Below are 144,179 nucleotides of genomic sequence, written 5' to 3' on the forward strand. Positions count from 1 at the left end.
TGCAATAGAGGTTAATCATAAGTGGGAGTCTTGTTCAAGTAAGAACAACACCCAAGCACCGGTCCACCCACATATCAAATTATCAAAGTACCGAACGCGAATCATATGAACGTGATGAAAACTAGCTTGACGATATTCCCATGTGTCCTCGGGAGCGTTTTCCTTATATAAGAGTTTGTCCAGGCTTGTCCTTTGCTACAAAAGGATTGGGCCACCTTCCTGTACTTTATTTACTTTCATTACTTGTTGCTCGTTACAGATTATCTTATCACAAAAACTATCTGTTACCACTTATTTCAGTACTTGCAGAGAATACCTTGCTGAAAACCGCTTATCATTTCCTTCTGCTCCTTGTTGGGTTCGACACTCTTACTTATCGAAAGGACTACGATAGATCCCCTATACTTGTGGGTCATCAATGCCCAATATGTAAGCAGCTTCACCGAGGTCTTTCTTTGAAAAACTCCTTTTGAACACTCCTTTATGCTTTCCAGAAAATTCTACATCATTTCCGATCAACAATATGTCATTCACATACACTTATCAGAAAAGTTGTAGTGCTCCCACTCACTTTCTTGTAAATACAGGCTTCACTACATGTGTGTATAAAATTATATGCTTTTATGAACTTATCAAAGCGTATATTCCAACTCCGAGATGCTTGCACCAGTCCATAGATGGATCGCTGGAGCTTGCACATTTTGTTAGCACCTATAGGATTGACAAAACCTTTTGGTTGTATCATATACAACTCTTCTTTAATAAATCTATTAAGGAATGCAGTTTTGACATCCATTTGTCAGATTTCATAAAATGTGGCAATTGCTAACATGATTCGGACAGACTTTAAGCATCGATATGAGTGAGAAAATCTCATCGTAGTCAACACCTTGAACTTGTCAAAAAACCTTTTGACAAGTCGAGATTTGTAGATAGTAACACTACTATCAGCGTCCGTCTTCCTGTTGAAGATCCATTAATTCTCAATGGCTTGCCGATCATGAGGCAAGTCCACCAAAGTCCACACTTTGTTCTCGTACATGGATTCTATCTCAGATTGCATGGCCTCGATCAAGCGATCTGTCGGAATCTGGGCTCATCATCGCTTCCTCATAGTTCGTAGGTTCATCATGGTCAAGTAACATGACTTCCAGAACATGATTACCATACCACTCTGGTGCGGATCGTACTCTACTTGACCTACGAGGTCGGTAGTAACTTGATCTGAAGTTTGATGATCATCATCATTAACTTCCTCACCAATTGTTGTAGGCATCACTTGAACTGATTTCTGTGATGAGCCATTTTCCAATTCGAGAGAAGGTACAACTACCTCATCAAGTTCTACTTTGCTCCCACTCACTTCTTTCGAGAGAAACTCCTTCTCTAGAAAGGATCCATTCTTAGCAACGAATATCTTGCCTTTGAATCTGTGATAGAAGGTGTACCCAACAATCTCCTTTGGGTTTCCTATGAAGACACATTTCTCCGATTTGGGTTCGAGCTTATCAGGTTGAAGCTTTTTCACATAAGCATTACAGCCCCAAACTTTAAGAAACGACAGCTTAGGTTTCTTGCTAAACCATAGTTCATATAGTGTCGTCTCAATGGATTTAGATGGTGCCCTATTTAACGTGAATGTAGTTGTCTCTAATGCATAACCCCAATAGGATAGTGGTAAATCGGTAAGAGACATCATAGATCGCACCATATCCAATAAAGTACGGTTACGACGTTCGGACACACCATTACACTGTGGTGTTCAAGGTGGCGTGAGTAGTGAAACTATTCCACATTGTTTCAGATGAAGACCAAACTCATAACTCAAATATTCACATGCACGATCAGATCGTAGAAACTTTATTTTCTTGTTACGATGATTTTCCACTTCACTCTGAAATACTTTGAACATTTCAAATGTTTCAGACTTATGTTTCATTAATTAGATATACCCATATCTGCTCAAATAATCCGTGAAGGTCAAAAAATAACGATACCCGCCACGAGCCTCAATACTCATCGGACCGCGTACATCAGTATGTATTATTTCCAATAAGTTAGTTGCTCGCTCCATTGTTCCGGAGAACGGAGTCTGTCATATTGCCCATGAGGCATGGTTCACAAGCATCAAGTGATTCATAACCAAGTGACTCCAAAAGTCCATGCGCATGGAGTTTCTTCATGCGCTTTACACCAATATGACCTAAACGGCAGTGCCACAAATAAGTTGCAGTATCATTATTAACTCTGCATCTTTTGGCTTCAATATTATGAATACTAGTCAACAACTCGTGCATCTGGACGGGCTAGCTTATAATGCATGGTTACTTAGCAATGGTCTCTTGAAAGTCTATGGATTTTGCAAATAGCGGTTAGTCTTATACTTGTAAGAATTTTTTATGTGTATATTTCCTTCTAATTAAAACAAGTGTGAACCGAAGTGCTAATTTTTGTGTGCGTACTAAAATGGAACTCAAATGCCTTATAAATATTTATAACTTTGAAATAAACTATAATAAATCATAGAATAGTTCCATTTAGTTAATATTTCTTCCACCTCTCCTTGATTTGCATTCAGATTAAGCATATTTTTTTCTTATGCTTAAGACATATTATATAAAGTTAGTAATTCAAAAGTTAACAGCCTCTGTCTGCAAACCCGAAAAAATCAAAGGCTTTTAATTGGTGATAAAACAAAATTGCACTTTGAGGACTATGAGCACTTACGGTGGGGGTTGTTTATCTAGCATTATTAGAGTCCAGCCATCGCTACTGGATGGTCCATGATTACCACCTAAGTAGGGAGGTGCTTAGTAGAAACACACATCTTATCTCATCTATGGGGTACAACATGGTTGTAGTCTACTGGATAGAAACCCCTGGCATATGAGATTTGTTTTTTACTCTATTATTTCCTTTTCCTGTTTAAGGAATTCGGGGAAGATCAGCGGCTCGAATAGAAGATGACGGGAGGCGGAGGATGAGGAACTGCAGGCGCAGGGAACGTTGGATGATACTCGATTGGATCGGGAGAGTGTCCACAAAACTTACGTGGGCTTTGTCGCTAGTGGCATGACAAAAACTGCAGCTTCTCCAGTTTGAGGTTGGATGTGACGCTCCCGGCGAAGCAAGCCATGAAAGTTCGGGGGCGGCAGGCCTCGAGGGTACGTCGGTGGAACAGGCCTTGAAGATCAAGGGATGAGAGGAACTCAAGTGAACGTCTAGATTGACACCTGACCTAACTGGAGAGAGGCAACGTAGAATAGGAAGATGCGTTTGGTAGGACTCTTGGAGGGCTTGCACACGGAGATGAGATGGAAACATGGGAGAACTGTGTACGTGGCTTATTAGGCGGGTATAGTTTTTTTTTTGAGAATTATGTACGTTATTTCTAGGACGGATGTTTTTTTGGCTAGTCATTACATACGTGTAGGTTGTGTCAGGTTGTCTTTTTTCCGGCATAAGTCATGTAACATAGATTGTAAGGTCAAGATAAATCAATTACATAGATCAAATGGTTAAAAAATTCATAACGATGTGTATTAACATGGGAGTTCTTATGGTGCCTTCAGTTAGTAAATAGAAGATGTGTATCACTACGATCAAGATTCAATAAACCATTCACCTTGGTTGTATGACCACAGAAGGTTTTATTCATGTAAAAAGAATAACAATTATTCTTTGACTTAAATGAATAACCGTATCGCAATAAACATGATCCAATCATATTATGCTCAACACAAACACCAAATAACATTTATCTTAGGTTCAACACTAATCCCGAAGGTAAAGGGACTGTGCGATGGTGATCTTATCGACCTTGGAATCACTTCCAACACACATCGTCACCTTGCCCTCAAGTAGTCTCTGTTCATTTTTTAACTCCTGTTTCAAGTTACTAATCATAGCAACTGAACCAAAATCCAATACCCAGGGGCTACTATGGACACTAGTAAAGTACACATCAATAACATGTATATCATATATACTTTTTGTTCACTTTGCCATCCTTCTTATCCACCAAGTATTTGGGCTAGTTCCGCTTCCAGTGACCATTTCCTTTGCAGTAGAAGCACTCAGTTTCAGGTTTGGGTCTAGCTTTGGGCTTCTTCATGGGAGTGGCAACTTGTTTTCCGTTCTTCTTGAAGTTCCCTTTCTTTCCCTTGCCCTTTTAGTTGAAACTAGTGGTTTTGTCAACCATCAACATTTGATGCTTTTCTTGATTTCAACCTTCACCGATTTCAACATCATGAAGAGCTCGAGAATCATTTTCGTCATCCCTTGCATATTATAGTTCATCACGAAGTTCTAGTAACTTGGTGACAGTGACTACAGAACTCCGTCAATCACTATCTTATCTGGAAGATTAACTCCCACTTGATTCAAGTGATTGTAATACTTAGACATTCTGAGCACATGCTCACTGGTTGAGCTATTCTCCTCCATCTTGTAGGCAGAATACTTGTCAGAGGTCTCATACCTCTCGATTCGGGCATGAGTCGTAAATACCAATTTCAACTCTTGGTACATCTCATATGCTCCATGGCGTTTCAAAACATTTTTGAAGTCCTGGTTCTAAGTCGTAAAGCATGATGCACTAAACTATCAAGTAGTCATCATACCGAGCTTGTCAAACGTTCATAACGTCTGCATTTGCTCCTGCAGTAGTTCTATCACCTAGTGGTGCATCAAGGACATAATCCTTTTGTGCAGCAATGAGGATAATCCTCAGATCACGGACCTAGTCCGCATCATTGCTACTATCAACTTTCAACTTAGTTTTCTCTAGGAACATATCATAAATAAAACGGGGAAGCTATACACGAGCAATTGGTCTACAACATAGATATGCAAATACTATCAGGACTACGTTCATTATGAATTTAAGTTCAATTAATCATATTACTTAAGAACTCCCACTTAGATAGACATCCCTCTAGTCATCTAAATGATCACGTGATCCATATCAACTAAACCATGTCCGATCATCACGTGAGATGGAGTAGTTTTCAATGGTGAACATCACTATGTTGATCATATATACTATATGATTCACGCTCGACTTTTTAGCCTCCAGTGTTCCGATGCCATATCTGCATATGCTAGGCTCGTCAAGTTTAACCCGAGTATTCTGCATGTGCAAAACTGGCTTGCACCCGTTGTATGTGAACATAGAGCTTATCACACCCGATCATCACATGGTGTCTTGGCACGATGAACTGTCGCAACGATGCATACTCAGGGAGAACACTTGTACCTTGAAATTTAGTGAGAGGTCATCTTATAATGCTACCGCCGTACTAAGCAAAATAAGATGCATAAAAAGATAAACATCACATGCAATCAAATAGGTGATATGATATGGCCACCATCATCGTGTACCTTTGATCTCCATCTCCAAAGCACCGTCATGATCAACATCGTCACCGGCTTGACACCTCGATCTCCATCGAAGCATCATTGTCGTCTCGCCAACTATTGCTTCTACGACTATCGCTATCGCTTAGTGATAAAGCAAAGCAATTACATTGTCACGACCGGTTTCCCAATAAAAATATTTATTGAGAAACCGATATTTTAATATCCAGTGTGAGGAAAATCCTCCTCACTGGTAGACAAAACTTTGATACAATAAGCCAGTAGCATTAATATATTACAGGGTCGAGCTGAAGTTGCTCAACAAGTTATTACAGGCACGCCAATAACTATACATAATGGCGGATATGACACAATGGTGTGGGGTGGCAATACTACTGACTCGAGATAAAAGTGATTGGTGGAATAACACAGTGGAGTGGATAGTAAGACTACTACACTGGCGGCTCATCGAGCGTCGAGGTGAGGCTCGATGAATTTATTTGGGTAGCGGAAGCGGATATATCACAGTGACCGAATCCAGGGTCGCACGAGACTGACTGGGAGTCCTCTAGGCATCGGACTCGCTATCGAACTCTTCATCCATGAGATCGCCTTCGTCAGCATCTGGCCAAATCAACAAGCCAGGTGAGTACTTTGAAAGTACTCACAAGACAGTTCGGACAATAGATATAACAAATGCATGCATGAATGCGTCATGAGTAATTCTAACAATGCACATTTAATTCATAAGAACAAGGTAAGTAAAAGGGAGTCGGCGGTAGTCCGCTCGAAAACCCAACAAAAGAACTGTAAACCAATCGGGTGTCTGAAGCGACACCTCGAAAGGAAAGTAAGTAAATAAATCATGCCGCAGTCGGGCGTCTAAGCGACACCACATAAAGGGCTTGTACTGAAAGTAAATGACATGAGTGACACAGTCGGACGTCGGGGCGACATCGCAGAAAGGGCTCACATCGAAAGTAAATAACAAATAATGCCACAGTCGGAAGTCGGGGCGACATCGCAGAAAGGGCTTATATTGTAAAAATGCCACAGTCGGACGTCTGAGCAATGTTGCAGAAAGGTCTTATAACAAAAGTAAATAATAACCATGCCACAGTCGGACGTCGGAGCGACATCACAGCAAGGGCTTATATTAAAAGTAAATGGTAACAATGCCACAGTCTGACGTCTGAGCGACGTCAGAGAAAGGGCTTATAATAAAGGTAAATAATAACAATGCCGCAGTCGGATATCTGAGCGACGTCACAGAAAGGGTTTATAGATCATTGTTCATAACGTGCAAGGGTTAATGCTTACAGGAAAAATATTCAACACCAGATAGTAACGGGTTAGTCCATCACAAGAATAAACATTAACCGGACTTAACACTCATTTGGCTTACCGGGGTTTCTGTCATCAAGACTAACAATTGACAAGATAATGAGGACGCGGAACTGGGACATAGATAAGATGTTGCAATGGAATGTTGACTCTGCAGAGTTTGTACTAAAATACCCACAGCCAACGGATTTCCGTAGTCACGAGGGACTAGTTCCGTTTACGGTATTTCGGAAGAAACACAACTAACCAGTACACACCCATCCCACCTCACGTTGCCAGGGATCACCCTAGACAGCGTTCAAGAAAAACTTTGAGACGGGGAGATCACAATCTCGAATAGCATGGGATCAAATTTATATACACGCGCTCTAAGGGGTGCCCCCCTCTCGGTCACAACCGGAAACACCCATGCCCCCTGACCGGATGATAGGCTTTAATCCAGGGCCATGGAACCTTCATCCCGGCCTCTCGATTTGGTGTGTACCAGGGAAGTGGTTTACAACTTACTAAGCCATATCCCTTGCGGGAAACATGTGGCAGTACGGAAAAGGGAAATGAACGAGAGTTGATACCGGAGTCAAAATATTCTGGCATAAGACTGGCATGCTACAACACTACCATCTTACCCATTTTCATGCCATCACGTGGCCATGCAAACTCATTTCCATTAACTCATGGATTTCCGAAACTCACTTATCTCAACTTTTCACGTGACAAAGTTTTTATCGAGATGCTCATGAACATGCCATGTAAATTACTAAATGCAAACATGCCAAGACACTCATCATATCAAGATTTCAAACATGCTTGCCTGGTTCAGAGTAGTCGGGGTCTAGCTCGGTGAAGTTCGCGGTTCCGTCACCACCTTCGGTATCTACGGTACACAAAACATACGCGCTAACGTAAATACCGTGGAGTACATAAAAGTAGTCCAAATATTTTTCCAATAAATATGATAACAAACTAGACAAAATTTTGAAGAGGGCAGAAAAAGAATCACTCAAAAATACCTTTCTGTTTAAAAGTTATAAGGTTTTTGGTCCAAGGACCTTTCTGTAATGAAACAGAAAACCCTCAGGGGCCTAAACAGAAAAGCACAGAAAAACGGTTCAGCATAGAAAGCGTATTTGCCAAAGTACGCTTTCAGAAAATGATTCAAGAAAAAAACAACAGAGAGGCTGACGGGCGGGTCCCACCCGTCAGGTTTGAAATTTCAAACGAGGCGACGGGGCTCGTCGGCGCCCGAGAGCCGCGGTGGTCGCCGGCGGCGATCCACGGCGAGGCAGGAAGATCGGAGGGTACCTCCGTGCTCAGGGCGTCATTCCGCGTCGGTTGGTGGTGGTGGTGGTCGCCGGTGAGCACCACGTCGACGGTGGCTCCTACTCTGGCGGACGGCGGTTCGGGTGGTCGTGGGCCTCGTCGGAGAGTGCTGCGGAGGTGAAATTGAGGAGGGGGTTAGACTTGTGGTAGCATGAGAGGGTAGCTGACGGGATTTGGGCGCCGGGGACGGCCTCACCGGAGTGAATCGAGGTGGAGGCCAAGGCGGAATGGGGCGGCCGGAGCTGGGGGAGAAGACCTCCTCGATGTCCCCCTGGTGGCCTGGCGGGGTGTTGGTGAGGTGTAGAGGGAGTGTGTGCTCGAGGGCGAGCTCGGGAGCCCTTTATATAGGTGGTCCGAGGCGGTGGACGAGAACGGGGTTCTCCGGCGAAGTTTACGGCGGCGCAGGGCATTGGTCGGGATGGTTTAGGGGTTGAGCGTCATCTTGGAGATCCTCGGGTCCCATTTAGGAGCTAAACTCGCTCGGGTTAGTCGTTTTCGGGTGAGTTCGACGGAACAGGACGGCGCGGGCCCGTCAGCGGCAGAGAGCACGCCCTGTGCTTGTCGGGCCACGGCGACGGTGCCGTGGGCATGCGCTGGCATGCACGAGCCACGCGTAGTGCTAGGAAGAGCTGGGCGGCGCAGAACGGCGCTGTGCCATGGTGGTGCCTTCTGTCGGCCGCCACGGGAGGTCCCGACGCCGCAGAAGACGCCGGCGAGGTTGGGCCAGGGTGCCAATGACGCCAGGAATCGGCCAAGCGTGCGTGCGGGGTACTGGCCAGGGGAGAGAGGCCGTGAGCATCGTGCCAGGGCGCACTGTGGCCGCGTGACCGAAATCTGACGAAGAGAAACGACACTGAACTCTGAACTTTCTGAATTTTCTGAAAGTGTATAGAAACTGTGCAGGCCAGGTGTTCGACAGAATGATTTTGGTATGTGGGAGGCTCTGCTTCAGCTGATTTTTGGTGGAGTGGCTTCTCGTTGCATCAGGGGGTTGCCCAAATTTTGTGGAATTTTTGGTGAAGAGGAGATATGAATTTCACCAAATTTGACAAATCTGGTCCAAACTTGCAGAGACTGTAATTTGAAATATTTGAAAAGAAGAGGAGTGGATCTTGATTGTTCTAGGTTGTGGGTACCAAGGACTATCCAGGGGAGTTGGTTTGAGGTCAAACCTCAAATGCATCTTGGTACTTGCTTTGTAAATCACCTAGGCTCAAAATAAAGGATAGAAAAGATTTTGGGCAGGAAATAAGTGAAATAAAATTTAGAAATGGGTTGAACTTGATGAGACAGAATGTTTGGATTGCCCTAAAGTGGAAGGAGAGATTTTGGGAAGATTTTACCATGTGGTGCATGGCAAAATTCAAGAGTGGCTTCAATAAAGGAGAAGACACAAACTGCTAGGGTTTTCTTTAAAAGAAAAATAAAACCCTAACATTTTGAATTTGGGAAGAGGGCAAACAGAGGAAAAGTTTTTAATAACCCAACACCTGAGTTGAAGAAAAAGCCAAAATGAAAACCTTGCCAAAGGGAAAAAGGTTTTCAAAGAGGGGGATTTTTGGAAGGGTTTAAATGACCTTCAAATCCAACAAAGTTTGAAGAAAACCAAAAGAAAATTTTTGGAGTTTCACATACATGGCGATTGCATTTCATACAACAAGGCGACAACCATATGGCTCCTACCAGTTGCCGATAACTATTACAAAACATGATCATCTCATACAACAAATTATATATCATCACGTCTTGACCATATCACATCACAACAAGCCCTGCAAAAACAAGTTAGACGTCCTCTACTTTGTTGTTGCAAGTTTTACGTGGCTGCTACGGGCGTAGCAAGAACCTTTCTTACCTACGCATCAAAACCACAACGATTTTTCGTCAAGTGTGTTGTTTTAACCTTCAACAAGCATCGGGCATAGTCACACTTGATTCAACTAAAGTTGGAGAAACAGACACCCGCTAGCCACCTGTGTGCGAAGCACGTCGGTAGAACCAGTCTCATGAATGCGGTCATGTAATGTGGGTCCAGGCCGCTTCATCCAATTCGCCTAGTCCAATGCGGTCATGAATCCTACTTGGGCCCCTAGTCCAATTTTCCCCCGCAACCATATTTGGACAAGGGGGAAAGGAAGGAAGGGGGAGGGGAAGGAAGTAGTAGTCTGCTACCTCTTAAGCATGCGTTGTTTTTCCCTTGGAGAGGAAAGGGTGATGCAACAAAGTAGCGCAAGTATTTTCCTCAGTTTTTGAGAACCTAGGTATCAATCCAGTAGGAGGCCACACGCAAGTCCCTCGTACCTACACAAACAAATAAGAACCTTGGAACCAACGCGATAAAGGGGTTGTCAATCCCTTCACGGCCGCTTGCAAAAGTGAGATCTTATAGAGATGATAAGATATATTTTTATTATTTCTATGATAAAGAATAAAAGTAAAGATTGCAAAATAAACGGTGAAAGAAATAGCTAATTCATGGGAGATTAATATGATGGAAAATAGACCTGTGGGCCATAGGTTTCACTAGCGGCTTCTCTCAAGATAGCATAAGTATGGTGGGTGAACAAATTACTGTCGAGCAATTGATAGAATTGAGCATAGTTATGAGAATATCTAGGCATGATCATGTATATAGGCATCATGTCTGTGACAAGTAGACCGACTCCTGCCTGCATCTACTACTATTACTCCACACATCGACCGCTATCCAGCATGCATCTAGAGTATTAAGTTCATAAGAACAGAGTAATGCATTAAGCAAGATGACAGGATGTAGAGGGATAAACTCAAGAAATATGATATAAACCCAATCTTTTTATCCCCGATTGCAACAATACAATACGCGTCGTTTCCCCTTCTGTCACTAGGATTGGGCAACGCAAGATTGAACCCAAAGCTAAGCACTTCTCCTATTGCAAGAAAGATCAATCTAGTAGGACAACAAACTGATAATTCAAAGAGACTTGCAAAGATAACCAATCATACATAAAAGAATTCATAGGAGATTAAAATATTGTTCATAGATAATCTTGATCATAAACCCACAATTCATCGGATATTGACAAACACACCGCAAAAGGAGTTACATCGAATAGATCTCCAAGAACATAGAGGAGAACTTTGTATTTAGATCCAAAGAGAGAGAAGAAGCCATCTAGCTAATAACTATGGACCCAAAGGTCTGAGGTAAACTACTCACACATCAACGGAGAGGCTATGGTGTTGATGTAGAAGCCCTCCGAGCGCCGGAAAAGGCCCAAGATGGGATCTCACGGGTGCAGAAGGTTGCGGCGGTGGAAATAGGTTTTCATGGTGCTTCTGGTTGGTTTCAGGGTATATGAGTATATATAGGTGAAGGAAGTCGGTCAGGAGAGCCATGAGGGGCCCACGAGGGTGGGGGCCCGCCCGGGGGGCAGGCGCGCCTCTCTGCCTCGTGACCTCCTCGGTTGTTTCTTGACGTCCACTCCAAGTCCTCTGGATCACGTTTGTTCCAAAAATCTCTTTCCCGAAGGTTTCATTCCGTTTGGATTCTGTTTGATGTTCCTTTTCTGCTAAACACTGAAATAGGCAAAAAACAGCAATTTGCACTGGGCCTTGGGTTAATAGGTTAGTTCCAAAAATAACATAAAAGTGTATAATAAATCCCATTAAACATCCAAAACAGAATATATAATAGCATGGAACAATCAAAAATTATAGATATGTTGGAGACGTATCAAGCACCCCCAAGCTTAATTCCTGCTTGTCCTCGAGTAGGTAAATGATAAAAACAGAATTTTTGATGTGGAATGCTTCCTAGCATATTCTTCAATGTAATTCCCTTTATTGTCGCATGAATGTTCAGACCCGAAAGATTCAAGATAAAAGTTTATATTGACATAAAAATAATAATACTTCAAGCATACTAACTAAGCAATTATGTCTTCTCAAAATAACATGGCCAAAGAAAGTTCATCCCTACAAAATCATATAGTTTGGTCATGCTCCGTTTTCATCACGCAAGAATGCTCTCATCATGCACAACCCTGATGACAACCCAAGCAATTGTTTCCTACTTTAGTAATCTCAAAAAAAATTCAACTTTCACGCAATACATGAGCATGAGGCATGGATATAGCACTATGGTGGAATAGAGTATGATGTGAGGGTTATGTGGAGAAGAGAAAAAAAGAAAGTCTCACATTGACGCGGCTAATCAACGGGCTAGGGAGATGCTATCAATTGATGTCAATGCAAGGAGTAGGGATTGCCATGCAACGGATGCACTAGAGCTATAAATGTATGAAAGCTCAACAAAAGAAACTAAGTGGGTGTGCATCCAACTTGCTTGCTCATAAAGACCTAGAGCATTTGGGGAAGCCCATTGTTGGAATATACAAGCCAAGTTTTATAATAAAAAATTCCCATTAGTATATTAAAGTGACAAAACAAGAGACTCTCTATCATGAAGATCATGGTGCTACTTTGAAGCACAAGTGTGGAAAAGGAGGATAGTAGCATTGTCCCTTTTTCTTTTTTTTTTCTTTTTTTTGGGCCTTTTTGGCCTTTCCTCTTTTTTTATTTGGGACAATGCTCTATTAATGATGATCATCACACTTCTATTTATTTACATCTCAATGATTACAACTCGATACTAGAACAAAGTACGACTCTATATGAATGCCTCCGGTGGTGTACCGGGATGGGCAATGAATCAAGAGTGACATGTATGAAATAATATGCATGGTGGCTTTGCCACAAATACGATGCCAACTTCATGATCATGCCAGGCAATATGACAATGATGAAGCATGTCATAATAAACGGAACAGCGGAAAGTTGCATGGCAATATATCTCAGAATGGCTATGGAAATGCCATAATAGGTAGGTATGGTGGCTGTTTTGAGGAAGATATAAGAAGGTTTATGTGTGATAGAGCGTATCGTATCACGGGGTTTGGATGCACCAGCGAAGTTTGCACCAACTATCAAGGTGATAAAGGGCAATGCACGGTACCGAAGAGGCTAGCAATGATGGAAGGGTGAGAGTGCGTATAATCCATGGACTCAACATTAGTCATAAAGAACTCACATACTTATTGCAAAAATCTAAAAGTCATCAAAAACCAAGCACTACCCGCATGCTCCTAGGGGGATAGATTGGTAGGAAAAGACCATCGCTCATCCGTGACCGCCACTCATAAGGAAGACAATCAAAGAACACCTCATGTTTCAAATTTTTTACACAACATTTACCATACGTGCATGCTACGGGACTTGCAAACTTCAACACAAGTATTTCTCAAATTCACAACTACTCAACTAGCACAACTTTAATATCACTACCTCCATATCTCAAAACAATCATCAAGTATCAAACTTCTCTTAGTATTCAATGCACTTTATGTGAAAGCTTTTATTATACTAATCTTGGATGCCTATCATATTAGGACTAATTTTATAACCAAAGAAAATTACCATGCTGTTCTAAGGAACTCTCAAAATAATATAAGTGAAGCATGAGAGATGAATAATTTCTATAAAATAAAAGCACCACTGTTCTCTAAAAGATATAAGCGAAGCACTAGAGCAAAACTATCTAACTCAAAAGATATAAGTGAAGCACATAGAGTATTCTAATAAATTCCGAATCATTTGTGTCTCTCTCAAAATGTGTGTACAGCAAGGATGATTGTGGTAAAATAAAAAACAAAGACTCAAATCATACATGACGCTCCAAGCAAAACACATGTCATGTGGTGAATAAAAATATAGCTCCAAGTAAAGTTACCGATGGACGAAGAAGAAAGAGGGGATGCCTTCCGGGGCATCCCCAAGCTTAGGCTTTTGGTTGTACTTGGATTTTACCTTGGGGTGCCTTGGGCATCCCCAAGATTAGGCTGTTGCCACTCCTTCTTCCATAATCCATCAAATCTTTACCCAAAACTTGAAAACTTCACAACACAAAACTCAACAGAAAATCTAATGAGCTCCGTTAGCGAAAGAAAACAAAACACCACTTCAAGGTACTGTAATGAACTCTTTCTTTATTTATATTTGTGTTAAACCTACTGTATTCCAACTTCTCTATGGTTCATAAACTCCATTACTAGCCATAGATTCATCAAAATAAGCAAACAACACATGAAAAATAGGATCTGTCAAAAAACAGAACAGTCTGTAGTAATCTGTAACAAACGCATACTTATGGAGCTCCAAAAATTCTACAAAAATAATAAATCCTGGATAATTTGATTATTGATCTACTGCAATTGGAATAAGTATTTTATCACGTACCAGTGATTTTTAACAGTTGTTTTCGTGAACAGAAAGTTTACTTGGCACAAACACTTATTAAAACATAAAAAATCTAACCAGAGGCTAGATCAAATATTTATTACTAAAAAGGAACAAAAATCAAGAAACAAAAATAAAATTGGGTTGCCTCCCAACAAGCGCTATCGTTTAACGCCCCTGGCTAGGCAAAAAGGCAAGGATAGATCTCGGTATTGCCGCCTTTGGCTTGCAATCCATAAGTGGCTCTCATAATAGATTCATAAGGTAATTTTATCTTCTTTATAGGAAAGTGTTCCATTCCCTTCCTTAACGGAAATTGGAATCTAATATTCCCTTCTTTCATATTAATAATTGCACCAATCGTTCTAAGAAATGGTCTACCAAGAATAATAGGACATGAAGGATTGCAATCTATATCAAGAACAATGAAATATATGGACACATAGTTCCTATTTGCAAAAAATAGAACATCATTGATTCTTCCCATAGGTTTCTCAATGGTGGAATCCGCAAGGTGCAAGTTTAAAGAACAATCATCAAATTCACGAAAACCTAACATATCACACAAAGTTTTGGGAATCGTGGAAGCACTAGCATCCACATCACACAAAGCATAGCATTCATGATATTTAATTTTAATTTTTATAGTAGGTTCCCACTCATCATAAAGTTTTCTAGGAATAGAAACTTCTAATTCAAGCTTTTCTTCATAATATTGCATTAAAGCATCAACGATATGTTTAGTAAAAGCATGCGGAGAATTTAGCATGGATTGCAACAAGGAAATACAATCTATTAAAGAACAATTATCATAATTAAACTCCTTGAGATCCAAAATAGTGGGTTCATTACTATCTAAAGTTTTGACCTCTTCAACCCCACTTTTACAAATTTTTGCATCAAGATCTAAAAACTCCGAATCATTGGAACGCCTTTTAACTAAAGTTGACTCATATCCAGTCCCATCATTATCAAGATTCATGTTGCAAAACAAAGATTTAATAGGAGACACATCAATCACCTTTATATCTTCATGATTATTACCATGGAAACTAGAAGAACACGCTTTTACAAAGCAATCTTTTTTAGCACGCATCCTAGCGGTTCTTTCTTTGCACTCATCAATGGAAATTCTCATGGCCTTGAGAGACTCATTGATATCATGCTTAGGTGGAATAGTTCTATGTTTCAAAGAATCAACATCAAGAGAAATTATATCCATGTTCCTAGCCAACTAATCAACCTTAAGCAATTTTTCTTCAAGCAAAGCATTGAAATTCTTTTGTGAATTCATAAACTCTTTATCACTAGTCTTAAAATCAAAGGGCATCTTATTAAAATTTCCATAAGAATTGTTGTAGGAATTACCATAATTATTAGAGGAATTACTAGGGAACGGTCTAGGATTAAAGTTTCCTCTATACGTGTTGTTATCAAAATTATTCCTACCAACAAAATTCACATCCATAGATTCATTATTATTCTCAATCAAAGTAGACAAAGGCATATCATTAGGATCAGAAGAAACACTCTTATTAGCAAACAATTTCATAAGTTCATCCATCTTTCCACTCAAGACATTAATTTCTTCTATCGCATGCACCTTTTTACTAGTAGATCTTTCGGTGTGCCATTTAGAATAATTAACCATAATATTATCTAGGAGTTTAGTAGCTTCTCGTAGAGTGATTTCCATAAAAGTGCCTCCCGCGGCTGAATCAAAAAGATTTCTAGAAGCAAACTTCAATCCGGCATAATTTTTTTGTATAATCATCCATAAATTCAAACCATATGTAGGGCAATTACGTATCATTAATTTCATTCTCTCCCAAGCTTGTGCCACATGTTCATGACCAAGTTGCTTAAAATTCATAATATCGTTCCTAAGAGAGATGATCTTTGCGAGAGGAAAATACTTAGAGATAAAAGCATCTTTGCACTTATTCCAAGAATCAATACTATTTTTAGGCAAAGACGAAAACTAGGTATTAGCGTGATCTCTAAGCAAAAAAGGAAATAGCTTCAACTTAACGATATCATTATCCATATCTTCCTTCTTTTGCATATCACGCAAATCAACAAAGTTGTTTAGATGTGTAGTGGCATCTTCACTGGGAAGGCCAGAGAATAGATCTTTCATGAAAAGATTCAATAAAGCAGCATTAATTTCACAAGATTCAACATCGGTAATAGGAGCAATCTGAGTGCTAAGAAAATCATTATTGTTGGTATTGGAAAAATCACACAATTTAGTATTATCTTGAGCCATCGTGACAAGCAAGTGATCCAACACACAAACACACAAGAAGCAAGCGAAAAAGTGGTTAACGGAAAGAGAGGGCGAATAAAATGGCAATGGTGAAGTGGGGGAGAGGAAAACGAGAGGCAAATGGCAAATAATGTAATGCGAGGGATAAGATTTTGTTCACTCGGTCCATGGAAAACGGAGGGAGACCAGTCGACTGCCCCGGCGTCGACTCGTCTTGGCAGTAGAACCAAGTCAACTGCCATCCTCTGACCGACTCAGGAAGGGTCATTGCCGGAAAAGTACTCTTGCTCCTCATCTGAATCCCAAGACCCCCACACATCTGAATAACCTTAGTCCTATCGTCATCCGGACTCGCCTTTTTCACTGTCTGTGAGCGACAAGTGAATATGTGCTTAAAGAGACCCCAGTGTGGTCGACAACCCAGGAAGTTCTCGCACATGGACACGAAGGCAGCAAGGTAGGCAATGGAATTTGGATTGAAATGGTGGAGTTGCGCTCCAAAGAAATTCAAGAACCCACGGAAGAAAACACTCAGAGGCAGGGAGAACCCACGGTCTATGTGAGTAGCTAGAAGAACGCACTCACCCTCCTGCGGCTGCGGTTGCCACTCGTTCCCCGGGAGCCTCGCTGCCCCATGAGGGATCAAGCCCTTGTTGGCCAGGTCATTGAGATCCGTCTCGGTGATGGTCGAGCGGATCCAATCCCCTTGGACCCAACCTTGCAGCAGGCGGGACCTTGACGAGGATCCGCCCCGACTGGACGCTCTCCCTTTCGCCTTCCCCATCGCCGTCGCCTTCTTCACGCGCTCCAAAGCTGCCGTCTTCTCCTTCACCATTGTCGCCGGTGTAGCACACGAGGAGTGGATGGGCGGGGGCGAGAGCAGGCACGGCGGGCGGAGATGGAGAGGGCAGAAGGGGAAATGGGGGGGGGGGGTACTATTCAAAAAACCCTCGCCCGGCGCCTTTTATACGGACGCTTCCGAGTGGCTGACGAGTGGGCCCGGGCGATCCTATCACATCCCAAAACAGTCGCGCACACGTGATACGTGGCAAAAAAGGCGGCGTGGAAATCGAGGCGTCTATGCCTTATCCCACCCGAGCGCCGCGGTCCGCCCCGCTTCGCGCACTTCCCAAAATTCGGATCCCACGAAATCCGCTAACAGCAAATCAATCTGTCAGACGGTAGATTTCCTGCGATCCGTCGCTCGGAAGTTTACTAAGTTCAAAAGTTCACTCGACGGGTGAAAAGAATGGATCAAGGCGACTGAAAGAAAAGTTGCTGCCATCAACATAAACATTATTGGTCCAAGATGAGACGTGTTCAGAACACAAAAGCAGGTCGGAAATATTATCAACTCCTTCCTCACTCAAACCTCAATCCATTCGGGGGCTAATGATGAAGTCATGTACCTAGGGTAGGGTCACAGACCTGTCTTAAGTACCCTTCCCAAGGACACCCTCAGAAGAAGCGGCCTTCCAGCCGACCAAAGAGAGACTTCACTCGACGGACGCGAAGGACTCGACCATGAAGACTCACTCGACCATCAAGAGATCAAGAGCCACTCTGCATCCAACGGTCTGTAATTAAGTAGTCTTTATGGCCATGATCACACTTTATGTAAGGCGTTACCAGAAACGCCAGGCCTTAATGTACTTTAAACCCTGCATAACTGAGGGCCGGAGGGGTCTGGCAGACACTATATAAGCCACCCCCTCCTCAGTATGAAGGGTTCGCACCCCTGTAATCTATACACACATAATCCAGTGGACCGCCTCTAGGCTCCGAGACGTAGGGCTGTTACTTCCTCCGAGAAGGGCCTGAACTCGTACATCCCTTGTCCGTACAACTGCTCCATAGCTAGGATCTTGCCTCTCCATACCTACCCCCCATTCTACTGTCAGACTTAGAACCACGACATGTCTTGCCGTGCGTATCTGTGGTGACAATGGGATATCACGTGACTCACTTGATGTATGTTTTGGTGATCAACTTGCGGGTTCTGCCCATGAACCTATGCATAGGGGTTGGCACACGTTTTCGTCATGATTCTCCGGTAGAAACTTTGGGGCACTCTTTGAGGTACTTTGTGTTGGTTGAATAGATGAATCTGAGATTGTGTGATGCATATCGTATAATCATACCTACGGATACTTGAGGTGACATTGGAGTATCTAGGTGACATTAGGGTTTTGGTTGATTTGTGTCTTAAGGTGTTATTCTAGTACGAACTCTAGGGTTGTTTGTGACACTTATAGGAATAGCCCAACGGATTGATTGCAAAGAATAGCTTTGAGGTGGTTTCGTACCCTACCATAATCCCTTCGTTTGTTCTCCGCTATTAGTGACTTTGGAGTGACTCTTTGTTGCATGTTGAGGGATAGTTATATGATCCAATTATGTTATTATTGTTGAGAGAACTTGCGCTAGTGAAAGTATGAACCCTAGGCCTTGTTTCCTATCATTGCAATACCGTTTACGCTCACTTTTATCGCTTGTTACCTTGCTGTTTTTATATTTTCGGATTAAAAAAACCTATATCTAGCATCCATATTGCACTTGTATCACCATCTCTTCGCCAAACTAGTGCACCTATACAATTTACCATTGTATTGGGTGTGTTGGGGACACAAGAGACTCTTTGTTATTTGGTTGCAGGGTTGTTTGAGAGAGACCATCTTCATCCTACGCCTCCCACGGATTGATAAACCTTAGGTCATCCACTTGAGGGAAATTTGCTACTGTCCTACAAACCTCTGCACTTGGAGGCCCAACAGCGTCTACAAGAAGAAGGTTGCGTAGTAGACATCAGAGGGGGGCGCCGCACACGGCCCACCCTACGTATATAAAGGAGGGAGAGGGAGGGAGGCAGCCTAGGGCACGCCCAAGTAGGAGGAATCCTACTTGGGCCCCTAGTCCAATTTGCCCCCTACCATATTTGGACAAGGGGGAAAGGAAGGAGGGGGGAGGGGAAGGAAGTAGGAGTCCTACATCATACATTCCTTTCCTCCTCTCCTTTCCATTTCTCCCACGTGGCTGGCCCTATAGGGGCGCACCAGCCCCTTGTGGGCTGGTGTGTTCCCTTACTTGGCCCATTAAGCCCATATATTTGTCGGGGGTTGCCCGAAACCCCTTCCAGTGACCCGGTATCACCCGGAACACTTTCGGTGTCCAAATACCATCATCTTATATATGAATCCTTACCTCTCGACCATTTCGAGACTCCTTTTAATGTCTGTGATCTCATCCGGGACTCCGAAGAAACTTCGGTCATCAAATCAACTCATAATACAAAATATCATTGAACGTTAAGCATGCGGACCCTACGTGTTCGAGAACTATGTAGACATGACCGAGACACATCTCCGGTTAATAACCAATAGCGGAACCTGGATGCTCATATTGGTTCCTTCATATTCTATGAAGGTCTTTATCGGTCAAACCGCATAACAACATACGTCATTCCCTTTGTCATTGGTATGTTACTTGCCCGAGATTCGATCGTCGGTATCATCGTACCTAGTTCAATCTCGTTACCGGCAAGTCTCTTTACTCTTTCGGTAATGCATCATCCCATAACTAACTAATCGGTCACATTGCTTGCAAGGCTTATAGTGATGATCATTACCGAGAGGGCCCAGAGATACCTCTCCAAAACACGGAGTGACAAATCCTAATCTCGATCTATGTCAACTCAAAAAACACCATCGGAGATACCTATAGAGCATCTTTATAATCATGTAGTGACATCGTGATGTTTGATAGCACACAAGGTGTTCCTCCGGTATTCGGGAGTTGCATAATCTCATAGTCAGAGGAACATGTATAAGTCATGATGAAAGCAATAGCAATAAAACTAATCGATCATAACGCTAAGCTAGTTGATGGGTCTTGTCCATCATATCATTCTCTAATGATGTGATCCCTTTCATCAAATGACAACACTTGTCTATGGTTAGGAAACATAACCATTTTTGATTAACGAGCTAGTCAAGTAGAGGCATACTAGGGACACTCTGTTTTGTCTATGCATTCACACATGTACTAAGTTTTCGGTTAATACAATTCTAGCATGAATAATAAACATTTATCATGATATAAGGAAATATAAATAACAACTTTATTATTGCCTCTAGGGCATATTTCCTTCAGTCTCCCACTTGCACTAGAGTCAATAATCTAGTTCACATCGCCATGTGATTTAACACCAATAGTTCACATCACCATGTGATTAGTTCACATCGCCATGTGACTAATACCCAAAGGGTTTTACTTGAGTCATTAATCTAGTTCACATCGCTATGTGATTAACACCCAAAGAGTACTAAGGTGTGATCATGTTTTGCTTGTGAGACAAGCTTAGTCAATAGGGCTGTCACATTCAGAGTCGTATGTATTTTGCAAATTTTCTATGTCTACAATGCTCTGCATGGAGCTACTCTAGCTAATTGCTCCCACTTTCAATATGTATACAGATTGAGACTCAGAGTCATCCAGATCGGTGTAAAAGCTTGCATCGGCGTAACTCTTTACGACAAACTCTTTATCACCTCCATAACCGAGAAATATCTCCTTAGTCTTGTAAGGATAATTTTGACTGCTGTCAGGTGATCCACTCCTTGATCAATATCGTACCCCCTTGCCAAACTCATGGCAAGGTACACAATAGGTTTGGTACACATCATAGCATACTTTATAGAACCTATGGCTGAGGCATAGGGAATGACTTTCATTATCTTTCTATTTTCTGCCGTGGTCATGTTTTGAGTATTACTCAACTTTACACCTTGCAATACAGGCAAGAACTCCTTCTTTGACTGTTCCATTTTGAACTACTTCAAAATCTTGTCAAGGTATGTACTCACTGAAAAATCTTATCAAGCATTTTGATCTATCTCTATAGATCTGGATGCCTGATACCTCCATTTTGCATCATGCTTTTATATCGATATTTATTGCATTATGGGCTGTTATTACATGCTATGTCACAATACTTATGGCTATTCTCTCTTATTTTACAAGGTTTACATGAAGAAGGAGAATGCCAACAGCTGGGATTCTAGGCTGGAAAAGGAGAAAATATTAGAGACCTATTCTGCACAATTCCAAAAGTCCTAAAACTCCACGAAAGTTATTTTGGAAAATAATAAAAAATATCCAGCGGAAGAGGTTCACCAGAGGGGCCCCCACCTGTCCACAAGGGTGGGGGCGCCCTACACCCCTGGGCGCGCCCCCTACCTCGTGGGCCCCCTGGTGGCCCTCCGATGCCTTTCTTCTGCTATATGAGGTCTTTCGATGAGGAAAAAATCATAAGCAACTTTTCGGGACGAAACTCCGCCGCCACGAGGCGGAACCTTGGCACAACCAATCTAGGGCTCCGGCAGAGCTGTTCTGCCGAGGAAACTTCCCTCCGGGAGTGGGAAATCATCACCATCGTCATCACCAACGCTCCTCTCGTCGGGAGAGGGCAATGTCTATTAACATCTTCACCAGCACCATCTCCTCTCAAAACCCTAGTTCATCTCTTGTATCCAATTCTTGTCTCCAAGTCCGGGATTGGTACTAGTAGGTTGCTAGTAGTGTTGATTACTCCTTGTAGTTGATGCTAGTTGGTTTATTTGGTGGAAGATGATATGCTCAGATCCTTTATGCATATTAATACCCCTCTGATTATGAACATGAATATGCTTTGTGAGTAGTTATGTTTGTTCCTAAGGACATGGGAGAAGTCTTGCTATTAGTAGTCATGTGAATTTGGTACTCGTTCGATATTTTGATGAGATGTATGTTGTCTAGCCTCTTGTGGTGTTATGTGAATGTCGACTACATAACACTTCACCATTATTTGGGCCTAGAGGAAGGCATTGGGAAGTAATAAGTAGATGATGGGTTGCTAGAGTGGCAGAAGCTTAAACCCTAGTTTATGCGTTGCTTTGTAAGGGGCTGATTTGGATCCATATGTTTCATGCTATGGTTAGGTTTACCTTAATACTTTTGTTTTAGTTGCGGATGCTTGAAATAGAGGTTAATCATAAGTGGGATTCTTGTTCAAGTAAGAACAACACCCAAGCACCGGTCCACCCACATATCAAATTATCAAAGTACCGAACGCGAATCATATGAACGTGATGAAAACTAGCTTGACGATATTCCCATGTGTCCTCGGGAGCGTTTTCCTTATATAAGAGTTTGTCCAGGCTTGTCCTTTGCTACAAAAGGATTGGGCCACCTTCCTGTACTTTATTTACTTTCATTACTTGTTGCTCGTTACAGATTATCTTATCACAAAAACTATCTGTTACCACTTATTTCAGTACTTGCAGAGAATACCTTACTGAAAACCGCTTATCATTTCCTTCTGCTCCTTGTTGGGTTCGACACTCTTACTTATCGAAAGGACTACGATAGATCCCCTATACTTGTGGGTCATCAATGCCCAATATGTAAGCAGCTTCACCGAGGTCTTTCTTTGAAAAACTCCTTTTGAACACTCCTTTATGCTTTCCAGAAAATTCTACATCATTTCCGATCAACAATATGTCATTCACATACACTTATCAGAAAAGCTGTAGTGCTCCCACTCACTTTCTTGTAAATATAGGCTTCACTACATGTGTGTATAAAATTATATGCTTTGATCAACTTATCAAAGCGTATATTCCAACTCCGAGATGCTTGCACCAGTCCATAGATGGATCGCTGGAGCTTGCACATTTTGTTAGCACCTATAGGATTGACAAAACCTTTTGGTTGTATCATATACAACTCTTCTTTAATAAATCTATTAAGGAATGCAGTTTTGACATCCATTTGTCAGATTTCATAAAATGTGGCAATTGCTAACATGATTCGGACAGACTTTAAGCATCGATATGAGTGAGAAAATCTCATCGTAGTCAACACCTTGAACTTGTCAAAAAACCTTTTGACAAGTCGAGACTTGTAGATAGTAACACTACTATCAGCGTCCGTCTTCCTGTTGAAGATCCATTAATTCTCAATGGCTTGCCGATCATCAGGCAAGTCCACCAAAGTCCACACTTTGTTCTCATACATGGATTCTATCTCAGATTGCATGGCCTCAATCATGTGATCTGTCGGAATCTGGGCTCATCATCGCTTCCTCATAGTTCGTAGGTTCATCATGGTCTAGTAACATGACTTCCAGAACATGATTACCATACCACTCTAGTGCGGATCGTACTCTAGTTGACCTACGAGGTCGGTAGTAACTTGATCTGAAGTTTGATGATCGTCATCATTAACTTCCTCACCAATTGGTGTAGGCATCACTTGAACTGATTTCTGTGATGAGCCATTTTCCAATTCGAGAGAAGGTACAACTACCTCATCAAGTTCTTCTTTGCTCCCACTCACTTCTTTCGAGAGAAACTCCTTCTCTAGAAAGGATCCATTCTTAGCAATGAATATCTTGCCTTTGAATCTGTGATAGAAGGTGTACCCAACAATCTCCTTTGGGTTTCCTATGAAGACACATTTCTCCGATTTGGGTTCGAGCTTATCAGGTTGAAGCTTTTTCACATAAGCATCACAGCCCCAAACTTTAAGAAACGACAGCTTAGGTTTCTTTCTAAACCATAGTTCATATATTGTCGTATCAATGGATTTAGATGGTGCCCTATTTAACGTGAATGTAGCTGTCTCTAATGCATAAACCCAATAGGATAGTGGTAAATCGGTAAGAGACATCATAGATCGCACCATATCCAATAAAGTACGGTTACGACGTTCGGACACACCATTACACTGTGGTGTTCAAGGTGGCGTGAGTAGTGAAACTATTCCACATTGTTTCAGATGAAGACCAAACTCATAACTCAAATATTCACCTGCGCTATCAGATCGTAGAAACTTTATTTTCTTGTTACGATGATTTTCCACTTCACTCTGAAATACTTTGAACATTTCAAATGTTTCAGACTTATGTTTCATCAATTAGGTATACCCATATCTGCTCAAATCATCCGTGAAGGTCAAAAAGTAACGATACCCGCCACGAGCCTCAACACTCATCGGACCGCGTACACCAGTTAGTTGCTCGCTCCATTGTTCCGGAGAACAGAGTCTGTCATCTTGCCCATGAGGCATGGTTCACAAGCATCAAGTGATTCATAACCAAGTGACTCCAAAAGTCCATGCGCATGGAGTTTCTTCATGCGCTTTACACCAATATGACCTAAATGGCAGTGCCACAAATAAGTTGCAGTATCATTATTAACTCTGCATCTTTTGGCTTCAATATTATGAATACTAGTCAACAACTCGTGCATCTGGACGGGCTAGCTTATAATGCATGGTTACTTAGCAATGGTCTCTTGAAAGTCTATGGATTTTGCAAATAGTGGTTAGTCTTATACTTGTAAGAATTTTTTATGTGTATATTTCCTTCTAATTAAAACAAGTGTGAACCAAAGTGCTAATTTTTGTGTGCGTACTAAAATGGAACTCAAATGCCTTATAAATATTTATAACTTTGAAATAAACTATAATAAATCATAGAATAGTTCCATTTAGTTAATATTTCTTCCACCTCTCCTTGATTTGCATTCAGATTAAGCATATTTTTTTCTTATGCTTAAGACATATTATATAAAGTTAGTAATTCAAAAGTTAACAGCCTTTGTCTGCAAACCCGAAAAAATCAAAGGCTTTTATTTGGTGATGAAACAAAATTGCACTTTGAACACTATGAGCACTTACGGTGGGGGCTGTTTATCTAGCATTATTAGAGTCCAGCCATCGCTACTGGATGGTCCATCATTACCACCTAAGTAGGAAGGTGCTTAGTAGAAACACACATCTTATCTCATCTATGGGGTACAACATGGTTGTAGTCTACTGGATAGAAACTCCTGGCATATGAGATTTGTTTTTTACTCTATTATTTCCTTTTCCTGTTTAAGGGATTCGGGGAAGATCAGCGGCTCGAATAGAAGATGACGGGAGGCGGAGGATGAGGAACTGCAGGCGCAGGGAACGTTGGATGATACTCGATTGGATCGGGAGAGTGTCCACAAGAACTTACGTGGGCTTTGTCGCTAGTGGCATGACAAAAACTGCAGCTTCTCCAGTTTGAGGTTGGATGTGACGCTCCCGGCGGAGCAGGCCATGAAAGTTCGGGGGCGGGAGGCCTCAAGGGTACGTCGGTGGAACAGGCTTTGAAGATCATGGGATGAGAGGAACTCAAGTGAACGTCTAGATTGACACCTGACCTAACTGGAGAGAGGCAACGTAGAATAGGAAGATGCGTTTGGTAGGACTCTTGGAGGGCTTGCACATGGAGATGAGTTGGAAACATGGGAGAACTATGTACGTGGCTTATTAGGAGGGTATAGTTTTTTTTGAAAATTATGTACGTTATTTCTAGGACGGATGTTTTTTTGGCTAGTCATTACATACGTGTAGGTTGTGTCAGGTTGTCTTTTTTCCGGCATAAGTCATGTAACATAGATTGTAAGGTCAAGATAAATCATTTACATAGATCAAATGGTTAAAAAATTCATAACGATGTGTATTAACATGGGAGTTCTTATGGTGCCTTCAGTTAGTAAATAGAAGATGTGTATCACTACGATCAAGATTCAATAAACCATTCACCTTGGTTGTATGACCACAGAAGGTTTTATTCATGTAAACAGAATAACAATTATTCTTTGACTTAAATGAATAACCGTATCGCAATAAACATGATCCAATCATATTATGCTCAACGCAAACACCAAATAACATTTATCTTAGGTTCAACACTAATCCCGAAGGTAAAGGGAGTGTGCGATGGTGATCTTATCAACCTTGGAATCACTTCCAACACAAATCGTCACCTCGCCCTCAACTAGTCTCTGTTCATTTTGTAACTCCTGTTTCAAGTTACTAATCATAGCAACTGAACCAAAATCAAATACCCAGGGGCTACTATGAACACTAGTAAAGTACACATCAATTACATGTATATCATATATACTTTTTGTTCACTTTGCCATCCTTCTTATCCACCAAGTATTTGGGCTAGTTCCGCTTCCAGTGACCATTTCCTTTGCAGTAGAAGCACTCAGTTTCAGGCTTGGGTCTAGCTTTGGGCTTCTTCATGGGAGTGGCAACTTGTTTTCCGTTCTTCTTGAAGTTCCCTTTCTTTCCCTTGCCCTTTTAGTTGAAACTAGTGGTTTTGTCAACCATCAACATTTGATGCTTTTCTTGATTTCAACCTTCACCGATTTCAACATCATGAAGAGCTCGATAATCGTTTTCGTCATCCCTTGCATATTATAGTTCATCACAAAGTTCTAGTAACTTGGTGACAGTGACTACAGAACTCCGTCAATCGCTATCTTATTTGGAAGATTAACTCCCACTTGATTCAAGTGATTGTAATACTTAGACATTCTGAGCACATGCTCACTGGTTGAGCTATTCTCCTCCATCTTGTAGGCAAAATACTTGTCAGAGGTCTCATACCTCTCGATTCGGGCATGAGTCGGAAATACCAATTTCAACTCTTGGTACATCTCATATGCTCCATGGCGTTTCAAAACATTTTTGAAGTCCTGGTTCTAAGTCGTAAAGCATGATGCACTAAACTATCAAGTAGTCATCATACCGAGCTTGTCAAACGTTCATAACGTCTGCATTTGCTCCTGCAGTAGTTCTGTCACCTAGTGGTGCATCAAGGACATAATCCTTTTGTGCAGCAATGAGGATAATCCTCAGATCACGGACCTAGTCCGCATCATTGATACTATCAACTTTCAACTTAGTTTTCTCTAGGAACATATCATAAATAAAACGGGGAAGCTATACGCGAGCAATTGGTCTACAACATAGATATGCAAATACTATTAGGACTACGTTCATTATGAATTTAAGTTCAATTAATCATATTACTTAAGAACTCCCACTTAGATAGACATCCCTCTAGTCATCTAAACGATCACGTGATCCATATCAACTAAACCATGTCCGATCATCACGTGAGATGGAGTAGTTTTCAATGGTGAACATCACTATGTTGATCATATATACTATATGATGCACGCTTGACTTTTCGGCCTCCAGTGTTTCGATGCCATATCTGCATATGCTAGGCTCGTCAAGTTTAACCCGAGTATTCTGCATGTGCAAAACTGGCTTGCACCCGTTGTATGTGAACATAGAGCTTATCACACCCGATCATCACATGGTGTCTCGGCACGATGAACTGTCGCAACGATGCATACTCAGGGAGAACACTTGTACCTTGAAATTTAGTGAGAGGTCATCTTATAATGCTACCGCCGTACTAAGCAAAATAAGATGCATAAAAAGATAAACATCACATGCAATCAAATAGGTGATATGATATGGCCATCATCATCGTGTACCTTTGATCTCCATCTCCAAAGCACCGTCATGATCAACATCGTCACCGGCTTGACACCACGATCTCCATCGAAGCATCATTGTCGTCTCGCCAACTATTGCTTCTACGACTATCGCTATCGCTTAGTGATAAAGCAAAGCAATTACATTGTCACGACCGGTTTCCCAATAAAAATATTTATTGAGAAACCGATCTTTTAATATCCAGTGTGAGGAAAATCCTCCTCACGGGTAGACAAAACTTTGATACAATAAGCCAGTAGCATTAATATATTACAGGGTCGAGCTGAAGTTGCTCAACAAATTATTACAGGCACGCCAATAATTATACATAATGGCGGATATGACACAATGGTGTGGGGTGGCAATACTACTGACTCGAGATAAAAGTGATTGGTGGAATAACACAGTGGAGTGGATAGTAAGACTACTACACTGGCGGCTCATCGAGCGTCGAGGTGAGGCTCGATGAATTTATTTGGGTAGCGGAAGCGGATATATCACAGTGACCGAATCCAGGGTCGCACGAGACTGACTGGGAGTCCTCTAGGCATCGGACTCGCTATCGAACTCTTCATCCATGAGATCACCTTCGTCAGCATCTGGACAAATCAACAAGCCAGGTGAGTACTTTGAAAGTACTCACAAGATAGTTCAGACAATAGATATAACAAATGCATGCATGAATGCGTCAAACAATGCACATTTAATTCATAAGAACAAGGTAAGTAAAAGGGAGTCGGCGGTAGTCCGCTCGAATACCCAACAAAAGAACTGTAAACCAATCGGGTGTCTGAAGCGACACCTCGAAAGGAAAGTAAATAAATAAATCATGCCGCAGTCGGGCGTCTAAGCGACACCACATAAAGGGCTTGTACTGAAAGTAAATAACATGAGTGACACAGTCGGACGTCGGGGCGACATCGCAGAAAGGGCTCACAACGAAAGTAAATAACAAATAATGCCACAGTCGGACGTCGGGGCGACATCGCAGAAAGGGCTTATATTGTAACAATGCCACAGTCGGACGTCTGAGCGATGTCGCAGAAAGGGCTTATAACAAAAGTAAATAATAACCATGCCACAGTCGGACGTCGGAGCGACATCACAGCAAGGGCTTATGTTAAAAGTAAATGGTAACAATGCCACAGTCGGACGTCTGAGCGACGTCAGAGAAAGGGCTTATAATAAAGGTAAATAATAACAATGCCGCAGTCGGACGTCTGAGCGACGTCACAGAAAGTGCTTATAGATCATTGTTCATAACGTGCAAGGGTTAATGCTTACAGGAAAAATATTCAACACCAGATAGTAACGGGTTAGTCCATCACAAGAATAAACATTAACCGGACTTAACACTCATTTGGCTTACCGGGGTTTCTGTCATCAAGACTGACAATTGACAAGATAATGAGGACGCGGAACTGGGACATAGATAAGATGTTGCAATGGAATGTTGACTCTGCAGAGTTTGTACTAAAATACCCACAGCCAATGGATTTCCATAGTCACGAGGGACTAGTTCCGTTTATGGTATTTCGAAAGAAACACAACTAACCAGTACACACCCATCCCACCTCACGTTGCCAGGGATCACCCTAGACAGCGTTCAAGAAAAACTTTGAGACGGGGAGATCACAATCTCGAATAGCATGGGATCAAATTTATATACGCGCTCTCTAAGGGGTGCCCCCCTCTCGGTCCCAACCGGAAACACCCATGCCCCCTGACCGGATGATAGGCTTTAATCCAGGGCCATGGAACCTTCATCCCGGCCTCTCGATTTGGTGTGTACCAGGGAAGTGGTTTACAACTTACTAAGCCATATCCCTTGCGGGAAACATGTGGCAGTACGGAAAAGGGAAATGAACGGGAGTTGATACCGGAGTCAAAATATTCTGGCATAAGACTGGCATGCTACAACACTACCATCTTACCCATTTTCATGCCATCACGTGGCCATGCAAACTCATTTCCATTAACTCATGGATTTCCGAAACTCACTTATCTCAACTTTTCACGTGACAAAGTTTTTATCGAGATGCTCATGAACATGCCATGTAAATTACTAAATAAAAACATGCCAAGACAATCATCATATCAAGAGTTCAAACATGCTTGCCTGGTTCGGAGTAGTCGGGGTCTAGCTCGGTGAAGTTCGCGGTTCCGTCACCACCTTCGGTATCTACGGTACACAAAACACACGCGCTAACGTAAATACCGTGGAGTACATAAAAGTAGTCCAAATATTTTCCGAATAAATCTGATAAAAAACTAGACAAAATTTTGAAGAGGGCAGAAAAAGAATCACTCAAAAATACCTTTCTGTTTAGAAGTTATAAGGTTTTTGGTCCAAGGACCTTTCTGTAATGAAACAGAAAACCCTCAAGGGCCTAAACAGAAAAGCACAGAAAAACGATTCAGCGTAGAAAGCGTATTTGCCAAAGTACGCTTTCAGAAAATGATTCAAGAAAAAACAACAGAGAGGCTGACGGGCGGGTCCCACCCGTCAGGTTTGAAATTTCAAACGAGGCGGCGGGGCTTGTCGGCGCCCGAGAGCCGCGGTGGTCGCCGGCGGCGATCCACGGCGAGGCAGGAAGATCGGAGGGTACCTCCATGCTCAGGGCGTCATTCCGCGTCGGTTGGTGGTGGTGGTGGTCGCCGGTGAGCACCACGTCGACGGCGGCTCCTACTCTGGCGGACGGCGGTTCGGGTGGTCGTGGGCCTCGTCAGAGAGTGCTGCGGAGGTGAAATTGAGGAGGGGGTTAGACTTGTGGTAGCATGAGAGGGTAGCTGATGGGATTTGGGCACCGGGGACGGCCTCACCGGAGTGAATCGAGGTGGAGGCCGAGGCGGAATGGGGCGTCCGGAGCTGGGGGAGAAGACCTACTCGAGGTCCCCCTGGTCGCCTGGCGGGGTGCTGGTGAGGTGTAGAGGGAGTGTGTGCTCGAGGGCGAGCTCGGGAGCCCTTTATATAGGCGGTCCGAGGCGGTGGCCGAGAACGGGATTCTCCGGCGAAGTTTACGGCGGCGCAGGGCATTGGTCGGGGTGGTTTAGGGGTTGAGCGTCATCGTGGAGATCCTCGGGTCCCATTTAGGAGCTAAACTCGCTCGGGTTAGTCGTTTTGGGGTGAGTTCCACGGAACAGGACGGCGCGGGCCCGTCGGCGGCAAAGAGCACGCCCTGTGCTTGTCGGGCCACGGCGACGGTGCCGCGGGCGTGCACTGGCATGCACGAGCCACGCGTAGTGCTAGGAAGAGCTGGGCGGCTCAGAACAGCGCTGTGCCGTGGTGGTGCCTTCTGTCGGCCACCACGGGAGGTCCCGACGCCGTAGAAGACACCTGCGAGGTTGGGCTAGGGTGCCAATGACGCCAGGAATCGGCCAAGCGTGCGTGCAGGGTACTGGCCAGGGGAGAGAGGCCGTGAGCATCGTGCCAGGGCGCATTGTGGCCGCGTGACCGAAATCTGACGAAGAGAAACGACACTGAACTCTAAACTTTCTGAATTTTCTGAAAGTGTATAGAAACTGTGCAGGCCAGGTGTTCGACAGAATGATTTTGGTATGTGGGAGGCTCTGCTTGAGCTGATTTTTGGTGGAGTGGCTTCTCATTGATCCAGGGGGTTGCCCAAATTTTTGTGGAATTTTTGGTGAAGAGGAGATATGAATTTCACCAAATTTGACAAATCTGGTCCAAACTTGCAGAGACTGTAATTTGAAATATTTGAAAAGAAGAGGAGTGGATCTTGATTGTTCTAGGTTGTGGGTACCAAGTACTATCCAGGGGAGTTGGTTTGAGGTCAAAACTCAAATGCATCTTGGTACTTGCTTTGTAAATCACCTAGGCTCAAAATAAAGGATAGAAAAGATTTTGGGCAGGAAATAAGTGAAATAAAATTTAGAAATGGGTTGAACTTGATGAGGCAGAATGTTTGGATTGCCCTAAAGTGGAAGGAGAGATTTTGGGAAGATTTTACCATGTGGTGCATGACAAAAATCAAGAGTGGCTTCAATAAAGGAGAAGACACAAACTGCTAGGGTTTTCTTTAAAAGAAAAATAAAACCCTAACATTTTGAATTTGGGAAGAGGGCAAACGGAGGAAATGTTTTTAATAACCCAACACCTGAGTTGAAGAAAAAGCCAAAATGAAAACGTTGCCAAAGGGAAAAAGGTTTTCAAAGAGGGGGATTTTTGGAAGGGTTTAAATGACCTTCTTCAAATCCAACAAAGTTTGAAGAAAACCGAAAGAAATTTTTTGGAGTGTCACATACATGGCGATAGCATTTCATACAATAAAGCGACAACCATATGGCTCCTACCAGTTGCCGATAACTGTTACAAAACATGATCATCTCATACAAAAAATTATATATCATCACGTCTTGACCATATCACATCACAACAAGCCCTGCAAAAACAAGTTAGACGTCCTCTACTTTGTTGTTGCAAGTTTTACGTGGCTGCTACGGGCGTAGCAAGAACCTTTCTTACCTACGCATCAAAACCACAACGATTTTTCGTCAAGTGTGTTGTTTTAACCTTCAACAAGGATCGGGCGTAGTCACACTTGATTCAACTAAAGTTGGAGAAACAGACACCCGCTAGCCACCTGTGTGCGAAGCACGTCGGTAGAACCAATCTCATGAATGCGATCATGTAATGTCGGTCCAGGCCGCTTCATCCAATTCGCCTAGTCCAATGCGGTCATGAATCCTACTTGGGCCCCTAGTCCAATTTTCCCCCGCAACCATATTTGGACAAGGGGGAAAGGAAGGAAGGGCGAGGGGAAGGAAGTAGTAGTCTGCTACCTCTTAAGCATGCGTTGTTTTTCCCTTGAAGAGGAAAGGGTGATGCAACAAAGTAGCGCAAGTATTTTCCTCAGTTTTTGAGAACCTAGGTATCAATCTAGTAGGAGGCCACACGCAAGTCCCTCGTACCTACACAAACAAATATGAACCTTGTAACCAACGCGATAAAGGGGTTGTCAATCCCTTCACGGCCGCTTGCAAAAGTGAGATCTTATAGAGATGATAAGATAATATTTTTATTATTTTTATGATAAAGAATAAAAGTAAAGATTGCAAAATAAACGGTGAAAGAAATAGCTAATTCAGGGGAGATTAATATGATGGAAAATAGACCTGGGGGCCATAGGTTTCACTAGCGGCTTCTCTCAAGATAGCATAAGTATGGTGGGTGAACAAATTACTGTCGAGCAATTGATAGAATTGAGCATAGTTATGAGAATATTTAGGCATGATCATGTATATAGGCATCACGTCTGTGACAAGTAGACCGACTCCTGCCTGCATCTACTACTATTACTCCACACATCGACCGCTATCCAGCATGCATCTAGAGTATTAAGTTCATAAGAACAGAGTAATGCATTAAGCAAGATCACATGATGTAGAGGGATAAACTCAAGAAATATGATATAAACCCAATCTTTTTATGCCCGATTGCAACAATACAATACGCGTCGTTTCCCCTTCTGTCACTAGGATTGGGCAACGCAAGATTGAACCCAAAGCTAAGCACTTCTCCTATTGCAAGAAAGATCAATCTAGTAGGCCAACAAACTGATAATTCAAAGAGACTTGCAAAGATAACCAATCATACATAAAAGAATTCATAGGAGATTAAAATATTGTTCATAGATAATCTTGATCATAAACCCACAATTCATCGGATCTTGACAAACACACCGCAAAAGGAGTTACATCGAATAGATCTCCAAGAACATAGAGGAGAACTTTGTATTTAGATCCAAAGAGAGAGAAGAAGCCATCTAGCTAATAACTATGGACCCAAAGGTCTGAGGTAAACTACTCACACATCAACGGAGAGGCTATGGTGTTGATGTAGAAGCCCTCCGAGCGCCGGAAAAGGCCCAAGATGGGATCTCACGGGTGCAGAAGGTTGCGGCGGTGGAAATAGGTTTTCGTGGTGCTTCTGGTTGGTTTCAGGGTATATGAGTATATATAGGTGAAGGAAGTCGGTCAGGAGAGCCATGAGGGGCCCACGAGGGTGGGGGCCCGCCCGGGGGGCAGGCGCGCCTCTCTACCTCGTGACGTCCTCGGTTGTTTCTTGACGTGCACGCCAAGTCCTCTGGATCACTTTTTTCCAAAAATCACTTTCCCGAAGGTTTCATTCCGTTTGGATTCTGTTTGATGTTCCTTTTCTACGAAACACTGAAATAGGCAAAAAAACAGCAATTTGCACTGGGCCTTGGGTTAATAGGTTAGTGCCAAAAATAACATAAAAGTGTATAATAAATCCCATTAAACATCCAAAACAGAATATATAATAGCATGGAACAATCAAAAAATATAGATATGTTGGAGACGTATCAAGCACCCCCAAGCTTAATTCCTGCTTGTCCTCGAGTAGGTAAATGATAAAAACAGAATTTTTGATGTGGAATGCTTCCTAGCATATTCTTCAATGTAATTCTCTTTATTGTGGCATGAATGTTCAGACCCGAAAGATTCAAGATAAAAGTTTATATTGACATAAAAATAATAATACTTCAAGCATACTAACTAAGCAATTATGTCTTCTCAAAATAACATGGCCAAAGAAAGTTTGGTCATGCTCCATTTTCATCACACAAGAATGCTCTCATCATGCACAACCCTGATGACAACCCAAGCAATTGTTTCATACTTTAGTAATCTCAAAAAAAAATCAACTTTCACGCAATACATGAGCATGTGGCATGGATATAGCACTATGGTGGAATAGAGTATGATGATGAGGGTTATGTGGAGAAGATAAAAATAGAAAGTCTCACATTGACGCGGCTAATCAACGGGCTAGGGAGATCCTATCAATTGATGTCAATGCAAGGAGTAGGGATTGCCATGCAACGGATGCACTAGAGCTATAAATGTATGAAAGCTCAACAAAAGAAACTAAGTGGGTGTGCATCCAACTTGCTTGCTCATAAAGACCTAGAGCATTTGGTGAAGCCCATTGTTAGAATATACAAGCCAAGTTCTATAATAAAAAATTCCCATTAGTATATTAAAGTGACAAAACAAGAGACTCTCTATCATGAAGATCATGGTGCTACTTTGAAGCACAAGTGTGGAAAAAGAGGATAGTAGCATTGTCCCTTTTTCTTTTCTTTTTCTTATTTTTTGGGCCTTTTTGGCCTTTCCTCTTTTTTTATTTGGGACAATGCTCTATTAATGATGATCATCACACTTCTATTTATTTATAACTCAATGATTACAACTCGATACTATAACAAAGTACGACTCTATATGAATGCCTCCGGTGGTGTACCGGGATGGGCAATGAATCAAGAGTGACATGTATGAAATAATATGCATGGTGGCTTTGCCACAAATACGATGCCAACTTCATGATCATGCCAGGAAATATGACAATGATGAAGCATGTCATAATAAACGGAACAACGGAAAGTTGCATGGCAATATATCTCAGAATGGCTATGGAAATGCCATAATAGGTAGGTATGGTGGCTGTTTTGAGGAAGATATAAGAAGGTTTATGTGTGATAGAGCGTATCGTATCACGGGGTTTGGATGCACCAGCGAAGTTTGCACCAACTATCAAGGTGATAAAGGGCAATGCACGGTACCGAAGAGGCTAGCAATGATGGAAGGGTGAGAGTGCGTATAATCCATGGACTCAACATTAGTCATAAAGAACTCACATACTTATTGCAAAAATCTAAAAGTCATCAAAAACCAAGCACTACGCGCATGCTCCTAGGGGGATAGATTGGTAGGAAAAGACCATCGCTCGTCCCTGACCGCCACTCATAAGGAAGACAATCCAAGAACTCCTCATGTTTCAAATTTTTTACACAACGTTTACCATACGTGCATGCTACGGGACTTGCAAACTTCAACACAAGTATTTCTCAAATTCACAACTACTCAACTAGCACAACTTTAATATCACTACCTCCATATCTCAAAACAATCATCAAGTATCAAACTTCTCTTAGTATTCAATGCACTTTATGTGAAAGCTTTTATTATACTAATCTTGGATGCCTATCATATTAGGACTAATTTTATAACCAAAGAAAATTACCATGCTGTTCTAAGGAACTCTCAAAATAATATAAGTGAAGCATGAGAGATGAATAATTTCTATAAAATAAAAGCACCACCGTTCTCTGAAAGATATAAGCGAAGCACTAGAGCAAAACTATCTAACTCAAAAGATATAAGTGAAGCACATAGAGTATTCTAAGAAATTCCAAATCATTTGTGTCTCTCTCAAAATGTGTACACAGCAAGGATGATTGTGGTAAAATAAAAAACAAAGACTCAAATCATACATGACGCTCCAAGCAAAACAAATATCATGTGGTGAATAAAAATATAGCTCCAAGTAAAGTTACCGATGGACGAAGAAGAAAGAGGGGATGCCTTCCGGGGCATCCCCAAGCTTAGGCTTTTGGTTGTACTTGGATTTTACCTTGGGGTGCCTTGGGAATCCCAAGATTAGGCTGTTTCCACTCCTTCTTCCATAATCCATCAAATCTTTACCCAAAACTTGAAAACTTCACAACACAAAACTCAACAGAAAATCTCATGAGCTCCGTTAGCGAAAGAAAACAAAACACCACTTCAAGGTACTGTAATTAACTCTTTATTTATTTATATTGGTGTTAAACCTACTGTATTCCAACTTCTCTATGGTTCATAAACTCCATTACTAGCCATAGATTCATCAAAATAAGCAAACAACACACGAAAAATAGGATCTGTCAAAAAACAGAACAGTCTGTAGTAATCTGTAACAAACGCATACTTATGGAGCTCCAAAAATTATACAAAAATAATAAATCCTGGATAATTTGATTGTTGATCTACTGCAATTGGAATAAGTATTTTATCACGTTCCAGTGATTTTTAACAGTTGTTTTCGTGAACAGAAAGTTTCTGTTTTTTTCAGCAAGATCAAATAATTACTATCCAAGAAGATCCTATAGGGTTTACTTGGCACAAACACTTATTAAAACATAAAAAATCTAACCAGAGGCTAGATCAAATAATTATTACTAAAAAGGAACAAAAATCAAGAAACAAAAATAAAATTGGGTTGCCTCCCAACAAGCGCTATCGTTTAACGCCCCTGGCTAGGCAAAAAGGCAAGGATAGATCTCGGTATTGCCGCCTTTGGCTTGCAATCCATAAGTGGCTCTCATAATAGATTCATAAGGTAATTTTATCTTCTTTATAGGAAAGTGTTCCATTCCCTTCCTTAACGGAAATTGGAATCTAATATTCCCTTCTTTCATATCAATAATTGCACCAATCGTTCTAAGAAATGGTCTACCAAGAATAATAGGACATGAAGGATTGCAATCTATATCAAGAACAATGAAATATATGGACACATAGTTCCTATTTGCAACAAATAGAACATCATTGATTCTTCCCATAGGTTTCTTAATGGTGGAATCCGCAAGGTGCAAGTTTAAAGAACAATCATCAAATTCACGAAAACCTAACATATCACACAAAGTTTTGGGAATCGTGGAAGCACTAGCACCCATATCACACAAAGCATAGCATTCATGATATTTAATTTTAATTTTTATAGTAGGTTCCCACTCATCATAAAGTTTTCTAGGAATAGAAACTTCTAATTCAAGCTTTTCTTCATAATATTGCATTAAAGCATCAACGATATGTTTAGTAAAAGCTTGCGGAGAATTTAGCATGGATTGCAACAAGGAAATACAATCTATTAAAGAACAATTATCATAATTAAAATCCTTGAGATCCAAAATAGTGGGTTCATTACTATCTAAAGTTTTGACCTCTTCAACCCCACTTTTACAAATTTTTGCATCAAGATCTAAAAACTCCGAATCATTGGAACGCCTTTTAACTAAAGTTGACTCATCTCCAGTCCCATCATTATCAAGATTCATGTTGCAAAACAAAGATTTAATAGGAGACACATCAATCACCTTTATATCTTCATCATTATTACCATGGAAACTAGAAGAACACGCTTTTACAAAGGAATCTTTTTTAGCACGCATCCTAGCGGTTCTTTCTTTGCACTCATCAATGGAAATTCTCATGGCCTTGAGAGACTCATTGATATCATGCTTAGGTGGAATAGTTCTATGTTTCAAAGAATCAACATCAAGAGAAATTATATCCATGTTCCTAGCCAACTAATCAACCTTAAGCAATTTTTCTTCAAGCAAAGCATTGAAATTCTTTTGTGAATTCATAAACTCTTTATCACTAGTCTTAAAATCAAAGGGCATCTTATTAAAATTTCCATAAGAATTGTTGTAGGAATTACCATAATTATTAGAGGAATTACTAGGGAACGGACTAGGATTAAAGTTTCCTCTATACGCGTTGTTATCAAAATTATTCCTACCAACAAAATTCACATCCATAGATTCATTATTATTCTCAATCAAAGTAGACAAAGGCATATCATTAGGATCAGAAGAAACACTCTTATTAGCAAACAATTTCATAAGTTCATCCATCTTTCCACTCAAGACATTAATTTCTTCTATCGCATGCACCTTTTTACTAGTAGATCTTTCGGTGTGCCATTTAGAATAATTAACCATAATATTATCTAGGAGTTTAGTAGCTTCTCGTAGAGTGATTTCCATAAAAGTGCCTCCCGCGGCCGAATCAAAAAGATTTCTAGAAGCAAACTTCAATCCGGCATAATTTTTTTGTATAATCATCCATAAATTCAAACCATATGTAGGGCAATTACGTTTCATTAATTTCATTCTCTCCCAAGCTTGTGCCACATGTTCATGATCAAGTTGCTTAAAATTCATAATATCGTTCCTAAGAGAGATGATCTTTGCGAGAGGAAAATACTTAGAGATAAAAGCATCTTTGCACTTATTCCAAGAATCAATACTATTTTTAGGCAAAGAGGAAAACTAGGTATTAGCGTGATCTCTAAGCAAAAAAGGAAATAGCTTCAACTTAACGATATCATTATCCATATCTTCCTTCTTTTGCATATCACGCAAATCAACAAAGTTGTTTAGATGTGTAGCGGCATCTTCACTGGGAAGGCCAGAGAATAGATCTTTCATGAAAAGATTCAATAAAGCAGCATTAATTTCACAAGATTCAGCATCGGTAATAGGAGCAATCAGAGTGCTAAGAAAATCATTATTGTTGGTATTGGAAAAATCACACAATTTAGTATTATCTTGAGCCATCGTGACAAGCAAGTGATCCAACACACAAACACACAAGAAGCAAGCGAAAAAGTGGTGAACAGAAAGAGAGGGCGAATAAAACGGCAATGGTGAAGTGGGGAAGAGGAAAACGAGAGGCAAATGGCAAATAATGTAATGCGAGGGATAAGAGTTTGTGATGGGTACTTGGTATGTCTTGACTTGTGCGTAAACTCCCCGGCAACGGCGCTAGAAATCCTTCTTGCTACCTCTTGATCATGCGTTGGTTTTCCCTTGAAGAAGAAAGGGTGATGCAGCAAAGTAGTGTAAGTATTTCCCTCAGTTTCTGAGAACCAAGGTATCAATCCAGTAGGAGGCCACACGCAAGTCCCTCGTACCTACACAAACAAATAAGAACCTTGCAACCAACGCGATAAAGCGGTTGTCAATCCCTTCACGGTCACTTGCAAAAGTGAGATCTGATAGAGATGATAAGATAATATTTTTGGTATTTTTATGATAAAGAATAAAAGTAAAGATTGCAAAATAAAAGGCGAAAGAAATAGCTAATTGATGGGAGATTAATATGATGGAAAATAGACCCGGGGGCCATAGGTTTCACTAATGGCTTCTCTCAAGATAGCATAAGTATTACGGTGGGTGAACAAATTACTATCGAGCAATTGATAGAATTGAGCATAGTTATGAGAATATCTAGGCATGATCATGTATATAGGCATCACGTCCATGACAAGTAGACCGACTCCTGCTTGCATCTACTACTATTACTCCACACATCGACCGCTATCCAGCATGCATCTAGAGTATTAAGTTCATAAGAACAGATTAATGCATTAAGCAAGATGACATGATGTAGAGGGATAAACTCAAGCAATATGATATAAACCCCATCTTTTTATCCTCGATGGCAACAATACAATACGTGTTGTTTCCCCTTCTGTCACTAGGATCGAGCAACGCAAGATTGAACCCAAAGCTAAGCACTTTTCCTATTGTAAGAAAGATCAATCTAGTAGGCCAAACCAAATTAATAATTCGAAGAGACTTGCAAAGATAACCAATCATACATAAATGAATTCAGAGGAAATTCAAATATTGTTCATAGATAATCTTGATCGTAAACCCACAATTCATCTGATCTCAACAAACACACCGCAAAAAGAGTTACATCGAATAGAACTCCAAGAAGATCGAGGATAACCTTGTATTGAGATCCAAAGAGAGAGAAGAAGCCATCTAGCTAATAACTATGGACCCGAAGGTCGGAGGTAACCTACTCACACATCATCAGAGAGGCTATGGTGTTGATGTAGAAGCCCTCAGTGATCGATCCCCCATCCGGCGGAGCGCCGAAAAAGGCCCCAAGATGGGATCTCACGGGTATAGAAGGTTGCGGTGGTGGAAATAGGGTTTCGTGGTGCGCCTGGTTGGTTTCAGGGTATACGAGTATATATAGGTGAAGGAAGTCGGCCAGGAGAGCCACGAGGGGCCCACGAGGGTGGGGGCGTGCGTAGGGGGGCAGGCGCGCCTCCCTGCCTCGTGGCCTCCTCGGTTGTTTCTTGACGTCCACTCCAAGTCCTCTGGATCACTTTTGTTCCAAAAATCACGTTCTTGAAGGTTTCATTCCGTTTGATATTCCTTTTCTGCGAAACGCTGAAATAGGCAAAAAACAGCAATTTGCACTGGGCCTTGGGTTAATAGGTTAGTCCCAAAAATAATATAGAAGTGTATAATAAAGCCCATTAAACATCCAAAACATGATATATAATAGCATGGAACAATAAAAAAATTATAGATACATTGGAGACGTATGAGAGTCCTACATCATACATTCCTTTCCTCCTCCGCTTTCCCTTTCTCCCCACGTGGCTGGCCCTATAGGGGGTGCACCAGCCACTTGTGGGCTGGTGTGTTCCCTTACTTGGCCCATTAAGCCCATATCTTTGTCGGGGGTTGCCCAGAACCCCTTCTGGTGACCCGGTATCACCCGGAACACTTCCGTTGTCCAAATACCATTGTCCTATATATGAATCTTTACCTCTCGACCATTTTGAGACTCCTCGTCATGTCTGTGATCTCATCCGGGACTCTGAACAAACTTAGGTCATCAAATCACATAACTCATAATACAAATCGTCATCGAACGTTAAGCGTGCGGACCCTACGGGTTCGAGAAATATGTAGACATGACCGAGACACATCTCCGGTAAATAACCAATAGCTGAACCTGGATGCTCATATTGTTTCCTACATATTCCACGAAGATCTTTATCGGTCAAACCGCATAACAACATACGTCATTCCCTTTGTCATCGGTATGTTACTTTCCCGAGATTCGGTCGTCGGCATCATCATACCTAGTTCAATATCATTTTCGTCAAGTCTCTTTACTCTTTCCATAATGCATCATCCCGTAACTAACTCATTAGTCACATGGCTTGCAAGGCTTATAGTGGTGATCATACTGAGAGGGCCCAAAGATACCTCTCTGAAACACGGAGTGACAAATCCTAATCTCGATCTATGCCAACTCAACAAACACCATCGTTGACACCTGTAGCACATCTTTATAATCATCCAGTTACGTTGTGATGTTTGATAGCACACAAGGTGTTCCCCCGGTATTGGGGAGTTGCATAATCTCATAGTCAGCGGAACATGTATAAGTCATGATGAAAGCAATAGCAGTAAAACTAATCGATCATAATGCTAAGATAACGGATGGGTCTTGTCCATCACATCATTCTCTAATGATGTGATCCCGTTCATAAAATGACAACACATGTCTATGGTCAGTAAACATAACCATCTTTGATTAACGAGCTAGTCAAGTAGAGGCATACTAGGGACACTCTGTTTTGTCTATGTATTCACACATGTACTAAGTTTCCGGTTAATACAATTCTAGCATGAATAATAAACATTTAACAAGACATAAGGAAATACAAATAACAACTTTATTATTGCCTCTAGGGCATATTTCCTTCAGTCTCAAACCGCCAAGAGGTATTGGCAAAGGTCGCAGATCAATACATCCGCATGATGGCAAAGTATCCCAATATGACTCCATGCACCTTTCGGTCACTCCAAGGGCGTTGGGATGTGATCAAGCCTATTTGCAGCCGTTGGGCAGCTTGCTTGGAACAAGTAGGCAATGCACCTCCAAGTGGAACCGTCGAATCCGACAATGTGAGTTCCTTTTCATGTCCCAAGTTGTGCACATCATATTGCATCATATTATATCATTTGACTTTATTCAAATTGCGTAGGACAAAATTGTCCAACAAAGATACAAAGACATGGAAGCTTCGGAAGGCCAATTCTTCAAACTAGAGCATTGTTGGGACTTGCTCAAAGAGTGCGAGAAGTGGAAGTTGATCGACAAAGAATCCCCACCGAAGAGAGGTTCACTTGCAAACATGGATGAAGATGAGGATGATGGTGGCCCAAGAAACTTGAACAAGCCTAATGGTGACAAGAAGACTAAGGAGAAGATGAAGAGAGAGCATGAAGCATCGAGCTTGCAGGACAAGATTGATGCCATGGTGCAATCAAATGATTTGATGTTAGCGAAGACGTTGGAGATAAAAAAGGAGTTGGCCGAGAATAAGGCACGGGAGAAGCAAGAAAAATGGCAATTGCTCAAGGACGAGGGGCTACGCAAAGCGGCCATTGAGGAGAGAGGAGCACGTGCCGCTGAAAACAAAGCCATGTCCAAGTTGCTTGCTGAAGAGAACAAGATAATGACATTAAACCGCAATGACATGGACGACCTCACTAGAGAATGGCATGATATGGCAAGAATAGATATCTTGAAGAGGAGAATGCTTGCTGAGGGAGTCCTGGATTAAGGGGTTCTCGGGCGTCCGTCCAGTTATCCGTGGGCCGGACTGATGGGCTGTGAAGACACGAAGACCGAAGACTGCACCTGTGTCCGGATAGGACTCTCCTTGGCGTGGAGGGCAAGCTTGGCGATCAACTATGAAGATTCCTTTCTATGTAACTGACTCCATGTAACCCTAGATCCCTCAGGTGTCTATATAAACCGGAGGGCTTAGTCCAGAAAAGACATACTCATTACCTTAGTCATACAGGCTAGACTTCTAGGGTTTAGCCATTACGATATCGTGGTAGATCAACTCTTGTAACACTCATATTCATCAAGATCAATCAAGCAGGAAGTAAGGTATTACCTCCATAGAGAGGGCCCAAAGCTGGGTAAACATTGTGTCCCCTGTCTCCTGTTACCATTGACCTTAGACGCACAGTTCGGGACCCCCTACCCGAGATCCGCCGGTTTGGACACCGACATTGGTGCTTTCATTGAGAGTTCCACTGTGCCGTCCTCAAAAGTTCGATGGCCCCTTGAATGGTCGATAGTGACGCTTTCCAAGGAGAGACCTTTCTCCCCGGGCAGATCTTCGTGTTCGGCGGCTTCATACTGCGGGCCAACTCGTTTAGCCATCGAGAGCAGATCGACAGCTACGCCCCTGGTCGTCAGGTCAGATTCGGAAGCTTGAACTACATTGCGGACATCCGTGGAGACTTGATCGTCGATGGCTTCGAGACCGCAGCCATCGCTCCCTCTCGCTCCGATGAACATGACTTAAATCTATCATCGGACCTCATCCAGGAGATGGTTCCTGCTGCTACTTCGGCCTTAGATCCGGAGCGGATCGTGCCGCCCGAGGTCACAGGGTCCGCGGCAATGGACCTGTACACGGACTCAACCTCAGGCAACACCCGCTGAGGGAGTCCTGGACTAGGGGGTGTCCGGATAGCCAGACTATCATCATCACCCGGACTCCAAGACTATGAAGATACAAGACTGAAGACTCCGTCCCGTGTCCGGATGGGACTTTCCTTGGCGTGAAAGGCAAGCTTGGCGATACGGATATGTAGATCTCCTACCATTGTAACCGACTCTGTGTAACCCTAGCCCTCTCCGGTGTCTATATAAACCGGAGGGTTTTAGTCCGTAGGACGAACAACCATTACAACAATCATACCATAGGCTAGCTTCTAGGGTTTAGCCTCCTTGATCTCGTGGTAGATCCACTCTTGTACTACCCATATCATCAATATCAATCAAGCAGGAGTAGGGTTTTACCTCCATCGAGAGGGCCCGAACCTGGGTAAAAACACCATGTCCCGTATCTCCTGTTACCATCCGCCTAGACGCACAGTTCGGGACCCCCTACCCGAGATCCGCCGGTTTTGACACCGACATTGGTGCTTTCATTGAGAGTTCCTCTGTGCCGTCACCGCTAGGAAGGATGCCTCTTCCCGTCTTTAAAGACGGTATCTTCGCCAAAGGAGCCTTGGCCGCCGGCCAAACTATCCGGCTGGGTGGTTTTCTCATGACCGCCTGTTCGGCCACCGCTTCGACGATGACCTCTCGGGTCATCAAAAGAAATCTTCACATCAACTCGGAATTCACCGAGCAGCTGGATACAATAGAGCTCTCGTCCGTAAATGAGCTCTTGGATCGCATCGCCGCCCTGGGAGTCGCTACAGACTACAATCAGATTGGGCTTAAAACCGATCTGAGAGAGATTAACTCTCCCCAGGTTACCCACCATGTCGTGATAGTACAGGAACAACGCGGCGACTCTTCTTCTGTATTGAAAACTAGTCATGTCCGGACTCCCGAACCCTCATGCCGGATTCCCGCGGACGGACGGACTCCGATCGAGCACTGAACCTAAAGTCAGGCATCGGACTGGACTCGTTGGACAACGTCCAGCAATCCAAGCTACCAAATTCGGAAACTTTTCGGCCCTTGAGCCTCGAGATGGGTAGTGAGGGAGTCCTGGACTAGGGGGTGTCCGGATAGCCGGACTATCATCATCGGCCGGACTCCAAGACTATGAAGATACAAGATTGAAGACTCCGTCCCGTGTCCGGATGGGACTTTCCTTGGCGTGGAAGGCAAGCTTGGCGATACAGATATGTAGATCTCCTACCATTGTAACCGACTCTGTGTAACCCTAGCCCTCTCCGGTGTCTATATAAACCGGAGGGTTTTAGTCCGTAGGACGAACAACCATTACAACAATCATACCATAGGCTAGCTTCTAGGGTTTAGCCTCCTTGATCTCGTGGTAGATCCACTCTTGTACTACCCATATCATCAATATCAATCAAGCAGGAGTAGGGTTTTACCTCCATCGAGAGGGCCCGAACCTGGGTAAAAACACCGTGTCCCTTATCTCCTGTTACCATCCGCCTAGATGCACAGTTCGGGACCCCCTACCCGAGATCCACCGGTTTTGACACCGACATTGGTGCTTTCATTGAGAGTTCCTCTGTGCCGTCACTGATAGGAAGGATGCCTCTTCCCGTCTTTAAAGACGGTATCTTCGCCAAAGGAGCCTTGGCCGCCGGCCAAACTATCCGGCTGGGTGGTTTTCTCATGACCGCCTGTTCGGCCACCGCTTCGACGATGACCTCTCGGGTCATCAAAAGAAATCTTCACATCAACTCGGAATTCGCCGAGCAGCTGGATACAATAGAGCTCTCGTCCGTAAATGAGCTCTTGGATCGCATCGCCGCCCTGGGAGTCGCTACAGACTACAATTAGATTGGGCTTAAAACCGATCTGAGAGAGATTAACTCTCCCCAGGTTACCCACCATGTCGTGATAGTACAGGAACAACGCGGCGACTCTTCTCCTGTATTGAAAACTAGTCATGTCCGGACTCCCGAACCCTCATGCCGGATTCCCGCGGACGGACGGACTCCGATCGAGCACTGAACCTAAAGTCAGGCATCGGACTGGACTCGTTGGACAACGTCCAGCAATCCAAGCTACCAAATTCGGAAACTTTTCGGCCCTTGAGCCTCGAGATGGGTAGTGAGGGAGTCCTGGACTAGGGGGTGTCCGGATAGCCGGACTATCATCATCGGCCGGACTCCAAGACTATGAAGATACAAGATTGAAGACTTCGTCCCGTGTCCGGATGGGACTTTCCTTGGCGTGGAAGGCAAGCTTGGCGATACGGATATGTAGATCTCCTACCATTGTAACCGACTCTGTGTAACCCTAGCCCTCTCCGGTGTCTATATAAACCGGAGGGTTTTAGTCCGTAGGACGAACAACCATTACAACAATCATACCATAGGCTAGCTTCTAGGGTTTAGCCTCCTTGATCTCGTGGTAGATCCACTCTTGTACTACCCATATCATCAATATCAATCAAGCAGGAGTAGGGTTTTACCTCCATCGAGAGGGCCCGAACCTGGGTAAAAACACCGTGTCCCTTATCTCCTGTTACCATCCGCCTAGATGCACAGTTCGGGACCCCCTACCCGAGATCCACCGGTTTTGACACCGACATTGGTGCTTTCATTGAGAGTTCCTCTGTGCCGTCACCGATAGGAAGGATGCCTCTTCCCGTCTTTAAAGACGGTATCTTCGCCAAAGGAGCCTTGGCCGCCGGCCAAACTATCCGGCTGGGTGGTTTTCTTATGACCGCCTGTTCGGCCACCGCTGCGACGATGACCTCTCGGGTCATCTAAAGCAATATTCAGATCAACTCGGAATTCGCCGAGCAGCTGGATCCAATAGAGCTCTCGTCCGTAAACAAGCTCTTGGATCGCATCGCCGCCCTGGGAGTCGCTACAGACTACAATCAGATTGGGCTTAAAACCGATCTGAGAGAGATTAACTCTCCCCAGGTTACCCACCATGTTGCAGTAGTAGAGGAACAATGCGGCGACTCTTCTCCTGTATTGAAAACTAGTCATGTCCGGACTCCCGAACCCTCCATGCCGGATTCCCGCGGAGGGACGGACTCCGACACTGAACCTAAAGCCAGGCATCGGACCGGACTCGTTGGACAACGTCCAGCAATCCAAGCTTCCAAATTTGGAAACTTTTCGGCCCTTGGGCCTCGAGATGGGTAGGGTTCCAGACTTAATTCCACCCACCCACCCAGACATATGCAATCTATCTCAAATCCGGCAAGAGCCCGCTGAAACAGTACATCATCACTGAGCCAAATTCCTCCTGGTTATGGACAGGATAAAGGACTGCCGAGAGGAAAGCGCAATTTCAATTTTCTGCAATAATTGCACGGACGAGGGAATCTTGAATGCCGTCAGTCGTCGTGAAATTACACGCTTCACCGATCTGGCGTCCATAGTACGAAAGTACTGTGCTATGGAGAGTTTCCGGAAAACCGAAACTAAGTTTTGGGACAATCCGGCCCCGAATACAACCCTAATCTGTAACAAAAGGGTGCATCACACCTAGGCACCAGGTACAAAAACCAAGAAGCAAAAACCCCATAAAGGGCACGGAACCGTACTGGAGGTATGGCTCAGCGGACCCTGTAAAATTCATAGTACAGAAGGCGCCACTCCAACACATAGCCTTTGAGCATGTTGGATACTGCGGCAGGTGGCCAAAAGTGGCGAAGGGCTTCTAGCCCCGGAGAGCCACTCCAGCAGTACCAGTACGGTGTCAACAGTCTTTGAGACTTTCGCATCAAATAATATGTGGAAACGAACAATCCGTAGCCTCGCCGAAGTCTACCAAGTAGCAACAACAAATCCATGGAGTGACACGGCCATCACCTTCAACGCCAGCGACGAAACCAAATTCCGAACAGCCCGAGCACCAGCCGCATTGGTCCTCAGTCCAATAGTGGACGGCTTTCGCCTTACCAAGGTACTCATGGATGGCGGCAGCAGGTTAAACCTCATCTATGAGGAAACTCTTCAAAAAATGGAAATAGACTGGAGCCGCATTGAGCGAAGCAGCACAACCTTTAGAGGAATAATCCCAAGCCGGGAAGCGCACTGCACAGGAAAAATCACACTTGATGTGGTGTTCGGCTCGCCGGTCTATTACAGGTCCGAAGAGGTCACGTTCCAAGTGGCCCCGTCAGTACTAGGGAAAAGGCTAGTAGCAGCGCGGGTTTTTAGGCTAGCAGCAGCGCGGGTGGCCGCACTACTAATAAGGCGCTACAGCTAACTCATAGTAGTAGCGCGGCCCCAACCCGCGCTACTACTGTTGACGATATCAGCAGCGCTTTTTGCGAACGCGCTACTATTAACTAGCTGTAGCGATTTCGTCATCCCTCGCTACTGCTATATCTTTCATCATTTTCCCACTGCCCCATTCCCTTTCAGTTCTCCTTTCACTTTCAGTTCTCCTTTCAGATACTAGATACTAGGTACTGCTAGTAGATATCAAATTCATAAACCATTACTAGGTACGGTAGTACTCCCTTCGTTCCAAATTACTCGTCGTGGTTTTAGTTCAAACCACGATGAGTAATTTGGAACGAAGGGAGTACTAAGATAACAATTTCATGCATAGCCAACATGCATCCTCAAGCAGTACATGGTCATATCAACGGCCATCATCATATGTAGTTCTAGATGACATCGACGACGATCATCATATGTAGTTCTAGATGATATAGCCACACACACATATGTAGTTCTAGATGATATAGCCACACACACATATGTAGTTCTAGATGATATAATCACACACACATATGTAGTTCTAGATGATACCGAAGACAATCATCATCCTCAAGCCTGGGCGGTTGGTGTTCCTGACAGTAATTAGGATGGCCCGTCCAACACGAAGATTCTTGCCATCGAGGAATTTCTTCCACCCAACCGAGCTTAAGTGTGTGCGACCGTCCATGTCCACGCGGTAAGTATAGGTTGTGATGGAGCCCCTTGCAGTAAGGCGTAGTCCAGCTGAGCCTTCTTCATCAGGCTCGATACCATAACTCACAGATATGCTCTTTGCCAATTTCTGAATAAGAAAAACATATCAATTAATAAGCATGTTATCGAACTCTACACTAAAACATATATATCATCGACTAGATTCCACACAACATACCATATCATTGGACTGTACACTAAGTAATTCACACTATTAATTTGCATTTGTAAGTATAACATACCATATCATGTCGATCAACCATGGTATTTGTCAAGCGGGTCACGAATGGCACCCCGACAAAGTCAGCACGTGGCGGAATTATGTCCCACAGGTTGGACACCTCCTCCTCACTCAGCCTTGTTCTTTGAGCTACGATGGCTTCAGGAAGTGGGTCCTCATCATCTTCATCGAGTGGGTCCTCATTATCTTCATCATCTTCATCATCTTCGTCATCTTCATCATCTTCCACCAGGTTGAGATAAATGACAGCTAGCTTGGGTCTTTCTGCTCGGAAGTTGAAGCTGATCAACTCACCACCAGTAAGATGCATGCGAGCGACGAAACGGGCCCATCCATCTCCTCCAATATGCGACATATTGCGTCCTTTCTCGACCTCCATAGTGTACGGCCCCCCAGGAGCCTCAAATGTCATAGTGTCTCCTGTCAGCTTGTTGAATTTCAACCTCACATTGCATGGGACGATCTGTGTAAAATAAGAAAAATGACACAATGTAGTAATGCCAACACTAAAAATAAAATATTATTACATTTCATCTAATTTCTTACCGCCGCATGACGAAAACTCGGCTGGAAGTAGATGCAGAACAGCTTGCCAGTTGCAAGGCTGCTGGCGCATCTTGACTTGCACAGTTGACATAGTGGTGGTGGTGGTGGCGCCATTCTTCCTAAAGCAATATGAGAAAAGGATTACTAAATCAACTAAATCAAAATGTTCCTAAGTCAACTAAATCAACTAGCCTACTAAATCAACTAAATCAAAATGTTCTAAGTCAACTAACCTGCTAAGTCAACTAAATCAAAATGTTCTAAGTCAACTAAATCAACTAGCCTACTAAATCAACTAAATCAAAATGTTCTAAGTCAACTAAATTAACTAAATGAATTAGCCTACTAAATCAACTAAATCAAAATGTTCTAAGTCAACTAAATCAACTAGCCTACTAAATCAACTAAATCAAAATGTTCTAAGTCAACTAAATCAACTAGCCTACTAAGTCAACTAAATTATATCAACTAAATCAAAATATTGCATATGAGCAGGAGGGAGAAGGAGGGCGACTCGAGGAGGGAGAAGAGAGTAGGATGGAGGAGGAAGGCGGAGCGAGGAGGGGCCGGCCGGCGCGGCCAGTTGAGGGAGGATGGAGGAGGAAGGCGGAGCGAGGAGGGGCCGGCCGGCGCGGCCAGTTGAGGGAGGACGGAGGAGGAAGGCGGAGCGAGGAGGGGCCGGCCAGCAGTGAGTGGAGAGGGAGGACGGAGGAGGAGGCCGGTACCGAGTCCAGCAAGGAGGAGGAGGTGATGGCGCGCGGCGCACACGGAGGAGGGGCGACGGGGGCGCGCGGCGCAGACGGAGGAGAGGGGCGACGGGGGCGCGCGGCGCAGATTTTGAGTGGCTGTGTGTGAGTGGATCCGAAGGGAGGAGATGAGGGAGATGGATGGCTTAGCAGTAGCGCTCTTCAGGAAAACACGCTACTGCTAAGGTATCTAGCAGCAACGCTTTTCACAGTAAAGTGCTACTGCTATGTGTCAGCATGCGAAAATACACATTGATCATCAACGATCTTTTTGTGTACAATCTGATTTGACAATATGAGTCCTCACCGGTTTAGGAACAGGTGAAGACTCATATTGCAGCCACAAATTCTACACATAGAGTTCAATGAAGATCAAGTGCTTGTCAAAGTGTGAGAAGTAACATATTTAAGGTGGTAGAAACTCTCTTCACGGAGCGAGGTGGGACTAAATTTTGTAGGAAACTTAGCAGTAGCACTTATCTGAGAAATGCGCTGCTACTATGCTACGTAGCAGTAGCGCGCGTCATTTTAACGCGTTGCTGCTATAACTAGCCTCGCGGCGGCCTCGTAGGTATTATAGCAGCAGCGCATCTTTGGGTGGACGCGCTACTGCTATATTTGTCTCAGCAGCGAGTTTCAATTGTCCGCGCTACTGCTAGTTAGCAGCAGCGAGTTATTTTGAAGCGCGCTGCTGATAAGATTCTGTGCATAGGCTTTTCCCTAGTAGTGCGTTCAGCAGTGGATATCACGCTATATTAGGACGGGAGGCATTCACAATTTTTTAAGCCATACCCCATTACGGGTACATGAACCTTAAGATGCCCGGGCCCGGCGGAATAATCACTCTCGTTAGTGATCCGGACACAGCACTCCGCGCCAAAAACAAGACAGCCGCATTAGCCCTGGAGGCACTATCCGAAGCCCTAGCTGCAGAGGAACTCACTGCGTTGCGCTCTACAGTGAATAGGGACGATGTGATACTCGATAAGAGATCCAAGTCCACCTCCTTTAAACCAGCTGACGAAATAGTCAAATTCCAGGTCCATCCAACGGACCCGACAAAGACGGCCTCCATCGGGGCACAGTTGAACCCTGATGTAGACGCCGCACTACGAGAATTCCTTCGGGAAAATTGGGACATCTTTGCCTGGCACCCTTCAGATATGCCAGGAATCCCACGCAGATTGGCAGAACATAGCCTAAACATCCTAAAAGGATTCAAGCCAGTCAAATAGGCTCTTCGGCGATTTTCCGAACCCAAAAGAAAGGCAATGGGAGAAGAGCTAGCCAAACTACTGGAAGCCGGATTCATCAGAGACATCAAACATCCGGACTGGCTAGCAAACCTGGTAATGGTACCAAAGAAGGATAAATCCTGGCGCCTATGTGTCGATTTTAAAGACCTCAACAAGGCCTGCCCAAAGGATCCCTTCCCCCTTCCCCGCATCGACCAAATAATCGATGCTACTGTAGGGCACGATTCATTGTGCTTCCTTGACGCATACTCCGGCTACCATCAAATTAAGATGGCGGAGGCGGACCAAGCCGCAACGGCATTCATTACTCTATATGGACCATTCTGCTTCAACACGATGCCCTTCGGACTCAAAAACGCCGGCGCAACATATCAGCGCATGATTCAGACATGTCTGGCTAACCAGATCGGCAAAACAGTAGAGGCATACGTAGACGACGTAGTCGTCAAAACCAAACACGTCGAAACTCTAGTAGACGATTTGAGTCTCACATTCGACAACCTCCGAACATATGACATCGAGCTGAATCCAGAAAATGCGTTTTTGGCATACCAGCTGGAAAGCTCCTGGGCTTCATTATATCCAGTAGAGGAATTGAAGCAAACCCAGCCAAGATCCGAGCTCTGTCACAGCTGGATATTCCAAAAGACCTCAAACAAATACAAAAATTGACCGGATGCGTGGCGGCTCTAACCCGCTTCATCTCCCGTTTGGGAGAAAAGGCATTGCCCCTCTATCGCTTCCTCAGGCGCACCGAACACTTCGAGTGGACGGATGCTGCCACTGCCGGACTAGAGGAAATAAAAGCCATATTGGCAACAAATCCGGTCCTGGCTGCGCCTAACCTGGGCGAACCAATGTTGTTATATATCGCGGCAACACATCAAGTTGTAAGCGCGGTGCTCGTCGTCGAACAAGAAACAGAAGGGCATAAATTCCCTCTTCAAAAACCAGTGTACTACGTATCCACTGTCTTAACTCCCTGCAAGTCCCGTTACCCGCACTATCAAAAGATACCATACGCGGTGTTCATGGCATCCCGGAAGCTCCGACACTACTTTCAAGAGTGTTCAATAACAGTGGCCTCCAAAGTGCCCCTCAACGACATTATAAACAACCGCGACGCGACGAGCAGGATTGCAAAATGGGCCATCGAGCTCTTACCATTCGATATAACTTACAAACCTTGGCGAGCAATAAAGTCGCAGGTCTTGGCTGACTTCGTCGCTGAATGGACTGAAGCCGAACTCCCTAAAGAGTACGGCGCATACTCCAATTGGATTATGCATTTCGACGGCTCCAAAATGTTGGCCGGCTTGGGGGCTGGCGTCGTATTGACATCCCCAACCAGGGACACAGTCCAATACGTACTTCAGATAATGTACACAGACTCCAACAATGCAACCGAATACGAGGCCCTCCTACATGGCCTCCAGATGACAATCTCCATGGGCATTCAGCGCCTAGAGGTGCGCGGGGATTCAAACCTTGCAATATCCCAAGTAAATGGAGACTTTGACGCCAAGGATCCGAAAATGGCAGCCTATCGTAATGTTGTCTTAAAAATGTCAGCTCGGTTCGAAGGACTCGAATTCCACCACGTAGCACGGGATAATAACCAAGCAGCCGACGTATTGGCACGCATCGGCGCGAAACGCGACGCTGTCCCTCCAAACATCTTCCTGGAACGGCTTTTTAAGCCATCCGTACTATGGGAAGAGGAGTCCGGGAATAACAACCCGGAAGCAGCCGCACCACCCAACACAGAACAATCTGACATAATCGGCGGCTCAGCCAACGAAATAACACCTTCAGCCCACGAAATAATGGCAGTAATCGTCCCGTGGACAGAGCCATTCCTAGCCTACTTAATTAGGCAGGAACTTCCCGAAGACCAAAATGAGGCCCGCTGCATAGTTCGGCGATCTAAAGCCTACAAGGTCCACGAGGAGAACTTTATAAGAAAAGCACAACCGGAGTCCTTCAAAGGTGCATCTCCGAAGAGGAAGGGCGAAACCTTCTGGCTGATATTCATGCGGGACTAGGCGGACACCACGCCACAGCCCGGGCCCTTGTAGGCAAGGCATTCCGTACAGGATTTTATTGGCCAACGGCCCGGGCAGATGCTCAGGACTTAGTCCAAAGATGCGTTGGTTGTCAGCTCTTTGCTAATCAGAGCCATATGCCACCCACCGCCCTCAAAACTATACCCATTACCTGGCCGTTCGCGGTCTGGGGGTTGACATGGTTGGACCCCTTAAAGGGGGAACCCACAAGAAAAAATACCTACTAGTCATGGTGGATAAATTCACCAAGTGGATAGAGGCTAAGCCAGTTAAAACGGCAGAGTCCGGACCAGTGATAGACTTCATATCTGGGGTAGTACACCGTTACGGCGTCCCCCACAGCATCATTACCGATAACGGCACGAACTTCACGGCCGATGAGGTCAAACTCTGGTGCAAAAATATGGGCATTAAGCTTGACTACGCTTCAGTTTACCACCCTCAAACCAACTGTCAGGTGGAACGAGCAAATGGTCTAATAATGAGCGGCATCAAACCCAGGCTAGTGCGGTCCCTTACGGAATCCAATTCGCACTGGGTAGAGGAGCTCGACTCCGTACTCTGGGGGCTGCGGACCACGCCAAACCGTACTACCGGATTCACACCATTCTTTATGGTATACAGCGCAGAGGCAGTTTTGCCCTGCGACATAATTCATGACTCACCTCGAGTGCGCATGTACGAAGAAAGAGAAGCCGAGCTGGATCGGCAAGACAGCTTGGACGCATTGGAGGAGGAACGCGACGTGGCAAAGGCCCGTTCCACATTCTATTAGCAGTAGGCTCGAAGATATCAAAGCAGAGAAGTACGGGCTAAAACTTACAATGTTGGCGAACTAGTTCTACGCCTGCCGGACAAGAAAAAGGACAAACTCAAGCCCAAATGGGAAGGTCCCTTCATCATCGACCAAGTCCTGACCGGCGGAGCATACCGTCTGCGGAATGCATCGGATAACCGACTAGAGCCGAACCCATGGAACGCAGCCCACCTCCGAAGATTCTACGCCTAGCGCCGGACTAAGAGTTCGTCTCCTTCCTCCACATTTTCACAATTCAGCTGTCTTTTGTTTCTCTCCCTTCTCCTACCTTTTTTCATAAAAGCCCTTGAGGGCCTATTTGTGCATAGTTCGCACATACCTGACATGCTACCCGCACTCATTATACCTGGGGGCTTCTCTAACAGAAGCTTACTTATAAGGGCTTCATGCCCAGCACATGTGTCAAACTTCCACATGTACCTTTTATTCACCATTATATGCATCGATTTTACTTAAGTTTTGGCCAAGCTGGGTTGCCTGGCTCCTGTGCTTACCCCTACGTTCCCGATTGTTCGGCTAGGAGGTAAAGGGAGCACCTCTGCGATTGTTACTGCCGGGTCAGCCGGATGTGTACCTCAGACTGGGTGAAGCCGAAAGCTAGCGTTCTTAAGAGAATATTCGGTCGGTGACTTGAAAGACGATTTTTTAAACATTTATCTATCTGCCCCCAGATGTTTTCCTGCTTTTTTCGCAGTCCGGACACGCACTTTAGGGCATGCCTCCCAGGGAAAGGAACCCTTAACGGAACTATTCTCCCTGGAAGATGTTTCTTACTAACCATGTAATATAACATAACTAGTTGGGCACTTGTCTGATAAAGCACTAATGACCCCTACGCCTGGTCTCCATGCATGCCCCGGTTTTGTCATAACCGAGAAGGTATTCGGACACACTCCGGACTCTAGGGTCCCGAGGTCGAAGCGGAAAGGTCAGCAAAGACAAACGATCTACAATCCGGCTAGAAGGCATTTTACATGTCATTTTAAATACATCGTCAAATTGACTGACTGTACTCTTCCTCAATCCCGTCTAACAGGCTGTCTAATTTACAGTCCCGTTGGGAATACTTAGCAGCCAACTCTACTTGGCTGTACACTAAGCTCACAGGGATCTCCTTCCCATCGGGCCCCACAGGTCCGACCTCGGCCATGTGGTTTGGATCCGCCTTCTTGTACCGCGTCTTCACCATGGCCCAGGCCTCCCTGGCACCTTGACGGCAGGCCGATATCTTCCATAAGCGGAAGCGCTGCCGTGCTCCCTGAAGCTTGTCCGCAAGCTCTCCAAGGCCCTCGGGTAGGGATACGGATGGCCATAGGGCCTGGATGACGCCACTCATCGCCTGCCGAACATGTTCGAGCAGTTGCACCAGGTCGGGAAGTTGTTCACCCGTCGAAACGGGCATTTCCTCCGCAGGGCGACCTGTGAGCGCACCTACAAGACATGTTTCTGTCAATAGGCTTCCTCGCCGAACTCTTCTTTTCAAAAGAATTCGCTCAAGCACTTACCATAGATGCCGCAACGAAGCCGCTGATTCTCCTTCACGGAGCCAGACAGCTTGGCCCGAACACCTTTCAGCTCTTCCCCAAGCTGGGTGTGGGCATCCTGGAGTTTGTTCCTCTCCTGCTATACCTTCATAAGCACCCTATCGTCGGCCTTCAGCTGGTGCAGTAGGTGTTGCTTGTCCGGATCCAGTCCGACAACATCTGCAATATCATTGTCAGACTTACACGCACGCCGCACGCCGCTTATCTTTTTGAAATAATGTGTTACCAGGAGGGGTCTCTCTGTCTCCTCCTGCGGCAGCGAGTGCGGCCTCAAGTTGGGCCTTGCACTCTTGTAGCTCCTAGGACAATTGGGTATTCTTCTCTGTAAGATCCTGCACATTAAAAGATCCATAAATCAGTTATTTTAACTACTTTAAGTCTCGGGGGCTACTGGCATATACCGCTATTATAATCCCTCACCCGTATGTCTTTTACATACTGCTCCGTGGCTCTAGCCAAACCATCTTGAGCAGCACGGAGGTGCGCGTCTCCCGCGTTAAAGGCATTCAACGCCTCAGGGGAGAGACACGCGTCACGAAAAACTGTCCGGCGGCGCCTATGGTTCATGGCGCTCTCCACGTCAGACCTGGTGGCGGACAGCCTGTTGGCATCCTCCGTTGGAGGAGTATCCGGCTCGCGCCTTGCGCTGGCCTCCCCCTCCGGACCAGGTGGTGGAGCCTGGCTGGCGGAGGCTTGGGCGGCAACCTTGCCGGGCACAGTCCAGCGAGCGCTCTTTCTCCTGAAAAAGTCATGAGCATTAATACACCCCCCAGGAATCTTTTCCTAAATAACGGTCGTGAGCTATACCGTTGCGGTGACGTTTCGATTCGCACCGCACTCCTCTTCCGCCTGCGGGGTCGGACTGACCCTTGTTGGTCAGCCGTCGTGGGTTCGGCTTCTCGCCTTGAAGGCACCTCCTGCAAGACACCGTTGTATACAGTGGTCAGGAATGCGCAAGGATGAAATAATGGTGTCAGGACTTCGGTCATAAGTACCTGGCAAGCCGGTAACAAGCCGGGGAAGTCGGCCATAATGGCGACTAGAGCATTGTCCATGCTGAGTTGGTGGAACACCCCGTCGATTAGCTCCACCTTTATGTCCAGATCCTCTTCGGAGGTCGGATCAAGGGATCTGCCTGGATCCTCGGGTTGTGGAGCCGGACTATGTATGCCCTCCACATCCCGACGCAGCTCCTGCGTCAAAATCGTAAAGTAAGGTAATTAAACTTTGAAGGCATGGGTCGTATAAATAAAATGTCCGCTTACCCAGCGCCGAGGGTTATTCATGGAGAACCCATTCAATGGGCTCGTCTGGAGGAAGTCCTCCTTCTCCCCCTTGTACAGGTCGGACAGAATCTTCACCAGATCTTCGGCCGATTCTGGCCCTTTGCGGTCGTGACGGGTGGCATCATTTTCCCCGTTGAAATCCCACATGGGGTGGCCCCTGTATTGCAGTGGCTGCACCCCTCGCATTATGCACGTGGCCATGACTCCAATCATGGTCAATCCGGAATGGGCCAGCAACCTTATCCGGCCCATCAAATAATGGACGCCCTTGTCTTCCTCCAGTTGAGGGCTCCGCAGGCGCCAACTTAGGCGTTTTCTCAGAGGAGCCCTACTGAACTCTGGGAGGCCGATCCGAACTGAGTCCGGCAGTGGAGCGTCTTCTACATAGAACCATTCCGAAGGCCAGTCTTCGGACGCCTTCTTTGAGGTTCCGGATGGATATCCGGTCCCGGCGATGCGCCATATTTCGGCACCGCCCACTTGATATATTGACCCCTCGTGAGAACGGGGTACGAGGCAGAGTAGCCTCTTCCACAGCGCAAAATGGGGCTCGATGCCCAGGAATAGCTCGCAAAGAGCTACGAAACCCGCGATGTGCAGAATAGAGGCGGGCGTGAGGTGATGGAGCTGGAGTCCATAGAACTCCAGAAGCCCGCGGAGGAACGGATGTGCGGGAAATCCAAGCCCTCTTATTAGATAGGGGATGAAACACACCCGCTCTCCTTTAGAGGGGCTAGGGGTGGCCTCAGCTTGCTTCCCACCTTTGTAGGTGGCCAGCCCGTCTCGAACCGGGACTATAAAGGCCAGAGGAAGATATCCCTCCGCTTGAAGCTTCACCAGCTCGTTATGCGGAACTGAACATCTCCTCCAATCTCCTGGCGGAGGGCTGGGAGCGCGAGAGGAGGAGCCGCATAGACGGTCCATGATGGAATGGGTTTTAGGCAGAAGCGCTCCGATGAGTACTCGCGGAAGGAGGATGGTGTGATTTGGATCTGGATTCTTATCTCTCTTATAGGCAGATTATTTGCACGGCTAGGGGGTAAAACATAAAAGATACCCTGGCTTTTCGCATTCGTGCGATGCGTGGAAGAGGGCCATTATTGGGCGTGGAAGCCAAGGAGCACAACATTTGTAAGGGAGCCGGACACTATTCGGCAAGCACATGGAATTTGGAGGAGAACCCGCCTTGCAACGCCGAAGACTATATGCGCTGGACTTGTCGTCATTGAAGCCTGGTTTCGGGGGCTACTGAGGGAGTCCTGGACTAGGGGGTGTCCGGATAGCCAGACTATCATCATTAGCCGGACTCCAAGACTATGAAGATACAAGATTGAAGACTCCGTCCCGTGTCCGGATGGGACTTTCCTTGGCGTGGAAGGCAAGCTTGGCGATACGGATATGTAGATCTCCTACCATTGTAACCGACTCTGTGTAACCCTAGCCCTCTCCGATGTCTATATAAACCGGAGGGTTTTAGTCCGTAGGACGAACAACCATTACAACAATCATACCATAGGCTAGCTTCTAGGGTTGAGCCTCCTTGATCTCGTGGTAGATCCACTCTTGTACTACCCATATCATCAATATCAATCAAGCAGGAGTAGGGTTTTACCTCCATCGAGAGGGCCCGAACCTGGGTAAAAACACCGTGTCCCTTATCTCCTGTTACCATCCGCCTAGATGCACAGTTCGGGACCCCCTACCCGAGATCTGCCGGTTTTGACACCGACACCCGTGTTACCGGAACTCCGGACTCGTCTTCGGCTATAAATTCCGAACTACGTACACCCGCGGACGCCAAACTTGATCGTTTGTCGATCTTTGAATTCAGCGCCACAGACATCTTTCAGCACTCACCTTTGGGCGATGTGTTAAAATCATTAAAAAACCTTTCCTTGGCGGGGGACTCACAGCCGAACTACGTTCGGTTCGAACTAGGAGCTGATAATGGATAATTTTTCTTCCCACCCACCACCCACTTCATAGCCACTGTCGATGACTTAACCGACGTACTTGACTATGGCTCCGAAGACATCGATGAAATGGATGACGATGCTGACAAGGAGCAAGTCCAAGACCTGCCATTCACTGACCGTTGGACGACCACCTCTTCGTATGATGTATACATGGTTGATACACCTAAAAATGCTAGCGACGATGACAAAGAAGATCCAATTGAGAATAAACCTCCTGAGACACAGTCTAATCGCCCCAAACACCGCTCTAAGTCATGACACTCAAAAGACGGCAACACTAGGACCGGGGAAAATAGTACCCTGGAAGATGCCGAAAACAATGAAGACCCCTGTTGGAACAACATCCGAGCCAGCCCTGATGAACAGGCCATGGCTAATGACTCGAAGGACGAAAGTTACCGTCCACTCTCCGAGGACGAGGAGAGCCTTGGCAACGAGGATTTTATAGTGCCAGAGGAACCTCTCGAGCAGGAGCGCTTCAAGTGATAACTCATAGCCACCGCAAGAAGCCTGAAGAAGGAGCAGCAGTGATACGTCTCCAACGTATCTATAATTTTTGATTGCTCCATGCTACTTTATCTACTGGTTTGGACTATATTGGGCTTTATTTTCCACTTTTATATTATTTTTGGGACTAACCTATTAACCGGAGGCCCAATCCAGAATTCCTGTTTTTTTTTGCCTATTTCAGTATTTCGAGGAAACAGAATATCAAACGGAGTCCAAATGGAATGAAACCTTCGGGAACATGATCTTCTTGAAGAAAATATGCCCTAGAGGCAATAATAAAATTATTATTTATTTCCTTATAATCATGATAAATGTTTATTATTCATGCTAGAAGTGTATTTACCGGAAACATAATACATGTGTGAATACATAGACAAACAAAGTGTCACTAGTATGCCTCTACTTGACTAGCTCGTTAATCAAAGATGGTTATGTTTCCTAACCATGAACAATGAGTTGTTATTTGATTAACGAGGTCACATCATTAGCAGAATGATCTGATTGACATGACCCATTCCATTAGCTTAGCACCCGATCGTTTAGTATGTTGCTATTGCTTTCTTCATGACTTATACATGTTCCTATGACTATGAGATTATGCAACTCCCGTTTACCGGAGGAACACTTTGGGTACTACCAAACGTCACAACGTAACTGGGTGATTATAAAGGAGTACTACAGGTGTCTCCAATGGTCGATGTTGGGTTGGCGTATTTCGAGATTAGGATTTGTCACTCCGATTGTCGGAGAGGTATCTCTGGGCCCTCTCAGTAATACACATCACATAAGCCTTGCAAGCATTACAACTAATATGTTAGTTGTGAGATGATGTATTACGGAACGAGTAAAGAGACTTGCCGGTAACAAGATTGAACTAGGTATTGGATACCGACGATCGAATCTCGGGCAAGTAACATACCGATGACAAAGGGAACAACGTATGTTGTTATGCGGTCTGACCGATAAAGATCTTCGTAGAATATGTAGGAGCCAATATGGGCATCCAGGTCCCGCTATTGGTTATTGACCAGAGACGTGTCTCGGTCTTGTCTACATTGTTCTCGAACCCGTAGGGTCCGCACGCTTAAGGTTACGATGACAGTTATATTATGAGTTTATGCATTTTAATGTACCGAAGGTTGTTCGGAGTCCCGGATGTGATCACGGACATGACGAGGAGTCTCGAAATGGTCGAGACGTAAAGATTGATATATTGGGAGCCTATATTTGGATATCGGAAGTGTTCCGGGTGAAATCGGGATTTTACCGGAATACCGGGAGGGTTACCGGAACCCCCCGGGAGCTATTTGGGCCATAGTGGGCCTTAGTGGAAAAGAGAAGGGGCTGCCCTAGATGGGCTGCGCCCCCCCCCTTCCCCTAGTCCTATTAGGACTAGGAGAGGTGGCCGGCCCCCTCCTCCTCTTTTCCCCTCCGAGGAATCCTAGTTGGACTAGGATTGGAGGGGGAATCCTACTCCCAGAGGGAGTAGGACTCTCCTGCGCCTCCCCCCTTGGCCAGCCAGCCTCCCCTCCTCTCCTCCTTTATATACGGAGGCAGGGGCACCCCATAGACACACAAGTTGACACAAGTTGATCCACGTGATCTATTCTTTAGCCGTGTGCGGTGCCCCCTGCCACCATATTCCTCGATAATACTGTAGCGGAGTTTAGGCGAAGCCCTGCTGCTGTAGTTCATCAAGATCGTCACCACGCCATCGTGCTGACGAAACTCTTCCCCGACACTTTGCTGGATCGGAGTCCGGGGATCGTCATCGAGCTGAACGTGTGCTCGAACTCGGAGGTGCCGTAGTTTCGGTGCTTGATCGGTTGGATCGTGAAGACGTACGACTACTTCCTCTACGTCGTGTCATTGCTTCCGCAGTCGGTCTGCGTTGGGTACGTAGACAACACTCTCCTCTCGTTGCTATGCATCACATGATCCTGTGTGCGCGTAGGAAAATTTTTGAAATTACTACGAAACCCAACAGTGGCATCCGAGCCTAGTTTTTTTTATGTTAATGTTATATGCACGAGTAGAACACAAGTGAGTTGTGGACGATACAAGTCATACTGCCTACCAGCATGTCATACTTTGGTTCGGCGGTATTGTTGGACGAGACGACCCGGACCAACCTTACGCGTACGCTTACGCGAGACCGGTTCCCTCGACGTGCTTTGCACAGAGATGGCTTGCGGGCGACTGTCTCTCCAACTTTAGTTGAACCAAGTATGGCTACGCCCGGTCCTTGCGAAGGTTAAAACGGAGTCTATTTGACAAACTATCGTTGTGGTTTTGATGCGTAGGTGAGATTGGTTCTTACTTAAGCCCGTAGCAGCCACGTAAAACATGCAACAACAAAGTAGAGGACGTCTAACTTGTTTTTGCAGGGCATGTTGTGATGTGATATGGTCAAGGCATGATGCTGAATTTTATTGTATGAGATGATCATGTTTTGTAACCAAGTTATCGGCAACTGGCAGGAGCCATATGGTTGTCGCTTTATTGTATGCAATGCAATCGCGATGTAATGCTTTACTTTATTACTAAACGGTAGTGATAGTCGTGGAAGCATAAGATTGGCAAGACGACAACGATGCTACGATGGAGATCAAGGTGTCGCGCCGGTGACGATGGTGATCATGACGGTGCTTCGGAGATGGAGATCACAAGCACAATGATGGCCATATCATATCACTTATATTGATTGCATGTGATGTTTATCTTTTTATGCATCTTATCTTGCTTTGATTGACGGTAGCATTATAAGATGATCTCTCACTAAATTATCAAGAAGTGTTCTCCCTGAGTATGCACCGTTGCAAAAGTTCTTCGTGCTGAGACACCACGTGATGATCGGGTGTGATAGGCTCTACGTTCAAATACAACGGGTGCAAAATAGTTGCGCACGCAGAATACTCAGGTTAAACTTGACGAGCCTAGCATATGCAGATATGGCCTCGGAACACGGAGACCGAAAGGTCGAGCGTGAATCATATAGTAGATATGATCAACATAATGATGTTCACCGATGAAACTACTCCATCTCACGTGATGATCGGACATGGTTTAGTTGATTTGGATCACGTGATCACTTAGAGGATTAGAGGGATGTCTATCTAAGTGGGAGTTCTTTAATAATATGATTAATTGAACTTAAAATTTATCATGAACTTAGTCCCTGATAGTATCTTGCTTGTTTATGTTGATTTAGATAGATGGCTCGTGCTGTTGTTCCGTTAAATTTTAATGCGTTCCTTGAGAAAGCAAAGTTGAAAGATGATGGTAGCAATTACACGGACTGGGTCCGTAACTTGAGGATTATCCTCATTGCTGCACAGAAGAATTACGTCCTGGAAGCACCGCTGGGTGCCAGGCCTGCTGCTGGAGCAACGCCAGATGTTATGAACGTCTGGCAGAGCAAAGCTGATGACTACTCGATAGTTCAGTGTGCCATGCTTTACGGCTTAGAATCGGGACTTCAACGACGTTTTGAACGTCATGGAGCATATGAGATGTTCCAGGAGTTGAAGTTAATATTTCAAGCAAATGCCCGGATTGAGAGATATGAAGTCTCCAATAAGTTCTATAGCTGCAAGATGGAAGAGAACAGTTCTGTCAGTGAGCATATACTCAAAATGTCTGGGTATAATAATCACTTGATTCAATTGGGAGTTAATCGTCCAGATGATTGCGTCATTGACAGAATTCTCCAATCACTGCCACCAAGCTACAAGAGCTTCGTGATGAACTATAATATGCAAGGGATGAACAAGACTATTCCCGAGCTCTTCACAATGCTAAAAGCTGCGGAGGTAGAAATCAAGAAGGAGCATCAAGTGTTGATGGTTAACAAGACCACTAGTTTCAAGAAAAAGGGCAAAGGGAAGAAAAAGGGAAACTTCAAAAAGAACGGCAAGCAAGTTGCTGCTCAAGAGAAGAAACCCAAGTCTAGACCTAAGCCTGAAACTGAGTGCTTCTACTGCAAGCAGACTGGTCACTGGAAGCGGAACTGCCCCAAGTATTTGGCGGATAAGAAGGATGGCAAGGTGAACAAAGGTATATGTGATATACATGTTATTGATGTGTACCTTACCAATGCTCGCAGTAGCACCTGGGTATTTGATACTGGTTCTGTTGCTAATATTTGCAACTCGAAACAGGGACTACAGAATAAGCGGGCACTGGCAAAGGACGAGGTGACGATGCGCGTGGGAAACGGTTCCAAAGTCGATGTGATCGCGGTCGGCACGCTACCTCTACATCTACCTTCGGGATTAATATTAGACCTAAATAATTGTTATTTGGTGCCAGCATTGAGCATGAACATTATATCTGGATCTTGTTTAATGCGAGACGGTTATTCATTTAAATCAGAGAATAATGGTTGTTCTATTTATATGAGTAATATCTTTTATGGTCATGCACCCTTGAAGAGTGGTCTATTCTTATTGAATCTCGATAGTAGTAATACACATATTCATAATGTTGAAGCCAAAAGATGCAGAGTTGATAATGAAAGTGCAACTTATTTGTGGCACTGTCGTTTAGGTCATATCGGTATAAAGCGCATGAAGAAACTCCATGCTGATGGACTTTTGGAACCACTTGATTATGAATCACTTGGTACTTGCGAACCGTGCCTCATGGGCAAGATGACTAAAACACCATTCTCCGGTACTATGGAGAGAGCAATAGATTTGTTGGAAATCATACATACCGATGTATGTGGCCCGATGAATATTGAGGCTCGTGGCGGATATCGTTATTTTCTCACCTTCACAAATGATTCAAGCAGATATGGGTATATCTACTTAATGAAACATAAGTCTGAAACATTTGAAAAGTTCAAAGAATTTCAGAGTGAAGTTAAAAATCATCGTAACAAGAAAATAAAGTTTCTACGATCTGATCGTGGAGGAGAATATTTGAGTTACGAGTTTGGTGTACATTTGAAAAACTGTGGAATAGTTTCGCAACTCACGCCACCCGGAACACCACAGCGTAATGGTGTGTCCGAACGTCGTAATCATACTTTACTAGATATGGTGCGATCTATGATGTCTCTTACTGATTTACCGCTATCATTTTGGGGATATGCTTTAGAGACGGCCGCATTCACGTTAAATAGGGCACCATCAAAATCCGTTGAGACGACGCCTTATGAACTGTGGTTTGGCAAGAAACCAAAGTTGTCGTTTCTTAAAGTTTGGGGCTGCGATGCTTATGTGAAAAAGCTTCAACCTGATAAGCTCGAACCCAAATCGGAGAAATGCGTCTTCATAGGATACCCAAAGGAAACTGTTGGGTACACCTTCTATCACAGATCCGAAGGCAAGACATTCGTTGCTAAGAATGGATCATTTCTAGAGAAGGAGTTTCTCTCGAAAGAAGTGAGTGGGAGGAAAGTAGAACTTGACGAGGTAACTGTACCTGCTCCCTTACTGGAAAGTAGTTCATCACAGAAAACTGTTTCAGTGACACCTACACCAGTTAGTGAGGAAGCCAATGATAATGATCATGAAACTTCAGATCAAGATACTACTGAACCTCGTAGATCAACCAGAGTAAGATCCGCACCAGAGTGGTACGGTAATCCTGTTCTGGAGGTCATGCTACTAGATCATGATGAACCTACGAACTATGAAGAAGCGATGGTGAGCCCAGATTCCGCAAAGTGGCTTAAAGCCATGAAATCTGAGATGGGATCCATGTATGAGAACAAAGTATGGACTTTGGTTGACTTGCCCGATGATCGGCAAGCAATTGAGAATAAATGGATCTTTAAGAAGAAGACTGACGCTGATGGTAATGTTACTGTCTACAAAGCTCGACTTGTCGCAAAAGGTTTTCGGCAAGTTCAAGGGATTGACTACGATGAGACCTTCTCACCCGTAGCGATGCTTAAAGTCCGTCCGAATCATGTTAGCAATTGCCACATTTTATGATTATGAAATTTGGCAGATGGATGTCAAAACTGCATTCCTGAATGGATTTCTGGAAGAAGAGTTGTATATGATGCAACCAGAAGGTTTTGTCGATCCAAAGGGAGCTAACAAAGTGTGCAAGCTCCAGCGATCCATTTATGGACTGGTGCAAGCCTCTCGGAGTTGGAATAAACGTTTTGATAGTGTGATCAAAGCATTTGGTTTTATACAGACTTTCGGAGAAGCCTGTATTTACAAGAAAGTGAGTGGGAGCTCTGTAGCATTTCTGATATTATATGTGGAAACCATATTACTGATTGGAAATGATATAGAATTTCTGGATAGCATAAAGGGATACTTGAATAAAAGTTTTCCAATGAAAGACCTCGGTGAAGCTGCTTACATATTAGGCATTAAGATCTATAGAGATAGATCAAAACGCTTAATTGGACTTTCACAAAGCACATACCTTGACAAAATTTTGAAGAAGTTCAAAATGGATCAAGCAAAGAAAGGGTTCTTGCCTGTGTTACAAGGTGTGAAATTGAGTAAGACTCAATGCCCGACCAATGCAGAAGATAGAGAGAATATGAAAGATGTTCCCTATGCATCAGCCATAGGATCTATCATGTATGCAATGCTGTGTACCAGACCTGATGTGTGCCTTGCTATAAGTTTAGCAGGGAGGTACCAAAGTAATCCAGGAGTGGATCACTGGACAACGGTCAAGAACATCCTGAAATACCAGAAAAGGACTAAGGATATGTTTCTCGTTTATGGAGGTGACAAAGAGCTCACCGTAAAAGGTTACGTTGATGCAAGCTTTGACACTGATCCGGACGATTCTAAATCGCAAACCGGATACGTGTTTACATTAAACGGTGGAGCTGTCAGTTGGTGCAGTTCTAAACAAAGCGTTGTAGCGGGATCTACATGTGAAGCGGAATACATAGCTGCTTCAGAAGCAGCAAATGAAGGAGTCTGGATGAAGGAGTTCATATCCGATCTAGGTGTCATACCTAGTGCATCGGGTCCAATGAAAATCTTTTGTGACAATACTGGTGCAATTGCCTTGGCAAAGGAATCCAGATTTCACAAAAGGACCAAACACATCAAGAGACGCTTCAACTCCATCCGGGATCTAGTCCAGGTGGGAGACATAGAGATTTGCAAGATACATACGGATCTGAATGTTGCAGACCCATTGACTAAGCCTCTTCCACGAGCAAAACATGATCAACACCAAGGCTCCATGGGTGTTAGAATCATTACAGTGTAATCTAGATTATTGACTCTAGTGCAAGTGGGAGACTGAAGAAAATATGCCCTAGAGGCAATAATAAAATTATTATTTATTTCCTTATAATCATGATAAATGTTTATTATTCATGCTAGAAGTGTATTTACCGGAAACATAATACATGTGTGAATACATAGACAAACAGAGTGTCACTAGTATGCCTCTACTTGACTAGCTCGTTAATCAAAGATGGTTATGTTTCCTAACCATGAACAATGAGTTGTTATTTGATTAACGAGGTCACATCATTAGCAGAATGATCTGATTGACATGACCCATTCCATTAGCTTAGCACCCGATCGTTTAGTATGTTGCTATTGCTTTCTTCATGACTTATACATGTTCCTATGACTATGAGATTATGCAACTCCCGTTTACCGGAGGAACACTTTGGGTACTACCAAACGTCACAACGTAACTGGGTGATTATAAAGGAGTACTACAGGTGTCTCCAATGGTCGATGTTGGGTTGGCGTATTTCGAGATTAGGATTTGTCACTCCGATTGTCGGAGAGGTATCTCTGGGCCCTCTCAGTAATACACATCACATAAGCCTTGCAAGCATTACAACTAATATGTTAGTTGTGAGATGATGTATTACGGAACGAGTAAAGAGACTTGCCGGTAACAAGATTGAACTAGGTATTGGATACCGACGATCGAATCTCGGGCAAGTAACATACCGATGACAAAGGGAACAACGTATGTTGTTATGCGGTCTGACCGATAAAGATCTTCGTAGAATATGTAGGAGCCAATATGGGCATCCAGGTCCCGCTATTGGTTATTGACCAGAGACGTGTCTCGGTCTTGTCTACATTGTTCTCGAACCCGTAGGGTCCGCACGCTTAAGGTTACGATGACAGTTATATTATGAGTTTATGCATTTTAATGTACCGAAGGTTGTTCGGAGTCCCGGATGTGATCACGGACATGACGAGGAGTCTCGAAATGGTCGAGACGTAAAGATTGATATATTGGAAGCCTATATTTGGATATCGGAAGTGTTCCGGGTGAAATCGGGATTTTACCGGAATACCGGGAGGGTTACCGGAACCCCCCGGGAGCTATTTGGGCCATAGTGGGCCTTAGTGGAAAAGAGAAGGGGCTGCCCTAGATGGGCTGCGCCCCCCCCCCTTCCCCTAGTCCTATTAGGACTAGGAGAGGTGGCCGGCCCCCTCCTCCTCTTTTCCCCTCCGAGGAATCCTAGTTGGACTAGGATTGGAGGGGGAATCCTACTCCCAGAGGGAGTAGGACTCTCCTGCGCCTCCCCCCCTTGGCCGGCCCGCCTCCCCTCCTCTCCTCCTTTATATACGGAGGCAGGGGCACCCCATAGACACACAAGTTGACACAAGTTGATCCACGTGATCTATTCTTTAGCCGTGTGCGGTGCCCCCTGCCACCATATTCCTCGATAATACTGTAGCGGAGTTTAGGCGAAGCCCTGCTGCTGTAGTTCATCAAGATCGTCACCACGCCGTCGTGCTGACGAAACTCTTCCCCGACACTTTGCTGGATCGGAGTCCGGGGATCGTCATCGAGCTGAACGTGTGCTCGAACTCGGAGGTGCCGTAGTTTCGGTGCTTGATCGGTTGGATCGTGAAGACGTACGACTACTTCCTCTACGTCGTGTCATTGCTTCCGCAGTCGGTCTGCGTTGGGTACGTAGACAACACTCTCCTCTCGTTGCTATGCATCACATGATCCTGTGTGCGCGTAGGAAATTTTTTGAAATTACTACGAAACCCAACACTTCTCACCGAACGTGATCCAGGAGACTTGGACCCTACTCCAAGAAGTTTCCGGGGAGGTCACGAGGGTGGAGGGCGCGCCCCCTGCCTCGTGGGCCCCTTGGAGCTCCACCGACGTACTCCTTCCTCCTATATATACCTACGTACCTCCATTAGACCAGATACGGAGCCAAAAACCTAATTCCACTGCCGCAACTTCCTGTATCCACGAGATCCCATCTTGGGGCCTGTTCTGGAGCTCCGCCGGAGAGGGCATCCACCATGGAGGGCTTCTACATCAACACCATAGCCCCTCCGATGAAGTGTGAGTAGTTTACTTCAGACCTTCGGGTCCATAGCTAGTAGCTAGATGGCATCTTCTCTCTTTTTGGATCGCAATACAATGTTCTCCCCCTCTCTTGTGGAGATCTATTCGATGTAATCTTCTTTTTGCGGTGTGTTTGTTGAGACCGATGAATTGTGGGTTTATGATCCAACTTATCTATGAATAATATTTGAATCTTCTCTGAATTATTTTATGTATGATTGAGTTATCTTTGCAAGTCTCTTCGAATTATCCATTTGGTTTGGCCAACTAGATTGGTAGTTCTTGCAATGGGAGAAGTATTTAGCTTTGGGTTCAATCTTGCGGTGTCCTTACTTAGTGACAGAAAGAGTTGCAAGGCACGTATTGTATTGTTGCCATCGAGGATAACAAGATGGGGTATCTATCATATTGCATGAATTTATTCCTCTACATCATGTCATCTTGCTTAAGGTGTTACTCTGTTTTTAACTTAATACTCTAGATGCATGCTGGATAGCGGTCGATGAGTGGAGTAATAGTAGTAGATGCAGGCAGGAGTCGGTCTACTTGTCACGGACGTGATGCCTATATACATGATCATACCTAGATAACCTCATAACTATGCTCAATTCTATCAATTGCTCAACAGTAATTTGTTCACCCACCGTAGAATACTTATGCTCTTGAGAGAAGCCACTAGTGAAACCTATGGCCCCCGGGTCTATTCTCATCATATCAATCTTCATTACTTTAGTTTTACTTGTTTTGCTTTTACTTTTTACTTTGCATCTTTATATCAAAAATACCAAAAATATTATCTCTATCAGATCTCACTCTCATAAGTGACCGTGAAGGGATTGACAACCCCTAAGCGTTGGTTGCGAGTTGCTACCGTTTTGTGCAGGTACGAGGGACTTGCGCGTGACCTCCTACTGGATTGATACCTTGGTTCTCAAAAACTGAGGGAAATACTTACGCTACTGTGCTGCATCACCCCCTCCTCTTCAGGGAAAACCAACGCTAGCTCGAGACGTAGCAAGAAGGATTTCTTGCGCCGTTGCCGGGGAGGCCTACGCAAAAGCCAACATACCAAGTACACATCACAATCTCTATCTCTCTCATTACATTATTTGCCATTTGCCTCTCGTTTTCCTCTCCCCCACTTCACCCTTGCCGTTTTATTTGCCCTCTCTTTTCCAATCTCCTCCTCTCTTGTTTGTTTGCCTTCCCGTTACCATGGCCGAATCAAAAAGAACTACGGGTTTTGTCCCGAACTCTAGTGCTTTGGATAACCCCTCTATCCTCTCTAAGCTCATAAATAATGATGCTATAGAAAGACCCACTGGGGTCACTAATGAGAGCTTGAATAATTTTGATGAGGATGACTCTGGAATTTTTCGCTATTTACTTGATGATTCCTTAAAAGATTCTTGGGATAGGTTACTTAGGATTCGGGCTAGCTATGTGCCACAATATCAAATTGAAATTTACTTAAAAAGTTTTTATGTTGGCTTGCCCGCTTCCTTCAAACAAGTTTTAGACTCCATCTTTGAGGAAGGTTTTCTTGAAGGGGATGCTATAGATACCTATGAAAAAATGAAAACTATATTTGGGCACCCCATGAATGATAAGGTTGAATCAACTACTTTCTTGTGCTTTTATCAAAATGAAATTATTAAAGAGATGAAGTCTAATGTAGAGGCAAATTTCCGTAACGTGCTTAATCTTACTTCTTCCATTAATGGCCATGTGCTTAACTTAAATAGAAGAATGAATGCCATAGAAAGGAAATCTTCCTCTCCGAATACCAAAGATCGCAATACCTAGATCTATCTTTGCTCTTATGCCTAGCTAGGGGCGTTAAACGATAGCGCTTGTTGGGAGGCAACCAAATTTTATTTTGTGTTTTTTGTTTTTGGTTCTGTTTAGGAATAAATAAGCCATCTAGATTCTGTTTAGATGTGGTTTTATCTTTTAATTAGTGTTTGTGCCAAGTTAAACCTATTAGATCTTCTTGGAAGATAGTTATTTGATCTTGCTGTAATTTCCAGAATCTTTGTGCTCAGTGCCCGAATTGTTACAAATCACCAGAACGTGATAAATTCGTGATTCCAATTGCTGCTGATCAATAAACAAATTTCCCAGGTCGTCTAATTTTGGTAGAATGTTTTGGGTTCCATAAGTTTGCGTTAGTTACATATTACTACAGACTGTTCTGTTTTTGACAGATTCTGTTTTGCGTGTGTTGTTTGCTTATTTTGATGAATCTATGGCTAGTACAATAGTTTATGATCCATAGAGAAGTTGGAATACAGTAGGTTTAACACCAATACAAATAAAGAATGAGTTCATTACAGTACCTTTAAATAGTCTTTTGTTTTCTTTCTCTAACGGAGCTCACGAGATTTCTATTGAGTTTTGTGTTGTGAAGTTTTCAAGTTTTGGGTGAATTCTTTTGATGGTTATGGAACAAGGAGTGGCAAGAGCCTAAGCGTGGGGATGCCCATGGCACCCCCAAGATAATCCAAGGACACCAAAAAGTCAAAGCTTGGGGATGCCCCGGAAGGCATCCCCTCTTTCGTCCACTTCCATCGGTAATTTACTTGGAGCTATATTTTTATTCACCACATGATATGTGTTTTGCTTGGAGCGTCTTGTATTATTTGTGTCTTTGCTTGTTAGTCTACCACAATCATCCTTGCTGTACACACCTTTTAAGAGAGCCATATATGATTTCGAATTTGTTAGAATACTCTATGTGCTTCACTTATATCTTTTGAGCTTGATAGTTTTGCTCATAGTGCTTCACTTATATCTTTTTGAGCTTGATAATTTTTGCTCTAGTGCTTCACTTAGATCTTTTAAAGCATGGTGGTGGATTGTTTTAAAGAAACTTGATCTCTCATGCTTCACTTAGATTTATTTTGAGTCGTTAATAGCATGGTAATTTGCTTAATGTTAATATACTTGGTATTCAAGATATGTGAAACTTTCTTTTTAGTGGGTTGAATACTAAGATAAGTTTGATGCTTGATAATTTTTTTGAGATATGGAGGTGATAATATCAAAGTCGTGCTAGTTGAGTAGTTGTGAATTTCAGAAATACTTATGTTGAAGATTGCAAGTCCCGTAGCATGCACGCATGGTTAAAGTTGTGTAACAAATTTGAAGCATGAAGTGTACCTGGCTTGTGCATCCTTATGAGTGGCAGTCGGGGACGAGCGATGGTCTTTTCCTACCAATATATCCCCCTAGGAGCTTGCGCGTAGTACTTGATTTTTGATGACTTCTAAATTTTTGCAATAAGTATATGAGTTCTTTTGACTAATGTTGAGTCCATGGATTATACGCACTTTTATCTTTCCGCCATTTGCTAGCCTCTTCGGTACCGTGCATTGCCCTTTCTCACATTGAGAGTTGGTGCAAACTTCGCCGGTGCATCCAAACCCCGTGATATGATACGCTCTTTCACACATAAACCTCCCTATATCTTCCTCAAAACAGCCACCATACCTACCTATTATGGCATTTCCATAGCCATTCCGAGATATATTGCCATGCAACTTCCACCACCACCATCATCATCATCATCATGACATGCTTTACTTTTGTCATATTGCCATTGCATGATCTTGTAGTTGACATCGTATTTGTGGCAAAGCCACCATGCATTATTTTTCATACATGTCACTCTTGATTCATCGCACCATCCCGGTACACCGCCGGAGGCATTCATATAGAGTCATACTATGTTCTAGTATCGAGTTGTAATCATTATGTTGTAATCAATAGAAGTGTGATGATCATCATTATTAGAGCATTGCCCAATCAAAAAAAAGGAGAAAGGCCAAAAAAAAGAAAGGCCCAAAAAAAAGAAAATAAATAAAAAGGGCAATGCTACTATCTTTTTTTCCACACTTCTGCTTCAAAGTAGCACCTTGTTTTTCATATAGTGAGTCTCATAAGTTGTCTTGTTCATACTAGTGGGAATTTTTCATTATAGAACTTGGCTTGTATATTCCAACGATGGGCTTCCTCAAAATGCCCTAGGTCTTCATGAGCAAGCAAGTTGGATGCACATCCACTAGTTTTCTTTTGTTGAGCATTCTTAGCTCTAGTGCATTCGTTGCATGGCAATCCCTACTCCTTGCATTAACATCAATCGATGGGCATCTCCATAGCTCATTGATTAGCCTCGTTGATGTGAGACTTTCTCTTTTTTTGTCTTCTCCACACAACCCCATCATCATATTCTATTCCACCCATAGTGCTATATCCATGGCTCACGCTCATGTATTGCATGAAGGTTGAAAAAGTTTGAGATTATTTGAGTATGAAACAATTGCTTGGCTTGTCATCGGGGGTATAGAAGTTGGGAACATCTTTGTGTGACGAAAATGAAGCATAGCCTAACTATATGATTTTGTAGGGATGAACTTTCTTTTGCCATGTTATTTTGAGAAGACATGATTGCTTTGATTAGTGTGCTTGAAGTATTATTATTTTTGTGTCAATATGAACTTTTGTCTTGAATCTTTCGGATCTGAATATTCATACCATGATTAAGAAGATTTACATTGAAATTATGCCAAAATATCACTCCGCATCAAAAATTCTCTTTTTATCATTTACCTACTCGAGGACGAGCAGGAATTAAGCTTGGGGATGCCTGATACGTCTCCAACGTATCTATAATTTTTGATTGCTCCATGCTACTTTATCTACTGTTTTGGACTATATTGGGCTTTATTTTCCAGTTTTATATTATTTTTGGGACTAACCTATTAACCGGAGGCCCAGCCCAGAATTGCTGTTTTTTTGCCTATTTCAGTATTTCGAGGAAACAGAATATCAAACGGAGTCCAAACGGAATGAAACCTCTAGGAACGTGATCTTCTCACCGAACGTGATCCAGGAGACTTGGACCCTACTCCAAGAAGTTTCCGGGGAGGTCACGAGGGTGGAGGGCGCGCCCCCCTGGGCGCGCCTGTTGGGGAACGTAGTAATTTCAAAATTTTCCTACGCACACGCAAGATCATGGTGATGACATAAAAATGAGAGGGGAGAGTGTTCGTCCACGTACCCTCATAGACCGTAAGCGGAAGCGTTAGCACAACGCGGTTGATGTAGTCGTACGTCTTCACGATCCGACCGATCCAAGCACCGAACGTACGGGGCCTCCGAGTTCAGCACACGTTCAGCTCGATGACGATCTCCGGCCTCCGATCCAGTCGAGCTCCAGAGATGAGTTCTGTCAGTACGACGGCGTGGTGACGATGATGATGTTATACCGGCACAGGGCTTCGCCTAAACTCCACGACGATATGACCAAGGTGGAATATGGTGGAGGGGGGCACCGCACACGGCTAAGGAACGATCCGTAGATCAACTTGTGTGTCTATGGGGTGCCCCCCGCCCCCGTATATAAAGGAGCCAGGGGGAGGAGGCGGCCGGCCAAGGAGGGCGCGCCAAGGGGGGAGTCCTACTCCCATCGGGAGTAGGACTCCCTTCTTTCCAAGTAGGAGTAGGAGAAGGGGGGAAAGAGGAGGAAGAGGGGAAGGAAAGGGGGGGCGCCGCCCCCTTCCCTTGTCCTATTCGGACTAGGAGGGCGAGGGGCGCGCGGCCCCCTCCTGGCTCCTTCCCTCTTCTCCCTCGTCGCCCATGTAGGCCCATTAACCCCCCGGGTGGTTCCGGTAACCTCTCGGTACTCCGATAAAATGCCGATTTCACCCGGAATGATTCCGATGTCCAAATATAGGCTTCCAATATATCAATCTTTATTTCTCGACCATTTCGAGACTCCTCGTCATGTCCGAGATCACATCCGGGACTCCGAACAAACTTCGGTACATCAAAACTTATAAACTCATAATAAAACTGTCATCGTAACGTTAAGCGTGCGGACCCTACGGGTTCGAGAACTATGTAGACATGACCTAGAACCATTCTCGGTCAATAACCAATAGAGGGACCTGGATTCCCATATTGGTTCCTACATATTCTATGAAGATCTTTATCGGTCAAACCGCATAACAACATACGTTGTTCCCTTTGTCATCGGTATGTTACTTGCCCGAGATTTGATCGTCGGTATCCAATACCTAGTTCAATCTCATTACTGGCAAGTCTCTTTACTCGTTCTGTAATACATCATCTCATAAATAACTCATTAGTTATAATGCTTGCAAGGCTTAGGTGATGAGTATTACCGAGAGGGCCCAGAGACACCTCTCCGACAATCGGAGTGACAAAACCTAATCTTGAATTATGCCAACCCAACATGTACCTTTGGAAACACCTGTAGAGCACCTTTATGATCACCCAGTTACGTTGTGACGTTTGGTAGCACACAAAGTGTTCTTCCGGTAAACGGGAGTTGCACAATCTCATAGTTGCAGGAACTTTGTATAAGTCATGAAGAAAGCAATAGCAGTATACTAAACGATCAAGTGCTAGGCTAACGGAATGGGTCATGTCAATCACATCATTCTCCTAATGATGTGATCCCACTAATCAAATGACAACACATGTCTATGGCTAGGAAACATAACCATCTTTGATTAATGAGCTAGTCAAGTAGAGGCATACTAGTGAGTATAGTTTTGTCTATGTATTCACACATGTATCATGTTTCCGGTAAATACAATTCTAGCATGAATAATAAACATTTATCATGATATGAGGAAATAAATAATAACTTTATTATTGCCTCTAGGGCATATTTCCTTCAGTCTCCCACTTGCACTAGAGTAAATAATCTAGATTACATAGTAATGATTCTAACACCCATGGAGTCTTGGTGCTGATCATGTTTTGCTCGTGAGAGAGGCTTAGTCAACGGGTCTGCAACATTCAGATCCGTATGTATCTTGCAAATCTCTATGTCTCCCACTTGGACTTGGTCCTGAATGGAATTGAAGCGTCTCTTGATGTGCTTGGTCCTCTTGTGAAATCTGGATTCCTTTGCCAAGGCAATTGCACCAGTATTGTCACAGAAGATCTTCATCGGTCCCGATGCACTAGGTATGACACCTAGATCAGAAATGAACTCCTTCATCCAGACTCCTTCATTCGCTGCTTCAGAAGCAGCAATGTACTCCGCTTCACATGTAGATCCCGCCACGACGCTTTGTTTAGAACTGCACCAACTTACAGCTCCACCGTTTAATAAAAACACGTATCCGGTTTGCGATTTACAATCGTTCGGATCAGTGTCAAAGCTTGCATCAACGTAACCATTTGTGACTAGCTCTTTGTCACCTCCATATACGATAAACATATCCTTAGTCCTTTTCAGGTATTTCAGGATGTTCTTGACAACTGTCCAGTGATCCACTCCTGGATTACTTTGGTACCTTCCTGCCAAGCTTATTGGTAAGCATACGTCAGGTCTGGTACACAGCATTGCATACATAATAGAGCCTATGGCTGAAGCATAGGGAACATTTTTCATTTTCTCTCTATGCTTTGCTGTGGTCGGGCATTGAGTTTGACTCAACTTCACACCTTGTAGCACAGGCAAGAATCCTTTCTTTGCCTGATCCATTTTGAACTTTTTCAAAATTTTGTCAAGGTATGTGCTTTGTGAAAGTCCTATTAAGCGTCATGATCTATCTCTATAGATTTTGATGCCCAATATATAAGCAGCTTCACCGAGGTCTTTCATTGAAAAACTTTTATTCAAGTATCCCTTTATGCTGTCCAGAAATTCTATATCATTTCCAATTAATAATATGTCATCTACATATAAAACTAGAAATGCTACAGAGCTCCCACTCACTTTCTTGTAAATACAGGCTTCTCCAAAAGTCTGTATAAAACCATATGCTTTGATCACACTATCAAAGCGTTTATTCCAACTCCGAGATGCTTGCACCAGTCCATAAATGGAACGCTGGAGCTTGCACACTTTGTTAGCACCTTTTGGATCAACAAAACCTTCCGGCTGCATCATATACAATTCTTCTTCTAGAAATCCATTCAAGAATGCAGTCTTGACATCCATTTGCCAAATTTCATAATCATGAAATGCAGCAATAGCTAACATGATTCGGACAGACCTAAGCATCGCTACGGGTGAGAAAGTATCATCATAGTCAACCCCTTGAACTTGTCAAAAACCTTTTGCAACAAGTCGAGCTTTATAGACAGTTACATTACCATCAGCGTCAGTGTTCTTCTTAAAGATCCATTTATTCTCAATGGCTTGCCGATCATCAGGCAAGTCAACCAAAGTCCATACTTTGTTTTCATACATGGATCCCATCTCAGATTTCATGGCCTCTAGCCATTTTGCGGAATCTGGGCTCATCATCGCTTCCTCATAGTTCGTAGGTTCATCATGGTCAAGTAACATGACTTCCAGAATAGGATTATCGTACCACTCTGGTGCGGATCTTACTCTGGTAGACCTACGAGGTTCAGCAGAAACTTGATCTGAAGTTTCATGATCAATATCATTAACTTCCTCACTAATTGTTGTAGTCGTCACAGGAACCGGTTCTCGTGATGAACTACTTTCCAATAAGGGAGTAGATACAGTTATCTCATCAAGTTCTACTTTCCTCCCACTCACTTCTTTCGAGAGAAACTCCTTCTCTAGAAAGGATCCATTCTTAGCAACGAATGTCTTGCCTTTGGATCTGTGATAGAAGGTGTACCCAACAGTCTCTTTTGGGTATCCTATGAAGACACATTTCTCCGATTTGGGTTCGAGCTTATCTGGTTGAAGTTTCTTCACATAAGCATCGCAGCCCCAAACTTTAAGAAACGACAACTTTGGTTTCTTGCCAAACCACAGTTCATAAGGCATCGTCTGAACGGATTTTGATGGTGCCCTATTTAACGTGAATGCGGCCGTCTCTAAAGCATAACCCCAAAACGATAGCGGTAAATTAGTAAGAGACATCATAGATCACACCATATCAAGTAAAGTACGATTACGACGTTCGGACACACCATTTCGTTGTGGTGTTCCGGGTGGCGTGAGTTGCGAAACTATTCCGCATTGTTTCTAATGTAAACCAAACTCGTAACTCAAATATTCTCCTCCACGATCAGATCGTAGAAACTTTATTTTCTTGTTACGATGATTTTCCACTTCACTCTGAAATTCTTTGAACTTTTCAAATGTTTCAGACTTGTGCTTCATTAAGTAGATATACCCATATCTGCTTAAATCATCTGTGAAGGTGAGAAAATAACGATATCCGCCACGAGCCTCAACATTCATCGGACCACATACATCTGTATGTATGATTTCCAACAAATCTATTGCTCTCTCCATAGTACTGGAGAACGGTGTTTTAGTCATCTTTCCCATGAGGCACGGTTCGCAAGTACCAAGTGATTCATAATCAAGTGATTCCAGAAGTCCATCAGTATGGAGTTTCTTCATGCGCTTTACACCGATATGACCTAAACGGCAGTGCCACAAATATGTTGCACTATCATTATCAACTCTGCATCTTTTGGCTTCAACATTATGAATATGTGTATCACTACTACCGAGATTCAATAAAAATAGACCACTCTTCAAGGGTGCATGACCATAAAAGATATTACTCATATAAATAGAACAACCATTATTCTCTAATTTAAATGAATAACCGTCTCGCAGTAAACAAGATCCAGATATAATGTTCATGCTCAACGCTGGCACCAAATAACAATTATTTAGGTCTAAAACTAATCCCGAAGGTAGATGTAGAGGTAGCGTGCCGACCGCGATCACATCGACTTTGGAACCGTTACCCGCGCGCATCGTCACCTCGTCCTTGGCCAGTGCTCGCTTATTCCGTAGTCCCTGTTTCGAGTTGCAAATATTAGCAACAGAACCAGTATCAAATACCCAGGTGCTACTACGAGCTCTAGTTAGGTACACATCAATAACATGTATATCACATATACCTTTGTTCGCTTTGCCATCCTTCTTATCCGCCAAATACTTGGGGCAATTCTGCTTCCAGTGACCAGTCTGCTTGCAGTAGAAGCACTCAGTTTCAGGCTTAGGGTTTCTTCTCTTCAGTAGCATCTTGCTTGCCGTTCTTTTTGAAGTTCCCCTTCTTCTTCCCTTTGCCCTTTTTCTTGAAACTAGTGGTCTTGTTGACCATCAACACTTGATGCTCCTTCTTGATTTCTACCTCCGCAGCTTTTAGCATTGCGAAGAGCTCGGGAATAGTCTTGTTCATCCCTTGCATATTATAGTTCATCACAAAGCTCTTGTAGCTTGGTGGCAGTGATTGGAGAATTCTGTCAATGACACTATCATCAGGAAGATTAACTCCCAGTTGAATCAAGTGATTATTATACCCAGACATTCTGAGTATGTGTTCACTGACAGAACTATTCTCCTCCATCTTGTAGCTATAGAACTTATTGGAGACTTCATATCTCTCAATCCGGGCATTTGCTTGAAATATTAACTTCAACACCTGGAACATCTCATATGCTCCATGACGTTCAAAACGTCGTTGAAGACCCGGTTCTAAGCCGTAAAGCATGGCACACTGAACTATAGAGTAGTCATCAGCTTTGCTCTGCCAGACGTTCTTAGCGTCATCAGTTGCATCAGCAGCAGGCCTGGCACCCAGCGGTGCTTCCAGGACGTAACTTTTCTGTGCATCAATGAGGATAATCCTCAGGTTACGGACCCAGTCCGTGTAATTGCTACCATCATCTTTCAACTTTCCTTTCTCAAGGAACACATTAAAATTCAACGGAACAACAGCACGAGCCATCTATCTACAAACAAACATAGACAAGCAAGATACTATCAGGTACTAAGTTCATGATAAATTTAAGTTCAATTAATCATATTACTTAAGAACTCCCACTTAGACAGACATCTCTCTAGTCATCTAAGTTATCACATGATCCAAATCAACTAAACCATAACCGATCATCATGTGAGATGGAGTATTTTTCAATGGTGAACATCACTATGTTGATCATATCTACTATATGATTCACGCTCGACCTTTCGGTCTCCGTGTTCCGAGGCCATATCTGCATATGCTAGGCTCGTCAAGTTTAACCTGAGTATTCCGCGTGTGCAAAACTGGCTTGCACCTGTTGTAGATGGACGTAGAGCTTATCACACCCGATCATCACGTGGTGTCTGGGCACGACGAACTTTGGCAACGGTGCATACTCAGGGAGAACACTTCTTGATAATTTTAGTGAGAGATCATCTTCAAATGCTACCGTCAATCAAAGCAAGATAATATGCATAAAGGATAAACATCACATGCAATCAATATAAGTGATATGATATGGCCATCATCATCTTGTGCTTGTGATCTCCATCTCCGAAGCACCGTCGTGATCACCATCGTCACCGGCGCGACACCTTGATCTCCATCGTAGCATCGTTGTCGTTACGCCATCTATTGCTTCTACGACTATCGCTGCCGCTTAGTGATAAAGTAAAGCAATTACAGGGCGTTTGCATTTCATACAATAAAGCGACAACCATATGGCTCCTGCCAGTTGCCGATAACTTCGGTTACAAAACATGATCATCTCATACAATAAAATATAGCATCACGTCTTGACCATATCACATCACAACATGCCCTGCAAAAACAAGTTAGACGTCCTCTACTTTGTTGTTGCAAATTTTTACATGGCTGCTACGGGCTTAGCAAGAACCGTTCTTACCTACGCATCAAAACCACAACGATAGTTCGTCAAGTTGGTGCTGTTTTAACCTCCGCAAGGACCGGGCGTAGCCACACTCGATTCAGCTAAAGTGAGAGAGACAGACACCCGCCAGCCACCTTTAAGCACGAGTGCTCGTAACGGTGAAACCAGTCTCGCGTAAGTGTACGCGTAATGTCGGTCCGGGCCGCTTCATCTCACAATACCGCCGAACCAAAGTATGACATGCTGGTAAGCAGTATGACTTGTATCGCCCACAACTCACTTGTGTTCTACTCGTGCATATAACATCAACGCATAAAACCTAGGCTCTGATACCACTGTTGGGGAACGTAGTAATTTCAAAATTTTCCTACGCACACGCAAGATCATGGTGATGACATAGCAACGAGAGGGGAGAGTGTTCGTCCATGTATCCTCGTAGACCGTAAGCGGAAGCGTAAGCACAACGCGGTTGATGTAGTCGTACGTCTTCACGATCCGACCGATCCAAGCACCGAACGTACGGGGCCTCCGAGTTCAGCACACGTTCAGCTCGATGACGATCTCCGACCTTCGATCCAGCCGAGCTTCGGAGATGAGTTCCGTCAGCACGACGGCGTGGTTAAGATGATGATGTTCTACCGGCGCAGGGCTTCGCCTAAACTCCGCGACGATATGACCAAGGTGGAATATGGTGGAGGGGGGCACCGCACACGGCTAAGGAACGATCCGTAGATCAACTTGTGTGTCTATGGGGTGCCCCCGCCCCCGTATATAAAGGAGCCAGGGGGGAGGAGACGGCCGGCCAAGGAGGGCCCGCCAAGGGGGGAGTCCTACTCCCACCGGGAGTAGGACTCCCTTCTTTCCAAGTAGGAGTAGGAGAAGGAGGGAAATAGGAGGAAGAGGGGAAGGAAAGGGGGGGCGCCGCCCCCCTTCCCTTGTCCTATTCGGACTAGGAGGGGGAGGGGCCCGCGGCCCCCTCCTGGCTCTTTCCCTTTTCTCCCTCGTGGCCCATGTAGGCCCATTAACCCCCCGGGGGGTTCCGATAACCTCCCGGTACTCCGGTAAAATGCCGATTTCACCCGGAACGATTCCGATTTCCAAATATAGGCTTCCAATATATCAATCTTTATGTCTCGACCATTTTGAGACTCCTCGTCATGTCCGAGATCACATCCGGGACTCCGAACAAACTTCGGTACATCAAAACTTATAAACTCCTAATAAAACTGTCATCATAACGTTAAGCGTGCGGACCCTACGGGTTCGAGAACTATGTAGACATGACCTAGAACCATTCTCGGTCAATAACCAATAGAGGGACCTAGATGCCCATATTGGTTCCTACATATTCTACGAAGATCTTTATCGGTCAAACCGCATAACAACATACGTTGTTCCCTTTGTCATCGGTATGTTACTTGCCCGAGATTTGATCGTCCGTATCCAATACCTAGTTCAATCTCGTTACCGGCAAGTCTCTTTACTCGTTCTGTAATACATCATCTCATAACTAACTCATTAGTTATAATGCTTGCAAGGCTTAGGTGATGAGTATTACCGAGAGGGCCCAGAGATACCTCTCCGACAATCGGAGTGACAAAACCTAATCTTGAATTATGCCAACCCAACATGTACCTTCGGAAACACTTGTAGAGCACCTTTATGATCACCCAGTTACGTTGTGACGTTTGGTACCACACAAAGTGTTCTTCCGGTAAACGGGAGTTGCACAATCTCATAGTTGCAGGAACTTTGTATAAGTCATGAAGAAAGCAATAGCAGTATACTAAACGATCAAGTGCTAGGCTAACGGAATGGGTCACCTCAATCACATCATTCTCCTAATGATGTGATCCCACTAATCAAATTACAACACATGTCTATGGTTATGAAACATAACCATCTTTGATTAATGAGCTAGTCAAGTAGAGGCATACTAGTGACTATAGTTTTGTCTATGTATTCACACATGTATCATGTTTCCGGTTAATACAATTCTAGCATGAATAATAAACATTTATCATGATATGAGGAAATAAATAATGACTTTATTATTGCCTCTAGGGCATATTTCCTTCAGCGCCCCCCTGCCTCGTGGGCCCCTCGGAGCTCCACCGACGTACTCCTTCCTCCTATATATACCTACGTACCCCCATTAGACCAGATACGGAGCCAATAACCTAATTCCACCGCCGCAACTTCCTTTATCCATGAGATCCCATCTTGGGGCCTGTTCCGGAGCTCCGCCGGTGAGGGCATCCACCACGGAGGGCTTCTACATCAACACCATAGCCCCTTCGATGAAGTGTGAGTAGTTTACTTCAGACCTTCGGGTCCATAGCTAGTAGCTAGATGGCTTCTTCTCTCTTTTTGGATCTCAATACAATGTTCTCCCCTCTCTTGTGGAGATCTATTCGATGTAATCTTCTTTTTGCGGTGTGTTTGTTGAGACCGATGAATTGTGGATTTATGATCCAAATTATCTATGAATAATATTTGAATCTTCTCTGAATTCGTTTATGTATGATTGAGTTATCTTTGCAAGTCTCTTCGAATTATCCGTTTGGTTTGGCCAACTAGATTGGTAGTTCTTGCAATGGAAGAAGTGTTTAGCTTTGGGTTCAATCTTGCGGTGTCCTTACTCAGCGACAGAAAGAGTTGCAAGGCACGTATTGTATTGTTGCCATCGAGGATAACAAGATGGGGTATCTATCATATTGCATGAATTTATTCCTCTACATCATGTCATCTTGCTTAAAGCATTACTCTGTTTTTAACTTAATACTCTAGATGCATGCTGGATAGCAGTCGATGAGTGGAGTAATAGTAGCAGATGCAGGTAGGAGTCGGTCTACTTGTCACGGACGTGATGCCTATATACATGATCATACCTAGATAACCTCATGACTATGCTCAATTCTATCAATTGCTCAATAGTAATTTGTTCACCCACCGTAGAATACTTATGCTCTTGAGAGAAGCCACTAGTGAAACCTATGGCCCCCGGGTCTATTCTCATCATATCAATCTTCATTACTTTATTTTTACTTGTTTTGCTTTTACTTTTTACTTTGCATCTTTATATCAAAAATACCAAAAATATTATCTCTATTAGATCTCACTCTCGTAAGTGACCATGAAGGGATTGACAACCCCTAAGCGTTGGTTGCGAGTTGCTACCGTTTTGTGCAGGTACGAGGGACTTGCGCATGACCTCCTACTGGATTGATACCTTGTGTCGGTGTCAAAACCGACGGATCTTGGGTAGGGGGTCCCGAACTGTGCGTCTAGGCAGATGGTAACATGAGACAAGGGACACGATGTTTTTACCCAGGTTCGGGCCCTCTCGATGGAGGTAAAACCCTACTCCTGCTTGATTGATATTGATGATATGGGTAGTACAAGAGTGGATCTACCACAAGATCAAGGAGGCTAAACCCTAGAAGCTAGCCTATGGTATGATTGTTGTAATGGTTGTCTGTCCTACGGACTAAAACCCTCCGGTTTATATGGACACCGGAGAGGGCTAGGGTTACACAGAGTCGGTTACAATGGTAGGAGATCTACATATCCGCATCGCCAAGCTTGCCTTCCACGCCAAGGAAAGTCCCATCCGGACATAGGACGAAGTCTTCAATCTTGTATCTTCATAGTCTTGGAGTCCGGCTGTCCGGACACCCCCTAGTCCAGGACTCCCTCAGTAGCCCCTGAACCAGGCTTCAATGACGATGAGTCCGGCGCGCATATTGTTCGGCATTGCAAGGCGGGTTCCTCCTCCGAATAATTCATAGAAGATTGTGAACACCAGGATAGTGTCCGGCTCTGCAAAATAAATTCCACGTTCCACCGTAGAGAGAATAATATGTACACAAGTTCAATCTGCTGACATATTCTGTGGCATGACGTCACGCCACTACCAAGCCTTTTCTGGAATCGTTTTTTATCACACCACCTCAGCGCGTTTAGTGAAGCGGTTTCCTTGGCACGTCTTGTCGAAGCAGAGATCGTGTTTCCTTATTCCAGGATTCTCATCAATACGGACATGGGTAACCCAACCGCGCCATTGATGGTGGCGCTCGGGAGATAAGCGAGTTTTACCAGGCCAGTGGGGACGCATAGTCTTCGTCCGCCCATATATAAGGGGATAAGGATCCACCTTTTTACCTACGCCTTCTTCCTCCTTCGCTTATCCATCCCCGCGCACTCGAGCTCCAACGCCCAAGCTCGCACATCTCGCCTCAATCTTCTCCATCCATGTCCGGAGCGGGAGGCAAGTGGATGGTCTCCTCCGTCACGGAGGAGCACATCGAAAAACTGCACGGTGCCGGATACATGTCCAGCGACATCGCGCACCGGCTGCCCGACGAGGGGCAGCTCATCCCCACCCCCAGGCCCCATGAGAGGGTCGTATTCCTTCCCCACTTCCTCCGCGGACTGGGCTTCCCACTTCATCCCTTTGTCCGGGGCTCATGTACTACTACGGCCTGGACTTCCACGATCTGGCGCCAAACTTCATCCTCAACATCTCGGCGTTTATCGTCGTGTGCGAGGCCTTCCTCTGCATCCAGCCCCACTTCGGCTTGTGGCTAAAGACCTTCAATGTCAAGCCGAAGGTAGTGAAGGGCGCCAGCGCGGAGTGCGGAGGCGCCATGGTGGGCAAAATGCCCAACGTCACCTGGCTCGAGGGGGCCTTCGTGGAGTCCGTCAAGGGGTGGCAATCGGGGTGGTTCTACATCACCGAGCCGCGTGACCCTAAATGGGCGGCGGCCCCCGAGTTCAGATCTGGTATCCCCATGTAGCTCACCTCCTGGAAAGAGAAGGGCTTGTTATGGGGCAGTTCGGAGGAGCTGACAGGACTCCAGTCCTGTCTCCAGACCTTAGTGAACAAGAAGCTTAGGCTTGTCAATGTGATCCAGGTCATGCTCGTCCGCCGGATTCTCCCCTACCAACAGCGGGCCTTCAATTTGTGGGAGTTCGATCCGGCACAGCACCGGACCCTGAGCGGGCTCTTCGACACGACGTACGAAGCTGCCTGGAGGGTGCTATTCAATGGCGGAGAAGCCCCCGCATCCGCGACGGAAGACCGCGGATTTAGCACTAAGCGCCCAGCCGGCGAGGTAAGCTTTGTTATCCTCTATGGGACACTTATTTTCTTTCATAGTTTGACTCTATGTGGGACTTAAAACTCCCAATGCCTTTGATAGGACTGGCAGAGGACGTCCGGACAGGTAGACTGTCCAGCTCCCCTTCCCGAAGACCTAGCGGACGCCCGTTTAACGGGGCTGCTAGTCCCGACACTTTATGTGGTGCCGGAGAGGAAGGCCAAGAAGAAGGCCACGGGAACTCGAAGAAGTTCCCGGCGCCAGGTGATATCGGACTCATCGTCCAATGGCTCCGAGGCGGACTCCTCCCCTGAAGACGAGGAGGAGAAAGAGGACTCTCCCCTGGAGGGGGGAGAGAGGAAAAGGAAGGCTTCCCCAACGGGGGAGGCCGAAGGGTCCAACAGGGGAAGGACCCTTCCCCCGGACAGCTCCGCCAACGCCAACGTTGGTGACGAAGAGTGGCCCTCAAGGGCCAGGCCTCCGGCAAGATCGTAAGTATCCGGATTCCTGAATGATTTATAATTTATCTTTTGTGTCACATAGTGTCCTTCTAATGCCGCACACCACCTGTAGTCCGGCCGATGATGATCTTCCCGCTTCATCAAGCGGGTCATTGGCTCCATCGGATTTAGATTCCATTCCGACTGCCTCCACCCCACGCGACACTGAGGAGGCCGAGGTGGGATCCCAGGAGGGGACCCATCAGGAGGAGGCTCCGGAGGTGCTGCAAGGCAGCCTCCCGGACTTTGCGCCGGACTCCATGCCGGAACCCGCAGTGGTTCCGGAGTCCGGCAGTCGGCCCCTTCGTAAGAAGGGCATGACCGTGACGCCGGCCGCCTCCGTCCAACCAGAGGCGCCGGACAACTTGCTGGAGGCGCTTAACGGTGCTTCCATCGAGGAAGAACACCGCACTATCATGAGTGCGGTGATTCAGAAGGTTCAGCTCGCCAAGAGCGGGCTGACCGAAGCCTGCAGCAGCCTTCTAACAGGCTTTGAGGTAAGAAGTTTTAAAATATGTAATGTAATACCGCATAGACAGTAGCCCCTGATGCTCGGTTCGGTGTTCGGATAGGAAAACCGGACTGAGGTGAAGGAAATATGCCCTAGAGGCAATAATAAAGTTATTATATATTTCCTCATATCACGATAAATGTTTATTGTTCATGCTAGAATTGTATTAACCGGAAACATGATACATGTGTGAATACATAGACAAAACTATAGTCACTAGTATGCCTCTAATTGACTAGCTCATTAATCAAAGATGGTTATGTTTCCTAACCATAGACATGTGTTGTCATTTGATTAGTGGGATCACATCATTAGGAGAATGATGTGATTGACATGACCCATTCCGTTAGCCTAGCACTTGATCGTTTAGTATACTGCTATTGCTTTCTTCATGACTTATACAAAGTTCCTACAACTATGAGATTGTGCAACTCCCGTTTACCGGAAGAACACTTTGTGTGCTATCAAACGTCACATCGTAACTGGGTGATTATAAAGGTGCTCTACAGGTGTTTCCGAAGGTACATGTTGGGTTGGCATAATTCGAGATTAGGTTTTGTCACTCCGATTGTCGGAGAGGTATCTTTGGGCCCTCTCGGTAATACTCATCACCTAAGCCTTGCAAGCATTGTAACAAATGAGTTAGTTATAAGATGATGTATTACGAAACGAGTAAAGAGACTTGCCGGTAACGAGATTGAACTAGGTATTGGATACCGACGATCAAATCTCGGGCAAGTAACATACCGATGACAAAGGGAACAACGTATGTTGTTATGCGGTTTGACCGATAAAGATCTTCATAGAATATGTAGGAACCAATATGGGAATATAGGTCCCGCTATTGGTTATTGACCGAGAATGGTTCTAGGTCATGTCTACATAGTTCTCGAACCCGTAGGGTCCGCACGCTTAACGTTATGATGACAGTTTTATTATGAGTTTATAAGTTTTGATGTACTGAAGTTTGTTCGGAGTCCCGGATGTGATCACGGACATGACGAGGAGTCTCTAAATGGTCGAGACATAAAGATTGATATATTGGACGACTATATTTGGACACCGGAAGTGTTCCGGGTGATTTCGGAGAAAACCGGAGTGCCGGGGGGGTTATCGGAACCCCCCGAGAGAATTAATGGGCCACATGGGCCTTGGTGGGAAGAGAGAGGGGCGGCCAGCGAGGGCCGCGCGCCCCCTCTCCCTCTGGTCCGAATTGGACTAGGAGGGGGGGCGGCGCCCCCCCTTTCCTTCCCCCCTCTCCCCCTTCCTTCCCCCTCCTAGTAGGAGTAGGAAAGGAGGAGTTGTACTCCTACTAGGAGGAGGATTCCTCCTCCCTTGGCGCGCCCAACGGGCCGGCCGGCCTCCCCCCTTGCTCCTTTATATACGGGGGCGGGGGGGAACCCCATAGACACACAAGTTGATCTACGGATCGTTCCTTAGCCGTGTGTGGTGCCCTCCTCCACCATACTCCACCTCGGTCATATCATCGCGGAGTTTAGGCGAAGCCCTGCGCCGGTAGAACATCATCATCGTCACCACGCCGTCGTGCTGACGGAACTCATCTCCGGAGCTCGGCTGGATCGAAGGCCGGAGATCGTCATCGAGCTGAATGTGTGCTGAACTCGGAGGCCCCGTACGTTCGGTGCTTGGATCGGTCGGATCGTGAAGACGTACGACTACATCAACCGCGTTGTGCTAACGCTTCCGCTTATGGTCTACGAGGGTATGTGGACATACACTCTCCCCTCTCGTTGCTATACCATCACCATGATCTTGCGTGTGCGTAGGAAATTTTTTGAAATTACTACGTTCCCCAGCATGAGGATCTAAAAAAGATATACGCAGGAGTACTAAAAATTGTGTCAACATGGGTTTGTAGGCTGCGCTGCTGACCTCTGCCGCACTGACTGAGAAGGTCGGTGCTTTGAAGCAGGACCTCGAGCGGTCCGAGCAAGAGCTCGGCCTTGCCAAGAAGCAGCTCGAGGACAAATAAGGTGAGTAACACCACTTTTAAATTTGTACCTTACAGAAAAGGATTTCAGTTCCAATAGAAATAACAAGGATAACGTGGGTACTACAGGGGCCACAAACAAGGTGGCGACCCTGAAGGAGGCCGTGTCTGCGGCCGAACGCAATGCGGTCGTGGAACGAGCGGAGCGAGAGAAGCAGGAGGCGCGGGTGGCGGAGGTGCGGCAAGAGCTCCAGGCTCTCATGGAGAAGCATGAGAGTTTGGAGCGCGACTCGAAGATTCGAGAGTCCGAGCTTGCCTCGGCTCTTGAAAGTGCCAAAGCCGCTAAGGCCGAGGCCCATAAGGCCCTCCAGGAGATTGAGGCGGTGAAGAAAATCGCGGCGGGTAAGGCATTTTTCATGCAAAGCAAGCATGTGAATGTAAATTACCTGTTACTTACCCGAATTCGGAGCTCTCCAGGGGCGTTTGTAGATCTGCCTTGCAGCGTGTCCGATGCCACCGCATTCTACCGGGCCGAGGAGGGGAGCTCAACGGAGAAGGTCTTCTGGTCTCAGTACGCTGAGGCCGGACATCCGGTGCCACCTAGCGACCCGCTGAAGCAGCTGGTCGAGCTCCACAAGGTAGCCGAGCAGGCCATGAAGGGCCTCATAGTCCGGCCGTGGCCTGGAGAGGCCATGCCTGGGAGCTACTTCGGCCTCGTGCAGCGGCTGGTGGATGCGTGCCCCTGGGTGGAAGTCATCAAGCGCTCCGCCTGCATTGAAGGTGCCCGTCGGGCCCTTGCCCGCGCAAAGGTGCACTGGGGCAGGCTTGATGCTGAGAGGCTTATCACGGACGCACCGCCGGCGGGCAAGGAGTATCGTACGCCCGAAATGTACTATAAGAGTGTCCTGAAGGGTGCCCGCAAGATTGCGGATGAGTGCCCTAAAGATGTAATTATTGAGTAAACTCGCAATGTGTTATCCTGTGCGCTGTAAACTTTGTTCATATGCGCTAAGCAACGCATATTGATTTAAAATATTACCTTCTGTGCAGCCGTTTATTAAATCTAAGAGATGGCAAGTCGTCGGCTTCAGCCCCCATGCCACGAGTGCTGGGGTGTTCGGGATAAACTTGAGCACTCTTGTTCCCATTTTTGGGTCCATCTAGGGAGGCGCTCAACACAACGAACAAGGCAACCGGACTTATAATGCTTGAACACTCTCACTTAGCGTTATAATTCTATAATTTGAAATTTCGGCGAAGCCCCTAGTATTCGGAAGACCGAGTTCGGTGCGCTATCCACGCCTGGGCCGGACACAGCCGGTTCCTCGCTCTAAGCGGCATAAGTCTTTAGGGACTCGAAAAGACCTCTCGAACAGCGACCAGCTCTCACCTTATCATGACAGTCAGTTTTAGCTTTCTCCACTGAGGCGCTCGCCCAGCTCAACCGGGGCGCAATCGCAGTTGTTCTCCAGTGCTACCTTAGCCGACGGAACGGAACGTAAGGGACCAAAACATGGGAGCCGGGCAAACCCAACTATTGACCCAAGACATGATTCGGAGCCGATGCATATAATGCTATAAGTTCGGGGTGCCGCACTTGTGAAAGTGTTCGGACTTATCATACCATAATGCGGGGAACATAGCCCCTGGTGTATTTGGTTGTACCAAAATGTACGGGTGCAAGATGTCATAAATTAACATATATAAAAAAAGGTGATGCATTGTTTATTCAAGGAATTCTGCCATGAGTGCAGAATGATACAAATAGTGCGGTAAGTAAGGGATTGGACTATTTTAAACATGTCCCCCTCCAGGGGTGGGCTGCGGACTGGTGTATTTAACAAATTTAATGCTCATAACGGAGACCACCTGAGTGTTCGTCCTAGCCTTTGTCCCTCCCTGGCTGTTGCATCGTGAGTTCGGCAGGTCTACTGCCGGACAGGGCCTCTGGTGAACGGAGTCCTGTGGAAAAATAATAAAAAGAAGAAGAAAAAAAGTGACACACTTGGTAGCCCCTGGTGTGGTTAAGCCACACTCTGGGCCTGTCGTGGTCGTGCCCCTCCCCCTATGCCCATGGTATCTCCAGAGCGTAATGATGTACGCGAAGAGCTGGTCTTGCAATCATGCGAGGGCTGGGGTTGTGGCCGCATTGCTACGCGTGCTCGGAACGTGCCAGGTGGTCTTGGTTGATGTTACTCCGGGCGCGTTTGGCCATGTCCGGTCGTTTAACAGCCGGACTCGAAAATTGCCTTAAAAGGCTGCTCTGTACTTCTGCCGCGAGAGCCGCTGTGTGTTCCTCCGTTCGGAGGGAGCGTTCAGTGTTTCCGTTGACCGTGATGACTCCACGAGGGCCTGGCATCTTGAGCTTGAGGTATGCATAATGCGGCACTGCGTTGAACTTTGCAAACGCAGTTCGTCCGAGCAAAGCGTGATAGCCACTGCGGTACGGGACTATGTCGAAGATTAACTCCTCGCTTCGGAAATTATCCGAGGATCCGAAGACCACTTCCAGTGTGACTGAGCCTGTACAATTGGCCTCAACACCTGGTATGACGCCTTTGAAGGTCATCTTTGTAGGTTTAATCCTTGAGGGGTCTATGCCCATCTTGCGCACTATATCCTGATAAAGCAGGTTCAGGCTGCTGCCGCCGTCCATCAGGACTCTAGAGAGGTGAAATCCGTTGACAATTGGGTCTAAAACCAATGCGGCGAATCCGCCATGGCAGATACTGGTCGGGTGGTCTCTTCAATAGAAAGTGATCGGGCAAGAGGACCATGGATTGAACTTCGGGGCGACTGGTTCCATCGCATATACGTCCCTAAGTGCACGCTTCCACTCCCTCTTGGGTATATGGGTTGCGTATATCATGTTTACCGTCCGCACTTGTGGGGGCAAACCCTTCTGTCCTCTACTGTTCGGCGGCCGAGTCTCTTCCTCGTCGTCGCTGTGCAGCCCCTTGTCATTGTTTTCGGCAATTAACTTGCCTGCCTGCTTGAATACCCAACAATCTCTGTTGGTGTGATTAGCTGGCTTTTCGGGGGTGCCATGTATCTGGCAAGAGCGGTCGAGTATTCGGTCCAAATTGGACGGACCCGGAGTAGTTCTTTTGAATGGCTTCTTCCGCTGACCGGGTTTAGAGCCTCTGAATCCGGTGTTGACTGCCGTATCCTCATTGTTATCGCCGTTAACGCGGTGTTTGTTTTTGTTTCAACGCGACCTGCCATTGTGGTCCTTAGTATCCGGACTGCCAGCATTTTTGCTGAGGTTGTTGCTGCGAGCTAGCCAGTTTTCCTCTCCCGCACAGAAGCAGGTCATGAGTGATGTGAGGGCTGCCATGGATTTCGGCTTTTCCTGTTCTAGGTGCCGGGCCAGCCACTCGTCGCGGATGTTATGTTTGAAGGCTGCGAGTGCCTCTGCATCCGGACAATTGACGATTTGATTTTTCTTTGTTAAGAACCGTGTCCAGAACTGCCTGGCTGATTCGTCTGGCTGCTGAATTATGTGGCTTAGGTCATCGCCGTCTGGTGCTCGCACATATGTGCCCTGGAAGTTGTCGAGGAATGCGGCTTCCAGGTCCTCCCAACACCCAATTGACTCTGCGGGCAAGCTGTTAAGCCAATGCCGAGCTGGTCCTTTAAGCTTGAGTGGGAGATACTTGATGGCGTGGAGATCGTCACTGCGGGCCATATGGATATGAAGGAGATAATCTTCGATCCAAACCGCGGGGTCTGTTGTTCCATCGTAGGATTCAATGTTCACGGGTTTAAACCCTTCAGGGATTTGATGATCCATTACTTCGTCTGTGAAGCATAGTGGGTGTGCGGCGCCTCTATATTGAGCAATATCACGACGTAGCTCAAGAGAGCGTTGTCTGCTATGTTCGGCCCGGCCGGAGTTGCTGTATCCGGCGTGACGGTAGTCGTCGTGGGTCGTGGGGCGCCCACGTGATCTGTAGATAGATCTGGATTGTCTTGCCTTGTCCTCCAATATATCCCGCAAGTCCGGCGCATTCCCTCGTGGCTTCGTACTTTTCGAGCGGTGCCGGGGTACGGTCCTGATGGAGGGCCTAGATGCCTCTCTGTCGCGACCACGGGGTGGTCGGTCTGCCGTATTGTGCGCTGGCGATGAAGGTTTGTATGCTTCCTCCTCTAGTCGGGGGAGCAACTTGCGTTTTGGGCAGCTCTTGGAGGGGCGTTCGAGTTCATACTCTTCGGCCGCGAGGACCTCGGTCCATCTGTCGGCCAGCAGGTCTTGATCAGCTTGAAGCTGTTGCTGCTTTTTCTTTAGGCTATTTGCCATGGCGATAAGCCTGCGTTTAAAACGCTCTTCTTCGACGGGATCCTCTGGTACGACAAATTCGTCGTCGTTGAGGCTTGCCTCATCTCTGGAGGGAGGCATGTAATTGTCATCCTCTATCTCCTCGTCTGCCGCTCTCTCTCGAGGGCTGGCTACTCCGTCCTCTTGTGCTGAATCTTGCTGGAGGGGGTTGTCTTCGGCACTCTCTGGGGTGTTATTATCTCCGGTGCCGGAATCTCCATTCTTACTGTGGCGGGATTTAGAGCGGCGCTGCTGACGTCGGCGCTTGGGCTGTTTCTTAGAAGAATCTGCCTCCGCTGCTTCTTCGTCGTCCCCATCCTTTGGGGTGTCCACCAAGTATATGTCGTATGACGAGGTGGTCTTCTAGTGCCCTGTAGGCACTGGTTCTTGATCATCTCTGGCATCATCGTCCATACCGTTGATGTCTTCGGAGTCGTAGTCTAGCATGTCGGTTAGATCGTCGACAGTGGCTACAAAGTGGGTGGTGGGTGGGCTTTGAATTTCTTCGTCGTCCGCATCCCAACCATCCTGACCGCAGTCCGGCCGAGGTTCTCCTGATAACGAGAGATGCTTTAGCGAATTTAGGATGTCGCCGAAGGGCGAGTGCTGAAAGATGTCCGCGGCGGTGAACTCCATGATCGGCGCTGAGGGAGTCCTGGACTTGGGGGTGTCCGGATTGCCGGACTATCATCATCGGCCGGACTCCAAGACTATGAAGATACAAGATTGAAGACTTCGTCCCATGTCCGGGTGGGACTTTCCTTGGCGTGGAAGGCAAGCTTGGCAATCCGGATATGTAGATCTCCTACCATTGTAACCGACTCTGTGTAACCCTAGCCCTCCCCGGTGTCTATATAAACCGGAGGGTTTTAGTCCGTAGGACAACAACCATTACAACAATCATACCATAGGCTAGCTTCTAGGGTTTAGCCTCCTTGATCTCGTGATAGATCCACTCTTGTACTACCCATATCATCAATATCAATCAAACAGGAGTAGGGTTTTACCTCCATAGAGAGGGCCCGAACCTGGGTAAAAAACATCGTGTCCCTTGTCTCCTGTTACCATCCGCCTAGACGCACAGTTCGGGACCCCCTACCCGAGATCCGCCGGTTTTGACACCGACATTGGTGCTTTCATTGAGAGTTCCTCTGTGTCGTCACCGATAGGCTTGATGGCTTCTTCAATCAACAACAACGCCGTCTAGGGTGAGACTTTCCTCCCCGGACAGATCTTCGTGTTCGGCGGTTTTGCAGTGCGGGCCAATTTGTTGGGGAACATAGTAATTTCAAAAAAATTCCTACGCACACGCAAGATCATGGTGATGGCATAGCAACAAGAGGGGAGAGTGTTCGTCCATGTACCCTCATAGACCGTAAGCGGAAGCGTTAGCACAACGCGGTTGATGTAGTCGTACGTCTTCATGATCCGACCGATCCAAGCACCGAACATATGGAGCCTCTGAGTTCAGCACACGTTCAGCTTGATGAAGATCTCCGGCCTCCGATCCAGCCGAGCTCCGGAGATGAGTTCCGTCAGCACGACGGCGTGGTGACGATGATGATGTTCTACCGGCGCAGGGCTTCGCCTAAACTCCGCGGCGATATGACCGAGGTGGAATATGGTGGAGGGGGGCACCGCACACGGCTAAGGAACGATCCGTAGATCAACTTGTGTGTCATGGGGTGCCCCCTGCCCCCGTATATAAAGGAGCAAGGGAGGAGGAGGCCGGCCCTAGGAGGAGGGCGCGCCAAGGGGAGTCCTACTCCCATCGGGAGTAGGATTCCTTCTTTCCTAGTCCAACTAGGAGAAGGGGGGAAAGAAGGGAAGTGGAGAAGGAAGGGAGAGGGGGGCCGCGCCCCAAACCCTTTGTCCAATTCGGACTGGGCTTGGGAGGGGCGCGCGCCACCTCCTGGCTCCTTCCCACTAAGGCCCATTAAGGCCCAATACTCTTCCCCGTATTCCCGTAACTCCCCGGTACTCCGAAAAATACCCGAATCACTCGGAACCTTTCCGAACTCCGAATATAGTCGTCCAATATATCGATCTTTACGTCTCGACCATTTCGAGACTCCTCGTCATGTCCCCGATCTCATCGGGACTCCGAACTCCTTCGGTACATCAAAACTCATAAACTCATAATAAAGCTGTCATCGAAACCTTAAGCGTGCGGACCCTACGGGTTCGAGAACTATGTAGACATGACCGAAACACGTTTCCGGTCAATAACCAATAGCGGGACCTGGATGCCCATATTGGCTCCCACATATTCTACAAAGATCTTTATCGGTCAAACCGCATAACAACATACGTTGTTCCCTTTGTCATCGGTATGTTACTTGCCCGAGATTCGATTGTCGGTATCCAATACCTAGTTCAATCTCGTTACCGGCAAGTCTCTTTACTCATTCCGTAATGCATCATTCTGTAACTAACTCATTAGCTACATTGCTTGCAAGGCTTATAGTGATGTGCATTACCGAGAGGGCCCAGAGATACCTCTCCGACAATCGGAGTGACAAAACCTAATCTCGAATTACGCCAACCCAACATGTACCTTCGGAGACACCTGTAGAGCACGTTTATAATCACCCAGTTACGTTGTGACGTTTGGTAGCACACAAAGTGTTCCTTGGTAAACGGGAGTTGCATAATCTCATAGTTATAGGAACATGTATAAGTCATGAAGAAAGCAATAGCAACATACTAAACGATCAAGTGCTAAGCTAACGGAATGGGTCAAGTCAATCACATCATTGTCCTAATGATGTGATCCCGTTAATCAAATGACAACTCATGTCTATGGTTAGGAAACATAACCATCTTTAATTAACGAGCTAGTCAAGTAGAGGCATACTAGTGACACTCTGTTTGTCTATGTATTCACACATGTATTATGTTTCCGGTTAATACAATTCTAGCATGAATAATAAACATTTATCATAAAATAAGGAAATAAATAATAACTTTATTATTGCCTCTAGGGCATATTTTCTTCACAATTCACTTGGCCATCTGGAGCAGATCGAAAGCTACGCCCCTGGCCATCAGGTCAGATTTGGAAGCCTAAACTTCACGGCAGACATCCGCGGAGACTTGATCTTCGATGGATCCGTGCCGCAGCCGAGCGTGCCGCACTGTCACGATGGGCATGAGCTAACTCTACCATCGGACTGTGCCCTGGTGGACGCACACGAATCCGCTCTGACCCATAGTTCGGAGCCGATCGCGCAGATCAAGGACGGGTGGCTGGACACCGCCTCGGGAGCTGCAACTTCCACGGCGATGGAGCCGAACACTGACCTCGTCACTTATAAAGCTCATGACTCCGAGGTGTCGGACTCCCTGCCGGACTTCGAGCCTCCTGCGCCCCTGCCAATCGAATCCGACTGGGCACCGATCATGGAGTTCACTGCCGCGGACATCTTTCAACACTCACCCTTTGGCGACATCCTAAATTCGCTAAAGCATCTCTCGCTATCCGGAGAGCCTTGGCCGGACTACGGCCAGGATGGTTGGGATGCGGACGACGAAGAAATTCAAAAACCCACCCACCACCCACTTTGTAGCCACTGTCGACGATCTAACCGACATGCTAGACTACGACTCTGAAGACATCGACGGTATGGACGATGATGCCGGAGACGATCAAGAACCAGCGCCTACAGGGCACTGGAAGACCACCTCGTCATATGACATATACATGGTGGACACCCCAAAGGATGGGGACGACGAAGAAGCAGCGGAGGCATATTCCCTAAAGAAACAGCCCAAGCGCCAACGTCAGCAGCGCCGCTCTAAATCCCGCCACAGCAAGAATGGAGATTCCGGCACAGGAGATAATAACACCCCAGAAAGTGCCGAAGACAATCCCCTCCAGCAAGATTCAGCGCAGGAGGATGCAGAAGCCAGCCCTCACGAGAGAGGCAGACAAAGAGGTCGAGGATGATAATTACATACCTCCCTCCGGAGACGAGGCAAGCCTCGAAGACGACGAATTCGTCGTGCCTGAGGATCCCGTCGAACAAGAGCGTTTCAAACGCAGGCTAATGACCACGGCAAATAGCCTAAAGAAAAAGCAGCAACATCTTCAAGCTGATCAAGACCTGCTGGCCGACAGATGGACCGAGGTCCTCGCGGCCGAAGAGTATGAACTCGAACGCCCCTCCAAGAGCTACCCAAAATGCAAGTTGCTCCCCCGACTAGAGCAGGAAGCATACATACCTTCCTCACCAGCGCACAATACGGCAGACCGACCACCCCGTGGTCGCGACAGAGAGGCATCTAGGCCCTCCATCAAGACCATACCCCGGCACCGCTCGAAAAGTACGAAGCCACGAGGGAATGCGCCGGACTTGCGGGATATATTGGAGGACAAGGCAAGACAATCCAGATCTATTTATGGATCACGCGGGCGCCCCACGACCCACGACGACTACCGTCGCGCCGGATACAACAACTCCAGCCGGGCCGAACACAGCAGACAACGCTCTCTCGAGCTACGTCGTGATATTGCTCAATACAGAGGTGCCGCACACCCACTATGCTTCACTGATGAAGTGATGGATCATCAAATCCCTGAAGGGTTTAAACCCGTAAACATTGAATCCTACGATGGCACAACAGACCCCGCGGTTTGGATCTAAGATTATCTCCTTCATATCCATATGGCCCGCGGCGACGATCTCCACGCCATCAAGTATCTCCCACTCAAGCTTAAAGGACCAGCTCGGCATTGGCTTAATAGCTTGCTCGCAGAGTCAATTGGGTGTTGGGAGGACCTGGAAGCCGCATTCCTCGACAACTTCCAGGGCACATATGTGCCACCACCAGAAGCCGACGACCTAAGCCACATAATTCAGCAGCCAGATGAATCGGCCAGACAGTTCTGGACACGGTTCTTAACAAAGAAAAATCAAATCGTCGACTGCCCGGATGCAGAGGCCCTCACAGCCTTCAAACATAACATCCGCGACGAATGGCTGGCCCGGCACCTAGGACAGGAAAAGCCGAAATCCATGGCAGCCCTCACATCACTCATGACCCGCTTCTGTGTGGGAGAGGACAGCTGGCTAGCTCGCAGCAACAACCTCAGCAAAAATGCTGGCAGTCCGGATACTAAGGACCACAACGGCAGGTCGCGTCGAAACAAAAACAAACGCCACGTTAACGGTGATACCAATGAGGATACGGCGGTCAACGCCGGATTCAGAGGCTCTAAACCCGGTCATCGGAAGAAGCCAGTCAAAAGAACTACTCTAGGTCCGTCCAATTTGGACCGAATACTCGACCGCTCTTTCCAGATACATGGCACCCCCGAAAAGCCAGCTAATCACACCAACAGAGATTGTTGGGTATTCGAGCAGGCAGGCAAGTTAATTGCCGAAAACAATGACAAGGGGCTGCACAGCGATGACGATAAAGAGACCTGACCGCCGAACAGTAGAGGACAGAAGGGCTTCCCCCCACAAGTGCGGATGGTAAACATGATATACGCAACCCATATACCCAAGAGGGAGCGGAAGCGTGCACTTAGGGACGTATATGCGATGGAGCCAGTCGCCCCGAAGTTCAATCCATGGTCCTCTTTCCCGATCACTTTCGATCGAAGAGACCACCCGACCAGTATCCGCCATGGAGGATTCGCCGCATTGGTTTTAGACCCAATCGTCGATGGATTTCACCTCACGAGAGTCCTGATGGACGGCGGCAGTAGCCTGAACCTGCTTTATCAGGATACAGTGCGCAAGATGGGCATAGACCCCTCAAGGATTAAACCTACAAAGACGACCTTCAAAGGCGTCATACCAGGTGTTGAGGCCAATTGTACAGGCTCAGTCACACTAGAAGTGGTCTTCAGATCCCCGGATAATTTCCAAAGCGAGGAGTTAATCTTCGACATAGTCCCGTTCCGCAGCGGCTATCACGCTCTGCTCGGATGAACCGCGTTCGCAAAGTTCAACACGGTGCCGCATTATGCATACCTTAAGCTCAAGATGCCAGGCCCTCGTGGAGTCATCACGGTCAACGGAAATATGGAACGCTCCCTCCGAACGGAGGAACACACAGCGGCTCTCGCGGCAGAAGTACAGAGCAGCCTTTTAAGGCAATTTTCGAGTCCGGCCGTTAAACGACCGGACACGGCCAAACGCGCCCGGAGCAACATCAATCAAGACCACTTGGCACATTCCGAGCACGCGTAGCAATGCGGCCCCAAGCCCAGCCCTCGCATGATTGCAATACCAGCTCTCCGCGTACATCATTACGCTCTGGAGATACCATGGGCATAGGGGGAGGGGCACGACCACAACAGGCCCAGAGTGCGGCTCAACCACACCAGGGGCTCCCAAGTGTGTCGCTCTTTTCATTTTTATTTTTCCTTTTTTTACACAGGACTCCGTTCACCAGAGGCCTTGTCCGGCGGCGAACCTGCCGAACTCACGATGCAACAGCCAGGTAGGGAAAAAGGCTGCGACGAACACTCAGGTGGTCTCCATTACGAGCATTAAATTTGTTAAATACACCAGTCCGCAGCCCACCCCTGGAGGGGGACATGTTTAATTAGCCCAATCCCTTGCTTACCGCACTATTTGTATCATTCTGCACTCATGACAGAATTCCTTGAATAAACAATGCAGCACCTTTTGCCTATAATTGCATTACTTTACATATATGTTCATTAATGACATCTCGCACCCGTATATTTTGGTACGGCCGAATACACCAGGGGTTATGTTCCCCGCATTATGGTGTGATAAGTCCGAACACTTTCACAAGTGCGGCACCCCGAACTTATAGCATTATATGAATCGGCTCCTAATCATGTCTTGGGTCAATAGTTGGGTTTGCCCGGCTCCCATGTTTTGGTACCTTACGTTCCGTTCTGTCGGCTAAGGTAGCACTGGGAGAACCACTGCGATTGCGCCCCGGTTGAGCTGGGCGAGCGCCTCAGTGGAGAAAGCTAAAACTGACTGTCATGATAAGGCGAGAGACTGGTCGCTGTTCGAGAGGTCTTTTCGAGTCCCTAAAGACTTATGCCGCTTCGAGCAAAGAACCGGATAATGTCCGGCCAAGGCGTGGATAGCTCCCCGAACTCGGTCTTCCAAATACTAGGGGCTTCGCCGAAATTTAAAATTATAAAATTCTATGGCTAAGTGAGAGTGATCAAGCATTATAAGTCCGGTTGCCTTGTTCGTTGTGTTGAGCGCCTCCCTAGATGGACCCAAAAATGGGAACAAGAGTGCTCAAGTTTATCCCGAACACCCCAGCACTAGTGGCATGGGGGCTGAAGCCGACGACTTGCCATCTCTCAGATTTTATAAACGGCCGCACAGAAGGTAATATTTTAAATCAATAAGCGTTGCTTAGCGCATATGAACAAAGTTTTCAGCGCACAGGATAACACATTGCGAGTTTACTCAATAATTACATCTCTGGGGCACTCATCCGCAATCTTGCGGGCACCCTTCAGGACAGTCTTATAGTACATCTCGGGCGTACGATACTCCTTGCCCGCTGGCGGCGCGTCAGTGATAAGCCTCTCCGCATCCAGCCTGCCCCCGTGCACCTTTGCGCGGGCAAGGGCCCGACGAGCACCTTCAATACAGGCGGAGCGCTTGATGACCTCCACCTAGGGGCACGCATCCACCAGCCGACGCACGAGGCCGAAGTAGCTCCCAGGCATGGCCTCTCCAGGCCACAGCCGGACTATGAGGCCCTTCATGGCCTGCTCGGCTACATTGTGGAGCTCGACTAGCTGCTTCAGCTGGTCGCTAGGGGGCACCGGATGTCCGGCCTCAGCGTACTGAGACCAGAAGACCTTCTCCGTTGAGCTCCCCTCCTCGCCACGGTAGAATGCGGCGGCATCAGACACGCTGCGAGGCAGATACGCAAACGCTCCTGGAGAGCTCCGAATTCGGGTAAGTAACAGGTAATTTACATTAACATGCTTGCTTTGCATGAAAAATGCCTCACCCACCGCTATTTTTTTCACATCCTCGACCTCCTGGAGGGCCTTACGGACCTCGGCCTTAGCGGCTTTAGCACTTTCAAGAGCCGAGGCAAGCTCAGACTCTCGAGTCTTCGAGTCACGCTCCAAACTCTCATGCTTTTCCATGAGAGCCTGGAGCTATTGCCGTACCTCCGCCACCCGCGCCTCCTACTTCTCTCGCTCCGCTCGTTCCGCGGCCGCATTGCGTTCGGCCGCGGACACGACCTCCTTCAGGGTCGCCACCTCGTTCGTGGCCCCTGCAGTACCCACGTTATCCTTGTTATTTTTATTGCAACCAAAATCCTTTTCTGTAAGGTACAAATTTTAAAGTGGTGTTACTCACCTTCTTTGTCCTCGAGCTGCTTCTTGGCAAGGCCGAGCTCTTGCTCGGACCGCTCGAGGTTCTGCTTCAAAGCACCGACCTCCACAGTCAGTGCGGCAGAGGTCAGCAGCGCAGCCTGCAAACCCATATTGACATAATTTTTAGCACTCCTGCGTATATCTTTTTTAGATCCTCAATCCGGTTTTTCTTTCCGAACACCGAACTGAGCATCAGGGGCTACTGTCTATGCGGTATTACATCACATATTTTAAACTTCTTACCTCAAAGCCTATTAGAAGGCTACTGCAGGCTTCGGTCAGCCCGCTCTTGGTGAACTGAACCTTCTGAATCACCGCACTCATAATAGTGCGGTGTTCTTCCTTGATGGAAGCGCCGTTGAGCGCCTCCAACAAGTTGTCCGGCGCCTCCGGTTGGACGGAGGCTGCCGATGTCACGGTCTTGCCCTTCTTACGAAGGGGCCGCCTGCCGGACTCCGGAACCACTGCGGGTTCCGGCGCGGAGTCCGGCGCAGAGTCCGGGAGGTTGCCTTGCGGCACCTCCGGAGCCTCCTCCTGATGGGTCCCCTCCTGGGATCCTACCTCGGTGTCGTCAGCACTACGAGGGGTGGAGGCGGTCGGAATGGAATCCACGTCCGACAAAGCTAAGGACCCGCTCGATGAAGCGGGAAGATCATCATCGGCCGGAGTGCATGCAGTATGCGGCATTAGAAGGACACTATGTGACACAAAAGATAAATTATGAATCATTCAGGAATCCGGATACTTACGATCTTGCCGGAGGCCTGGCCCTCGAGGGCCACACTTCGTCGCCAACGTTGGCGTTGGCGGAGCTGTCCGGGGGGATAGTCCTTCCCCTCTTGGACCCTTCGGCCTCCCCCATTGGGGGAGCCTTCCTCTTCCTCTCTCCCTCCTCTGGGAGAGAGTCCTGTTTCTCCTCCTCGTCTTCGGGGGAGGAGTCCGCCTCGGAGCCATCGGACGATGAGTCCGATATCACCTGGCGCCGGGAACTTCTTCGAGTTCCCGCGGCCTTCTTCTTGGCCTTCTTCTCCGGCCTGGTAAAACTCGCTTATCTCCCAAGCTCCACCATCGATGGCGCGGTTGGGTTACCCACGTACGTATTGATGAGAATCCTGGAATGAGGGGAACACGATCTCTGCTTCGACAAGACATGCCAAGGAAACCGCTTCGCTAAACGCGCTGAGGTGGTATAATAAAAAACAATTCAAGTAAAGGCTTGGTGGTGGTGTAACGTCATGCCACAAAATACGTGAGCAGATTGAACTTGTGTACATGTTATTCTCTCTACGGTGGAATGTGGAATTTATTTTGCAGAGCCTGACACTATCCTGGTGTTCACAATCTTCTATGAATTATTCGGAGGAGGAACCCGCCTTGCAATGCCGAACAATATGCGTGCCGGACTTATCGTCATTGAAGCCTGGTTCAGGGGCTACTGAGGGAATCCTGGACTTGGGGGTGTCTGGATAGCCGGACTATCATCATCGGTCGGACTCCAAGACTATGACGATACATGATTGAAGACTTCGTCCCATGTCCGGATGGGACTTTCCTTGGCGTGGAAGGCAAGCTTGGCAATACGGATATGTAGATCTCCTACCATTGTAACCGACTCTGTGTAACCATAGCCCTCCCCGGTGTCTATATAAACCGGAGGGTTTTAGTCCGTAGGACAACAACCATTACAACAATCATACCATAGGCTAGCTTCTAGGGTTTAGCCTCCTTGATCTCGTGGTAGATCCACTCTTGTACTACCCATATCATCAATATCAATCAAGCAGGAGTAGGGTTTTACCTCCATCGAGAGGGCCCGAACCTGGGTAAAAAACATCGTGTCCCTTGTCTCCTGTTACCATCCGCCTAGACGCACAGTTCGGGACCCCCTACCCGAGATCCGCCGGTTTTGACACCGACAGGCGCCCAATCGGATTTGATTGGCAGGGGCATAGGAGGTTCGGAGTCCGGCAAGGAGTCCGGCGCCTCGGAGTCACGAGCTTTATAAGGGACAAGGTCAGTATTCGGCTCCATCGCCGTAGAAGTTGCAGCTCCCGAGGCGGTGTCCAGCCACCTGTCCTCGATCTACGTGGTCTGCTCCAAACTGTGGGTCAGAGTGGACTCGTGTGCGGCCTCCAGGGCACTGTCCGCGGCAGAGCTAAATCATGCCCCTCGTGACAGTGCGGCACGCTCGGCTGTGGCTCGAATCCATCGAAGATCAAATCTCCGCGGATGTCAGCCATGAAGTTTAGGCTTCCAAATCTGACCTGACGGCCAGGGGCGTAGTTTTCGATCTACTCCAGGTGGCCAAGTGAATTGTCCCGCAGTGCGAAGCCGCCGAATACGAAGATCTGTCCGGGGAGAAAAGTCTCACTCTGGACGACGTTGTTGTTCATTGAAGAAGCCATCAAGCCTATTGGTGACGACACAGAGGAACTCTCAATGAAAGCACCAATGTCGGTGTCAAAACCGGCGGATCTCGGGTAGGGGGTCCCGAACTGCGCGTCTAGGCGGATGGTAACAGGAGACAAGGGACACGATGTTTTTACCCAGGTTCGGGCCCTCTCGATGGAGGTAAAACCCTACTCCTGCTTGATTGATATTGATGATATGGGTAGTACAAGAGTGGATCTACCACGAGATCAAGGAGGCTAAACCCTAGAAGCTAGCCTATGGTATGATTGTTGTAATGTTTGTCTGTCCTACGGACTAAAACCCTCCAGTTTATATAGACACCGGAGAGGGCTAGGGTTACACAGAGTCGGTTACAATGGTAGGAGATCTACATATCCGCATCGCCAAGCTTGCCTTCCACACCAAGGAAAGTCCCATCCGGACACGGGACGAAGTCTTCAATCTTGTATCTTCATAGTCTTGGAGTCCGACTGACGATGATAGTCCGGCTGTTCGGACACCCCCTAGTCCAGGACTCCCTCACCTTGGTTCTCAAAAACTGAGGGAAATACTTACGCTACTGTGCTGCATCACCCCCTCCTCTTCGGGGAAAACCAACGCTAGCTCGAGACGTAGCAAGCAGCAGCTTCAAGCTGATCAAGACCTACTCATCGACAGATGGACTGACGTCCTGGCGGCCGAAGAATACGGCCTCAAGTGCCCAGCAAAGATCTACCCAAAACACAGACTTCTACCTCAGATCGATGAGGAGGCGCCGGAGCCCGTACCTCCCTCATGCAACGCGGAATGACCACCACGTTGTCGGGACAGTGCGGCGGACCGGCCACCCCGCGGTCGGGATAAAGCGGCAACTAAGGCCGAACAACAGCCCGCCCTACCACCACACAAAAACAGAGACAAGATAGCTCGGGATTATACATACGACCTTCGGCAGGACCTAGACAATAGAGCAGGACACACCAGACCGATCTACAGATCACAAGGACGTTCCTCGACGCACGACGATGACTACCTATTCGGACGTGGCAAGCCTAGCCACGCCCGAGCCGATAACCGCAGGCGGACCCCATCGGAGGTGCGCCGCAGCGCGGCACGATACAGAGGCGCCACTCACCCTCTTTGCTTCACGGATGATGTAATGGACCATGAATTCCCTGAAGGATTCAAACCCGTCAATATTGAATCATACGACGGAACAACCGATCCCGCAGTATGGATCAAGGATTTTATTCTACACATCCATATGGCCCGTGGAGACGACCTCCATGCCATTAAATACCTCCCACTAAAGCTCAAAGGGCTAGCTCGACACTGGTTAAACAGCCTGCCTGAGAATTGCATCGGCAGCTGGGAGGACTTGGAAGAAGCTTTCCTCGACAACTTCCAAGGTACTTATGTCCGGCCACCTGACGCCAACGACTTAAGTCACATAGTTCAACAACCGGGACAGTCAGCCAAAAAATTCTGGACTAGGTTCCTAACCAAAAAGAACCAGACCGTTGACTATCCGGATGCCGAAGCCCTAGCAGCCTTTAAACATAGCATCCACGACGAATGGCTCGCCCGCCACCTCGGCCAAGAAAAACCGAAGTCTATGGCAGCCCTTAAGGCACTCATGACCCAGTTTTGCATGGGCAAGGATAGTTGGATGGCTCGTAGTAAAAACACAGCCAACGAGGCAGGCCCGTCGGAGGCCAAAAACAGCACCGGCAAGCTCCGGCGCAACAGACACAAATGCCAAAGTAATGGCGACAATAACGACGACACTGCAGTCAACGCAGTATTCAGCGGCTCCAAGTCAGGCTAGGGAAGAAGACCTGTAAAAGGAACAGCGAGGGACAATCAAGTTTGGAGCGCATTCTAGATCGTCCATGCTAGATACATGGCACCCCAGATAAACAAGCCAATCATACCAACAGAGATTGTTGGGTTTTCAAACAGGTCGGCAAGTTAAATGCTGAAAACAAAGAAAAGGGATCACAAAGTGAGGATGATGACGAAGAGCCCCGGCGGCCGAACACTGGGGGCAGAAGAAGTCCCCCCCCCCAGTCAAAACGGTGAACATGATATATGCTACGCACATCCCCAAAAAGGACCGCAAACATGCACTCAGGGACGTCTACGCGGTAGAGCCAATCGCCCCAAAATACAATCCATGGTCGTCATTCCCGATCACCTTTGATCGTCGAGATCATCCAACTAGTATCCGTCATGGCGGTTCGGCCGCATTGGTCCTCGACCCAATCATCGATGGATTCCACCTGACACGAGTCCAAATGGACGGTGGTAGAAGCCTCAACCTGCTCTATCAGGATACAGTGTGCAAAATGGGCATTAATCCGTCACAAATCAAGCCCACAACGACTACCTTTAAAGGAGTCATACCAGGTGTAGAGGCCCGGGTGTACAGGCTCAATCACACTAGAGGTTGTCTTCGGTTCTCCGGACAACTTCCGAAGCAAAGGGTTAATATTCGATATCGTCCCCTTCCGCAGCAGCTACCACGCACTGGTCGGACGAACCGCGTTCACTAAATTCAACGCGGTGCCACATTATGCTTATCTCAAGCTCAAGATGCCTGGTCCACGCGGCGTCATAACAGTTAATGGAAACACAGAACGCTCCCTCCGTACAAAAGAGCACACCGCTGCCCTAGCAGCAGAGGTACAGAGCGGCCTTCTCAAGCAAAACCATAATCCGGCTGCCGAGCCCCTGGACATCATTAAGAGGATCCGGACCACACTGCAACAGGACAACTCAGCTCGTCAAGAGCTTGATTAGCAACCCGGCCTTCGTCCCAGCCCCGACGAGATAGTGGCCTTCGTACCACGCGTACATAATTACGCACTCAAGATCCCATGGGCGTTGACGGAGGCACAGCTTGCTTGTGATCCACTGTTTGGCTAAACCAATCTCGGACTCACATACTCCTTTACCTTTTCATTTTCCTTTTTTCAGGCTTCCTTTACAGAGGCCTCCTTTGATGGCCTGACTACTAGTCCTGTCCAAGGACAAACACACCAGAATGGCACAAAGCACAGACGTACAGGGGAAGCTCTAGAGGTCAATTCAACGATCACTCTACCTGTTTACAGGACCCACACGCAGCTCGCCTTTGGTTGTGGCATGTTAAATAACTAGGTGCTTATCGCACGATCTATGTCAATGCGCCTTACCGCATCAATCCAAGGAAACAGTTCATGATCCAAGTTCAAATATTACTCTGCTATTTTTCTGTTCCCCTTTTACCACTAATTACTTATATTCTCACACCCGTGCACTTTGGTATGTTTGATAATTGCCAGGGGCTCCCCATCGCCCCACAATACGGCAACAAAGTCCGAACACTTCTTATAGATAAGTTCGGCACCCCGAATTTAGCATTATATGCATTGGCTTTGAATCATGTCTTTGGTCAATAGTTGGGTTGCCCGGCTCCTGTGCTGGCTACCCTATGTTTCGCTACATCGGCTAGGGTAGTAAAGGGAGAACTACTGCGATTGTGCCCTGGTCTAAACCGGATGAGCACCTCAGTAGAGAAAGCCGAAAACTGACTATCATGATACGGCGAGAGCCGGTCAGCTGTTCGGAGGTTACAAATCGCTGCAGATTTTTTTTCCGCATTTCGCGAAGGATCGGTACTTACCGATCGGACGTTGACAGCACTCTGGTTCATACATGAGGGGCTGCGCCCATGTTTTATTATAAAACTCCTACGGCTAAGTGAGGGCGTTTAAGCTGCATAGTCTGATTGCCTAGTTCGTTGTGCTAAACAAGTCATTGAAGGACCATATAATTGGATCAAGATTGTTTAGATTCCATCCCGAACACCTCCGTACTACCTACGTGAGGGTAGAAGCCAACGACTGGCCAACCCTCACCTTTCATACAACACGGCCGCACAGGAGGAAACAATTAAAACATTGCAAACATTATATTACAAACCGACTTTGTTCCCATCATACAAGGCAAAGACAACACGAATGCATTCATTCAAAAATAGTGTCCTGCCCGCACTGCGCTGCTACAAGCTTAGACCCCTCTAGAAAATCCGCAAAGTATGGCTCAGGCGTGCGGTGCTCCTTGCCCTCTGGCGGACCCCTGGCAACTTCGACGACGTCCATCTTCGCCCACCACATCTTGCAACGGGCGAAGGCCATGCGGGCACCGTCGATGCAGACTGATCACTTGATGACGTCCATCCGAGGACAAGCGTCCACCAGCCGCTTCACGAGTCCAAAATAGCTGCCGGGCATAGCTTCGGTTGGCCATAGTCCAAAGTATCCGATGATGTCAAGGAAGAAGAAGAAGAAGGGGGCCTCTCTCCCCCTTGCTTCCGGTGGCTCCGAAACGCCGCCATCTTCACCAACATCTCCATCTTGTTCCCCCATCTATATTGAGCGGTCTAGTCTCCCCCAACCCGTTGTACCCTCTACTTGAACATGGTGCTTTATGCTTCATATTAGTATCCAATGATGTGTTGCCATCCTATGATGTCTGAGTAGATTTTTGTTGTCCTACCGATGATTGATGAATAGCTATGATTGGTTTAATTTGCTTGTGGTTATGTTTCTGTCCTATTGTGCCCTCCGTGTCGCGCAAGCGCGAGGGATTCCCGCTGTAGGGTGTTGCAATACGTTCATGATTCGTTTATAGTGGGTTGCTTGAGTGACAAAAGCATAAACCCGAGTAAGGGGGTTGTGGCATATGGGATAAAGGGAACTTGATGCTTTAATGCTATGGTTGGGTTTTACCTTAATGATCTTTAGTAGATGCGGATGCTTGCTAGAGTTCCAATCATAAGTGCATATGATCCAAGAAGAGAAAGTATGTTAGCTTATGCCTCTCCCACATAAAACTTGCTATCGGTCTAGTAATGTAGTCAATTGCTTAGGGACAATTTCACAACTCCTACCACCAATTTTCCACACTCGCTATATTTACTTTATTGCTTCTTTATTTAAACAGCCCCTACTTTTTATTTATGTTCTCTTTATTATCTTGCAAACCTATCCAACAACACCTACAAAGTCCTTCTAGTTTCATACTTGTTCTAGGTAAAGCGAACGCTAAGCGTGCGTAGAGTTGTATCGGTGGTCGATAGAACTTGAGGGAATATTTGTTCTACCTTTAGCTCCTCGTTGAGTTCGACACTCTTACTTATTGAAACAGGCTACAATTGATCCCCTACACTTGTGGGTTATCAACCAGTTGTTTCAGTTGATCGGTTAAGGGCACCGGATGTTCCGGCGCAGCGTACTGCGACCAGAACAACTTCTTCGTGGAGCTCCCTTCTTTGGCTCAGAAGAATTCCGCAGCATCAGACACGCTGCATGGCAGATCAGCAAAAGCTCCTGGGGAAACTCCAAATCCGAGTTAGTAAAAGGTACTTCCTCTCCGCATACTTGCTTTGCATGTTAAATGCCTTACCCGCTGCGATCTTCTTGGTCTCCTGGATCTCCTGGAGGGGCGTCCAGGGCCTCATTTCGCGCGGCTTCCGCGCTCTGCCGAGCCTTGGCAAGTTCGGTCTCTTGAACCGACGCATCACACTCCAAGGTCTCGCACTTATTCACCGCGTCCTGAAACTCCTGTTGGACCTCGTGGACACGGGCCCTGAGCTTCTTACGAGCGGCTTGCTGTTGGACAACCTTATGCTCGGCTTCGGCCAGGGCCTTCTTCAGGGCCTCGACCTCGGTCGCCGCTCCTACACATATTATGACATTCGGGTCAATACACACCATTTATTCTTTCCGAATACACAGCGGGTCATTATATACCTTGCTTCTCTTGGAGCTGAATCTTGACCTCGCCGAGCTCGTTCTCGGCCCGCTCCAGCCTCTGCTTCAGTTCAGAGGCTTCGGCAGCATGCGAGGTCGCGGCCAACAATGACACATGCTTATTCATACATATTAAGTTAGTCACCTCACACAATGGATTGATCCTCCGTCCGATCTTTCTTTCCGAACACCGGACAATGTCTCAGGGGCTACTGTCTGCATGGGGTTTTTCTCTCTCTATGTTGCTTACCTCAAAACCTGTCAGCAAGTTGATGTAGGCTTCGTTTAGTCCGCTCTTGGTGGACTGAACCTCCTCGATCACCATCCCCATAAGGACACGGTGCTCGTCCTCAATAGAGGCGCCTTTTAGCGCCTCCATCAGGTTATCCGGTGCCCCTGGTTGGACAGGGACCACCGGTGGAATTGGCACACCCTCCTCCTTCGAAGGGGGCTGCTCGCCGGATTCTGGAACGGTATTGACCTCCGGAACCATATTCGGCTGAGGGCCGAACTGAATACGGCCCTCCTCGCCAGTCTCCATGGGGATCTGCTCCCTCATAAGTCCGGCAGCGGAGGTCTCGCCTTCCTGCGCCCTCGGGATAACGTCCGGGGCCCCTCCCCGACTCGGAGCGGTAATCCGAGACAACACCTCGGTGTCGTCCTGGGTTTTGGGAGAATGAGCGGGCGGCGGAGACTTGCTGGCCATTTCCGCCGGATCCAACGAACGTCCAGATGAGGATCGCTGGATGCTATTGCGGGCCGGATTGCGATAGCATAATTAACCACGTCAAAGCAGTAAGAAGGAGAGGCCGGATGTACGGGTACACGTGAGTCATAGAAATTACGATGCTGGATGGAGTTTAGTACGGGGGCGTCGCTCCGGACTGCTGTCGACGTCCCACGCAGTGTTGACCGCAAGGGTGCCCGTCCCCTTTTTGGGTGTTCCCGCCTCCAGTTTCATGGAGGCCGCCCTTTTCTTCTTTCCCTCCTCAGGGGGAGTTTTGTTCTCCCCCCCACCTCCTTTTCCTCTTCCTCGTCGTCGTCCTCGGGGACGGAGGAATGAGTCTCTTCGTCTTTGGATGACGCGTCCGAAGCACCCTTGCGGCGGGGGCCACACTTCACACCCTTGGCCTTCTTCTCCGGTGCCTTATAAGGTGCCAGCACCAGCATCTTCGCCAAACGTGGGATGACTGGTTCTTCAGGCAGCGGGGCCGAACACTGAATCCGCTTCGCCCTTTCCATCCAGTCCTAAAGAGGCAATGATAAAATATCAGGTATCATCCTCAAAACAAACGGGTAGGGGATGCACTAAAAATGACATACCTTGCTGGCGAGGTGGTTGATGTCGTGCTCGCGGTCCGAATCTGTGGCCGGTAGTTTCTCGTTGCCCTTAAATAGCAACTTCCAGGCACCCTCGTGAGTGGTCCCAAAGAGCCTCTCCAAGGTATGGTGCTTCTCCGGATTGAACTTCCATAGAGGGTGGCTTCGGCTTTGGCATGGGAGATTCCGGCGAACTAGCTTAACCTGGATCACATCAACAAGCTTGATGTTCTTGACCACCATGCTTTGAACGCGCATCTACAGCACTATCAACTCATCTGATGAGCACCAGTCCGGGCTCTTCTCGACCCAGGAGGTGAGCCGCATTGGGGCACTAGGGTTGTATTCGGCAGCGGCGGCCCATTTGGTGCCGCGGGGTTCGGTAATATAGGACCAATGCTTCTGCCATTCTTTGATAGTCTCCATGAAGTGCCTTTCGGCCAGGAGACATTCAACATCTTGCTTACCATGGCTCCTCCGCACTCCGCATGCTGGCCGTCCACCACCTTCGTCTTCACGTTGAAAACCTTGAGCCATAGCCCGAAGTGGGGATGGATGCGAAGGTAGGCCTCACACACGACGATAAATGCCGAGATATTGAGGAAAGAATTCGGAGATAGATCATGGATGTCTATCCCGTAGTAATACATCACCCGCGGACGAAAGGGTGGAGAGGAAACCCTAGTCCGCAGAGGAAATGAGGGATAAAAAATACCCTCTCATTGGGCTTCAGCGTGGGGACGATTTGCCCCTGGGCTGGAAGACGGTGGGCGATTTCCTTCGCCAAGTACCCAGCAGCCCGAAGCTCAGTAATATCCTTCTCCTTAACTGAGGAGGCCATCCACTTGTCCTGACCTCCGGTTCCGGACATGGTTGGGGTGCTAGTTCGAGTGGAAGGAAGATGCGAACTTGGGTGCTGGAGCTCAAGATTGGAAAGGCAGAGAAAGGGAGAAGGCATGGGAGAAGATGAAGGAAATATGCCCTAGAGGCAATAATAAATTTATTATTTATTTCCTTATTTCATGATAATTGTTTATTATTCATGCTAGAATTGTATTAATGGGAAACATGATACATGTGTGAATACATAGACAAACAGAGTGTCACTAGTATTCCTCTACTTGACTAGCTCGTTAATCAAAGATGGTTATGTTTCCTAGCCATAGACATGAGTTGTCATTTGATTAACGGGATCACATCATTAGGAGAATGATGTGATTGACATGACCCATTCAGTTAGGTTAGCACCCGATCGTTTAGTATGTTGCTATTGCTTTCTTCATGACTTATACATGTTCCTATAACTATGAGATTATGCAACTCCCGTTTACCGTAGGAACACTTTGGGTGCTACCAAACGTCACAACGTAACTGGGTGATTATAAAGGAGTACTACAGGTGTCTCCAAAGGTACATGTTGGGTTGGCGTATTTCGAGATTAGGTTTTGTCACTCCGATTGTCGGAGAGGTATCTCTGGGCCCTCTCGGTAATGCACATCACTATAAGCCTTGCAAGCAATGTAGCTAATGAGTTAGTTACGGAATGATGCATTACGTAACGAGTAAAGAGACTTGCCGGTAACGAGATTGAACTAGGTATTGATATACCGACGATCGAATCTCGGCAAGTAACATACCGATGACAAAGGGAACAACGTATGTTGTTATGCGGTTTGACCGATAAAGATCTTCGTAGAATATGTAGGAGCCAATATGAGCATTCAGGTTCCGCTATTGGTTATTGACCGAGAATAGTTCTAGGTCATGTCTACATAGTTCTCGAACCCGTAGGGTCCGCACGCTTAAGGTTTCGATGACAGTTATATTATGAGTTTATGAGTTTTGATGTACCGAAGGAGTTCGGAGTCCCGGATGAGATTGGGGACATGACGAGGAGTCTCGAAATGGTCGAGACGTAAAGATCGATATATTGGACGACTATATTCGAAGTTCAGAAAGGTTCCGAGTGATTCGGGTATTTTTCGGAGTACCGGGGAGTTACGGGAATACGGGGAAGAGTATTGGGCCTTAATGGGCCTTAGTGGGAAGGAGCCAGGAGGTGGCGCGCGCCCCTCCCAAGCCCAGTCCGAATTGGACAAATGGTTTGGGGCGCGGCCCCCCTCTCCCTTCCTTCTCCACTTCCCTCCTTTCCCCCCTTCTCCTAGTTGGACTAGGAAAGAAGGAGTCCTACTTCCGGTGGGAGTAGGACTCCCCTTGGCGCGCCCTCCTCCTAGGGCCGGCCTGCTCCTCCCTTGCTCCTTTATATACGGGGGCAGGGGGGCATCCCATGACACAGAAGTTGATCTACGGATCGTTCCTTAGCCGTGTGCGGTGCCCCCCTCCACCATATTCCACCTCGGTCATATCGTTGCGGTGCTTAGGTGAAGCCCTGCGTCGGTAGAACATCATCATCGTCACCACGCCGTCGTGCTGACGGAACTCATCCCCGAAGCTTTGCTGGATCGGAGCCCGGGGATCGTCATCGAGCTGAACGTGTGCTGAACTCGGAGGTGCCGTATGTTCGGTGCTTGGATCGGTCGGATCGTGAAGACATACGACTACATCAAACGCGTTGTCATAACGCTTCCGCTTACGGTCTATGAGGGTACGTGGACAATACTCTCCCCTCTCGTTGCTATGCATCACCATGATCTTGCGTGTGCGTAGGAAATTTTTGAAATTACTACGTTTCCCAACAGAAGAAGGGAATCCTTATCCCCTTATAAAGGCCGCGAATATCATGCGCCACCCCCACTCGCCTTAAACTTGCCTATTCCCAAGGGCCATGTAAACGACACGGTTGGATTACCCATGCCCGTATTGATGAGAATTCCACAATAAGGGGACACGATCTCTGCTTCGACAAGACATGCCAATGGCAACCGCATCTCGAAACATGGAGCGGCAGATGAAAAACGGTTCGAAATTATGACCGGGTAGTCGTGATGTCATTGGGTTCGTGGAAATATTATATTCTCCCTACGGGTGTGTGCTTTGCGTGCTACAGGTCCGGATACAATCGTCACGTCCGAAGATTATTCTGGAGTTTGAAAAAAGGGGAACCCGCCTTGCAATGTCGGAGACAATCAGCGCGTCGGACTCCTCATCATTGAAGCCAGGTTCAAGGGCTACTGAGGGAGTCCTCGACTAAGGGGTCCTCGGGCGTCCGGCCTGTTATCCGTGGGCCGGACTGATGGGCTGTGAAGACATGAAGACCGAAGAATGCACCCGTGTCCGGATAGGACTCTCCTTGGCGTGGAGGGCAAGCATGTCGATAAACTATGAAGATTCCTTTCTATGTAGCCGACTCCATGTAACCCTAGATCTCTCCGGTGTCTATATAAACCGGAGGGTTTAGTCCGGAAAGGACATACTCATTACCTTAGTCATACAGGCTAGACTTCTAAGGTTTAGCCATTACGATCTCGTGGTAGATCAACTCTTGTAACAGTCATATTCCTGAAGATCAATCAAGCAGGAAGTAGGGTATTACCTCCATAGAGAGGGCCCGAACCTGGGTAAACATCATGTCCCCTGTCTCCTGTTAACATCGACCATAGACGCACAGTTTGGGACCCCCTACCCGAGATCCGCCGGTTTTGACACCGACACTTGCGTCGGTCAGTGCGGGTTACAGTGTCGGAGATGTTTTCTCAACGGGGTTTGGAACCAATGTCGCCGATGCGTTCAGTGCACCAGCCGATGATTTTGGTGCCGGAATTGGAACAAGTACCGGAGGTGGACTTGGTGGTTGCGATAACCTCGATGGACTCGGTAGCGCGGAGTGAAGATTGACCAAGATGATGCTAGACATGGTCATAACTTTTGCAGGACCCTCTTTTGCGTTTGTCCTACAAAACTAAGCTTTTTATTTCCTTGTGAACTATGTTCTATTGTTTGAATATGAACTCATTGTCGAAATTGATGTCAAATTCGATAATTAGGTGTCTTCGGTTTGCGGGTCGACGCGGCGGTGCCCGAGCAGACCCCTCATAGTCAACCCGTAAAAGAGCATATTCACCAAATATCCCTTTTTTACGGGTCCGTTTTGCGGGGTCTGAGTCTGACCGAGCCCGCGCCGTCCCGCATATACCCTTTTCCGTGAACTGCAAAAGCCTTATGCTGGTCGGCGTTTTACGGGGTCTGCTAAGTTGCTCTTAGTCAAGTCTACACCCCGAGGATTATTTATTCTCTGCTTGGAATGATGGTGGCGCCAAAGTGCTGTTGAAACGGCAGGGGTTGGACCCAGGTTTTTGGACTCGTCGCACGTGAGAGGGTTCGTTTGTGGTCAAATCGACGCGGGTGCATGGCGTCTAGCAGCGTGCGGCCCGGGTCCAGATCCGGCACGGCACCAGGTTGGGTATCCATACTTATCTCTCACTCTGTGCATTTGAAAACCGAACAGAAAAACCATACCTAACCAATTTTACGGTTTTTATGGTTTCTGATTTCGGTATGGTATGAACTTTTCATGCCGATTTCAACTTTGGTTTTTATGGTATATACCAAAAATGGAACTGTTAACCGAATAAACCAAGTAAAAAATAATTTTATATTTCTTGAGATGAACAACCATACAAGTTGTCTTTTTTCTTGTACATGAGTCAAATTCACTGCTAAGCACGTAATTTTTTATTGTAATAGTCATTTTTGTTGTTTTTAAAATGCTGAACACGTCAATAACCATCAACAGATGAATCAATGCATGCATATATACTTATATATATAGTTATATACCATTTGTGCAAAATAGTATGTGTTTTGAGTCATAAATTTACAAATTACTATTATATCATTTTTAAATTCGCGTCAACTTTGGTTATTATGGTATATACCGAAACCATACCGAAATAATTTGGTATATACGGAAACAGAACTGTATTTTAATTTCATATCATATTTATTGAAGTATTAATACCGTACAAAAACATATAAACTGAACCACGTAAAATGAATAAACCAAATGCACGGAGCCGAAGCGAGCCGATTATGGCCCTGTTTGGATACTACTCTAACTCAGTTAGAGGTTGGAGTTAGATTCTAACCCTGTACTAACTCTGAACTAACTCTAACCAAAGAGACGTTTGGATGGCATGGTTAGATGAAGCGCGGATACGGCGAGGCGCCTTCACAGGCCGTGCGAGAGGGAGGGAGGGAGAGGACGAGAAGCTTCGAGAAAGTGGGGAGGGATCTGCTGCGGACACAGCGAGAGAAAAATGTGCTTTTAGTGGTCACCAGAAGAACTAACCCAAATAAGCACCTCTTAGGTGGGTTAGATTTTTTGAATGGGTTAGATGCATCTAACCTAAATTAACCCTTCTGTTTGGATATTTTTGGGTTAGTTGAGTCCAAACTAACTCAAACTAACTCTAATCCATGAACCCAAACAGGGCCTATATTTAGATAACCTTTGTCTCCGTGTGTCTCGAGCGGCATCTCTCTGTCTGTAGTCGACGCATCAGGCAGGCTTGAGAGGATAGGCGCGACGTGGCCCACCCATCCCCTGCGTGGAGCACGGCGGGCAGGCGGGCAGGCGTATCACGCTGCCTCGCCATGGTCTGGTATCTGCCCGTGCAGTTGTCCCGCAATATGGCGTTGTCGGGCACGATTTGTACTATATGAAGATGATGTGCATGGGATGTGACGGACGGACGGTCGGACGCCTCACGGCTTATTATTCGTCTCTCGCACCCATGATATGATGGCCGTGACGTGGCCCCACACTAACTATGGGCGCTAAGTATTCGCGACATCACTGGAGAACAATGATGGCAGAAGTTGAATAATAGCGAGATTAGTACGGGCAGTCGGTGGAGAGTGGAGCTGAGGGCGAGGCGAGGTCTACATGAGCCGGGCGCAGCGACCCGGCTTAGATCCCTTTGGTTTGGTGTTGCCGCAGCGCATTAAACAACGGTCGTACTCGAGGTATGCGTCGTGGGGTCGATGGAGATGGACGCGGCCCACATGGAGTCGTGTCATCGCTGCCCGCCCACATGGAGTCGTGTCATCGCTGCCCGCCCACATGTGGAGTCGGGTCATCGCTGGCCCAGACTCCCACGTAACGGACGCAGCCTCGGGTCGTGCGCCGGCCCGAGTGTCAATCTGCGGAGGGTGGGGGGTATGGAGGTGGTTCTGGTTGGGTTGGGCGGGTGGTGGAGGGGGTACGGCGTCGTGGTGCATCCACGTCAGTCCCTGTGTGGAGGAGGGGACGCTAGAATACGATGGGAATCATTGAGATCTTTGGTGTTTCTTTATGCAACATGGCTTGGCATGTGGGCCGATGGACAAGTTTTCCAAGTACAGAACGAACGAAGCAGTTTCTCGTGCATCATCATCTATCTAAAATCTAAATAACTGGGAGCTATTGTGGATAGTCATTAGAGCGTCCAATCAATTGAGAAGTGGGTAGGGCGTGGGAAAAAACAAAGGTACTGTCAATGTGGACACTCGAACGGTGGATGATAAAAGCAAAGATGCAGGGAGTAAAGCTCTGCCATAAAGTGTGATCATGAGGGGTTCGTCGGAAAACATTGACGCTGTCGTTGTGACCTCACATCGTGAATAGTGTGGCGGGGCCAATTCACGTGGTGACCTTTGAATGCTTCAACATAACTTGCACAAGGCATCAAAAGACAGACATGGCAAGCATTGAAAAAGCAAAGATGCTACTCACTCTAACCCATATTATTTGTCCTACACTTAATATAAAATTGTAGTACCAAGAGCATCTCCAGCCGCGCCACCTACAGGCCTTCAGGCGGAGACAGGCAAACGGAGACGGACGCGGGCCACATGGAGTCATGTCATCGCTGCCGGCCGCGTAGTGCACGCCATGGACCAGACTCCTAGGTAACGGACGCGGGCCCGGGTCGTGCATTGGCCCAGGTGTCAGTTTGCGGAGGGTGGGGGGTATGGAGGTGGTTCTGGTTTAGTTGGGCGGTTGGTGGAGGGGGTACGGCGTCGTGGTGCATGCATGTCAGTCTCTGTGGAGGAGGTGACGCGAGAATACGATGGGCATCGTTGAGATCTTTCGTGTTTTTTTATGCAACATGGCGGGAATATATCAAGTACGCCTATCCTTGAGGTACTCCTCATGCTCCAACTTGAAATAAATCAATTTTAAATCCTTCAAAAAATTCTGGAAAAAATATGTATGTTTACAAGCATTGTGACTACACCTCCTAAAAATTTAAGGCCCAAATTCTAAATGCACGTTGAGAAACAAAAGGTGAAATTTAGCATGTATAGTGTCATAAAAAGACAAAAGTAACATTTTACACTATTCACATATGAATTTGTCTTTTTTGTTTCTCAATATACATTTCGGGTTTGGACCTGAAATTTTTAGAAGATGTTGTCACATTTCATGTGAATGTACACAAATTTTTTCAGAATTTTTGAAACTTTTAAAATTAATGTTTTAGACTTGGAGCATATAGTGTACCCAAAAATGGGAGTACTTGATATTTCCCGGCAACATGGCCTGGCATGTGGGCCCGTCTCTCTTGTGTGGATGGACAAGTTTTCCAAGTACGAACGAACGAAGCAGTTTCCTCGTGCATCATCATCTATTCTAAAATCTAAATAACTGGGAGCTATTGTGGATACTCATTAGAGCGTCCAATCAATTGAGAAGTTTGTAGGGCATGGGAGAAAAACAAAGGCACTGTCAATGTGGACACTCGAACGGTGGGTGTCAGAAGCTCTGCCCTAAAGTGTGATCATGAGGGGTGCGTCGGAAAACATTGACTCTGTCCCCGTGACCTCACATCGTGAATAGTGTGGCCGGGGCCAATTCACGTGGTGCATTTGAATGCTTCAAAGTAACTTTCACAAGGCATCAAAAGGCAGACATGGCAAGCACTGAAAAAGCAAAGATGCTACTCACTCTGACCCATATTATTTGTCCTAGACATAGGAGCAGTATTAAATCAGTGATAAGTAATTTCAGCCGGAGAGAGTATTGATCTGGACTCTGGATGCATGAATAAAATAAAATTAATTGGAATGCTCCATCTCGAACATTCAAATAAAGCGACATTCTTTACATTCACAGGGGCATCGAAAAAGCAAAGATTATGTTGGTTTGGACCCTGTACGCGTGAATAATCTGAAGGAAATATTTTCCAACTTGACGTTCATGTTCCCGAAAAACCAAAGATGATGACCACTAAAAATAGTACTCCCTCCGTCTAGGTGTATAAGTCATCTTATGAAAATCAAATAATCTCAAAACACTTAGGCGTGCTACATTAACTTCTACCTCGTTTTTTGTTTCTTGACATATCAACCAATAAGAGATGAGAGGTATGCATGCTTTTAATGACTTTAGACTACCAAACACAACATGCAGTGATTAGTTCATTGCATGCAATACTATTACTACCTTCGTCCGGGTTTATTGGTCCCCGTTGTATTTCGTGCCAAATTTTGACCATATTAAAACTAACAAAATGTTCACGCATGTCATCAAACATTATATTTTTGAAAACTATGTTCAAATACGAATCCAATGAGATAATTTTTCTTGACATGCATTAACATTTTGTTAGTTAAATATTTAGTCAAAATTTGGCACAAACTACGAAGGGGACCTATAAACCAGGACGGAGGTAGTAATTAGCAAATAAACATTAATATCTCTCGTTTTTCACTCCTCCTTGATCACGGTGCACAACCTAAGATGACTTACTCACCTAGACGGAGGGAGTATAATTTTTGGGTGCGTCGGGAAAACAATGCCACTATCGTTCTGACCTCACACCGTGAAAAGCGTGACACGGAGGAATTCACGCGGTGTCCTTTGTACTACCAAGCCATTATAAACCAATTAAAACATAGACAAAATCACTTAGGGTAGACCCTCGTCCCCCGCGTCCCTCTCTGAGGCGACTCGGGGGAACCTTAGCTCCCTCCGCCGCCTGCCCTCCTCCCCCCTCCCCCCCTCGCCGCCGCCGAGGGACACAGCCGGGCAAAGCCCAGGCAGTGCCGGCGGTGGCGGGGCCTCTTCCTGGCGCGTCTCTCTCTCTCTCCCCTGGTGGCGGCGCGAGTTCTTCTGGCGGCAGCTGCGTAGCGTGGCGCGGCGGAGCTCCGGCGATGACTCAATCCTACGGCGGGGTGGAGGGCAGGGCACGGTCCAGTGGTGCTGCCTCCGCGGTGGCTGCGGCTTGGGGCCCTTGACCCAGATCTGATCTGGATCTGGTGGTGCTTGAGTCTAGGCCATGGCGGCTGGCAAGGCGTGGTGTTCGTCAGGGCTTGTCGGCCTCTAGGCACCATGGAGGTGCCGGCGGCGACGCGTGCCCGGCGTGGTGACGCTGGTGGACGTGGTGGTCATCTTCTTCCAGAGATGGCTTGGTGTTCGGATCTCAAGATCCATCATCTAGTCCCAGCTGTGAGTAGGGAGACATGGTTGCCGGTGAAAACCGAGCCGACAGCAGGTGATGCGGCGTTCTCGCCGTTACCTTGATGGAGGCATCGTCGTGTAACTACTGTCGACCCACTCGTGCTGTTCCCCGGAAAACCCTAGGATCTGGTGTTCCAGATCGGATGACGGCGGCACTGCGGTATCGTTTCTCTATTGGGAGCATCGTTTGTGGAGCAGCGCTGGAAGTCAGAGGCAGGAGGTGGAGGGGCTTCGTCTTGCACGGAGCTTCGGTGGAGATGTCAAGTCATGCCTGGCGACAGGTGCTACGCTTTTTCATGCCTGGTCGGCAGGTGCTACGCACGACTTCTTCCAAGGACTTCAAGATGCACTATTAGAAAAAGGCTTATCCCCAATATCTCTACTAGTGGCGCACCATGATGGTGGTGCGCCACTGCTATATAGCAGTGGCGCACCAGAGTCAGGTGCGCCATTGCTATGTTTTTACTAATGGCGCACCACATGAGCAGTGCATCATTGCTATTTTTTGGTCCATCCCCCCACCAGACATAGCAATGGCGCACGACACCAAGGTGCGCCACTGCTATGCTACATAATAGTGCCGCACCTAGGTGTGGTGCGCCATTGCTATGTCTGGTGGTGGTGTGCATGCGTGTGTGTGTGAGGTTAGCAATGGCGCACCAGGGAGAGTGCGCCATTACTAACGTCTCACACACACAAACACACACACACCCTGATCGCCTTTTAGGTTTTTAAAAAAATAAAAGAAAATGATAAAAGATTCAAAAAAATCCAAAAAAATAGACGCCCATGTGTTATGTGTTCTAGTTCTTAGGAAAATTAACAAACATGAATTTTAATCTTTTTTGCAAAAGGCCGCCGTGTTTCGGTAAAATGGCCGTAACTTTTGCATACGACCTTTGATGAAAAAGCTTTTTAAATGAAAAATCATCTACTCAAAAAGTTACGTATGAATTCAATAGAATAAAACCTAACAGAATAAAAGATACGGGGCTTTTAAGATCAAGAGGCAAAAAAAATCGAAAAAATTCGAAAAAAATTTAGCAATGGCGCATCAGTGAATAGTGCGCTGCTACTATTTTCCCGCCTTCACAAGTCAAAGAAAAAATAGCAAAGGTGCACCAGTGCATGGTGCGCCACTGCTAAGTTGGGACAGAAGTTTAAAAGGGCCGGCTAGCCACTTACCCCTTCATTCTTCTCCTCCTCTCCTCCACTCCATCTCCTCATCTCCTCCTCTCCTCCACTCCATCTCCTCCTCTCCGGCGACCTCCTCCTCCTCATGGTTCTCCTCCTCCGGTGACCTCCTCCTCACGGTGCTCCTCCTCCGGCGAACACCTCCTCCCTCCTCTCCTCCTCATGGTGCTCCTCCTCCGGCGACCTCCTCCTCCCTCCTCTCCTCCTCACGATGCTCCTCCTTCCTCTCCTGCTCACGGTCCTCCTCCTCCTCTCTGGCGACCTCCTCCTCCCCCCTCTCCCGATCCTCACGGTGCATCCTCACTCCTCTCCTCCTCACGGTCTCTCCTCCCTCCTCCTCTACTTCCGGCCACATGTGGAGCTCCCCCGGCACAAAGAACGTACCAGATCCAGGCCGAGAACGAAATTTGAAAAAAAATTCAAGCAAAGAAAACGAGCAAAAAACAAGCCAAAAAAATGAGCCAGGTCTAGATCCACATCCAAATTCAAAATTCAGAAATAGCAATGGCGCACGGTGGGGGTTAGACGGTGCGCTGCTACTATTTTCCCGCCTTCAAAATTCACAAAATGAAAAAGTTACCAGTGGCGCACCTGTAGCAATAGTAATGGCGCACTACAAGGTGTGCCACTATTACCTGCAATACTAATGGCGCACCAGAGGTGCGCCATTACTATTTGTTACTAGTGGCGTGTTAATAGTGGCACACCTATAGTGCGCCGTTAATAGCAAAAACTGGTGCACCACTAACAGCCTTTTTTCTAGTAGTGCTGTGTCGGCTGGTGGCTTTTTTCTAGTATTTGGCAGCATGGCGCCGATGTGTATCAGTGGTGACCGCGACGTGCTCAGCTATTTGCGCGCAGGCAGGAGGTGCCGTTGGGCACCGTGGTGGCGTCGACGATAGCTAGGCCGAGCAAGGTTTGATGCGTCCATACAGTTCTGAAGATGGAGCGATGGCAGTTGGCGGCGGCGGCCTCTGAGAGAATGCCGGACCAGTGTGTGCCCCAGACCCGACAAGTGGCTAGGTTGGGGTCTCAGGTCTTAGATGTTAGGCTTGGCTGCGATGTCTGTTTGGTATTAGGCCCAGGCTATCTGCGCCTCTTCATGAACTTGATAGGTGTAGTGATGACCCACAAGTGTAGGGGATCTATCGTAGTCCTTTCGATAAGTAAGAGTATCGAACCCAACGAGGAGAAGAAGGAAATGATAAGCAGTTTTCAACAAGGTATTCTCTGCAAGCACTAAAATTATCGGTAACAGATAGTTTTGTGATAAGGTAATTTGTAACGGGAAACAAGTAAATAAAGTAACTAAGGTGCAGCAAGATGGCCCAATCCTTTTTGTAGCAAAGGACAAGCCTGGAGAAACTCTTATATAGAGAAAAGCGATCCCGAGGACACATGGGAATTATCGCCAAGCTAGTTTTCATCACTGAGGGAGTCCTGGACTAGGGGGTGTCCGGATAGCTGAACTATCATCATCAGCCGGAGTCCCAGACTATGAAGATACAAGATTGAAGACTTCGTCCCGTGTCCGGATGGGACTTTCCTTGGCGTGGAAGGCAAGCTTGGCAATACGGATATGTAGATCTCCTACCATTGTAACCGACTCTGTGTAACCCTAGCCCTCTCCGGTGTCTATATAAACCGGAGGGTCTTAGTCCGTAGGACAACCATAACAACAACAATCATACCATAGGCTAGCTTCTAGGGTTTAGCCTCCTTGATCTCGTGGTATATCCACTCTTGTACTCCCCATATCATCAATATCAATCAAGCAGGAGTAGGGTTTTACCTCCATTGAGAGGGCCCGAACCTGGGTAAAACCATCGTGTCCCTTGTCTCTTGTTACCATCCGCCTAGACGCACAGTTCGGGACCCCCTACCCGAGATCCGCCGGTTTTGACACCGACATTGGTGCTTTCATTGAGAGTTCCTCTGTGTCGTCACGATCAGGAAGGATGCCTCTTCCCGTCTTTAAAGACGGTACCATTGCAAAAGGAGCTTTGGCCTCCGGTAAAACTATCCGGCTAGGTGGTTTTCTCATGACCGCCTGTTCGGCCACCGCTTCGACGATGACCTCTCAGGTCATCAAAAACCATCTTCACGTCAACTCGGAATTTGCCGAGCAGCTGGATCCGATGGAGCTCTCTTCCGTAAACGAGCTCTTGGATCGCATCGCCGCCCTGGGAGTCGCTACAGACTACGATCAGATTGGGCTTAAAACCGATCTGAGAGAGATTAACTCTCCCCAGGTTACCCACCACGTTGCGGTGGTAGAGGAGCAGCACGACGACTCTCCTTCTGTATTAAAAACTAGTTATGTCCGGACTCCTGATCCCTTCCTGCCTGATTCCCGCGGAGGGACGGATGTCAATCAAGTACTGAACCTAAAGTCAGGCAGCGGACTAGACTTGTTGGACAACGTCCAACAATCCAAGCTTCCAGATTCGGAAACTTTTCGGCCCTTGAGCGTCAAGTTGGGTAGGGTTCCGGATTTAATTCCACCCACCCACCCAAACATAAGCGATCTATCCCAAATTCGGCAAGAGCCCACGAAGACAGTACATCATTACTGGGCTAGATTCCTCCTGGTGATGGACATGATAAAGGACCGCCGTGAGGAGAGCGCAATTTCAATTTTCTGCAATAATTGCACGGACATAGGTATCGCCAACGCCGTAAGTCCCTACAAAATCACACGCTTCGCTGACCTGGCGTCCATAGTACGAAAGTACTGCGCGATGGAGAGTATCTGGAAAACCGAAACTAATTTTTGGGACAATCCGGCTCCGAACACATCCCTAGTCCGAAACAAAAGGGTGCATCATGCTCAGGCACCTAGGGCAAAAACCAAAAAGCAAAAACCCCATAAAGGGCACGGAACCGTACTGGAGGGATGGCTCAGCGGACCCTGTAAAATTCATAGTACATAGGGCACCACTCCAACACATAGCCTTCGAGCATGTTGGATACTGCGACAGGTGGCTAAAAGTGGCGAAGAGCTTCTAGCCCCGGAAAACCACCCCAACAATACCAGTACGGTATTAACAGTCTTCTAGACTTTCGCATCAAATAATATGCGGAAACGAACAATCCGCAGCCTCGCCGAAGTCTACCAAGTAGCAACAACAAATCCATGGAGCGACACACCTATCACCTTCAACGCCAACGACGAACCTAAATTCCGAACAGCCCGAGCACCAGCCGCATTAGTCCTCAGTCCAATTGTGGACGGCTTTCGTCTTACCAAGGTGCTCATGGATGGCGGCAGCGGATTAAACCTCATCTACGAGGAAACCCTTCGAAAAATGGAAATAGACTGGATCCGCATTGAGTGAAGCAGCACAACCTTTAGAGGAATAATCTCTAGTCGGGAAGCACGCTGCACAGGAAAGATTACACTGGACGTGGTGTTCGGCACGCCGAACAATTACAGGTCCGAGGAAGTCACATTCCAAGTGGCCCCGTTCAGCAGCAGATATCACGCTTTGTTAGGGCGAGAGGCATTCACAATTTTTCAAGCTATACCCCATTATGGATACATGAAGCTTAAAATGCCCGGGCCCAATGGAACTATCACTCTTGTCAGTGACCCGGACATAGCACTCCGCGCCGAAAACAAGACAACCGCACTAGCCTTAGAGGCACTATCCGAAGCCCTAGCGGCAGAGGAACTCACCGCGACGCGCTCCACGGTAAACAGGGACGACGTGATACTCGATAAGAGATCCAAGTCGGCCTCCATTGGGGCACAACTAAACCCCGATGTAGATGCCGCACTACGGGAATTCCTTCGGGAAAATTGGGACATTTTTGCCTGGCACCCTTCAGACATGCCAGGAATCCCACGCAAGCTGGCAGAACACAGCCTAAACATCCTAAAAGGATTCAAGCCAGTCAAACAGACCCTTTGGCGATTTTCCGAACCGAAAAGACATGCAATGGGAGAGGAGCTAGCCAAACTATTGGAAGCCGGATTCATCAGAGACATCAAACATCCGGACTGGCTAGCAAACCTGGTAATGGTACCAAAAAAGGACAAATCCTGGCGCCTGTGTCGATTTGAAAGACCTTAACAAGGCTTGTCCAAAGGATCCTTTCCCCCTTCCCCGCATCGATCAAATCATCGACGCTACCGCAGGTCACGATTCATTGTGCTTCCTCGACGCATACTCTGGCTACCACCAAATCAAGATGGCGGAGACAGACCAAGCCGCAACGGCATTCATTACTCCGTACGGACCATTCTGCTTCAACACAATGCCCTTCGGACTTAAAAACGCCGGCACCACATATCAGCGCATGATTCAGACATGTCTGGCTACCCAGATCGGCAAAATAGTAGATGCATACGTAGATGACGTGGTCGTCAAAACTAAACACGTCGAAACTCTAGTAGACGACTTGAGGATCACATTCGACAACCTCCGAGCATATGACATTAAGCTCAACCCGGAAAAATGCGTTTTCGGCGTACCAGCCGGAAAGCTCTTGGGCTTCATTGTATCCGGTAGAGGAATTGAAGCAAACCCAGCCAAGATTCGAGCTCTGTCTCAGCTGGATATTCCAAAGGACCTCAAACAAATAAAAAAATTGACTAGATGCGTGGCGGCTTTAAGCTGCTTCATCTCCCGTTTGGGAGAAAAGGCACTGCCCCTCTATCGCCTGCTCAGGCGCACCAAACACTTCGAATGGACGGATGCCGCCACGGCCAGACTCGAAGAAATAAAGGCCATATTGGCAACAAATCCGGTCCTGGCCGCGCCCAACTTGGGCGAACCAATGCTGTTATATATCGCGGCAACACATCAAGTGGTAAGCGCGGTGCTCGTCGTCGAACGAGAAACATAAGGGCACAAATTCCCTCTTCAAAAACCAGTGTACTACGTATCCACTGTCTTAAATCCATGCAAGTCCCGATACCCGCATTATCAAAAGATAGCGTACGCAGTGTTCATGTCATCCCGGAAGGTGCGACACTACTTTCAAGAGTGTTTGATAACAGTGGCCTCCAAAGTACCCCTCAACGACATTATAAACAACCGCGACGCGACGGGCAGGATTGCAAAATGGGCCATAGAACTCTTACCATTCGACATAACCTACAAACCACGGCGAGCTATAAAGTCGCAAGTCTTGGCCGACTTCATCGCCGAATGGACCGAAGCCGAACTCCCTAAAGAGTACGGCGCATACTCCCATTGGATCATGCATTTAGACGGCTCTAAAATCTTGGCCGGCTTGGGGGCTGGCATCGTATTGACGTCCCCAACCAGAGACACAGTCCAATACGTACTCCAGATAATGTACACGGACTCCAACAATGCAGCCGAATACGAGGCCCTCCTACATGGCCTCCGGATGGCAATCTCCATGAGTATTCAACGCCTAGAGGTGCGCGGAGATTCAAACCTCGCAATATCCCAAATAAATGGAGACTTCGACGCCAAGGATCCGAAAATGGCAGCCTATCATAATGTTGTCTTAAAAATGTCGGCTCGGTTCGAAGGACTCGAATTCCATCATGTAGCCCGGGATAATAACCAGGCAGCCGATGTGTTGGCACGCATCAGCGCAAAACGCGATGCCGTACCTCCGAATATCTTCCTGGAACGGCTCTTTAAGCCATCCGTATTATGGGAAGAGGAGTCCGGAAGTAATAACCCGGAAGCAACTGCACCAGCCAACACAGAGCAATCTGACATAATCGGTGGCTCAGCCAATGAAATAACACCTTCAGCCCACGAAATAATGGCAGTAATAGCCCCGTGGACAGAACCATTCCTAGCCTACTTAACTAGGAACGAACTTCCCGAAGACCAAAATGAGGCCCGCTGCATAGTTCGGCGATCTAAAGCCTACAAGGTCCATGAGGGAGAACTTTACAAGAAAAGCACAACCGGAGTCCTTCAAAGGTGCATCTCCGAAGAGGAGGGGCGGAATCTACTGGCTGAAATTCATGCCGGACTAGGCGGGCACCACGCTGCAGCCCGGGCCCTTGTAGGCAAAGCCTTCCGTACAGGATTTTATTGGCCGACGGCCTGGGCAGATGCTCAGGATTTAGTCCAGCGATGCGTCTGTTGCCAGCGCTTTACTAATTAGAGCCACATGCCACCCACCGCCCTCAAAACTATACCCATTACCTGGCCGTTCATGGTCTAGGGGCTTGACATGGTCAGACCCCTTAAAGGGGGAACCCACAAGAAAAAAATACCTATTGGTCATGGTGGACAAATTCACCAAATGGATAGAGGCCAAGCCAGTTAAAACGGCCGAATCCGGACCTGTGATAGACTTCATATCCGGGGTAGTACACTGTTATGGCGTCCCCCACAGCATCATCACTGACAACGGCACGAACTTCACGGCCGACGAGGTTAAACTCTGGTATAAAACCATGGGCATCAAGTTCGACTACGCTTCAGTCTATCACTCTCAAACTAACGGTCAAGTCGAACGAGAAAATGGTCTAATTATGAGCGGCATCAAACCCAGGTTAGTGCGGTCCCTCACGGAATCTAACACGCACTGGGTACAGGAGCTTGACACCGTACTCTGGGGGCTGCGGACCATGCCAAATCGTACTACCGGATTTATACCATTCTTTATGGTATACGGCGCAGAGGCCGTTTTGCCCTGCAATATAATTCATGACTCACCTCGAGTGCGCATGTACGAAGAAAGAGAAGCCGAGTTGGATCGGCAGGACAGTTTGGATGCATTAGAAGAGGAGTGCGACGTGGAAAAAGCTCGTTCCGCATTTTATCAGCAGCAGGCTCGAAGATATCAAAGCAGAGAATTACGGGCCAAAACTTACAATGTTGGCTAACTAGTTCTACGTCTTCCGGACAAGAAAAAGGACAAACTTAAGCCCAAGCGGGAAGGTCCCTTCATCATTGACCAAGTCCTAACCGGTGGAGCATACCGTCTACGAAATGCATCGGACAACCGACTCGAGCCGAACCCATGGAACGCAGCCCGCCTCCGAAGATTCTACGCCTAGCACCGGACTTAGAGTTCGTCTCCTTAATCCGTCCAAAGTTTATACGTCAGTTGTTTTTTGTTTCTCCCTTTCCTCATCCCTCTTTTCATAAAGCCTTTAAGGGCTGATCTGCGCATTGTTCGCACACACTTGACGTGCTACCCGCACTCATTATACCTGGGGGCTTCTTTAACATAAGCTTATTTATACGGGCTTTATGCCTCACACATGTGTCAAACTTCTGCATGTACCTTTTATTCACCATTATATGCATCAATGTGACTTAAGTTTTGGCCAAGCTGGGTTGCCTGGCTCCTGTGCTTACCCCTACGTTCCCGATTGTTCGGCTAGGAGGTAAAGGGAGCACCTCTGCGATTGTTACTGCCGGGTCAGCCGGATGTGTACCTTAGACTGGGTGAAGCCGAAAGCTAGCGTTCTTAAGGGAATATTCGGTGGGTGACTTAAAAGATGATTGTCGGTGTCAAAACCGGCGGATCTCGGGTAGGGGGTCCCGAACTGTGCGTCTAGGCGGATGGTAACAGGAGACGAGGGACACGATGTTTTACCCAGGTTCGGGCCCTCTTGATGGAGGTAAAACCCTACGTCCTGCTTGATTAATATTGATGATGTGTATTACAAGAGTGGATCTACCACGAGATCAAGGAGGCTAAACCCTAGAAGCTAGCCTATGGTATGATTGTTGTAATGGATGTTATGTCCTACGGACTAAAGCCCTCCGGTTTATATAGACACCGGAGAGGGCTAGGGTTACATAGAGTCGGTTACAATGGTAGGATATCTACATATCCGTATTGCCAAGCTTGCCTTCCACGCAAAGGAAAGTCCCATCCGGACACGGGACGGAGTCTTCAATCTTGTATCTTCATAGTCTTGGAGTCCGGCGGACGATGATAGTCCGGCTGTCCGGACACCCCCTAGTCCAGGACTCCCTCAGTAGCCCCTGAACCTAGCTTCAATGATGATGAGTCCGGCGCGCATAATGTTCGGCATTGCAAGGCGGGTTCCTCCTCCAAATAATCCATAGAAGATTGTGAACACCAGGATAGTGTTCGGCTCTGCAAAATAAATTCCACATTCCACCGTAGAGAGAATAATATGTGCACAAGTTCAATCTGCTGACGTATTTTGCGGCGTGACGTCACACCACTACCAAGCTTTTACTTGAATCGTTTTTTATTATACCACCTCAGCTCGTTTAGCGAAGCGGTTTCCTTGGCACGTCTTGTCGAAGCAGAGATCGTGTTCCCCTTATTCTGGGATTCTCATCAATATGGACGTGGGTAACCCAACCGCGCCCGTCGCCATGCCTCCTCTATCGAAGGTGAGTCCCGAACGGTCACAGACGGCTCTTGGTATTCTCCCTCTTTATAATAGGACCAAGGCTCGTTTCTTTTCTTCAATCTTCCATTGAATCTTCTCCTTGCTCCAAGTTCCAACACCCAGAGCCCCAGATTCGAGCGCTTCGGACCTTCAATAATGTCCGGCCTCGACCTTCAGGCCCGGTGGATGCCCTCCTCCGTTACGGAGGAGGGCGTGCTAAAGCTGCGAGAAGCCAAGTACCTGTCCTATGAGATTTCGCACAGGTTGCCCGCCGAAGGGCAGGCCATCCCTACCCCCGAGCCCGGTGAGTATGTTGTCTTTGTATCCCACCTCCGTCGGGGTTTAGGCTTCCCGACGGATCCTTTTGTGAGAGGGCTCATGTTTTACTATGGGTTGGAATTCCACGACTTGGCTCCGGAGTCCATCCTCCATATTTCCGTGTTTATTGTCGTCTGCGAAGCCTTCCTCCGCGTCACCCCCCACTTCGGCCTGTGGCTGAAGACCTTCAATGTGGAGCCGAAGATGGTCGGGGGGCGTCAAGCAGAGTGCGGAGGGGTGGCCGTAAGCAGGAGGGCCGATGCCCCGTGGCCCGAGGGCTCCTTCCAAGAGGAGCTCGGCTTGTGGCAGCAGGAGTGGTTCTATATCACCGCTCCGAAGGGCAGCAGGCAGAAGCCGCCGCCTCCATTCCGCTCGGGACCTCCACGACGGTTGATGTCGTGGGTCAACCAAGGGCTCAATTGGGGGCCATCAAAAGACGTGCCCCTATTGCAGGGCCGGATTCGAGACCTCCAAGCGAGGGAGATCGATCTGGTCGTGGTGATGCAGGTTATGCTAATTAGGCGTCTCCTGCCCTGCAAATGCCGTCCTCTCCGGCTATGGGAGTTCAATCCGGAGGGACCACGAATTCTCCAACACTTCATGGGTATGACACCCGTGGAGATGTACAAGTTGTTTGTCTAAGCTGCAATCGCCCGGATACTCAAGTAAGTAGCTCAGTGTTCGGACGTACCGTTTGTTTGCCTTTCTACAATTCGCCTTTTAACCCGTTATCCTTCAACATGAGTGGATAGCGCAAGCAAAGCTAATACGGTGTCCGGCCCCCCTCCCAGAGACCGCGCCGGAGCCCGTGCTGGTCAGAATGTTGGAGGTTGCGCCTTCAGAAGAAGGCGAAGGGGAAAATGGAGGAGCTACCACTTCGCCCAAGGGGGCGCTTGAAGAAGGGGGGATCGAGAATCCCTCCCTCCAGGGGGAGAAGAGGACCGCCTCCGAAAATCCGGAGGCCAAAGCCCCTAAGCGGGGGAAGAAGTCTTCACCAGAGGGTCCTGCGTCCGGGGAGGCCCCGGCCGCACAATCTCCCCTAAAGCATCAGCCCTCCGGCGAGCCGTGAGAAGAAAACAGGGAGTTTGGTAACGAGAGACATCCCTATTTGTGCTTCTGAGGATAACCGAGTTTTTTACCTTGTAGTTCGGATCTCCGACCTTCTCAGATGAGCTCGTCTTCGGGGGATCTTCGTCCGGAGATGATGGAGAGCGAGACGCCTCCGTCTGCTGCGCCGTCGGATAGGGCGGACGAGCCTGAAGTGTCGTCACGGAGGGTATCCCCGAGTCCGGCAGGGCCGAAGAGTTCGGCGCCGACTAGTGTTCGGCCGGGGAGCTGAAGGATCTGCTTGAGAGGGCATCCATCTCAGAAGATCACCGTGCATTGATGAGTAGGGTGATTGGAAGGATTTCGTCCGCCGAAAACGGATTGCATAATGCCGTCAGGAGTTTGCTGGCGGGTTTTGAGGTATGTAAAAACGACGCACCTTTTTGACAGTTTTGCACATGAAAGTGCGCCCTGTACAGATAGTAGCCCCTGAGACTCGGTAGGTTGTCGAAAGCGATAGCGTGCCGAGGATCAAAATCACAGGTATTGAGTGTCACCTTTCCTATGCAGGTGGCGGATAGTCCGGGGGCTAGCCGGACTGATGGAGTTGCTGAGTTAATGCGGCAACTCGATGTTGCGGATGCAGACATCATGCTAGTCAACAGGCGACTTGACGAGTTGCAAGGTAAGTTTTCTCTCCGCAGTCACTTATTAAGGGAGCCAAAGCCCACCTCTTACAATATTTGTGCTTAACGCAGATGGTGCTGCTGCTGTGGGGAGCCTTCGGGCAGAACTTGCTCAAGCCAAGGAGCAAGCCAGAAGGGGTAATGCGGCTGCCGCGAGGGCGGCCGAGGAGTTAGAAGCCGAAAGGGCTGCACACTGCCGAAGCAGGGAAGAGATGGCCGAACTGGCCGTTAAATTAAAGGATGCTACCGACCGCAATGAGGCTCTTGAAAAGGGGCGCCTATCAGAGCGAGAAGACCTGGGGAAGGCCACCGCCGAAGCCAAGGATGCCCGTTCTGCAATGCAGGCTATGAAGGAGGAGCTGCGTCAGGCCGGAGATATTGTGGCTGGTAAGCCTTTTCTGCTGCGCCGCAGGTTTATGGATCCAAAGTGTGCTCAGCTTGGCCAGCTGTGGGGCCCGTAGGATCCATATATGGACTTGGCGGCGAGTGCGGCAGATGCCGTTGTGCACTTCCGAAGTCAGAAGGATCACAAGACGGAAGAGCTATTTTGGTCTCAATTCCATAGTCCGGATCGTTCACTTCCGCTGACCGATCGGTTGGCCGAATGGGCTGAGCTGAATAGGTTGTCCGGGCTTGCCATGACGGATATCGTGACTAATGTCTGGCCGGAGAGGCCCAAGCCGAAGAGCTATTTTGGCTTATTGCAGCGGTTTCTTGGGGCAGTGCCGCATATCAAGGCGATGAAGCGGTCGACCTGCATAGAGGGTGCGCGGATGGCCCTCGCCCGTGTGAAGACACATTGGACAGAGATGGATGCCACCACTGTTGCGACCCAGGGTTTGGACGAAAGCCGGTTACCCACCGAGCACTATTTTGGGGAAGTTATGCGTGGTGCTCATGTAATAGAGTCGCAGTGCTCGAAAAATGTCACGTTCAAATGAACGTTTTATTTTGTAAAACAATGGTTATGATGTAATCGCTTTTTATACTTGTGCGTTCAAGTATTGAAATATCTCCTATGCGGCCGTTTATGTATACGTGTGTATAACCTGAAAGATGGCAGTCTTCGGCTTCAGCCCCCACACACAAGGTGCGGGGGTGTTCGCAAAAATAGCGCATTTTCACACTTAATCCGACGTCTCGGTCCTGTTGAGGAGGTGGTAGCGTAGCAAACGAGGCAACCGGACTATAATGCTTTATCACTTTCACTTAGCCATTGGAGTTCGAGGGTGGGGCTACGATATAGCCCCTGGGGGCACCTCGCTCTCCAAATTCGGGGCGTGTATGTGCCTGACCGGGAAACGGTCCTTCGTCAAAGTGGAGGAATTCTAAACATTCCGGTGGTCGATCGAGTGGTTGACCTGTCTCTCGCTGTATCATGACACTCAGTTTTCGGCTTTCTCTACTGAGGTGCTCGCCCAGCCGAACTGGGGCACAATCGCAGTAGTTCTCCTGGTGCCGCGTTAGCCGATGATACGGAACGTAAGGCAGCAAAACACAGGAGTCGGGAAAACCCAACATTTGACCAAAGACTGAAGGAAATATGCCCTAGAGGCAATAATAAAGTTATTAATCATTTCCTTATTTCATGATAATTGTTTATTATTCATTGCTAGAATTGTATTAACCGGAAACATAATACATGTGTGAATATATAGACAAACAGAGTGTCACTAGTATGCCTCTACTTGACTAGCGTGTTAATCAAAGATGGTTATGTTTCCTAACCATGGACAAAGAGTTGTCATTTGATTAACAGGATCACATCATTGGGAGAATGATGTGATTGACATGACCCATTCAGTTAGATTAGCACCCGATCGTTTAGTATGTTGCTATTGCTTCCTTCATGACTTATACATGTTCCTATGACTATGAGATTATGCAACTCCCGATTACCGGAGGGACACTTTGTGTGCTACCAAACGTCACAACGTAACTGGGTGATTATAAAGGTGCTCTACAGGTGTCTCCGAAGGTACTTGTTGGGCTGGCGTATTTCGAGATTAGGATTTGTCACTCCGAATGTCGGAGAGGTATCTCTGGGCCCTCTCGGTAATGCACATCACTTAAGCCTTGCAAGCATTGCAACTAATGAGTTAGTTGCGAGACAATGTATTACGGAACGAGTAAAGAGACTTGCCGGTAACAAGATTGAACTAGGTATTGGATACCGACGATCGAATCTCGGGCAAGTAACATACCGATGACAAAGGGAACAACGTATGTTGTTATGTGGTCTGACCGATAAAGATCTTCATAGAATATGTAGGAACCAATATGGGCATCTAGGTCCCGCTATTGGTTATTGACCGGAGACGTGTCTCGGTCATGTCTACATTGTTCTCGAACCATAGGGTCCGCACGCTTAAGGTTTCGATGACAGTTTCATTATGAGTTTATGTATTTTGATGAACCGAAGGTTGTTCGGAGTCCCGGATGTGATCACGGATATGACGAGGAGTCTCGAAATGGTCGAGACATAAAGATTGATATATTGGATGACTATATTAGGACACCGGAAGTGTTCTGGGAGTTTTCGGAGAAAAACCGGAGTACCGGAGGGTTACCGGAACCCCCCTGGGAAGTAATGGGCCTTGATGGGCCCTATTGGAGAAAGAGAGGGGCTAGCCAGGGCAAGTGGCGCGCCCCCTCCCCTTGAGTCCGAATAGGACAAGGAAGGGGGGGGCGGCGCCCCCCTTGCCTTCCCCCTCTCCTACTCCTTCCTTCCCCCTCCTTGGATTAATAAAAGGAAGGGGGAAACCTACTTGGAGTAGGTTTCCCCCTCCTAGGGCGCGCCTCCCCCTTAGGCCGGCCCCCTCCTCCCTCCCTCCTTTATATACGGGGGCGGGGGGCACCCCATAGACACACAAGTTGATCTTCGTGATCGTTCCTTAGCCGTGTGCGGTGCCCCCCTCCACGATATTACACCTCGGTCATATTGTAGCGGTGCTTAGGCGAAGCCCTGCGACAGTTGAACATCAAGATCGTCACCACGCCGTCGTGCTGACGGAACTCCTCCCCGTACCTCTGCTGGATCGGAGTTCGGGGTGCGTCATCGAGCTGTACGTGTGTCAAGAACTCGGAGGTGCCGGAGTAACGGTGCTTGGATCGGTTGGATCAGGAAGACATACGACTACTTCCTCTACATTGCGTCAACGCTTCCGCTTCGGTCTACGAGGGTATGTAGACAACACTCTCCCCTCTCGTTGCTATGCATCACCATGATCTTGCGTGTGCGTAGGAAATTTTTTGAAATTACTACGTTCCCCAACAGTGGCATCCGAGCCTAGGTTTTTATGGTTTGATGTTATATGCACGAGTAGAACACAAGTGAGTTGTGGACGATATAAGTCATACTGCCTACCAGCATGTCATACTTTGGTTCGGCGGTATTGTTGGATGAAGCGGCCCGGACCGACATTACGCGTACGCTTACGCGAGACTGGTTCTACCGACGTGCTTTGCACACAGGTGGCTGGCGGGTGTCAGTTTCTCCAACTTTAGTTGAACCGAGTGTGGCTACGCCCGGTCCTTGCGAAGGTTAAAATGGAGTCAATTTGACAAACTATCGTTGTGGTTTTGATGCGTAGGTGAGATTGGTTCTTGCTAAGCCCATAGCAGCCACGTAAAACTTGCAACAACAAAGTAGAGGACGTCTAACTTGTTTTTGCAGGGCATGTTGTGATGTGATATGGTCAAGATATGATGAGATATAATTTGTTGTATGAGATGATCATGTTTTGTTGAAGTTATCGGCAACTGGCAGAAGCCCTATGGTTGTTTCTTTGTTGCATAAGATGCAAGCGCCAAATAATTGCTTTACATTATCGCTATGCGATAGCAATAGTTGCAAGAGCAATAGTTGGCGAGACGACCACGTGACGACACATTGATATAGATCAAGATGATGGAGATCATGGTGTCATGCCGGTGACGATGGAGATCATGACGATGCTTTGGAGATGGAGATCAAAGGCACAAGATGATGATGGCCATATCATGTCACATATTTTTGATTGCATATGATGTTTATCTTTTATACATCTTATTTTGTTTTGATTGACGGTAGCATTATAAGATGATCTCTCACTAATTATCAAGAAGTGTTCTCCCTGAGTATGCACCGTTGCCAAAGTTCGTCGTGCCCAGACACCACGTGATGATCGGGTGTGATAAGCTCTACATCCATCTACAACGGGTGCAAGCCAGTTTTGCACACGCGGAATACTCAGGTTACACTTGACGAGCCTAGCATATGCAGATATGGCCTCGGAGCACGGAGACCGAAAGGTCCAGCGTGAATCATATAGTAGATATGATCAACATAGTGATGTTCACCATTGAAAACTACTCCATCTCACGTGATGATCGGTTATGGTTTAGTTGATTTGGATCACGTGATCACTTAGATGACTAGAGAGATGTCTGTCTAAGTGGGAGTTCTTAAGTAATATGATTAATTGAACTTAAATTTATCATGAACTTAGTCCTGGTAGTATTTTGCAAATTATGTTGTAGATCAATAGCTCGCGTTGTTGTTTTCATATGTTTATTTTGATATGTTCCTAGAGAAAATGGTGTTGAAAGATGTTAGTAGCAATGATGCGGATTGGATCCGTGATCTGAGGTTTATCCTCATTGCTGCACAGAAGAATTATGTCCTTAATGCACCGCTAGGTGACAAACCTATTGCAGGAGCAGATGCAGACGTTATGAACGTTTGGCTAGCTCAAAAGGATGACTACTTGATAGTTTAGTGCACCATGCTTAAACGGCTTAGAATCGGGACTTCAAAGACATTTTGAACGTTATGGACCATATGAGATGTTCCAGGAGTTGAAGTTAATATTTCCAGCAAATACCCGAGTTGAGAGATATGAAGTCTCCAACAAGTTCTAAAGCTAAAAGATGGAGGAGAATCGCTGAACTAGTCAGCATGTGCTCAGATTGTCTGGGTACTTCAATCGCTTGAATCAAGTGAGAGTTAATCTTCCAGATAAGATAGTGATTGACAGAATTCTCTAGTCACCATCACTAAGTTACTAGAACTTCGTGATGAACTATAGTATGCAAGGGATGACGAAAACGATTCCCGAGCTCTTCGTGATGTTGAAATTGACGAAGGTAGAAATCAAGAAAAGACCATCAAGTGTTGATGATTGACAAGACCACTAGTTTCAAGAGAAGGGCAAAGGGAAAGAAAGGGAACTTGAAGTGGAAAGACAAGCAAGTTGTCACTCCTGTGAAGAAGCCCAAAGCTGGACCATAGCCTGAAACTGAGTGTTTACACTGCAAAGGAAATGGTCGCTGGAAGCGGAAATGCCCTGAATATTTGGTGGATAAGAAGGATGGCAAAGTGAACAAGGGTATATTTGATATACAGATTATTGATGTGTGCCTTACTAGTGTTTATAGTAGCCCCTGAGTATTTGATACTTGTTCGGTTGCTAAGATTAGTAACTCGAAACAGGAGTTACAGAATAAACAGAGACTAGTTGAAGGGAAAGTGACGATGAGTGTTGGAAGTAGTTCCAAGATTGATATGATCATCATCGCACACTCCCTATACTTTCGGGATTAGTGTTAAACCTAAATAAATGTTATTTGGTGTTTGCGTTGAGCATGAATATGATTTGATCATGTTTATTGCGATACGGTTATTCATTTGAAGTTAGAGAATAATTGTTGTTCTGTCTACATGAATAAAACCTTCGATGGTTATACACCCAATGAAAATAGTTTGTTGGATCTTGATCGTAGTGATACACATATTCATAATATTGATGCCAAAAGATGCAAAGTTAATAATGATAGTGCAACTTATTTGTGGCACTGCCGTTTAGGTCATATCGGTGTAAAGCGCATGAAGAAACTCCATGCTGATGGGATTTTGGAATCACTTGATTATGAATCACTTGATTCTTGCGAACCATGCCTCATGGGCAAGATGACTAAGACTCTATTCTCCGGAACAATGGAGCGAGCAACAGATTTGTTGGAAATCATACATACTGATGTATGTGGTCCGATGAATATTAAGGCTCGCGACAAGTATCATTATTTTCTGACCTTCACAGTTGATTTGAAGCAGATATGAGTATATCTACTTGATGAAACATAAGTCTGAAATAGTTGAAAGGTTCAAAGAATTTCAGAGTGAAGTGGAAGAATCATCGTAACAAGAAAATAAAGTTTCTGCGATCTGATCGCGGAGGAGAATATTTGAGTTACGAGTTTGGTCTTCAATTAATACATTGTGGAATAGTTTCACAGCTCACGCCACCTGGAACACCACAACATTATGGTGTGTCCGAACGTCGTAACCACACTTTATTGGATATAGTGCGATCTATGATGTCTCTTACTGATTTACCACTATTGTTTTTGTGTTATGCATTAGAGACAGCTGCATTCACGTTAAAAGGGCACCATCTAAATCCGTTGAGACGACACCATATGAACTATGGTTTATCAAGAAACCCAAGTTGTCGTTTCTTAAAGTTTGGAGTTGCGATGCTTATGTGAAAAAGTTTCATCCTGATAAGCTTAAACCCAAATCAGAGAAGTGCGTCTTCATAGAATACCTAAAGGAAATTGTTGGGTACACCTTCTATCACAGATCCGAAGGCAAGATATTTGTTACTAAAAATGGATCCTTTCTAGAGAAGGAGTTTCTCTCGAAAGAAGTGAGTGGGAGGAAGTAGAACTGGATGAGGTAACTGTACCTTCTCCCGAATTGGAAAATGGCTCATCACTGAAATCAGTTCCAGTGATTTCTACACCAATTAGTGAGGAAGCTAATGATGATGATCATGAAACTTCAGATCAAGTTACTACAGAACCTCGTAGGTCTTCAAGAGTACGGTCCGCACCAGAGTGCTACGGTAATCCTGTTCTGGAAGTCATGTTACTAGACCATGATGAGCCTACGAACTATGAGGAAGCGATGATGAGCCCAGATTCCGCAAAATGGCTTAAGGCCATGAAATCTGAGATGGGATCCATGTATGAGAACAAAGTGTGGACTTTGGTGGAGTTGCCCGATGATTGGCAAGCCATATTGTATAAATGGATCTTCAAGAGGAAGACGAACGTTGATAGTAGTGTTACTATCTACAAAGCTGGAATTGTCGCAAAAGGTTTTCGACAAGTTCAAGGTGTTGACTACGATGAGAGTTTCTCACTCGTATCTATGCTTAAGTCTGTCCGAATCATGTTAGCAATTGCCGCATTTTATGAAATCTGGCAAATGGATAAACAAAGCTGCATTCCTTAATGGATTTATTAAAGAAGAGTTGTATATGATGCAACCAGAAGGTTTTGTCGATCCTAAAGGTGTTAACAAAATGTGCAAGCTCCAGCGATCCATCTATGGACTGGTGCAAGCATCTCGGAGTTGGAATATACGCTTTGATAAGTTGATCAAAGCATATAGTTTTATACAGACTTGCGGTGAAGCCTGTATTTACAATAAAGTGAGTGGGAGCACTACAGCGTTTCTGATAAGTATATGTGAATGGCATATTGTTGATCGGAAATAATGTAGAATTATTCTGCAAAGCATAAAGGAGTGTTTGAAAGGAGTTTTCAAAGAAAGACCTCGGTGAAGCTGCTTACATATTGAGCATCAAGATCTATAGAGATAGATCAAGACGCTTGATAAGTTTTTTCAATGAGTACATACCTTGACAAGATTTTGAAGTAGTTCAAAATGGAACAGTCAAAGAAAGAGTTCTTGCCTGTGTTACAAGGTGTGAAATTGAGTAAGACTCAAAACCCGACCACGGCAGAAGATAGAAAGAGAATGAAAGTCATTCCCTATGCCTTGGCCATAGGTTCTATAAAATATGCCATGTTGTGTACCAGATCTATTGTATACCCTACACTGAGTTTGGCAAGGGAGTACAATAGTGATATAGGAGTAGATCACTGGACAGCGGTCAAAATTATCCTTAATGGAATAAGGATATGTTTCTCGATTATGGAAGTGACAAAAGGTTCATTGTAAAGGGTTACGCCGATGAAAGTTTTGCCACTGATCCAGATGACTCTAAGTCTCAATCTAGATACATATTGAAAGTGGGAGCAATTAGCTAAAGTAGCTCCGTGCAGAGCATTGTAGACATAGAAAATTGCAAAATACATAACGGATCTGAATGTGAAAGACCCGTTGACTAAGATTCTCTCACAAGCAAAACATGATCACACCTTAGTACTCTTTGGGTGTTAGTCACATAGCGATGTGAACTAGATTACTGAATCTAGTAAACCCTTTGGGTGTTGGTCACATGGCGATGTGAACTATGGGTGTTAATCACATGATGGTGTGAACTATCGATGTTAATTACATGGTGATGTGATCTAGATTATTGACTCTAGTGCAAGTGGGAGACTGAAGGAAATATGCCCTAGAGGCAATAATAAAGTTATTAATTATTTCCTTATTTCATGATAATTGTTTATTATTCATGTTAGAATTGTATTAACCGGAAACATAATACATGTGTGAATATATAGACAAACAAAGTGTCACTAGTATGCCTCTACTTGACTAGCTTGTTAATCAAAGATGGTTATGTTTCCTAACCATGGACAAAGAGTTGTCATTTGATTAACATGATCATATCATTGGGAGAATGATGTGATTGACATGACCCATTCAGTTAGCTTAGCACCCGATCGGTTAGTATGTTGCTATTGCTTCCTTCATGACTTATACATGTTCCTATGACTATGAGATTATGCAACTCCCGATTACCGGAGGAACACTTTGTGTGCTACCAAACGTCACAACGTAACTGGGTGATTATAAAGGTGCTCTACAGGTGTCTCCGAAGGTACTTGTTGGGTTGGCGTATTTCGAGATTAGGATTTGTCACTCCGAATGTCGGAGAGGTATCTCTGGGCCCTCTCGGTAGTGCACATCACTTAAGCCTTGCAAGCATTGCAACTAATGAGTTAGTTGCGAGACGATGTATTACGGAACGAGTAAAGAGACTTGCCGGTAACGAGATTGAACTAGGTATTGGATACCGACGATCGAATCTCGGGCAAGTAACATACCGATGACAAAGGGAACAACGTATGTTGTTATGCGGTCTGACCGATAAAGATCTTCATAGAATATGTAGGAACCAATATGGGCATCCAGGTCCCGCTATTGGTTATTGATCGGAGACGTGTCTCGGTCATGTCTACATTGTTCTCGAACCGTAGGGTCCGCAAGCTTAAGGTTTCGATGACAGTTTCATTATGAGTTTATGTATTTTGATGAACCGAAGGTTGTTCGGAGTCCCGGATGTGATCACGGACATGACGAGGAGTCTCGAAATGGTCGAGACATAAAGATTGATATATTGGATGACTATATTCGGACACCGGAAGTGTTCCGGGAGTTTTCGGAGAAAAACCGGAGTACCGGAGGGTTATCGGAACCCCCCGGGAAGTAATGGGCCTTGATGGGCCCTATTGGAGGAAGAGAGGGGCCAGCCAGGGCAAGTGGCGCGCCCCCTCCCCTTGAGTCCGAATAGGACAAGGAAGGGGGGGGGGCGCCCCCCTTGCCTTCCCCCTCTCCTACTCCTTCCTTCCCCCTCCTTCTTGGATTAGGAAAAGGAAGGGGGAAACCTACTTGGAGTAGGTTTCCCCCTCCTAGGGCGCGCCTCCCTCTTAGGCCGGCCCCCTCCGCCCTCCCTCCTTTATATACGGGGGCGGGGGACACCCCATAGACACACAAGTTGATCTTCGTGATCGTTCCTTAGCCGTGTGCGGTGCCCCCCTCCATGATATTACACCTCGGTCATATTGTAGCGGTGCTTAGGCGAAGCCCTGCGACAATTGAACATCAAGATCGTCACCACACCATCGTGCTGACGGAACTCCTCCCCGTACCTCTGCTGGATCGGAGTTCGGGGTGCGTCATCGAGTTGTACGTGTGTCAAGAACTTGGAGGTGCCGGAGTAACGGTGCTTGGATCGGTTGGATCCGGAAGACGTACGACTACTTCCTCTACGTTGCGTGAACGCTTCCGCTTCGGTCTACGAGGGTACGTAGACAACACTCTCTCATCTCGTTGCTATGCATCACCATGATCTTGCGTGTGCGTAGGAATTTTTTTGAAATTACTACGTTCCCCAACAAAGACATGATTCGGAGCTGATGCATATAAGGCCTAACTCGAGACGTCGAACACTCCCTAAGGTGTTCGGTCTTTTATAATAACGGGCGAAACAATGCCCTAAGCCCCTTGTGTCCTGGTACGGGCGAGGTCCTCTGACACGGCCGATGCCAAAACGTCAGTATCCTCTCTAGTTATCATGAAAAAACCAGGGGATTATAGCAACAAGAGACAGTAAAAAAGGTTTATGCAGGGTCTTATCTGAAAAGAATCCTAGTACCGGGTCCCTACTGCACGTCTGCGCCTGTGTCTCCGTTGTGCCGTTATCCTGGATGGGTGTGCACGGTGTTCATCTGTAAAAAGAGAGGAACTTAGTTTGAAAAGAAATCGTGCGAAAAGTGCATAAAGAAAAATATTAATAAATTGATAAATCTGAGCCTATATTAGCCCATTGTTGCTTATATGCGCAGCCCCCTGTGAAGAGTTGTGCGGCTAGGGAGCCCCTAGCTTATTTATGCCGGACTCGTCTAGCCGTGCCCGGGGTCTTTGAATGACCCTCTTAATGAAATGATGCCACGTGGACCGGGCATTTTGAGTGTAAGAGAGGCGTAATGTGGTATGGCGTTGAAGCGAACAAAAGCTTCACGCCCAATAGTGCTTGATAGCTACTTTTGAATGGGGTGACATGGAAGATTAGCTTTTCGCGTCGGAAGTTGTCCGGTGACCCGAACACAACTTCTAGTAATAAGGAGCCTGTGCACTTTGCGTAAGGACCTGGCGTCACTCCTTCGAAGGAAGGGCGGCTATGACGAATTTTAGTAAGGTCTATCCCCAACTTGCGGATTGTGTTTGGATATAGCAGGTTTAAATCGCTGCTGCCGTCCATCAGGACTTGTGTAAATTGTAGTCCGTCGATTATAGGATCCAATATCATAGCAGTCCATCCTGCGTTCCAAATGCTTCTGGAATAATCCAGGTGGTCGAAAGTGACTGGTTTTGACGTCCAACTTCGAGGTTCCGCTGGGGTGGACCGTGCGGCACTTATTTTGACGGGTGCCGCATTGTTTTTCCGTAATATCACATGAAGTGATATTACTGTTTTGACTTCTTGTGGGAAAGTCTTTTGTTTTTCGGTGCTCTGCTGCTGGGGTTTATCATCATCCTCGCTTGATGTGTCGAGCCCCTTGTGTTCGACGTTTAGTCGGCCGGACTGTTTGAAAACCCAACAATCTCGGTGGGTGTGGTTTGCAGGCCTTCCGGGGGTACTGTGGATTTGACATATGCGATCCAAAATTTTGTTTAAGTTTGATAGCTCATCACTGTTATCCTTAAGAGGCAGTGTTTTGTTGTTTGGCCGCGAGCTTTTGAATCCGGCGTTGACCGCCGTAATCTTTGGGCTTTTTTCTTTATTCTGGCGCTGATCTTTTCTGCGCCGTGATTTTCCGTTTCCATCTTTAATCTCGGATGTACTCAGGTCGCTGGTGCTGCATCTTGCTAGCCAGCTGTCCTCCCCCGCGCAAAATCGGGTCATGAGGCTTGTTAGCGTGGCCATTGTCCTCGGCTTCTCTTGGCCGAGGTGTCTGGCAAGCCATTCGTCACGGACATTGTGTTTGAAAGCTGCTAAGGCTTCCGCGTCCGGACAGTCGACTATTTGGTTCTTTTTGGTAAGGAACCTGTTCCAGAATTTGCGCGCTGACTCTCCGGGCTGTTGAGTTATATGACTTAGATCGTCTGCATCCGGAGGGCGGACATAAGTCCCTTGAAAATTTTCTCTAAACGCGTCCTCGAGCTCTTCCCAACTTCCAACAGTGTTTTCTGGGAGGCTTTTGAGCCAGTGCCGAGCTGGCCCTTTGAGCTTGAGGGGTAGATATTTTATGGCGTGGAGATCATCTCCTCTAGCCATATGTATGTGTAGTATGTAATCCTCTATCCAGACTCCAGGGTCTGTTGTTCCGTCGTATGCCTCTATGTTTATGGGTTTGAACCTTGCTGGAAATTCATGATCCAGCACCTCATCGGTGAAACATAGTGGGTGTGCGGCGCCCCTGTATTTGGGTGTGCCACTGTCTTCGAACACTTGGCGTGTTGTAATGCTTCCTGGGGCCCTCTTTTTTGGCTCGTAAATGGACCTGG

Source organism: Triticum dicoccoides, chromosome 3B, assembly GCF_002162155.2.
Source record: "Triticum dicoccoides isolate Atlit2015 ecotype Zavitan chromosome 3B, WEW_v2.0, whole genome shotgun sequence".
Classification (NCBI taxonomy): domain Eukaryota; kingdom Viridiplantae; phylum Streptophyta; class Magnoliopsida; order Poales; family Poaceae; genus Triticum; species Triticum dicoccoides.